At 38.6% G+C, this 144,179-nt stretch overlaps 1 protein-coding gene across 2 annotated transcripts; it reads left to right on the top strand.

The window, feature by feature from the left end:
• The first annotated feature begins 74,593 nt into the window (after window positions 1-74,593).
• On the top strand, window positions 74,594-136,746 carry LOC124869978 (corticotropin-releasing factor receptor 2). 2 transcript variants are annotated; one of them, XM_047368295.1, is made up of 12 exons: window positions 74,594-74,807; window positions 74,937-75,056; window positions 111,534-111,619; window positions 117,362-117,468; window positions 120,073-120,190; window positions 120,336-120,489; window positions 123,538-123,598; window positions 123,718-123,790; window positions 125,698-125,783; window positions 130,204-130,339; window positions 130,781-130,822; window positions 133,932-136,746. In XM_047368295.1, exons 1-12 carry the CDS (start codon window positions 74,594-74,596, stop codon window positions 134,070-134,072), a joined length of 1,338 nt encoding a protein of 445 aa, XP_047224251.1. In that variant the 3' UTR covers window positions 134,073-136,746. The 2 variants fall into 2 exon arrangements, with proteins under 2 accessions (XP_047224251.1, XP_047224252.1); XM_047368296.1 differs by lacking the exons at window positions 74,594-74,807; window positions 74,937-75,056 and adding an exon at window positions 110,923-110,980.
• Window positions 136,747-144,179: the final 7,433 nt, after the last annotated feature.

The raw sequence follows: 144,179 nt of genomic DNA, 5'->3' as shown, positions 1-144,179 counted from the left end.
TCTGTGTCTTTCTTTGTGCAGAATTGTGAAAGTGTTTGGTGTTTAAACCTAACAAAGATCTAGGGTCTCATATTTTCATTTTCCAAAAAACATTTTTTGTTTGCTATAGTTCTCAACCAGAAAAAAGTGGACTGTTCCCTCCAGGTCAGGGGTATATCCTCTAAGCGGTTTCTTTTCTTTCTGCTCTCGGTGGAGGAGGACGCTTTTTCTCTGTCTCCCGCACCCTCCCATATCTGCCCTGCTTCAGCTCTGTATCTTGTCTTCTTTTTGGAGCCTCTTTTTGCATATCTTCCAAATTCTGATTTATGGATTTGGTCAGCTGGTCTCTCAATGCAATTGATCAAATTTTCTCGACGAGAAGACAGGGTGAAGGAGAGCCCACTTGTCCAGACGAGACATTTTTCTCCAGATACACAATGGACTCCTGGCAGAAGTGGAGGATTGTGTGTTTGCCGATAATGTCAGTCGAGGATGTGGAAGATATGTATATAATTGGATGTTTGATATCAGGATTTCTGCTTTTTGGAGTCAGCGGTTACCTGGCATATCGAGAAATTTGGAGAATGTCAGCAGTTGTTCTGGCAATTGTGAGGCTGCCTGGCATATGTGATGGGATCTTCAGGGCGATCAGCACTCAGACTGAGATGTTACGTGAGCTGAATCGCAGACTGGATGTGATCCTTACACAGGATCGCAGGCAGGTTGCGGTTCCTGGACTCAGGGGTGAAATGGGATAAATCTTGGAGAAAGTTGTTCGCTTGGATCTGGTGAAAGACCAGGAATTTGGCTGTTTGGATTCGCCTTTGAGAAGCACCAGTGAGACTCTTAAGGCTGACGGAAAATTAAGAGTCAGCCAAACCCAAATAATTGTTGTTTTTCTGAATCTAGCTCCCCTGCACGCTGGCTATCTTCAACTTCTCCTGGAAGTTATGTAAACATGACGCTCTGCTCCCTCTGCACCCTCTCTTCCCTGAGGACATCTGTGGACCTGCTCAGAACTTTGTGGCCGGTTGATGAACGCTCCAACGTACCATCAAGGACAATGGCCTCTGGGACAGTGCTTAATGGACTTACTTGCACACACTCACTTTCACACACACACATGCTCAAGATAAATATATGCACCCCCTCACACCACCTTCACCGTTCCCAGCATGATGTTGTTTTGTAAACGTATTGCTTTTTGTGCTGAGGTTTTTTGCAATCTCAAACTGTATCCTGCTAAGTATAAAGTGTGAAATATGATTTTTTTCCGTCTACTTACCTAATGTGGCCTTTTTTCTCTTCTAACAAGGGCAGCGCCTGTGAGTGGGCAGCAAAGCCTCGGTGACCCATCCCCCCCTTGTCTTGTGTCATGATGTATGTTTGGATGGGTTGTACTGGAATTCAAATTTCCCCTCGGGGATCAATAAAGTATCTTTGAATTGAATTGAATCAAGTTATGGAGTCAAAGTATCTTGGTATCTTGTTTGCAAGTGTCGGTATGAAGGAGAGGGAGCTAGAGGGACATCTGTTCTGATGAAGAAAAAGTTCAACCAAAAAGCAAAGCTCTTGTCATTAGAGTAAAGCTGATCCTGCTGATCTTCCAAAGGTGTCAGTTGAGGTGGTTCGGGTATCCGAGCAAGATGTTTTCTACGAGCTTCCCTTTGGAGGTTTCTGGGCACAGGAAGGAGACCCAAAGCAATTTCTGAGACCCCATCTCAATTAAGAAGATGGCCGATGGATGGATGGATAAATAGATGAAACAAAAAAAGACTCGAAATAAATACGCATGTAAAAAACTGAAGTAGGAGCTTATGGTACAAAATAAATATTTTTGATGAATGTAACTGAAGGCCATCCAAGGGTTTGCATTGAAACAACAATTTCCCTCAGGATATTCTAATTCAGCAAAAAAATCAATTCTGCTCATGTTCTGCTCTTTAAAAAAATTGTTATGGCTAGAAAAAGTATTAGTCTGGAAACAGTTTTCTTTGGAGGCATGTTGGAGTTGGTTGTTTAGGAGGTAATGGGAAATGGTGACAAACCTTACAGATTCAGATTGTGTGAGTGTTTACTCTGGCCACTGATTTTAATGCACATTACATGTTAGTGCAATACATGTGCAATACATGTTAAATATTTGTTAATATAAGTGTTTCGGCAAAAAGACTGTTGAAAGTTTTTATGAATAATAGAGTTAATATGATATGGTCTTCAGGTTTTTTGTTCCAATTTCCATGACCACGTGTTTGATGTTTTATATGCTGTTTATAGATTAACGAGGCAATTTTTGCATTTCCTTTGTAAGTTTCATAGCTTGTTTATGTCATTCTTGCTTTCTGCTCTTTCATCACAAATCAGCCTGCTAAGATAATTATCATGCCTGCCCTGCGTTGTCTTGTGCTCTGTCAATTAATAATTATTCCCCAGTTTTCTGTTGTTTTTTGCCCCACCCATGACTTGCAGCGTGTGTTCCTCACGTCAAGTCTCGTTTTCATCCTTGACACACTCAGCCCTTCTATTTGTAATTCATGTAGTTGATTTTTTTTTTTCAATAAAAGCTTATCATTTTCTTTACCTGTCTCTTTCTTGAGCTCCAGTTTGCATTTGGGATTCTTCACCTTTGAAATCTAGAACATGGTGACCTGATGTGAATTACAGATGCAACCTGCTAATCATGTCAATCTTATCTGTTAATCTGAGGAGGATGGCGTTAGTGCTCAAACCAATGCAGGATGTCACTTTCAATATCTCATATACAGGCCATGAATAATTGTCTTACAAGTAGTCTGAAGGTATTTGGCTGTGCTCTAACCACTGTGCATCAAATGTTAAGTTTGGCTTTCACTGTCACTAAAAATGTACATGTTAATGTTAAACAAACTATGTTTAATGGTTTTAATGCTTAATTTTTTTAGACATTGACAAAGTACTAACTGCCAGTAAAAAAAAAGAATTAAGATTACAGTGGAGTTATTGGTCAAAAAAGGTGGAATCTCTGAGACATGGAGCTGAGACCAGCACCTGCTGGTATTATTTTTTAATTTTCTTGAAATAAATTTCCATGAAAAATAAATCACTGCAGCACAACAATTTCTTTATTGTTGTTAATATGCGTAATATTTTTTTATTCAACGCTCTATTTATCCTATGTAGTACTAAAGATAAATGGAAGTGAGAATTGATTTGAGAAAAAAAGGAAACCAGTGGAGTTAGCCCAGTGGAATAAATTTGGTCAAAAGCCAGACCCAATCAGCTAAAAAGTACTGCAATTTCATCCCCTATTAAAGAAAGTGATTTCTGTTCTAAAATGGGCTCACACTCTCATGTCACTCAGAAATGATATAGACACTCCCAGAATACAAAGTATATACTTGAGAACGTGGGTTGAATTATCTGTGGCATATCATCTACTGAACATACCTCTGTGGCAAACAGGGCAACAGTATTTGACAAGTAAATGCAAACTAATCATGAGGTTCCAGATCACTGAGTTTTAGTTCTCCTGGAGGTTGCAGAAAGCAGCTCTCAGATGACTGACCATTGGTCTAAACTGCTGATTGCATAAATGGGATCTGTTTATCAAAGAATGAAAACAATTAACCTAATTATATGAGGTCAAAGACCATTGTCCTCTTGTGATCTCATTAAAAAATAGCAATAATGAAAGAATCTTAATGGCAAATAATTAAAGCTGGTGACAGTAAATTTGTAATTACTTGACTTCAGCTGAATGTTTGTTCACAAGTTCAGTGATTTCATTTGAGCCACTAGAATTTGTTAACATAAATTCATAAAATCCATCCATCCATTGTTCATACCCGCCTATTTTTGCAGGATTGTAGTGTGGCAGGTGCTTAAGAAGGCTTAAAAACGTCCCTGCAATCATGAACTTCTTTAACTGTGTATGGAAGGGCTTGAGTATAACATACTTTTTTGCCAGCATTTGTTTATTTTAATATATTAGTTATTTAGTTCTTATTGCTTTTTTAAATTGTTTTAAGATTTGCTGTGATGTAAGTTACACACAACAAGGCCAAAAGTACCAAAAGTCAATGAAACTACTTAAATTAAATATTTCTACTTGAGCTAATTTGATGAAACTGGAAATGCATACTTTAAATATGTAAATAGGTTTAAGGCTTAAATGTTTTATTTAATACATAGTAAAATATTTAATAAAAAATATGTAATAAAAAGTTTTATTTATTATATTTTAAAAGGATTACTTAACATCATGCTCAGTGGGTGTTGGTAACGCTGGTATAGACAGATTGATCTCCCTTTGGGCTGCACCGCAGGGTAACCAATCAGATGTTAGGGGTTATTTGAAGGGTTTATTTCACGACACTTTTATTAAGGGGTGCCAATCTCCAGTGCTTGAAGGTGGGGGTCCAGCAAGTTCCAGATGCGTCCCTAGTTCAAACAAATTTGAATTAAATGATTGTTTTGTCCCCTCAGCACGCACTGAAGTTCTGCAGATCCCTGCCAATCACCTGATTATTCAATTAAGGTGTGGTTAAGCAGACACTTGTGCTCTAAATTGTTTCAACATGGAGTGCAGTGGAGGAATTATAAGAGATAATTAAATACTGAAATAATTTTATATGATTTTAACACAATGAAATTTAATTTTAATTTATGATGTTGACACTGAATTATTTAACTGCACATTTAATAAATTATAGACTCATTTTAATCATTATAAATATAGATATATTTTGTATTTACTTTAGGTATTTATTAGGATTTTATTTAAATATATAATGATCTCATGTATGCATATTTATTTAACAAATTATTTGATTGTTGTTTTTTTATTTTATTGGTGCACTCTGTAATAGACATCTAACCTGTCCAGAGTGTAGCCCACCACTCGGTCAATGACCGCTGGACATATCTAACAGCCCAAACCCCCTTTAAGAACAACTATAAATAATACATACAGTTAAAAATATCTCCACTGTAGATGGTATGAATTCAAACACCTAAGTTAACAGTTAGGCTTCTGTAACTTCTAAAATTCTGCATTATTTTTTTTAATAAAGTGGCTACTATCATCATATAATCACTATTATATCATAGAGCTTAAAGATAGTGCTTAAATGACCAGATGTGATCTAGCTTTGGATTAGTTCTTCCTTTACTACAACCTAAAAATTATTAGATTGTTTATTAGGAGCTTTTATTTATTATTTTCTTTTTTTGGGGTTTGATTACTTTGTGGTTAAATATATCTTTACAAATTACTTTTGAATATAATCTCTTCTGTTATTAACACAGTTTCATTGCCAGAACTGTTAATGTTATTGTACACCAAGCCGATTATTCAAGTGAACTCCATTATTTTAATTGCCTCATATATTTATTTGGATTGTGGCTATGACAATAGAATGAGAAGCGGTGTAATGAGCTGGCTTCATCATAAAATCAGAAAGAAAAAGGATTGAAAAAGCTCTATTTGTGGCTCAGAGCCAAACATCTTTTTCACAGTCTGAACTGTTGTTAATTCCTCATACATGTTCTACTGAAGCTGTTTTTTATTGTCATTCATTCATCCATCTTCTATACCGCATATTCCATAGTGGGTCATGGGGGAGCTGGTGCCTATATCCAGTAGTCTACAGGTGAGAGGCAGCGTACACCCTGGACAGGTCGCCTCTCCATAGCGGAGCAACGCAGAGACATTCAGGACAAACAACCATGCACTCATTTACACCTAAGGGCAATTTAGAGAGACCAAGTAACTTAACAGTCACGTTTTTGGACTGTGGGAGGAAGCCGGAGTACCCGGTGAGAACCCATGGCTGCATGGGGAGAACATGCAAAATCCATGTAGAAAGACCCCCGGCCAGGAGTCAAACCCAGGACCTTCTTGCTGTAAGGCAACAGTGCTACCAACTGCGCCACCGTGCAGTTCTTTTATTGTGTATTATCAAAAATGCTTTGCTCGACTTACAGTATATGCTAAGATGTAAGCTGTTAAAAACAAAACATTTTCCTCAAGAGATGACAATGCCAATATCTGTGTGTTTACTAGATCTTTTATTGCATCTCAAAACAGAGACAGTCAGTCAGTCTGTCAGTCAGTCATTTTCTACCGCTTATTCCATAGTGGGTCACGGGGGAGCTGGTGCCTATCTGCAGCAGTCTATGGGCGAGAGGCGGGGTACACCCTGGACAGGTCACCAGTCCATCGCAGAGACAATAAACAGCAATAGTGAAACCAAACCAATGGCAGGCTGACCTGCAGCAGCCGATGGCATGGTGGTGAATAGCTCCACTATACTTCCATCTTAATATGCCCTAATAATTTAACAATTGTCCCTTTAATTCATTCTTATAAAGGATTATTGCATTATTACTACACTCATGTGGTAACCATTATCTCACTGAATAGAAGTAAATCCAGTAAATGCCATTCAAAACTGACTATGCTGATGGAGCCAGTTAATAGTTGTATTTTCTAGCGGTCGATAGCACATTTGTCACTGTTTTATTTCAGACTCCATTTCAACCTGGAAAGATTCACATAATGGAGAAACAACAAGAAGACGGTTAAAGAGTTAATTAATGAAAGATTATTTCTTTGGCGCTCGGACCCCAGAGGAAGACGTGAACGCTGAGGATGAAATGAGTTTGAATAAACATCTTATGATTATGATTAGGTACGTCTTCCCCCCGGGATCCGATACTGGTGGTGGCGTAGGTCTTGGTATGGAAGGAGTTGGGAGCCTATGGTGGAGAAGGGGTGGAGGAGGGTCGAAGCTCAGCAGAAGAGCAGTGTCTTCTATGCAGAAGGTATTTAAAAGTGATGCCCTGGGAGATGATTGGCCGAGGAGAAGTGCGGATCTGCCGTTGATTGGAGCAGCCAGTGAGGAGTGATTGGACGAGACGGGGTGGTGAGTCTTTAATGTTGAATTTTTATTTAAACTCCATTAGAGAGACCAATGTTTTTATGTTTAATGTATTTCCAGTTCAGTGTTTTAAACATGAAATTGTTGGACTTTCATGCACAAGTTTAAAGGCCTTATTTAGCTCCAGCAACCACTGTAGCAGTGCATGGCTAATTAGCATATTAATACATGTGCTTTGCCGATGGTATTTCTATTTTTTTTGCTCTTATCATAATACTGTTCTATGCAATTTTATTAGACCCACTGTATTTGCACAATAATTGAAGTAAGAGATATTTTAACATCGAAATGAACCCAACTATGGCCTTTATTCTTAAATAATGCAGATGATAGGATTTTTGTTAAATAATATGGAATTGCGGAGATACGTATTTGGCTAACGATAACTGCTGCTCCCTAATTAAGTTGAGTGCTAGTTTCTAACAGCAATAAAGGCAAAGTGGGGGATAATTGACAGCTGGCACTTTCCTGCTTTATAATATCAACCATTTAAAATTCTCTGAAAGTCAAGCTTTATACTGTGCATGACTCAAATTTTAAAAAAACTGTGCAGCCATTAAAAAAATTGGATTTGATTTCAAAGATGGTCCCCTCTGAATCCACATCCTGAAATTAGTTATTTTGTCATATTGATTATCTTTGCCTAAAAAAGTGCATTTAAGAAAAAGTCAGTTATTAATTCAGAATCCAGATTGAATACAGTGGATAATTGTATGTTTAAATCCAAACATTCTGTCTCAGACAGTAATACATGTCTTGAGGTAGCTTAGGTCCTTTGGTGTTTGCAGCAAGATGCTGCATATCTTCTATAAGTCTGTTGTGGAGAGTGTGATCTCTTCGGCCATCATCTGCTGGAGAAGCAGCATCAGAGCCAGGGACTTAAAAAAGCTCAACAAGCTGATAAAAAAGGCTGGCTCTGTTCTGGGGACTCCTCTGGAACCTCTGGAGATCATTGTGGATTCTTCATAAAATGAAGAACATTATGGAGAACCCTGAGCATCCTCTTCATGAGACTGTCCTACAACAACAGAGTGTCTTCAGTCAGAGGCTTCTTCAGATCTGCTGTAAGACGGAGCGCTACAGGAGATCCTTCCTGCCCACAACCATCAGCATCTACAACGGCTCTTTGAGGAAACCTTCATAATATGAGCTACAACATTTAATTTCCCTTTGGGATTAATAAAGTATTTTTGAATTGAATTTGAATTGAATGTCAGATTGTGAAGACATCTCCCTGAAATGAAATGTAAACGACTTAATATTTTGTTGCACAACCTTTTCAGGCAATAACTGCAATCAAACGATTCCAATAACTGTCAATGAGACTTCTGCACCTCTCAGCAGGTATTTCGGCCCACTCTTAATGAGCAAACTGCTCCAGTTGTCTCAGGTTTGAAGGGTGCCTTTTCCAGACAACATGTTTCTGCTCCATCCAAAGATGCTCAATAGGATTTAGGTCAGGGCTCATAAAAGGCCACTTCAGAATAGTTCAATGTTTTCCTCTTCTTGGGTGTTTTTAGCTGTGTGTTTTGGGTCATTATTCTGTTGCAAGACCCATGACCTGAGACTGAGACCAAGCTTTCTGACACTGGGCAGCACATTTCTCTCTAGAATCCCTTGATAGTCTTGAGATTTCATTATACCCTGTACAGATTCAAGGCACCATGTGCTAGATGCAGCAAAGCAGCCCCAGAACATATCAGAACCTCCTCCATGTTTCACAGTAGGGACAGTTTTCTTTTCTTCATATGCTTCATTTTTCCATCTGTGAACATAGAGCTGACGTGCCTTGCCAAATTGTTCAATTTTTGTCTCATTTGTCCATAGGACGTTCTCCCAGAAGCTTTGTGGCTTGTCAACATGTAGTTTGGTAAATTCCAGTCTGTTTTTTTATGAGTTGTTTTCAACAATGGTGTTCTCCTTGGTCGTCTCCCATTAAGTCCACTTTGCCTCAAACAACATCAGATGGTGCGATCTGACACTAATGTTCCTTGAGCTTGAGGTTCACCTTTAATCTCTTTAGATGTTTTTCTAGGCTCTTTTGTTACCGTTCCTATCATCGGTCTCTTTGATTTGTCATCAATTTTCCTCCTGTGGTCACGTCCAGGGAGGTTGGCTACAGTCCCATGAATCTTAAATTTCTGAACAATATGTGCAACTGTAGTCACAGGAACATGAAGTTGCTTGGAACTGGTCTTATAACCTTTACCTTTAACATGCTTGTCTTTAATTTTCTTTCTGATCTCCTGAGACAACTCTTTCCTTCGTTTCCTCTAGTCCATGTTGAGTGTGGTGCACACCATGTCACCAAACAGCACAGTGACAACCTGTAGCCCTTTTTATAGGCCCACTGACTGATTACAAGAATGTAGACACCTCTGATGCTAATTAATGGACACACCTTGATTTAACATGTCTCTTTGGTCACATTATTTTCAGGGGTACCATAATTTTTGTCCAGCCCTGTTTTATGAGTTTATTTTTTTAAATACCGTAATTCTGTTGAAGCATGTTTGAAAAGCAATGTCTGACTTTCATTTGTTCATTTTCATAGAATTTGTATTCATTATTACCTTTGTCAGATTCAAGTTATTTCTGTGACCATTGTGGGGTTTTGTTTCATTAATCGAGGGGTACCAACAATTTTGTCCACAAGACATTTCAAAGTGCTTTACATGATGAGCATAAGAAAACATAAAATAGGCTGTAGTGGCATAATAAAACAAAAGGAAAGAGAAGTTGGATTACAGGCTGAAATTAAAGACGTTTCAGTTAATAGTTCAAACAAAACTGTCTGAGGCAAATCAAAACAAGGAAATGAGGTTAAACTGGATCTTACAGGACATTCGACAGAAAAGTGGAATTTCAGAGACACCTGCAGGTATTATGTTTTTTTATTTTTCTTGAAATAAATTTCCATGAAAAAAAAACCATACCTCAATTTATTTAAACTGATTTAATATACTATTATAAAAACAATAAGCTGTTTATCATAGGTGTTACCTATGATCTCAGCAATATTATACTTACAAAATTTGTAATATTTTACTTTGACTCAAAAAGAAAATTATTTCAGGCACACTGTGCATATTGTGCATATTGTTGGGTACTCCCTTTTAATAAATGCAAATCAAAGGGACAACAGCTTGTCATCAGGCAACCTCTTTGTGCTAAAAGGAAACATCTAAAAGATGCAGGGTGGGGTGTTCAGAGGACAAAATTTAACAGACTTAACAGAATAAATTTACAAAAAAATAAAAATAAAATACTACCCATCCCACAGAAATTCACACAAACTAATCAAAATACCCTGCTAAAATAAAATTTCAGTCAAAGTAATTAATTTTGACTGACAATGACAAATGAATCAATAACATAACTGGTTACGTGATCAAAATATTCCTTCTCTTTCATTTCAGAAACTTAGTTGGTATAGGAAGAATAAAACCCCATATAATGCCATCAAATGACTCAACCCTTTCTAGTTCTCAATCATCTCATTACTTGAAGCAAAGGATGATGAGGAGGAGTGGCAGTTAGCTGTCAAACTACTGAGTTTAGTAATCAATCAAACTAACTTTCAGACTGAGCTACAGTACAACCCACAGCATATTTCAAAACACCAAGGTGCTTTTTACAGAGCGTTTCATCTCTCACCGGAATTATGCAAAAATTATGGAGCTGTAAGCCTTCTTCATTCAATCCAATATTGCTTTGATTGTCTTTTATTTTATAAAGAATATTCTTGGTCATAGGTACATTAAATTGCTCGTCTCTTTTGTGTGCTCCAGGTTTCGCCCCCGTGACTTATTTCTTATCAATGTAATTTCAGAAAGAATGTGATTGACATTTAATGTCTTCAAGGCACAAAACCTTATTAGCAAGTCACTTGTGACTTCTTCAAACCATAATTATAGATCAGGCCTTAAAGTGTACACTCTTAATTGAATTTCAGATTCAAGGTGCATCTTTGCATACAAAATATGGTCTGGAGATTCCAAGGACAAGGCCTTTGAATACGCCATCTGAAAACACTTGAGTATTTCCTCTGAGATATTTAGCGCCAAACAGAATGTGATGGATCAATGCTTCGGAAGCGTGACCCATGGATTTCTAACTGATTTCTTTCATACATGGGTGAGTTTAACTGAAGTCATACAAGGACCTCATGTATTAGCAAAAAATAAAAAAGCATTAAAATTAAAGAGAAAAAAGGTGAAAATCTATTTAATCTTGAATGTACCAGCAGCCAACCAACTTTAAAAGTTATTATTTACTCGCATACAGGTTAATAATATGTTTTATGTCTATATGACTATAGACATAAAATTATGTCTATATTTCCATCTAACAATACAACCAGCTGAACTGGGATGGCAGCAGCAGTGGTGTTGTTTTTAAGCACGTGATATTGCTTAAGAGGGGCACCCGGGGCACCACTGCTTCAGAGGGAATCCCACGCACACTCTTAAAGTGTGCAATAACAAGCACAAGTGGATGCCTCAAATTTATTTATTTTGCTTACATGCATGTCTGGTTTACAGCGAATGGGCATATTGTGGAGAGTGACAGCAGTGTAACAAAAACATCATCGGCTAATACACAGCTTTCATTTGAATGGCTATTTTTTTGATTTTTAAGAAGACTGGGTTGCATTTGCCCTTCTGTAATTTTAAATCTTAATTGTTTAAATTGGGACTGTTGTCTGCAGGATAGTGAAATCTACTTGGGTTTTGTGCTTTTTGTGAATACACAAAAAATTATTTTCAATTCTTTCTTGGTATTAAGACTACCGTCGACTGACACCCTTTTTGGAACACACAATATATCGACTGGTAAAAACTAGACTGAATTATTCAGTGCTGATTTTAGATGCTTAAGTTAAGGATTTGTGAAAAAATTATATGTACGGGAAAAAATTAGGTGCTTAAATTCTTTGACTGCATGGTGCAACTGTTTCAAATGTTGGGGCTAATTAGCCACTCCAGATTGTATTTTCTGTAGCTGCCTGTCCTGTGGTTCTCTTTGTTGCCCTTTGATAGTATGATGAGCTTTCCAGAATGGATTACACTTCCTCCTCATTGACTACTGGAGATAGACCGTAGCTCCCTGGTGACTATGCAAGGATAAAGTACATATGGAAAAAGGGCGGATAGTTCTTAAACAGATGAATTTATATTTTGCAGGACTCATGCAAGAACCGACAGTGGGCAGGAGTTTTCCGTTAAAGTAAAAGATTAATCACAAACATTAAGTAAATAATGGAGAAATGATGACCCTGCTGTTTCCTGTTCAGTGTGCTGACTCCTCAGTCATTTGTTTGAAATCAAAGTTGTTGAATTGTTAACAGCACAATGAAAAAAGCACGGTCATTCATCCAAACAAAGATTCAGCAAACAGTTTTATTATGAAAGGACTTACAGGCGACACAGGTACAGGTATGTTATGGACATACCCAGAACCAGAACCAAACATGGAGAAGCAACTTTTAGTTCTTATGCTCCACTAATCTGGAATAAACTCCCAGAAAACTGTAAAAGTGCCGAAACCCTAAGTTGCTTTAAATCAAAATTAAAAACTTATTTGTTTAGAGTGGCCTTTGACTGTGCCATCTAAATATTATTAGTTAAGTTTTTAGTCCAATTTTATTGTAATGTTTTTCAAACTTGACTTGACTTGACTTGACAACGAGGCAATGAAGTTGTATAAAAGGAGGCCACAAAAAATATTCTTGGCCGAATCTAAAAAGCATAATAGAGCAGATAATGAAGGGAAGATGGAAAAAGCAGTGAAGCAAAGGTAGGAGATGTTTATGGTTTAAGTAAATAAAAAAGAATATGTATGTATGTATATGACTTTTGACACTAATCCATTGTTTGCAGATGATGGTCAGCAAACAATGGATTATTCAATCAATAAAGAGGGACAGGTTAGGCATGTTCAATGTTTCAAAGATTTTGGAGGTTAGAACTTTTATAAATGATAAAGGTTATGTCTACAAGTACAGTTTTCTGAAAAAGCTTTAAGCCCCCTTAGATTTCATCCCTTTCAGATTTTTGACACACTTCAATGTTTTAGATCATCAAAGAAATTTTCATATCAGACACTAACTTAAGTGAATAAAGAAAGTACGTTAATTAAGGGGGAAAAGCTATTCAAACCTACCCGACCCTTTGTGAAAATATCATTGTCCTCCATTTTTAAAACATGAATTAATTATGATTAACCTCTTAAGCCTGCTAGGCCACGCCCCTTTTCTGCGATCTATAAAACTAGGTAAAACTCCAACAATTTTTTTTTTCCTAAATATATGGCAAGAGGAGGCTTTAATCTTCACAAAACAATTCCCCAAATGAGTTTTGCACAAATACCTTTTACAACAACTTAAACACAGGCGACGACATTTTAAGGTACCTCAGACATTGCTGACTCTGTAAACAAAACGGTACAAAAAGCACCTTTCTCATTGCTGAGCCCCCACATGTCTCATATCATGACAAACTAGAGACACTCACCTTTCTAACAAGGCATAACTTGTATTTCGAGCACCTTCTCTGGTGATGTAACGTTCTTCCACATTACAGTCTGGTGGTTGCTTTCTGCTGGCTGCTAGCTTGCACACTACTCCGTTAGCATCCAGTTATGTTTGCAACTGTACATTTTGATGATTCACAGGGTAAATGTCATAACCAAAGGCTATGTCATATGCAGAAGGACTCCTACAATGGAAATCATCACTTTTATTTGACCAGATTCCCTTTTATTTTCTTTTAAGAGGTGAAAAACACATTTGGGAAAGTTTTGACACCCTTTGTCTAACTGTCATTTCTGCCTGGCACATTGCCCTCTAAAACTTTTGTGGAACATTCAGTCCAAATTTGCCTCAGTTATAGAGAAGATGTGGATGAATGCAACCTGAGGGTTCTCCTAGGAATTCCAAAGGATTTCCATAGTGTTTTGCTATGTTCATTTTAAAAAAAACCTTTGGTGAGGCTCAAAAATGTTTATTTTTTCTTTGTTTAATCACAGATAATCAGACATGGTAACAATTACAATAGTGGTACTACTGGGAAAATATTATTTTATGTCTTACCTTTTCACAGGTACCAAAAGTTTGCATGTAAAAAATTGCTCTAAAACCCTTTAGGGCTTAACAGGTTAACATTGACCAGGCTAAAAGATCTCAAAGAACAACATATTTCTAAATAAATTCAAGGACAGGTAAGAAACAAATTCTTTGACATCAATCAAGAATGACAAAACTCTTCCTAAGGCTTTAGGACTTAGATCCACGGTGAGATCCAATATCCACAAATGGACAAAACCTGGAACAGTGTTGAACCTTCCCAGGGTTAACCAGGTGACCAATATTAGTCCAAGAATGCACCAATAACTAATTTAGTAGGTCATAAAAGAACCACAAATAAAATGTAATCCTGTGAACGTTTCACTTGTCACAGTTTTGGTCAGTGTACATGATTTATCCTCTTAAGCCCAAAGGGCTTTTGTGAAGTTTGAGCTCAAAATAACGTGCAAATCTAACTGAACTTTTCTGAGAACTGACATACTCCATCTAAACAATCATTATGTTAATAATTATGTTTTTCAAATGGGAGTGATAATTCTAGCCTTCCTTTGCTGCTGGTTGAGTAAAACCTGGGTGAATTGTGACAAAATGTATTTTTTGGAATCTGTGAGCTCTTACAGCAGGCATGCTGGTTGTGTGTGTAGAAGCCATTTGGTGAACAGCTGAGACAGAGTTTTGTGGTTTTCTGATTCAACTGGCTTTAGTTTTAACAGTTTTTGGTGATTGTAGAAATGGTTTACATCAGCTTTTACCCAAGATTCTACTATTTCTGTGGATACCACATGTGTTTATGTTTAACTAATGGAACTTGCAGTAAAGAAAGTAGGAGAAATCTAATTGAGAGGCTGTGGGATGACCCTAAAATAGACTGGGAAAAAATAATGCCAGTGTGGGGCAATTAAAAGTAACTAAGCAAAGAAGGAAGGGCCAAAATGTTACAGTGATCTCAAAGCTTCATTGGCCCAAATGCTTTATAGAACTTGTTGCAGCCAAGGGTGGCATGATTAGGTTTAAGAGCCAATTACTTTTCCATGTAGATCCAAATTGGCTTGGATTTCCTTTTTTTATATTTACATTGGTTTTTTGTTAGCTATTAAAATTGGTTTGATGATCTAAAACGTTTAAGTGTGACAAAAAAGATAAACAGGAGAAATCTTTAAGGGGGCACCTATTTCAAGAAAATACATTCCTAATTATTTTCACTGCATTTTGCTATTGAAGACTTACTATTAAATGATTTTTAGGTGAAGTAGCTTTGAACTGGTGCATTATGGCTGCTGCTGTTTTTATTATTATTTTATTTTGTTCATTATTTTTAGCTGTTGTCTATAAATTGCCATTAATGTGGATTTCATGCAAGAAAATGTAGGCTGCTTTTTGAGCAATTAATGTTGTCTGAAAGATGCATGCAAATCAATCAGCCTGTTTATGGATAAAAGGGAAATAGTTGCACAAAGGACTAGGTATTATATTGCCAATATTAGACACTATCCTTTTTCCAGAAGATATGAAACAAAATTCATTAACGCAAGTCAGATTAAAATGAAAGTCTGCTAATCCACAATTAGGTCTGATTGGACTGACTACTGGAGTAGTGTGATTAAAGTTTTTATTTATTTTAATAAAAGACACTTTTCCCAGCAAGTAAAGATTGCATAATCAGGCAGGTTTAATAATCACCAGAAGGAAGAATTTATTAGAAAAACACAATAAAAAACATCCCTACTGTGTAGTTTACTTTCATTTTTGTTTTGCTTGTCCCTGGAAATTAAACCTCACCTACAGTTTGTCTGTTTGTTTTTACTTCCTTGATGTTTGCTTACTTTGTTCCTCAATTGTCACTCGTCTCCTACCAGCAAATCACTGCTAAGAAAAGTGAGTGATTGAGGGAGACGTAAGTAAACAGAAGTAGGACACTTGTTTGTCCAAATCTCCATATAAGAGTATATTAAGAGTATTTTTCACACAAGAGGAAATCCAAAAACATAGAAAGTATACATAAATAATACAGATTAAACAATTGTATTAAGCCCTTTTACTCTGATATCCCTAAATAAAAACCTGTGTGATCAATCACCTTAAAAGTCACCAAAAAGTCATCTTATTCTGTGTTTATTTAAATGTCAGTATAATTTCAGCTTTCACGTGAAGGCCTCTGAGGTTTGCTACAGAACATTTGTGAATAAAACAGCATCATGAAGATCAGGGATCAGGGACTCTGATCAGTCAGTCAGTCATTTTCTACCGCTTATTCCATTGTGGGTCGTGGGGAAGCTGGTGCCTATATCTAGCAGTCTATGGGCGGGAGGCGGGGTACACCCTGGACAGGTTGCCAGTCCATCGCAGGGCAACACAGAGACATACAGTTGTCCTATATGTCTCTAAATACAACTAAATACATTTTAGATTAAACAAAAAGAAAAATAGACCAATCAGAATCTAATAGCTCTAACCTAAGCAAGCGAGCTCCAAAATAGTGCAGTAGATTATAGAAATAAGAGGCAGTTCATTATGTGTTGCGGATTTTATGTTTTTCTTAAACAGCAAAGTATTACAAAGACACATAAGGAACACTGAAGTCTGTGATTAAGAACATTTCCCTTCTGGTTCAATTCCTCCTAATCATGATCCCCCTGCTTCTGTGATTGCTTTAAAATTGCACAATAAATAAATACATAAATAAAAAGGGGAGAAGCGGGACTACAGTTCCTATCTATCAACTGTTGTTTGCTATTTGTTGTGTTTGGAAATCAGGCTTCTTCAGAGTCTCTTGCACAATACTTTAATCAGTGCCATAAAATTCACTGCGTAAGCCTCTCTTTCACTTTCCATTCTTTAGCCGTCTCCTGGGGCACTTAACCTTTAGCATCTGTCAGGCACCATAGTGGCAAAATTGCAGTTTTATTCAAGCTAATTCCCTTGCTTTTTGGAACAATGCATTTTCCATTTGCATTCAGTTCATCACTTCATCATATGTAACAAAATGAAAATAAATAGCTTCAAAACAAACATATTCCGTAAGATATAATTAGAATTACAGATGTTCTGCTGTAAAAAAAAACAAACAAAAAACAACTTGATTGATATAGTAAATTGAAATAGATATATAGTTCAAAATAATTAAAGTGAAGCAAAAAATATTACAGTAACTAATTAAAAATCTTAAAATATCCTTTTTGTACTGCACCCCTCATTTAAAACTGCAGGGAAAACAATAGTTCCATTGGTTACATTAAAAATGCATTAGCTCCTTTCAGTTTTCCATGTACGATTCAACATCTTTTCTGTCATCTGTTGTGCAGGCTATAGAAAGAGTGAATTTATTTACCATATGCATTACTCTTTAATACTAAACAAGGACACCGAGTGGTGTTTTGTTATTGGACTTCTGTGCTAGTCACGGATTGTCCATAACGAACACCATGTTCAAACATAAGGGTGTCCATCAGTGCACTTGGCACCAGGACACCCTAGGCAGGAGGTCGATGATCGACTTTGTTGTCGTATCATCAGACCTTCGGCGCATGTTTTGGATACTCGGGTGAAGAGAGGGGCTGAGCTGTCCACTGATCATCACCTGGTGGTGAGTTGGATCCGCTGGAGGAGGAGAAAGCCGGACAGACTCGGCAGGCCCAAGCGCATAGTGAGGGTCTGCTGGGAACGCCTGGCGGAGCCCTCGGCCAGGGATGTATTCAACTCCCACCTCCGGGAGAGCTTCGACCAGATCCCGGGGGATGTTGGAGACATAGAGTCCGAGTGGACCATGTTCTCTGCATCTATTGTCGATGCTGCTGCCCATAGCTGCGGCCGTAAGGTCTGCGGTGCCTGTCGTGGCGGCAATCCCAGAACCCGGTGGTGGACACCGGCAGTAAGGGATGCAGTTAAGCTGAGGAAGGAGTCCTATCGGCTGTGGTTGGCTTGTGGGACTCCTGAGGCGGCTGACGGGTACCGTGAGGCCAAGCGTGCTGCGGCCCGGGCTGTGGCAGAGGCAAAAACTGTCAAGTATGGGTTAAATATACGGAGCCCATATTATATCGCGCTTGTGGACGGGGCCTGGGAAGAGTTCGGTGAGGCCATGGAGAAGGACTACCGGTTGGCCTCGAAGCGATTCTGGCAAACCGTCCGGCGCCTCAGGAGGGGGAAGCAGTGTTTTGCCAACACTGTTTATAGTGGGGGCGGGAGACTGCTGACCTCGACTGAGGACATTATCGGGCGGTGGAAGGAGTACTTCGAGGATCTCCTCAATCCTGCCATCACGCATTCCGTGGTGGAAACAGAGGCTGGGGACTCGGGGTTGGACTCTTTCATCACCCAGGCTGAAGTCACCGAGGTGGTTAAAAAGCTCCGCGGTGGCAAGGCTTCGGGGGTGGATGAGATCCGCCCTGAGTACCTCAAGTGTCTGGATGTTGTAGGGCTGTCATGGTTGACACGCCTCTTCAACATTGCGTGGCGGTCGGGGACAGTGCCTCTGGACTGGCAGACTGGGGTGGTGGTCCCCCTTTATAAGAAGGGGGACCGGAGGGTGTGTTCCAACTACAGGGGGATCACACTCCTCAGCCTCCCTGGTAAGGCCTACGCCAGGGTATTGGAGAGGAGAGTCCGACTGATAGTCGAACCTCGGCTTCAGGAGGAACAGTGTGGTTTTCGTCCCAGCCGTGGAACACTGGACCAGCTCTATACCCTCTACAGGGTGCTCGAGGGTTCATGGGAGTTTGCCCAACCGGTTCACATGTGTTTTGTGGACCTGGAGAAGGCATTCGACTGTGTCCCTCGTGATGCCCTGTGGGGGGTGCTCCAGGAGTATGGAATCGGGGGCCCTTTATTAGGGGCCATCCGGTCCCTGTACGAGCGGAGCAGGAGTTTGGTCCGCATTGCCGGCACTAAGTCGGACCTGTTCCCAGTGCATGTTGGACTCCGGCAGGGCTGCCCTTTGTCGCCGGTCCTGTTCATAACTTTAATGGACAGGATTTCTAGACGCAGCCAAGGGCCGGAGGGGGTCTGGTTTGGGGACCAGTGGATTTCGTCTCTTCTTTTTGCGGATGACGTGGTCCTGCTGGCCCCCTCTAGCCAAGACCTACAGCATGCGCTGTGGCGGTTCGCAGCCGAGTGTGAAGCGGCTGGGATGAGGATCAGCTCCTCCAAGTCCGAGGCCATGGTACTCGACCGGAAAATGGTGGCTTGTCCTCTTCAGGTTGGAGGGGAGTTCCTGCCTCAAGTGGAGGAGTTTAAGTATCTCGGGGTCTTGTTCACGAGTGAGGGAAGAATGGAGCGGGAGATCGACAGACGGATCGGTGCAGCTGCCACAGTAATGGGGGCGCTGTGCCGGTCCATTGTGGTGAAGAGAGAGCTGAGCCGAAAAGCAAAGCTCTCAATTTACTGGTCGGTCTATGTTCCTACCCTCACCTATGGCCATGAACTTTGGGTCATGACCGAAAGAACGAGATCACGGATACAAGCGGCTGAAATGAGCTTCCTCCGTAGGGTGGCCGGGCACTCCCTTAGAGATAGGGCGAGGAGCTCGGCCATCCGGGAGGAGCTCGGAGTAGAGCCGCTGCTCCTCCACATTGAGAGGAGCCAGTTGAGGTGGCTCGGGCATCTATACCGGATGCCTCCTGGACGCCTTCCTCGGGAGGTGTTCCAGGCACGTCCCACCGGGAGGAGGCCCAGGGGACGGCCCAGGACACGCTGGAGGGACTATGTCTCTCGGCTGGCGTGGGAACGCCTTGGGCTCCCCCTGGAGGAGCTGGAGGAGGTGTCTGGAGAGAGGGACGTCTGGGCGTCTCTGCTGAGTCTGCTGCCCCCACGACCCGGTCCTGGATAAGCGGAAGACGACGAACGAACGAACGAACTAAACAAGGACATTTAATGAAGACAAGAGGAGGCAAAATGCATACAAGAAAATCATCGCAAGGACGAAGAACTGTGAAATTGTATGTTTTGGTTTTTTTTTTCATTTAATTTTCTGTTTTAGAAGGACACCAACGTTTCCTAATGGTGGTTGTACAGACAAAAAATTAATTCAACATCAATTGATTCAAACCTGTATACATATTATCTCCATGTAAAAAACAGAGCAGTATATAACAATTTCCAAATTACTACTGAATGTACTACTATTTACACTGCTGTGAAAAAGTATTTATAATCTTACAGTTTTCTTCTGTTTTCCTTTTTTTGTCACCCTTAAATGTTTCACATCATCAAACTAATTTTAATATCAGGCAGAGATAATGTTACTAAATACAAAATTCAGTTTTCAAGTTATGATTCCATTTATTAATGGAAAAAAAGCCATCCTGGCCAACATATAGGAGCAAGTAATTGTTTCCCTTGTTATATCATGAATTAACTGTGATTACTGATTGTTTTATTTTTTTGTTTAAAAAGGACCTGTAGAATAAAGAATATCACATAAATAGAACTTGTGTGATGGCATGAAGCATGCTAAAAAGGTCTCAGAAGCAACAGATCATGTCCAGATATAAAGAAATTAAAAAACAGATCAGAAACAAAGAGATTGATATTGAAATCTATAAATCTATAAACAAAACAATTTCTTAAGGTAGTGACACTTTAGACAACTTTCACAATTGTCACAGATTTTAAAAAGATTAGGTGCTCACGAATAATAGACTGGTTTTTGTTTTATGACTGAAAGTCTGGTGATCACACACTTAACAACTGCGCTTGCTGCTGGAGTAAAGAATACAGTATTTTTCAGACCAACAAAAAGCACGACAAACTCTTATGGAAATCTCATGAGGGTGACAGTTTGAATAAACAATCATACCACTGGGTGGAGGTAAAAGAAGACACACTCAGAATTTGAATGAGTAATGTTTTGTCTACATTCTCCAATGAAATGAATGAGATGCAGTTTAAAATATGTTTAGACTGACCCACAAGTCAATGTGATTTGGAGAGTTTTGACTCTTTCATTATTTTTATCTCAACATACAATAATATAGTGTTTGGAATGGGTCGCGCAAATAAAAATTAAGAATGCATGATAAATAGGATTAGTCTTTGTAGAAAATATTTCATTCAGAAAATTGTGAAATTAGGTCCCTTTACCTTTATGATCAATATATGAAAAGACTCAATCTTCACCCCAGCTCAAACCAACAGATTTTTGTGCTGACTCACCTTGCTGACTGCGCTAATTGATGCAGACTTTCTCCAAATTGGAATCCTTGGTAAAATCATGCACAAAATTGTGTAGTGTGTTCCTAGGTGAAAGCTTTGGAACTCAAGTGAAAAACAGTGAATGACGTTTTCCATAAATAGGGAAAACATGAAACAGTGATGAACAAAATTCTTCTAAGAGTGCATTGACGACTCATCCAAGAGGTCACAAAAGATACCAACTAAACATCTTAACCACTGCAGGGTTCATCTGCCTCTTTTGAAGTCAGTGTTTATGACTGAACAACAAGTTAGAGACAAAAATTGCATCCATGGGTTCAAGGTAAAAACCAGTGCTAACCAAAAAGAACATAGAATGCTGTCTTATATTTCTCACATAGGAAAATATTCTCTGTGATTAAAAAGCTACAACAGAATACATTTTTAAGTAGCCAAATTGCATTTTACAGCACTTTGCACAAGGCTTCTTTCTTTATAAACAAAACAATACTCTTATAGGTGAAGTTGATGGACAGATGATTCCTACAATTTGAATCCCCCAAATACATTTCCTTAGGATTTTGAGTTTGCACAGGAGAGTTTAGAGGATACTGGTAGTTTGAGGCATTCAAATCAGTAGGTTATAAATGGTGTCTATGCTGTGTTACCAAAGATAGGAATTTATGTTTACTGTAGACTTTTTTTCAGGTGTTGACATCAGTCTAGAACATTAGTCAGGTCAAGGAGCTGGAGCTGGATGAGGTAACTCTTCCAGGAAGAACTCTTCCACTACGATGATCATGCAAACGGGCAGCAAACACACAAATTATGCAAATTGCAAAACACACAAACAAAAAAAACAAAAAAAAACAATGTAAAAGAAAAATGATGCAATCACAGAAAATAGAGAGAAGCAAAAGGAAAAATGCAGCAAATACGAAAACAACTGCGAATAGCAGAAACAGCAGCTAGTAAAAAATAGATGCAAACTTACTGCACCAAACAAAAGTGCACCAGACCACTAGGGGGAGTCGACCAACATGGGACCAAACCCTCAGTAAAAACATTAACAGGATTGCTCAGATAAAACTTGGAGGGAAGAAAAAAAAAGTACGTTTTCCTTCACGCCTTTTTTAAACAAGAGGTCGTAAAATTTTACAGTATTATAGAACAGCTGCCTATTATGATTAGTGGTTGACTCCCTCTAGTGGTCTTGTGCACGTATGTTTTGTGGGGCGAGTTTGCAGCTCTTTTTAACCTGCTGTTGTTTTTGCTATTTGCTGTTTTTTGTATTTGCAGCATTTTCTGTGTTTGTGTGTTTTGCAGGTTGCATCATTCATGAATTATGAAGTTTGCATCATTCATATGTTTGCAGCTCATTTTTGCCATTTGCTGTGCCTGTGCACCTGTCGGCCACCATACAGAACTGTGGGTAAGTAGCCCAATATCGGGATTGGAGAAAACTGAACAACTCACCCCTTATTCTGCATATTCTTAGCCTCTTATCAATACATATGACAAATTATATCTGACTCAGTTACAAAGGTCCAACATTCAATAGCAAACTCAATTAGTTCATCACAGTTTTCACACTTGCTTGGCCAGTGCCTTCCCCATGTACATATTTTTTGCAGGATCATCAAAGACCTTTTTGTTGTTTGCCAACCTGATTGGTCGGCCCAAGATGTCTCATTGTTTCTCCATGTGAAGCAATTGATTTGAAATAATGAGGACATGACTTCATGTTACATTTGAACGTCCACTGTATTTCAGCTTGTTGGTATTTTGCTAAGAGTGTAGAGTGCTACACTGTACAAATTTGGTAATATGTATAAATTGAACTGAGTCTTTACTCACAGAGTTTTAATGTGTTTAAAAAACTGTCAAAAAAGGAAAAGATTAATGTCATTACCACTGAAACACATACTGCCAGTCAATCCTGAAGGGATTACTACTATCACCCAAGATAATTTGGTTAAACTGTAAAGATAGTATGTGACAAATGAGTAAATGTGGCAGTGGAGATGGTGAGCATCGTAAATGAGTAACAGATTCAGAATGAAGCAGATTAGCTCAAAGACAAATATTTCAGGGACAGGAGTCTAGGAACAAAAGGAAATTTAAAGCCTATTCTGATAAAATTCCAACAAATTGTTTTTCTGTCGAACTCAGGCTTCATGTGTTTAATAAAAATATTTAAAATCACAAAAAAACAAAAACTGAATGATGTAAAACTGTGGAAGCAAAATAAAATTTCCCTCATCTCAGATCTCAGCAGGGATTTATTTTTTCTCTCTAAGGAAGGCTGTGAACGTAGATAGAGCAAAACTAGAATAATACCTGTAGAAGAGTTGCATATTTCCTTTCCAGTGTTTTTTTTATATCAAATTGCTGCTTGAAGTCCTCTGCTTGCAAGCAGAGATTTGTTAATCTTGTATGAATATTCTTTCAAGCTTCATGCAAGGATAATTGACAAGTTTGTGACTTTGTTCAACCAGGGAGTGAGAAAAGTGTGGGAAGATGGACAGTCTTTGGTATTACACTGACATTAACTGATATCAAGAGCAGGACAAAATTTTTCATGGATGTCAGCACCATGTAGAGGTGATGGAAAGGGAGCTGGAAATGCAATACATCATTTAAACTCTTTCCATGAGTGGCGTAGCATCTAATTTCACCAGACACGGTGCTGAAAGCCAATGACAAAGGAAAAAAGTATATACCAAGATATTAAAAATGAAAACAAAATCCAAACCACAACATTTTACAGAAACAAACGTTTATTAAACATAAGAATATTCTATAGATAAAATATCTATTTCATTTCAGTTCACTTTTCATGTCATGTGTATTATATTTTCTGAACTATGACTCCACCTTTGTTTACATAGGTGTTTTATTTATTTATTCTTAATTGCACTTTAGATCTACCCAAACCATTCAATTTCGCTGCTATTAAAGTGTTTCTTATCTTGCCTTATGATGTTAACGTTTCATAAACCGTTTATACTATATGGGTCTAGACATGAACAAATGAAGAAGATTTTGTGGAACGTGAAGTCCTGTAATGCCTTTGAAGAATGTGTGTTGCTTTTTATTTGCTCCCATTGTAGAATTTCACAGTATCCTGCTGTGTTATAACCAGGTACACTACATTTCAGTGATGTCACTGTTTCTTTTTTGTTTTTTCATAATAAAGAATCTGGTTCATCTGGTGATGGCCAGGATGTCCCTTCATATTATGTTTGCCTCCCCACTGGTTTGCATTGGCTGTACTTTATTTTGAAATAACAATTTTTTAAACTGTGTAAGATTACACAGTTTAAAAAATGAGTCGTAGTTTCCATCCACAAAAATGTTGTGGATGGAACTACGACTCGTCTTCTTGAGCAAAACAAACCTGAGAGCCTATTAGTTTTGAATAAATTAGATAATACACAAAAACTACAAAAAATAACCCCTTGGATTAAATTCCCTACTTAGCTTTGTTGGTCTGGTGGTTAGAACACTGAACCTCTAATTTTGCTGCCATGTGGTGATTAAGTTGTATATGCTGCATATCGGAGAGGTATTTTTCTGTTGGATCATTTCTTCAAACACTAATAAAATAAAGGATAATATGTGTTATTTCCTAATTAACAAAGCCATAAGCTTGACGCTCTCCATGTTTCCTCTTTTATCCACGTCTCCACTAAGAATAAAAAAAAAAAACTGACTGGATCCTCTTGATAAAGTCTGTTTTACTCAAAAAATAAAAACAATCCAAATTGTACTTATCCACAAACAATAAAGAGTAAAGAAAATAATATGAATGAGGTAAAAAAACTGTGTGGCTCCACTCCAACTATCTGACTCACAACTAAATAGCCACACTCCAAAACTCCTTAACTGTCTAATAAACAATTCCTTATGCATGACGGTTCTTAACCAGTGAATAGTCATTTAATTCTAATAAACTTGAATTATCATCAGAAATATACACTTCCTCTATCCTAAATAAAGGTCTAAATAAACTTAAACTTAATTTAGGCTTCTACAATATGTAATAGTTTGACTGGGGTAAAAGGTTAAGCTGAACCATTCAGTAGTTAGTGGGTCTTGGCCTTCCTTCCGTCCTTCCGTCCGTCCAACTGTCCCTATAAATATCTCTGACTCTGTTCTTTCTAGGCAGGGAGAGACAGAGCATTGCATGGAGATGGACAACGTTAACTTTTAAAGTGACATTAACCCAGTTCAAAATCCAGACCACATTTGTCATGGATGTCAATTAACTTAGTCACAATGTGCAATACATAATTATCATCTAATTGATATAACAATGCAAACTGAACCCATATACTGCATCTCATTTTTGTATCTTATGTCCCCTCCAGGGCTCTCTAAACCCTACAATGTCCCTCAACAGGGTAATTTTGGTAAAGTAAACTAATAGAGGTTGTCCGTTTGAAAATGACCCTTAAACATGACAGCACAGCAGGGTTCAACAACTTTTGTCTTTACACTAATTTCTTTGTGACCTGAAAATGAACCAAATATGTTACAAGGCATTTGTCAGGCAGACAAAGCTAAATTTATTCATTAATCTCTTGGACAAATAAACACTGGAGTCATTTTGACTGATGCAAAAACAGAAAACTGTTAGTCAAGCATGTTTTAAATAGATTCATTGGACAGTAATTCCTATTTTTACAGTAAGTTCATTTTACATTTCTCATGTATAGAACTAACTGCACAAGCAGGCATACTGGATGTGTCTTCTCACATCAGCAGCATCTGGGAAATAAAATATTCATTTGTATGCATCTTAAAGATTGCCTCCACCTGCCAACTTTGTTGTACAATTTAGGCTTTGCATAAAGAGCAGTGCATACAGAGTAGAGCAGGACTCTATTAATAATAAAAAGGATGACAAGCAGAATAAATTACAGGTCCTTCTCAAAATATTAGCATATTGTGATAAAGTTCATTATTTTCCATAATGTCATGATGAAAATTTAACATTCATATATTTTAGATTCATTGCACACTAACTGAAATATTTCAGGTCTTTCATTGTCTTAATACGGATGATTGTGGCATACAGCTCATGAAAACCCAAAATTCCCATCTCACAAAATTAGCATATTTCATCCGACCAATAAAAGAAAAATGTTTTTAATACAAAAAACGTCAACCTTCAAATAATCATGTACAGTTATGCACTCAATACTTGGTCGGGAATCCTTTTGCAGAAATGACTGCTTCAATGCGGCGTGGCATGGAAGCAATCAGCCTGTGGCACTGAGGTCTTATGGAGGCCCAGGATGCTTCGATAGCGGCCTTTAGCTCATCCAGAGTGTTGGGTCTTGAGTCTCTCAACGTTCTCTTCACAATATCCCACAGATTCTCTATGGGGTTCAGGTCAGGAGAGTTGGCAGGCCAATTGAGCACAGTGATACCATGGTCAGTAAACCATTTACCAGTGGTTTTGGCACTGTGAGCAGGTGCCAGGTTGTGCTGAAAAATGAAATCTTCATCTCCATAAAGCTTTTCAGCAGATGGAAGCATGAAGTGCTCCAAAATCTCCTGATAGCTAGCTGCATTGACCCTGCCCTTGATAAAACACAGTGGACCAACACCAGCAGCTGACACGGCACCCCAGACCATCACTGACTGTGGGTACTTGACACTGGACTTCTGGCATTTTGGCATTTTCTTCTCCCCAGTATTCCTCCAGACTCTGGCACCTTGATTTCCGAATGACATGCAGAATTTGCTTTCATCCGAAAAAAGTACTTTGGACCACTGAGCAACAGTCCAGTGCTGCTTCTCTGTAGCCCAGGTCAGTGCTTCTGCCGTTGCTTCTGGTTCAAAAGTGGCTTGACCTGGGGAATGCGGCACCTGTAGCCCATTTCCTGCACACGCCTGTGCACGGTGGCTCTGGATGTTTCTACTCCAGACTCAGTCCACTGCTTCCGCAGGTCCCCCAAGGTCTGGAATCGGCCCTTCTCCACAATTTTCCTCACGGTCCGGTCACCTCTTCTCGTTGTGCAGTGTTTTCTGCCACACTTTTTCCTTCCCACAGACTTCCCACTGAGGTGCCTTGATACAGCATTCTGGGAACAGCCTATTCGTTCAGAATTTTCTTTCTGTGTCTTACCCTCTTGCTTGAGGGTGTCAATAGTGGCCTTCTGGACAGCAGTCAGGTCAGCAGTCTTACCCATGATTGGGGTTTTGAGTGATGAACCAGGCTGGGAGTTTTAAAGGCCTCAGGAATCTTTTGCAGGTGTTTAGAGTTAACTCGTTGATTCAGATGATTAGGTTCATAGCTCGTTTAGAGACCCTTTTAATGATATGCTAATTTTGTGAGGTAGGAATTTTGGGTTTTCATGAGCTGTATGCCAAAATCATCTGTATTAAGACAATGAAAGACCTGAAATATTTCAGTTAGTGTGCAATGAATCTAAAATATATGAATGTTAAATTTTCATCATGACATTATGGAAAATAATGAACTTTATCACAATATGCTAATATTTTGAGAAGGACCTGTATGTTTTGTACAAAGTCAGGTCACTTATTTTTACAGTTAAATGAGTTTGCAGTGCTGTAAAAGTTATTGGTCCTTATGCAATTTGATTGAAAAAAATGTAAAACAAAATAAGTAGATAAATTGACTTATTACAGGAAAAAAGCTTTGCCACCATGTTTGAATGTAGGTATGATGTTGTTTTCATTAAAATGCTGTGTCAGTTTTATGCTGTTTTAAATGGGACATACACCTGTAAAAAAATCGACTTTTGTCTTACCAGTTCACAGAATATTTTTGCTAAAAGACTCTGGGATTCTCAACATGTTTTGAGAGATGTCAGACAAGCCTTTGTGTTCTTTTTGCTCCGCAGTGAATTACAACCAGCAAATCTCCTATTGATACCAGTTTCCTTTTTACTGTTGATTCATGAACTATGACCTTAATTGAGGCAAGTGAGGCATGCAGTGCTTCAGATTTTGTTCTGGGTTCTTTTGTGACCTTGAATGAATTGATGTGCTCTTAGATTGATTTTGGTAGGCTGGCCACCCCTAGGAAGGTCCATGTTTTCTCCAGTTGTACCTAGGAGTCCCACAGCATTAATAATGGATTTGCAAGCATTTACAGACTGATAGATGTCAACAACTTTGCCTTTCATTTGTTCTTGAATTTCCTTAGATCAGGATATAATGTGTTGCTTTTCATGCTTTTCAAGATCTTGTAGCCTACTTCATGTTGTCAGGCAAGTTCTTTTTCAGTGTTTTCTTAAATCTGCTGGTAAAACAACATGGCTAGTGAAATGAAACCAAAAAAGAAGGTTAATCATCATTAAGTCATGAATTAACTAGGAATAACTTCTTTTGGTCAAGTTATCTTTGTCTGATATTAAAATTTGTTTGATGACCTGAAACATTTAACTGTGACGAAAAAGGCTAAAACAGAGGAAGCCTGTAAGGGGGCAAATATTGTTTCACAACACTGCATGCCATTTAAGCCACATACATAGAAAATGAATGCAGGTAATTAACACAGACACAAATATTACACTAAACAGCTACTCTCTCACTAACTAACTAACAAACACCACACCAGAGTAGTTTAGAGTGTGATAGTTCAGACAGTTCAGTGCACATTTATAAATATAAATAATCTGGGGATGACTATGTGCCATACAAATGCATTCAGTAGCCCATTTAATTTGGTGACTAAAATTACTCATCATAAATTCTTCATTTGCCTTTGTTTTATCTATCTAACTGTATCACACAAAATCACACCCGCTGTGAAGAGTGCAGGTCTGTAAAATTACTTAAAATTGTCGGAGTTCTGGGATCTTTCTGTGTTCTTACCTGCTACTAACTGTGTTTCAACCCTAGTAGGGCGCTGGAGTTCCGGGTTTCCTGGGTAACAGGTGCAAGTCATCTCCTGATTGATGTCAGGGTGCATTTAAGCAGGAGGCTGCCAGTACCTCATTGCTTGAGTGATTTTGCCAACAGTGGTAACATTACCAAACCAGCTCTATGTCTAAAACCTAAGACTTCTCTAAGTACTTCGACTCATTATTGTTGTGTTCTCCTTCATGTGACTGACCACGTTTGATTCCAGTCTCCAGTTCTTCGCTAACACTAAAGCATAGTGGATGTTCTGGATTTTGGCCAAGGTTTTCAGTTCAGGATACAAGCCTCAAGCACCCTCTTCGGACAACTACCTAACTGGCAGCTTCCTGGCTACTCACCAACATCCAAATTGTCAACAGCCAGTCCACCCTTCAACGCACTCATACCCAGACATAACTCCAGCCCCTCGGATTCAACTTACCTTCTCACAACGACCTCAGTGTTGAGCTTCCCAACTCCACATCTCCAAAACCCCTGGCGGTTCTAGTCACACTCCCCTGTAAGATACAACCTTTATTTAGCTACTAGTTTTCTCACGGAAGTATTAAACTCACCTGCTCTTCCTGTTTTTACACAGTTGGCGGTTCCAGGTCCCAGACTTATCACCTCACCGGTTACAATAAATATCTTAAACTTCTATGACTGATCTCCTGAGTGCCATTCTGCATGTGGGTCAAGTCCGTATCTAAAACTATCACAAAAATAAGCCCATCAGTACAGTTTGTGGAGCTCATATCGTACCAAAATTACATTAACGGGGGTTTCCACTGTGGCGACCAGATGCATTAACTTCCCTTACAACCACAAATTATGACTGTAGCAACTATCAGCCTTTCTAAGTAAATAAGTATACGGTCAGAGATGGTTGTTCTTGGAGTAGACCCAAATGCAGACAGGCAGGAGCAGATCGGTAAAAAAAAGGTTTAATAAATAAGCAAAGATTTACAGACAGTCAGGTGGAAGCAGATGCAGGCAAGAACATGGACTTGCCTTGGGTTGACAAAAACACACGATCATGGACAGGCTTGGCATGAACAGGGCAAAACAGAATGGAACAGAGCAAAATAAACTAGCAACAAGGAGTATAAATGGGGCATGGCATAGGTTAAGCAAGGAGGCGGATTTACATGGTGCTGGTAGACCGAATGAAGCTGATTAAAGATTGACTGTGGCAGGGAGAGGAAACACGAATGGGCTGAACAGATAAGCAATAAAGTATTCGAACCAAAGAAAGTTCATACAGAACATAAACCTAAATTCACTATGAACAGACTACAATAATAATAAGAAACAAAAGCTAAGGTAAGAACTAAAGCACCACCTGGAAAACAATGATCAGAAGCAAGATGAAAAACACAACTTGAAGAACATAATCAGGAGCAGAGAAAAAAAACCAGAACAAAAACTCAAACACCCTCAAATCATGACATAAACTTTGTCTAGCCCTTTTTACAAATTAAAAAATATTAGGTACATCACAGTAAGGCAAAGATTAGAACACCATAGCATATTCATAAAACACAACTAAATTGATAAAATAACTATTAAGAATAGGATATAAATAACTCAAAGAAACTGAAACTGTCACAATCTAGAGGTGTTTCTGTTTTGATTTGCTTTTGTGTGTGTATTTTTATTATCCACCCTGTTGTTATGTTTCTTAGGTCTGGCCCTCTTCATTTCCCTGGGCTGATTATTGTTAGGTGTTTTCTATATTAGTTCATTATTTTGTGTTTAACTTCATTGGTTATTCTTGTGCCCTGTTCTTTTCTGTTAACTAATTTATTTTTTTTCTGATCTTTTGTTTGTCTTCCCCTATGTCTTGTAGTGTCCTTGAATTCTGTTTAGCTCCATTTTTGGTAATTAGTCTCCTATCCTCTGCCACAGCCACCATATAATCAAGTAGGTTCTGCTCACCTGTGTTGCCTCATTTACTCCATATCCTTCACCTGTTCCTTCACCCATCTAAGCTGTATCTCTGTTGGTCATTCTTCTCTGCTGGATTCTTCCGATGGATTGCCGGTTATTTCCCTGTGCCACTGCCTATTTCTATGTCCATGCTTCATTGAATCCTTGGATACTTCATGCTGCTCCCGATATCCTCTTTGCACTTGAGTCCTTCACCAAACCACAACTTAAAGTGGACATATGCTTTTAACTCCTTCCTTTTCACACTTTAATCACTCAGTTGTGGTCTATATAATGTGGAACAGCAATGCTTTAGGCCAAATTCCTTATTATTGTAGCTCAATAGGCCCCTCTTTTACCCCTGTTCTGAGGTGCATCTGAGAGCAACTCAGAACAGGGTGCTACTGAGGCACTTCACACCCCGCCCCCCTCAAGGTCAAAGAGTGTTCCACTCCACCCCCTTTGGCCATTTTTGTAGTTTGATAACAGAGATGCAATTATCTAGCGGAGCAGAAACTTTTTATTCCCTATTTGATTAAAAGATGTCAACAATGGAAGACTTGTCCATCCAGCCTTACATTCGAGCCAGAGTCTAAACCCAGAGAGAGAGAGGAGGGCACGATGCTACTGCTATCAAAACAATGACCAGTACATTCGTAAACACACAATAAATTCATGTCTAAAATAAAGATTGTCATTTTAGGGTTATTTGCTGCTTACCGCTTTGCTGTGTCTGTCGTCTCCATAATCAGATGAAGTCTTTCATCAAATCCTTCTTGATACTGGCAGAGGTTGCTGAAGAACCCGTCCTTGAAGTGCTTCACACAGACGAAGAGGAATTTCCCCACTGATGTAGGTACATTGCCATGAAAAATAAAATTTACCCAGGTACTTCAAGGTTCTGATGCTGGGGATGGTATAATGAATTGTGGGGATTATTGAACGTTGGGTTCATTAATTTAGATTTGAGCACTTGCAGCTTCAGCATACTTTGCTCGGTCTACAAATCACAACGAGAAATAAAAATGGCTGTTCTGCAGCAAATACTGTAATGTAACAGTTCATAAAATGTAATAGGGAATACAGAAAACTGAAAAAATTAAAAATATCACCCAAAAAGAACAAAGATATCTATGCAGCCCCTCGAGAGATTATATTCAACTTTTTTGCACTCCTACAGATTCCAGTAACACAAATAAATTTATTTCAAGGGCTAAAAAATGGATTTTGCATGATGGTGTCCCCTTTAACAGAAATATGATAATGTCATATTGTTTCGAACAGATTTGACCCACATGCAGAAAGCAATTCAGGAGACAGTTTAATGGTAAGGAGTTTATTTACAGGAATTTGAAATGTGCAGGAAACTGGAACCGGGATACCAACTGTAAAATAAACAGAACGGTGAGCAAGGGGAAACTCTGGACCTATGTTCTTAAATGATAATTCTGTCTTACTGATTTGAAGGAGAGATCTGCCAAAGGGGGGTGGAGAGACCAGGAGGTTGATTACCCGTGGGACTGGAGACTGTGAGTACAGGTGGGCCAGGATGATAGACGGTCCAAGAGCTTCTGTAGTTGGTGCAATGGAAGAAGGAGGGTGGACAGGGTTCACAGAACGAAGGAACCAGGAGACTGCCAGCTGGTTTGATCCATTGAGGTAACAGGAGGCTTGAGTCTTGGTTCATGGAGCTGGATAGTTTCTTTCCAGAAGATGGTAATCCTGGCTGGGTTCGATGCTGAAGGCAAAGTCAGGTTCAGGTAACCTGCAAGGCAACAAATCCAAAATTACAAAAAGAGCAAAGCAAGGTCAAGGCAAAGGCAAAGTGGCTTGTATTAGGTTTTCTGTTACTAAAAACTAATATTTGTTGTCTTATATTGGAATATTGTGTGTGTGTTGTGGATTTCTTTTTACTAAGTAATTTACAGCAGAAAATAACCTGCTGAAGAAAACCAGTAAGTTCGGTGTGTAACCTATTGCAGTCAAATTCACAATGTAATAAGAAGTCTATTCTACAATAAAATATTTTTAGTTCAATAATTTTCAGGTGTATTAGACTTTGGATACATAAACATTGCAGGACACATCGCAGCCCCTCGAGGACTGGAGTTTGACACCTTTATTCTGTGTAGTTTGTTGGAGTAGCAGCTTATCTACAGGTGAGAGGAAGCGCTAAGATATGCCCATCAGGAAGGCCAGCAGTGTCCTAGAATGCCTTCTCAACCCAGTGCATATGGTGGGAGACAGAAGAACTCTAGCTAAAATAACATCACTGTTGGACCATGTCTTCCACCCCATGCACGAAGCTGTTGTAGAACTGGAGAGCTTCTTTAGTGACAGACTGCTGCATCCTAGGTGCACAAAGGAGCGAAATAGCAGGTCCTTCCTCCAAGCAGCTGCTTATAACTATCACTGCTCCCAACAAACTCAATAAGTGTTTACCTCTCTGCTGTTATTGGCACAGTTTTTCCATTACTTGTTGTGTGTTGTTGTTTTTATGCAGAAACATACATGCACATGTTGTACATTTTAAACATTATTCTACTAAGTTGCATACTTCTTTTTATCTGAATATGCTATTTTTAATAACTACACACACATTTTTCTTATGCTGTAAAGTGAGTACGGACTTATGCTGTAAACTTGCCCTTATTGGACATTCTCCTATTCTTTTTTTTTTCTCCTTTGTGTTAATCTGCATGCTTCGACTTGCCTGTTAATATGCTGCTGGAACGCCAGAATTTCCCCACTGAGGGACTAATGGTTATTTCTATTCTTCTTTTCAAAGACACTTGGTGGACAAATCCAGACAAACTATCCATCTGGAAAACTGATACCTGTGCAGACAATAGCAGCAAGCTGATTGTCACCAATGTTTGTTTACTTCCTCCTCATCCTTTGCACAACAACTGCCACCCAGACGTTTGCTAGAGAGTTTGATCCATTCGCTTGGCTTTACTTGGATAGACAAATATATAGTCTGTGGTCTGTTATCAGGTACTGTTGGAAAGTATATAATCTCCAGCCTTTCACCTGTCATACAAACATCTTCTGAAACCAGTCTGTGTGTACTCCAAATCCTTTCTATAATCTGTAAAGCTTGTAAAAGATGTGTAGCATGTTCCCATCTTTAAGTGAGCATAACAGTTGAGAGTTTTTGCAGATGAAAAGGTCAGAGGCTAAAGGCGTCATCCACTACTTCTGGGATACACTCACAAATAAAATTATTCTCTACTGTCTAAATGTGCAAAAGGTTGTCTGGGAGGAGACAAACAAAATCCACAGGAGAGAAATTGAAAAACCTTCTGCTTTGAAGAAAATCATAACTGGCCGCACGTCCAGACGAGCCACCACCTAAATAAAAGAAGAGAAAATCACAGTGGAAAGCATTAGAAGAACTACCTCTGATCTGAGTTTTACCTGACAGGGTACATCATAATCTCTGCCAGAGTGCATCAGCTGTCGTGAGGATTTGCTTATTGCTAATCTGGTCCCAGAAAAAGCTGATTAGGCACTTAGGAAACTAAGTATACTCTCCAGCTTGAGGAAAAGCTCAGACTCATTTTTCTTCCTTAGATTTTTAGCTAAAGACCTCAACCAGTGGCAAGGAGGCTGTTTTTGTTGTTGTGTGAACATGTGTTATATAAAGTGTGGGAACAAAGATAGAGGTTAACAGAGCTTGTTACACAAAAGAGCAAACCAAATGTCATGATTTAAAAGGAACATACGGCTTGCTCTTTTGTGTAACAAACTCTGCTTATTAGGAAACAGCAGATGTAATGAAAAATGCTGATAATGCATACCTGAAAGCATTGCTTACACTTTTTTACTCAGTGGAATTCTACGTAACCATCTCTGTAGCAACAGTACATGTAAAAAAAAAGCAATATAGCGAGATTACAGATTAGAGATGGGATTTCAGGGAAATGGAGGATTTGAAGCTCATATCCATTAATATGTGACAGGTTGGTGGTTAAGCAAAGGCCTGAGATAACCTCTATACCACAGTCAGGGAGAGACATACTTTTGTATTTTATTCATTAATGATTATTTTTGCATTGCATAACAAAAAGCTATTATAACATTCTGAGCATAATTGTATTTTCTGGGTTTGCGTTGCAATAAGGAGCAAAAGTGTGATTTTTATTCCGAAGGTAAAATATAGAATCTGCGTTTGTTCTTTCTGCACAAAATTGTCCTCACCTCAAGGAGAATTATAGCTTTGCAACTTTATTCCTTCACAAAACAGAAGTTACAATTTACATCAATTGTCCCCTGTATGGGCTGCAGGGTGGAGCAGTTGTTAGCACTGTTGCCTTGCAGCAAGAAGGTCTTTAGTTTTAATCTCAGTTTGGGCACTTTCTTTATGGAGTTTTCATGCATTGTGCGTCTCTGTGTTGCCCTGTGATGAAGTGCCGATCATTCGAGAGTGTACCCCACCACGCACCGATTGATCCCTGGGGACAGGCAACAATCCCCTGTGACCCTGTATGGATAAGTGAGTACGGACTATGAATAGATGGATGGATATTCTCTCTATTCATTAGTTATGAAAATGAAGATTAGATAGAAAAACTTTGGCTTTCTGCTGTACTGGGTATTTTGTTGGCATGATGCCAAGAAACCACAAATAGACATGAAAGCATATCACTCTGTGTGCCATTTATTTTTTTTATTAGATCACTCATTTAGTGATATTTAGTCGGTCTAAAAGAAGAAACTCGCCAATAAACTGGCTGAACTGGCTGCTTGTATGTGCAAACAGTGGAGGCAAAATTGTTCAATTAGGAGCAGAGCACAGTGCTAAAGGTCCTTCTCGCTTTTTTGCAGAAAAATCAATACAAGCAGCACATGTTGCTCTATGAGTTTGAGGGGGAGGATAACTAGAAGAAAGGCTAAAATTATCCTCAGCTGTGAAACCAGGATCCGCCGAAATTTACCTTGCTCCTTAGCAAGAACGCAATGTAGCTTACATAGCATCCTCCTTCTGTTTAATCTAAATGTTATCAGCATGCTTATTGTATTCTTAAAAAACATTTGTGATTATGGATCACTGCAAATTAATTATTATAAATAAAATACACCTTGTGTATTAGACTGTCAGCAAAAAACTAAACTAGTTTTACTCATGCCCATGCCTGCTTCTGCTACCTTGTACCTGGTTGTACATTTCAACCATTTAAAAAAAATAAACTTTTCAACTAAACAACTTTTGAGCAGTTGCTCAGGGTACATCTATGTTCATGTAGGAAATTATATTTTATTCATAAGTCTTTAATTTACAGATGCATAGGTCAGCGAGCCTGATTTCTAGGTTGCCGATCAGCCGTTATTACATAATTATTCAATACTTATGGCTATCATGCTGCATTTTGTTGTCAGCTCTTACCTGGTGTATTTTGGCAGACCTTATCCATATGTTTAGGCACAAAAATGTTTATTATATTTAGAAGATTTGGTCAGTACAATTTGTCTGTTTTTCTATTGAGCTGAGATTTATTTACTCACCGAAGACAGATGGACAGGTGTTCTGCAGCGGGGATACAGCACCTGTAGTTGGTGTCCTGGAGGCTGATTCGTCTCCCAGAGCGGGACAGCAGGTACTTAAACTAGTTCTTGGATAGATGGAAGTACTGTTGAAAGTGAAAGGGAATACGTGGTGGTACTCTCCAAACTGGTTCCATCTCCGTGAACCCAGGGATGTCGATGCTGGCAGAGTTGTTCGGCTTTCCATAAATAAAGCACCGTGACTCGCTTCATGTTGGTTGAAACCAGCAACCAGCAGATAGAAGCTTCTCCTATTTGATGACACTGTGAAGCAAGTGAAGCGAGAGGAGAGAGTGGAGTGTTGTCGCCCGTTGGCCACGCAAATTGCTGGCGAAATGAGACGAAAGATTTGCTTGAATCACGATCAGTTGGAACGCACCATGAGTCTTACTTCAAGAACAGGAATTTTTTTGTGTCAATATGTGGGGTTCCCCAAGGTTTCATCTTGGGACCCCTCCTATTTAATATCTACATGCACCCCCTAGCTCAGATCATAACAAACAACAAGATAAGTGAGCATAACCACGCAGATGACACACAGCTCTACATCACAATGTCACCAGGTGACTATGAACTTATTCAAACATTATGTAGATTATTAGAATAAATCAATGCATGCATGTGCCATCATTTTCTTCAGTTGAATAAAAACAAAACTGAAGTATTTATTTTTGGACTAAAGGAGGAACAATCAATTGTAAACATACAGCTTTAGTTACTACAGCTAGAAACCACTGATCAGCCCCAAAATCTGGTGTAGTGATGGACTCAGACCTGAAACATCAGAGGCACCAAAGCAATTGGTAAGTATTAAAAAAATTATGTGTGGTAATTCAAATGTAAAACATACAAATAACTAGAAATCAGTCACAAAATTACTTTACTGTTTAGATGTTCAAGCTCTTTCTGTAACAGATGTCTGGATAAGTAAACATTTTTCTGTACTCTTTTTTTTTTTTTTTTCTGTTTTACATACTTATCCAGACCTGGAGAATGATAAAAAGGAAACTCCATCCTTTTATAGACATTTATAAACTTCTCAGGAACCCTTAACAGAATAGAAACTTAGTCCTCCGTCCTTTTTTCAGGTTAGCGTTGGTCTAATACTTCTGTTTGATGTGCTGCAGCACGCACAGATCATGGTTATGGTAAATGTTTTATGAGTGACTCTATCCAGGACAACAAAAGGGAAAGCAGTCCTTTTGCAGCAAGACAACAGTGGTAGGTTGATGTATGTTTTTTAAATACACAGGGTGTTCTGTCTATTTTATTGCTTTAAATGCTTGAGCTGCAAAATACCATGAGTGTTGGTGGCTATCCACCATTATATAATGTTTTACCCAGCACTTCTATACTGCTATCTGACCACTGCACCTCCTTATAGTGTTTTGCAGCTGTAAAACAAGATATCCTCATCATGCATTAAATGCACCAAATACATTAGAATATTTATATTGAAATACATATAAAATTGTAAAATTAAATTGAGTTAATCATTAAACACCACCACAGTTTTATTTAAAACTTCTTAAATGACATCACTGAAGCTTTTTTCTTACTGTTGTATCCTGCTTTTTTAAATAGTCTGAGCACAACTTCAGTCACTTCTATACTGGTCAGTTTCTAAAATGCTATAAAATACAAAATCAAGCTGTCAGCAGAAAACTTTAAGACACTGATTAATAACTGATACAGCACATATGGTTTCACTGTGAGACTTTTCTACTGCAGCATCTTTGAATTACCCCCCTCACAACTACACTTTCAACTACCATTTCGACTAACTAACTCCATTTACTAAGGAAGACAATTATATTCAATATAGGACGGAAATCAGCAAACCCCAAACTGTCTTATTCAGTTACTGTTAAATTTAAAGGGTTGGTCCGTGACAAGTCAGAAGTAATGGACTCTAAAACACTTAAGCAGGAATACGTATTGAGGAATAAAATAAAATGAAAACAAACTATGTTATGACAATAATAGTTGTCTATACTGTGCAAAGAGTCGTCCATGATTTTATATTTTGCTTCCACAAAGGTTAATATTAAGACTGTGTTCAAATTTTCTGATAACAGATTCTTTTACTTTGCAGCAGATTAAAATTGGCCCATGCTGGAGTGACTGGTACTATGGTTAGCTTATCATTTTACAAAATTAATGTACAGCAGTAACATTATTTAAAAATGGTTAAAGATGATATTTAGGAATTGCTGAGTAAGACTTTGGTGACATTTGATAGTAAAACATATTAATTTATTAATCTGGAGTTATTTTTATATAGTCTAGTGCATGATTGTTATTTAAATGTTAATTATTATTTAAACATTTTTTTTTTACTATTTTAAAAACATTTCTTGATTTACCTAGTGACATACTTAAATGCAACTTTTGTTAACCCAGATTATATTCGTCTGACATATAAATTGGTTTCATAATCTCAACAGCACTGCTCAAATCTCCTCAAGCTGATATAAAGCTTCTGCCTTGGATGCTAATTTTATTTATGATGAAGATTTGATGTATGATGGATGTGGGCTTGTGACTGAAGCAGAAAAGAAGTGCTTCAGTCTAAACCAAACCTTTGTTCATACACGTCTCACACCAAAAACAGCACTGTTCTGATGCTGAAACGTTGTTCCATTAGGCCTGGAGACACAATTAGGTTGGCAGGTGCCTACCAGCATCTTCAAAGCTCACTAATTACCATGTCGAAGCTTAGTTATTTAAGCCTAAAAAAAAAAAGGAAGGTGAAGCTTTACCCTGCTTCCAGCTTTCATGGTGAACCGACTGTCTCCTGGCTTAAAGTGAAAGTTAATGTTCATTGAAGTGCAGTTTTCCTCTGAACTTTTATTTCCTTACACGTTTTGTTCTCACACTCATCTCAGGCCTGGCTTGTCTGACTCAGCCTTTCTCAAAACCATTAAACAGCATCAGAATCAAGCATCCATTGGAAGTTCCTTTCGGAAAATCTCGAATTCTTTCTTTCGAATTGAAACAATTTGTTTAATGAATCTCAGCTTATCTTCAATCTACTGATTTCTGCACATTTAGACATTAAATGAAACACAAATTTTGAAACACAAACTTAATTGTATATTATTGGGATGTTATGTGACAGACAAAATATCACATCATAGTGAAGTGTAAGGCATATGATACAGTTTGGCAAATTTAAACTGCATTATACAAATGCCTTGGAAATTATATGGCAACGCTAAAGATGCTGATACACTGGTTGTAAGCGTATGACCAAAACCGTGACCTTTAGTTTCCGGGTAAGGATGAAATGCCTTTGACATGTCCTGTGCCATATTGCCTGATGTCCCAATATACCTGAACACCCATTAAATTATGTCATCCTTGCATTTGTAACTTACCTTAAATCTGTTTTATTATCTCTCACATAAACTGCTGCTCTCATATATTTTAATGCTTTTGTCATCAGGAAGCAAAATGCGTCTCAAATTGGTCTGAAAAGCCCTACTTATTATTACATATGTAATTGTGGTAAAGTTACTTCCAATTCTGAGCTACAATTTCCAAAACAAATTGAGCAGTGGCATCTTTATGTGTCTAAATGCAAAACATATTTTGATGGGTATCAGAATAAATGGGGCTGACTACAATCGCCACAAATTTTAGATTCATGTATAATTTTTTTCCACTTCTATAATGCACTGTTCTGTTGGTCTGTCACATAAAATCCCAATAAAAGACACTAAAGTTTGTGGTTGCAACATGATCATATGTGAAATAGGTTAAGGGGTGTGAATACTTTTGCAGGCAGTTTGCATCATTTGTTGACAATCCATTGCTGTGTTTTATTTTCTCTCTAAGCCTTTATCTAGGTTTCAAACATAATTTTTTTTTGCAGGTGATTTATAGTTGACATTTGTCCTTCAGACAACATTTATCTCCAGAGTTTTACCAGTGTAGATTATGTCTGGGAAGGTGAAATGGTTTCTTGTTGAGCCCACAATGCAAAATTCCTCAGTGCTCAGAAAATCTTTCATATTAAGGCTATTTGAAGGTTAGCATAAGGTAAGATCTGTCTCTAAGAGTCATTCTGAGCAACATTTGTTTTTTTTTTTTTTTGCATCACTGTGCACTTGTTAAAAGTTTCTTGAAACCTTAGTGAAGGTGTTGTGACATGATCTCAGTGAGCCTTGTGTTGGCTTGTTTTCTGTACATCCTGTTGTGCTAAGAGCCAGATGCCTCCAGAAGGCGAAGGGTGCTGGGAAGGCAGCTCATAGATAGGAACAAGATCTAAGGCATGAACATATACAGGGTCATTAGACAACTCAATGGAACAGCACCAGATAACAGTCCACACAGAATGCCACGAAGAGCTCAGCACCTTGGGACTGTGAAAACAGTGGAAGTAAGGTATAGGTGAAGGTTGGGGGTGGATGATTGGGTGCCACTGACTTTGCCTGGAAGGAAACATGGATATTAATAAATACACAAGGTAGATGCATACATCCTCCCCCCACCCCTTACTCCCCAGAGAGAGTGCTAAGGGAGTGCCTTAGGCAGAAGCAAGATTAGACAAGACTAAAGATAAAAAAAACATAGAAGACCAAACTTTTAAATGAAAAGTATAATCTCCATAAAGTATCTGACATCAAGATACTAGAAGAAACAGAAGGAAAAACACAAAGGCCCTTATTAAAGCTTTACAGGAAGAGAAGAACAGACAAAAAAGTACGTAGTATATTGCCTCCAGGCCTGGTACTAATATCCATACTGGGCAACCCAATAATGTCTAAACAGTGGTGAATGCACTTAAAATCTTTATTTTTTCTTTTTTTCTTTCAGCACTAGTGGCCTTTATTTTTCAGAGTAGGCAGACAGGAAAGAAGGGTATAGACAGGGGAAGACAAATGTCGCTGGGTCCAGGACTCGAATCCGAGATGGCCGCTTCGAGGACTGTAGTCTCTGCATTCACGCTTCACGCTTCACCCCTACACCATCAGCGCGTGCCCTGCACTCAAAATTTTGTGAGAACGTTTGTTCTCAGATCATCTTCTGTATAAACTTGGCAGTACTCAAGAACCCCTCACTGTCTTGCCAGGACTTCGCTATAAAACAATGCAATTACAACCTAGACCTCTCCTGTTAATAAAAAAAATAAAGAAATAAAAAATAAACATTTAGACATTGTTGCCAGCTATGTTAGATTGATTAGATACTAGAGGGAATACTATAAAGATGGAGTTTCTTAATGGTTATGAACTGGAATTCTCTTCATTTCATAAACAAGGGAATACCATCACCACTCAGGGTTTTGTTGATCAGAAGACGCAGGGCACAACAGGATGAGTGAGCTTCCTCTACAGTAAGTTTGACAGTTTGTAGCTGTTTTGATTGTACCCGCTGTGGTAACTATTGTAAATTGTTCCCTGCCTGTTACATATGATTTTCTACCCCACTTTGGTGTGTTGTTTTATCAGTCACATTTACGCAGAGCTGTGTACATGCAGTAAAAGTGTGAAGGGCAGCTAATGGCTACCAGCAAGCTGTCCGGTGTTTGTCTGCTTAGAAGCATGTATGGGTTAAAATCTTCACTGTCTTTGCACTGACTCTAAGATGTGTGCAGTTAACAGATTTTGTTATTTTTCCTATTCTATTGCAGCTTTTAAGATCCATAACTGAGCTCATCAAGAGTTTTGTAGCTTTAATATCCCCACAAAAACAAGATGCAGGTTATTAATATCTAGACATAGATAATGTAATACTGTTGACCTTTTGTACTTGCAAATTTACTGAAACATGGGTAGACTTGCTGAAGGTATTATTAGTAGCCAACTAATGCATGTGGCTACGTGGTTATTTGCATATGAGATGGAGAACTGTAATCTGATCCCTCAGGATAGATTTTAATATCAAGTGTGAATCATCAATCTTCAGCTTGTCTCCTTTTATCGGAATCAGTCAGGATGTAAGGTGGTTTGAACAGGCCCGGATTCGAGAGCTAGGTTCCCAGCAGGGATGCAACCTTATGTCACAGTGGGTTTTTGGGGTGGACCGAAGCGCAGACAAGAGCTCGGGCGCAGCATTTCAAGCAGTCTTCAGTTTATTCAAAATATCAAAAAGGAAAGGCTGGAGAACAAAGATGAACTAGGGGAACAAAGCTAAGAAGAATAGGAGAATAAAGGGAACTTAAACCAAGTAATAACTAAAAGGGGAAAACAAATGAGAGTAGTAACAAAAAAGAAACTAATAAATAAGAGAGTGCCAGAGAACTCTGATAAATAATAATAATCATCATAATAAGGAAATCCTTCTAAGAAAACAGGAAAGCGACGCCAAGGGAACTAGGAGCGAGGAGAGCACACTGGGGGGCAGAAAACTACAACAAACATGAATACAAAACACAAATAAGAAACATGGAGCTAAAGGTAAACAAAAACACAAAACCAAAAGCAAAGACCAAAATGTCGCACTGCGACACCTTAACTTTTAAAATATTGAAATCAGCGGTGGTATATCCAAATTTGGCTTGCTTCTGTCTTTCTATTAACTGTGAAAAGTATCATGGAGTTTTTATTTATATATATTTTAGAAAGATATTTAAAATATTTTGTTGTCTTACAATATATTTTAAATTGCAGCCAAAGGATGGAGGAAGCTCAGATTTCCCACATTTCATTAGTAAATCATTAACAGAACTTAGTACAACAAAAACAACTGGCTTAGTTTAAAATATCAATTATAAATTGTTATTATTATTATTATATCCCTTATAATCAACAGTTCCAAATGCAGCCTCTGGCACAGCAGTGTTGCCCTGCAGCAAGAAGGTTCTGTTTTCCAGTCTCTTTCACACACTCATTCCTATGGGAAATTTAGAGAGACCAATTTTCTTTTTCTCGGTTTTCCTGTGAATGGCTAGCAACCTGCATAAGGTATACGCCCCGTCTCTCACCCAACGACTGCTGTAGAAAGGCACGAGCCCCTCCCCCCCCCCCCGACCCTGCAAGGAAAAGCTTGCGTAGACAACAGATAGTTGTATCAGAGCCCTTCTACTTGCAAACTGCCTGAAGGAATCACTTCAGTATTGTATGACCTCTGTTGCACTCTTTTCCCAAAGTGTCTTTTCTTGACCAATCTGACACTGAGTCAAGTCAACCAGGGCTCAGATTTAGTTTTAGGCTGCCTAGTTTTCATTGGAGCCAGAGAGACCAAAGCAGTCTGACATGTTGAGTGAAACCACAAGCTAAGCTCCTCCGTGTTATCACACACAGATCCTGGAAAAGCACAGTTTTGGATAAAAGCCAGCAGAAAACTGAGCAGCGGTAGAAGAGATCAACACAGTGGAGGAGCCTGACACAGAGACTGCAGACTCTGCTGATTGACCTCTTACCAGCAGGAACAAGAAGAACTGATGTTGTGGGGCTGGAACACCTCACTCATGCCGATGACAGGTCCCAACCATGCCTCAACGGGGTCCAGTGAATGTGGAGACACATAGAGACTAGGCACAGCTCCAAAAGTGTCATAATACTTATTGCTTCATCCATGATGGTGAAGACAGTAAATATATCAATGAAATACTATGGCTGACTCATGATAAATATGCTCGAGTAAATACCGATCTTTGAAGCTTTTTCTATGGCCATGATATGGTGTATTAATACTAATTAAAAAAAAGATTTTGGGTAATGGAGTTTAAACAAAAATTCAACATGGAAGACTCACCACCGTCTCGTCCAGTCACTCCTCACTGGCTGCTCCAATCAACGGCAGGTCCGCTCTCCTCCTCGGCATCACTTTTAAAGACCCTCTGCATGGAAGACACTGCTCTTCTGCTGAGCTTCGACCCTCCTCCACCCCTTCTCCACCATAGGCTCCCAACTCCTTCCATACCAAGGCCTACGCCACCACCAGGATCGGATCCCAGGGGTGAAGACGTACCTAATCATAATCATAAGATGTTTATTCAAACTCATTTCATCCTCAGCGTTCACGTCTTCCTCAGGGGTCCGAGCGCCAAAGAAATAATCTCTCATAAATAAACTCTTTAACCGTGTTCTTGTTGTTTCTCTATTATGTGAGTCTTTCCAGGTTGAAATCAAAACACCAGTAAGAAAGAGTTTTACATGATCACATTAGTTTCCAGTTCTGGCATCATGACACAGTGAAGATATGTAGTCTCTGAAACTCTGCTCAAATTTATTTTTACCTCTCCAGGTTCCCAAAGAGCAATCATAACCTGTATGAAAAATCCTCGCAAAAGTGCCTCAGCACTCTAGCCTGCATGCTTTCATTTGTGAGTCAAGAGCAAGGAGAAACATCATGGATAATAGCATCTGGTCAAAGGTAAAGGCAATGCAGAATTGCTTCTCCTACTGTATGATAGGCTGTGCCAAAAGTGTCACCTCTATTATCTGAGATTCTGACGTTAAATCAGAGTAAATCAGAGCCGTCTGACCCAAGCCACTGTCAGACGGCTCTGATTTATGAGCTGCAGTAAATTGAGCTGATGATGCAAAATGTAAGTACTGCTGGAGGCAATCAGTAAACTTTTGCTATATTTTCTTTTCTTTTTTTGTGTAAAATATTTATCTATAACACCTCTGGTGATTTTCTCATAGATGCTGATTTAAATTGCTTTTAAAGTACCCTGAAGTTGCCCCATGTTACATTTACTCCTAAGCCAATTTTCAGGAAGATTTATGATTAAATTTGTTGAAGTTAAATATATTTGTAGAACTGGTACTTCAGGTTCAAAATGCCAAAATAGTAGGAATTATTCTTTATAAAGGGCCACAACAATACAAACTTTACACGGTTTTTACGTAGTTTACCTAAAAACATTCAATAACTCTGTCTGCATCTTTAAAAAAGATTTCTGACTGAACTGAAATTAAATCTTTAGTTTACATTTTGCTTTGACTGTGATAATTATTAGCACTGGAAGTTTTGTCAGTCAGTTTCCAATTTTGTGTATTTCTGTCTTTTGAAGTCTGATTACCTTAGGCTTCTGTCACTATTATTCCAGTATGTCTCTTAAGCTTAATTCGTAGTCAAATTCTACTGTCCGCTCAATGTCTACGCGGAGCCCAGATGTTTTGCTTGTGTTGCAATGCATGAAGGCCTGGGATAATAATAGCCTTGGCCATGGGGTGGTGCTAAACACACAGGAGATGAAGAAAATCAACAACAAAGTGTCTTAAAAAATGATGAGTAGAGATCAGCCGTTTTCCCATTGTAGAACATTTAAATTCACTGACAAGGATACAAAATGTTTTATTTTTGTGAGGAGTCACGTTTTTCTTTCATTTCATATCTTTTCTTCTTTTTTCCCCTGAGTAAAGTATGACTAGGTCTGCAGCTAATGATTATTTTAGTAATCCTGTATTATATTAATTATTCTGCCAATTAATTAAAACTAATTAATTAATTAAAAATACAAAGTGCTGATGATCTGCTGAGCCTGTCTAACTCTGTGTTCAGAGTGAGGTTAAAATCTCCTCCCACCTCAAGTGATGTGCCATTCTGAGTTGATTTTTACCGTAAACATTAACGATGCACCTGTCTTTGTTGTTTATTTTTATGTTAATAATTACATATTTCCTTTATGAATCAAATATGCAGTCTTATGGTGTAAATTGTTTCCTTCTATTAATTAAAGTAGCTACTCCTCTCTGCTTGGAATTATAGTTGGCTTAATAAAAATTGGAAACTTTGGCGTACTCAATGCATTCGGTCCAGATTTGGATATGTGGGTTTCCTGAAGTAAGAGAATGTCTGCTTTACTCAAAACATAGATAGATAAAAAAGAGATAATTATGTTTTTTGTGCATGAAGAATATATTAGCATTTTTTTATGACTAATGTCTTTAACAAATATGTTAAACTGTTCATGTGTGCTAAAACCTATAGTGTCATACGTTTAACCCACACAATAAATAAAATGGCTGCCTAAATGCAAAAAAGAGGCTTCATTATTATTGGCACCACTGAGATTATGTTTAAAAAGATTATCTTAGTATAGTCAGGTCAAGAGCAAAATGCAAGAAAACAACTCCCACCAAAAGATCAGCTTGGTCTTTTAACACGTTATTCATGTATCTAGCAAGCCAAAGAAACAAGCTCTCCTTAAGAATTGCAGTATTTGATGCAGCTGCTGCAGATATTTAAAAAGCCTAAAATTTACCTCTGTCCCCAGGGTGATGTTTGCAAAGATACTTGCTTTTAACTCATAGACATACATTGCCAATTTATGTTTGAAGCACTTTTGGTAACACCTAGGGGACACCACTTGGTGAGGGCCACATGTCTTCTCTATCTCATGTCTCTAAATGATTAAATGAGTGTTCTCTGAGAATCATGGCATCGTCTTCTAGTTTCATTGACTTAAAAGCATCATGTGCTGAGCTCAATCTAAAAGTTGTGTGGTATTTGATATTTGAATCACATTGTGCTGTTCTCTATCTCTAGCAAATCAATATGTCAGAAACACAGTTGATTGAACTATGATACATATTAGTAGTAAAAGTATTACACATAAGGTAATATGTGGCAGTGGTAGGCCAAGTGATTATATTGAGGCACTGAGAGGGTCCCAGTCTTCCTTGTAATGCTATGATGAAGCTCACTAATGGAATGAGCTTCTTTGGAACAAAGAGCATATCTCTAGACACTCCATGTCAGAACACATATAGCTTGACAAACTGGCTTTACACGTTCGTCCTCAAAGAGTTACACTTTACTTAAAATACTGAGTCATATCAAGCCGATAGGAAAACTTGTGTGCTTGAATTTACTTTAGATGAGCAAAAGAGTAAAGTGCATGTAGCCTGCTTTTCATTTGCAAAATACAAACAGGAGTAAATGAAGTACCACAAAGACACTGATTGCTGTGAAATGATGAAGCATTGAGGAGTACATCATAATTGAAACAAACCTTCATTTGTGCTGCTAGCGATGCTCTAAAACTGTATTTCAATGAATATTTCATGAACAAACTTAACTTTGCCTTTTCCTTAAGGGAAAAGCAGTGAAACTATTATTGTTTTTTCATTCCATGCTCTATCATGCCCATTACTTCCTTGAGTTTGCAGAAAACATTAACAAACCAGTGGCAGGAATGTTAAATCAGCCCTGACACTAAGAGTCTTTGCTTGAGCAAATTAGTCACACAGAGTGGCAAATATTTGTGAGCAATTGAAGTTAGGTAGACCCTCAGGATATAAAGGATGAAATGCAAAATGTTGCCCCCAGCTGCCCTTTTAAAATTACCTTTGTAATTAAAGCATGGTAAAATGTAAAACATCTAAGAAAACACTTTGTAAAGTAACATAGGCGTTTGTTTTTACTTTAAAAATCAATTTGCACATTTTAAAAGATGATTGTAAAAGTATTTATCAGAACAACTTGAATAAAGTAACGGAAGATCTTACATGCCTAAACATCACCTTAAAGAAGCTCATAGACAAACAGGAAAAAAATCTGTTTATATCAGTTTATGCTGTACAAAACATTATATGCTAACTATTAATTAGTTGTATTTAGATTATAATAATGTTTTCAATATCAAGTAGTTGCCATGGAGGGGAAAGAAAACAGAGACCTGAAATATTTTTTGCCTTCATGCAAAGCAGCTGCTTATTAAATTTCCAGCTGCTAATTAGGAATTCTGCGCATCTTCACATGTTCACATATTTTCAACTTGCAGTGTCTAAGCTCCAGAGACCTTTCCCTAACTGTGAGTTTATTTGACTGCCTCTTCAAAGTGAGGATGTTGCCAAGGGATCTAAATGTCACTTGCTCGTCTAATATAACAATGAATTTCCATTTTGTGCTTTAGGTTCAAAGACATTTTAAGTCTCTTTTACGACTTTTCCAGGGCTGACCTTAACTCACTAAATTTTGACTTTTTTAGAAGCTTCAATGTGAGTGTTTAGTGATAGTTAACATACCACTTAAACTCTATGTTTCCTGAAAAAAATAATGCAATCTTAGATACCACGAATTGATGTGGTGGAGGCAGCATTATGCTTTAGGTATGCTTTTCTTCAGTAGGGACAAGAAAGATGATCAGGGTAGATGGGAAGATAGTGTGATAGATGTGACTAAATACAGGGCAATCCTGGATGAAAACTTGGTAAAGTCTGTAAATTACTTGAACAGGATGACCGTAAAGATACAGCCAGAGCTGCTATGAAATGGTGTAAAGTAGATTCATCCACATTTAGGTGTAAGAAAGGCTTAGTCAGTCTACATCTAAATTCAATAGAGAATCTTTTGCAAGACTTTAAAATAGATGAATATCTTGCAAAGAACAATAGGTGACAATTTCTGTTTAAGGATGTGTAAAGTGTGCTGCACCATGACACAGCAAGAAGACCCAGGGTTCAAATCCCAGCCTGGGGTTTTTCTGCATGAGGTTTGCTTGTTCTTCCTGTGCACGCTTGAGGTCTCTCCAGGTATTCTGGTTTCGTCCCCTTTCCACACTTCCAAAACATAAATTTTAGCTTCATTGGTCTCTGTAAATTATGATGTACCCCGCCTTTCAATGACCGCTGGAGATAGGAACCTGCCCCTCTGTGACCCTTAAAAGATATGCAGGTATAGACGATGGATGGATAGGTTTGCAAAGATGATTAAGACATACCTCAGAGGACTTAGAGGTGTTACTGAAACTAAAAGTGTCTCACAAGACCAATGGATATCGATAATGACAGGGGTGCTAAATATGCAAACCTCCATAAGAGGAATCTCCAAATTCCAAAGATCCTCTGTTGGGTTTAGATCTCGTGATTATTAAGGCAAGATACCAGTCAAAGATACACGAGGTCTGTGACATGGTGCATTATCTTGTTGGAAGTAACCATCAGAAGGTGGGTACACTTGGGTTGGAAATGGCAAACTCTGGAACTGAATGGGATGGAAATGCTCAGGAACTATAATCATACCATTTAAACAATGCTGAATTGGTACTTATGGTCCAATATGTGCCATAAAAATACCCCCACTTTGAAACCACCACTACTAGCCTGAGCCACTGACACAAGGCAGGATGGATCCATGCTTTCATATTGTTCACATTGAATTCTGATTCTTCCATTTCAATGTCCAATCTATTATTATACAATTGTGGTAATCCTGTGTAAACTGTAGCCTCAGTTTTTTGTTCTTAGCTAACAAGAGCAGAACCAGGCGTGGTCTTAAGCTGCTGTAGCCCATCTGCTTTCAGGTTTAACATGTTTTGTATTCAGAGATGGTATTCTGGATACCTTGTAGTTAATAAGTGAGTTTTTGAACTACTGTTGCCTTTGTATGATTTAAAACAGTCAGTATATCTTTCTCTGACCACTGACATCAGCAGAGCATTATTGCTTTTGTCTTCTTTGTAGACCATTTACTGAAAACCCAAGAAATGGTTGAGCATAAAAAAATACCCTTAGATCTAAAACATTCAGAGGAACCTGTCTGACACCGAGCCACAAGTCCCTTAAACCCCCATTCTTCTCTATTCGATTCCCAAACACAAAGGCCTTGCAGCTCTCACGCATCTCAGAGATTCCCATATGGCTGGGCCATGTGGGATGCATGAATACTGGTCGCACCAGAGTCCACACCAGAGTCCGTTTGGAAGCAGACCGGTGCGGTTCGCTTATGGTCTGAATACAAACCGGCCCCGATCCGAACCAACTACAAAAAGCGTACATCTCTTTGAACCTAAAAAGCCACCGTAGTCGGTAGCAAAGGTGTGTGTTGTAAGGTAATCATACCTGATAAGCTGTGTGTTGCTTAGCAACGCTACTGGCTTGTTGTGGGACAAGCCATGTAGAGAACGTTGGCGTTCAGCACGTATTCTCTGACGTGGGTTCCAAAATTATAAATGGAACGTGTCAAAGTCTGTGTTGAATGAGCTGCTCTTCACTCTCACAATAATATTGCAGCTGTAATAACGGCACAAATATGCAGAAAAGAGGTGCTGCATGCAGCACGTCTACAGCTGTTTTCCTAAATTTCTGGGTCTGTGCTCTGTCCCGCCCCCATGATTTCTGTCCAATGGGAACAATGATCACCCACGTGGCTTTGTTTACAAGTAATAGCTCACTTGCAAAAAGTACAATGTGAAAACAAACCGCACCAAATTAAAAAAATAAAGCTCGCTTTTGGTCCGGACCAAACAAGCAGACCAAAGGACTTTCCTGGTGTGAATACACCCAAAAAGTGGGTCTCGGTCCGGTTGTTTGGTCCGGACCAGGGTTCGCTTGAGTGTATTCACACCTGCACAAAAGGTCCGGACAAAGGGGGGAAACGAACTCTGGTCCGTTTAAAGCAGACCAGTGGCAAGTGTGAATACACCCTAGGTCTGGAGAAGAAGAAGCACTACATTTCCACCAGAAATAATAACTTTATTTTCATTGAAGTTCAGAACATTTGAGGCCATCCAAGCTTTAACTTCTGTAAGACAGTCAAACAGTTGTAGTGAAAAAAGATGTTTGCGCTTCAACTGAAAGTGAGTGTCATCTGAAAATGAATGAAATGAGTTGTTAAATTTTCTAAAGATGGAGCCTAAGGGTAGCATGTAAATGAAGAATAAAATAGGCCCACGGATTGATCGTTGGGGAACCTCACATGTGAGGGGAGCTGAGGGGGAAGCAGATTTTCTGAGGTTAAGAAGATACCTCTGTTGGACAAATAAGACCTATATCAGTCCAGTGCAGCATCTCTGAGTCAGCATCCACATGAGTCCAGCCTAAAGATCAGATCTAAAATTAAGAGAACAGCAGTCACCTGAATCTGTAGTTAATAAAAGATCATTGAAAAGTTTCAAAAGTGCAATTTCAGTACTGTGAAGAGCTTTAAAGTGAGATTGAAACATTTCAAGAATGTTGTGTGCATTTAAAAAGGCCTGCAGCTAAATGAAACTTTTTGATGATAAATAAACTTTTGAGATGAGCCTCAAATTCAAAAGAACAGATAAATCAAGGTTAGGTTTTTTAACCCATTACTGCATGTTTAAAACAGGCTGGAACAACACCTGAACTGAGACTGCTGATGAAAATTTCTAAGGCGAAAAACTAACGATAAGTTGTTGTTGCTGTTCTAGTCACGTCAAGTTTATTTATATAGTGCTTTTCACCAACAAGGCACTCAAGCCGCTGTACTTAAGGAAAAACATTACAATGATACAGAAAATCAAACAACAGAGGTAATAAAAATAAAATAAAGAGAAAAGAATGATGGATAAGAAAATGAAATGAAAACTGGACTGAAAAACTAATAATGTTTAGATAACACATTCAAAGGCCACTCTAAACAAATACTTTTTTAATCTTGATTTAAAGCAACTTAGGGTTTTGCCGCTTTTACAGTTTTCTGGGAGTTTATTCCAGATTAGTGGAGTATAAGAACTAAAAGCTGCTTCTCCATGTTTGGTTCTGGTTCTGGGTATGCAGAGTAAATTTGAGCCAGAAGACCTGAGAGGTCTGGGTGGTTGATACACTGACAAGTCTGTAATGTAGTTTGGTGCTAAGCCATTCAGTGATATTTAGACTAACAGAAGTATTTTAAAGTCTATTCTCTGAGCTACAGGGAGCCATTTTAGGGACTATAATGCCCTGAAAGAACTCTACTTTAACAAATCTAAACAATCTTTACAGGAGAAGCCTACAAAGGATCTTGCACAGGTACCACTGACACCCCTCAAACTGGAGGTATGGTTAGACTCCACTGAACCTTTTCATGAGAAAACAAACATGAGCAATGCTCAGGGGTCTGCTGTGACAGAAGGCTCCATTTCACTGTTGAATACCTAATTTTAATTGCTTGTATTCATGGTCTTGTTCTGTCCCTCAATGCCCAAATTTGTGGCCAGATGGCCATGCATGTCTTGTGATATAATCATCCATTGATTTGTTGCCTTTGAGTAACAATGATTATTTTACAACTCGTGCAAAAATATGTCAGCTTTTCATACTGAATTCAGATCCAGTGCATGAATTTAGGCTTACAGTGCATTGCAAAAGAATTTGAACTTTTGAACATTCACTTTTTGTGACATTACAACCACAAACAATTTATTTATTTTAGATTTTTTGTGATTGATTGGCAGAAAACAGCAAATAATTGTGAAGTGGTGTTGATTTTTGAATGAAAATCTGAAAAGATTGTTATGCATTTGTATTTCTATAATACTTGGCAGAAATATATTTAGGCTGCAATCACCCCAAGTATTTTGGCCCAACTTTGCACATCTAGAGATATTTTTTTCCTATTTTTAATTGTCAAAAAGGTCAGGCTCACTCACATTAGAAGGAGAGCATCTGTAAACATCTATTGATTAAGATCTTGATTTTGACTGGGCTATTTTAACACATGAGTATGCAGCTCTGGCTGCATGTTTAGGGTCATTGTTCTGCTGGAAGGTGAACCTTTTCCTCAGTCTCAAACCTTTTGCAGCCTCTAACATGTTTTCCTCCAGGATTGCCTTGTATTTAGCTTCATCCATCTTCCCATCAACTCTGACCTGTTTCTCTGTCCATAATAAAGAAAAGCACCCCTACAACAGGATGTTGCTAGTATTATGTTTCATCATGGTGATAGTGTGTTCAGGGTGATGTGTATGGTTATGTTTCTGACACAAATGGTGCTTTGCATGTAGACCAAAAGGTTTACATGTTTCCAGTATGCCTCACATGGTTTCTGGCAAACCTTAAATGGGATTTCTTGTTTTCTTTCAAGAAATGCCAGATTCTTCAACCTGAGCTGTAGATCTCTTCAGCTCCTCCAAAGTTACCATGGCCCTCTTGGCGGCTTAATTGATAAATGCTGTCCTTTCTCAGCAGTCAATTCACTTGAACTGATGTATAAAACAGCCTTCGTCCAAACATTTTTCTGTTTTTTGGTCTGCATGGTGCTGTTTGTTCAATAATGTTATCCAACTGTTGGAATAATTGAATAAAGATTTGTCTTATAGTTTCTCCTATTTATTAACTTCACTATTTGATTATATAACTTTTCATAATGTATGTGTGAGTAAAGGATGTGTGAGTTTTGTCTGCAGGCAAAGATCATAAATAGGAGCTGAACTAGCAGAGAAGGAAGCAGTCCAGTTGAGGAGGTCATAAAGATGAAGGCTGATTACACTCAACAAATGGCACAACTGACCCTACAAGTTGGAGGAGACTGTGGGAAATGTGCTGTTAATGTATAAAGCTGTTTATGACCTGTTTACGATGCAGTTGTTGTTTTCCCCCATCCTTTAGAGAACAATGTTTTTGTAAACTAGGGACCCCCGAAAGACAATAAAAAGAGGAGGCGGACAGATGCTGTTCAGAGCAGTGCGAGATCTGTAACTGAGCATATCTTGACCGTTTCTCCTCGCAAAGCGAGTATAAGGAACTAATACTTTGTCTCTCTTTTCTTTTTGTGTTGTTATAAGTATTGTTAGGTTGGTTAAACCTGACACCAACAAACCATCATAGAATTATAGGTAGATGTTGTTCACCAAAAAGATGAATTATGCAGGCAGTTAGGTGCATTGGATGGTATTTAGGGGAATTAGACTAAAGGGAGCAGAATCCAAATGCATGACACACCTTTATAATTTGTAACGAAAAAGGTCATTTTTTCTTCAACTTCACAATTGTGCACTACTTTGTATGCAACAAAGACCTTGACAAAATATAAGGAAGTTTGTGGTTTTTAAGGTCACACACTGTGAAAATGAATGCAGGACACTGTAATATATGCAAACAAAACACATATTTAAAGTTACATATTTCCTCACAGCATGTTAGGCAAGTATTTGCTGTGCATCAAAAGTCACACACTGAGCCAGCATCAGTAGTGCCGGGTAAGCATTATTTGTAATAGAGCAACAGAATTTGCAGCATCTCACATTGTGTTAAACTCACATTAATGACTTGCATTTTTCAAAACATGCTGAGAAGATATAGAACTTTTAACTCACCCTCAATAATGCAAGCACAGTTTGCTGCCAGTGATACCTTGTATTCACCATGGCTCTGCTTTGAGGTAGGCTTTGCTTTGAAGTGTAGACACTCATTAAAAAAAAAAAAAAAAAAAAAAAGATACTGGTGACAACAGCTCATTTAGTTTAGCATAATGTCATAATGTAGCGTTTCTTTAAACACAACCACAGATTCAGGACAGCGTTTTAACAGATTTTGTGAAGAAATAGGAACAAGGCGAGACAGTGACCCAGGCAATTACAGCAGGAGACTGGTTCTTCTCTGGAAGGGAAGGTGACAAGGTTATGGATATCCCAGGAGAATTTCAAGGTGTTTTCTTTTAGAAGGGTTTGTTCAGGGACTTACAGCCAGAGCGGTTGTGGTTTAGCTGGGGAGGTAAGTCTTTCCTCTGAGATGGAGGTTGGCAGGATGAGTGTGGTAGGTGGCAGTTTCCTTTAGCTCTCAAAGGATGACTCAGTTTAAGCGTTCCCATGTAGGAGGGTGGACAGGCAGATGACAACAGAAGTAAGGTTCTCCAAAAAACCTCACCCAAGCTAGGGGCAGAAGCTGAGAAGGCAGGGCGACTCACAGTGGGAGATGAGGAACGAAACCTTGAAGCTCACTCAGAAAACAGATCACAGGACTAGGAGCCTTAAAAACCCATCAAACAAGGTCTGGGGAAAACGACAAGAGAAAATTCTGATTAGGTTTAGCAAAATGTATGCACAAGCACTGCACATCACAGTCAATACCACAAAAATGTAGCAACAGGCTGATGTCTCCCTTCTTCTTCTTGTATTATTTTTGGCAGTTGGCAAATAACTTTATGATGTGCATTACCGCCACCAACTGGTATGGAGTGTGGTTCTTCATGGTTTTAAATCTTATTTACTATTACAACAATCAAATTCTATTTATTAATTTAGTTTTTTTGAAAAATCTAATTATAATTTTAATATGTTTGCTACCTAAAATTCTTTGCAAAGTATCTCTCAAAATAAAATTTTCTTTAATACCTACAAATTCTCTCCTTAAAATTGTTCTTTCTTGTTCATATTTCTGACACTTCAATATTACATGTTCTATTGTTTCCTCCTCTCCACAATGATCACATTTTCCTGTATTGTGTTTCTTTATCTTGAACAATGTATAATTAAGTCTTGTATGTCCAAGTCTTAATCTTGTAATTAATCTTTCCTCTTTTCTGCTCCTTCTTCCAGTTCTTACTTCTCCTACTATCTTGTTGATTCTGTAAAACCATCTTCCTTTCCTTTCTTCATCCCACCTTTTTTGCCACTCTTTCCTGATTCTCTGTGTAATGATATTTCTTGCCTCTGACCTACTAATATTAATTATAAAGCTAATGTTGTTTTGTGTTGCCTTCTTTGCCATCCTGTCCGCCATCTCATTCCCTCCAACTCCTACATGTGCTAGTACCCATAAAAACACTAATATTAACCCCATCCTTTGTATTCTAAATAAAGTATGTTTTATTTCCAACAAAATGTCTGGTCTACCCTCTGAATGATTATGTTTTAAACTTAATAATGCTGAACTTGAGTCTGAACAAATTATTGTTTTTAATGGTTTTATATCCTCCACCCACTGCACTGCTAGCAATATGGCTAATAATTCTCCTGAATATATCGATAATCCATCTGTAATTCTTTTTCCTACTTTTATTTTAAATTCTAGTATTACAAATGCTACTCCTACTTTTTCATCTGTTTTTGATGCGTCTGTGTAAATCTGGACATAATGATAGTAATTGTTTATATATTCCTGTATTATACTTGAATCTAATCTACATTTCTTATCCTTTTTCTTTTCCATCAATGCCATATCCACCACTGCTTCTGGTAACAGCCACGGTGCTGATGTCTCCCTCCTGGTCTCAGCTCCTTAAGAAGGCCAGTGATTAGGCCCTGATCAGCAGCACCTGCCAGGAAACGCTCTAGAGCAGAGGGTGGAAAGAAACACACACACACATACACTGCACACCAACACAGAGCCCTGATAAACATTTTAATTGTAGAACAGTTGCTTGCCTAGAACCCCAAGAGAGGTTATTAATGCTACTTAACATGAAAGTCTCTTTAAACAGGGAAATGAATTGAGCATATTAATGGGTGCTTTGTTTTGACAGTATAAACTTAGGTCAGACTTAATCTGTGGGAAGGCTTTGCACTTTTTGTACTCAAAGTTTAGTTCATATGTCATTTTAAAGTACAAAACCAAGTGAATATTATGGCAAATTAAAAAAACTCCTCTTGTGGCTACAAATGCCAATATTTGAGTTGTAATCCCACTGGAGTATTCTTCTTGATCCCTTTCCAAGCTGTAGGCATTCAGCTTTAGTTAGGATGCTGTCAATCTTTTTTTTTTTTTTTTTTGCAGTAGCAGGTTACTTCCTGTCCTGTTGATTCTGATAGGGCTTTTTTCTTTTAGCTGAAGCTCTTTAACATATATTTTGAGAATTACAACAACAGCTTTAATGTAATGTATTTAGATTTTTGTGGGGTAGAACAACACACAATAGTGCATTTTTGTGAATAGAAAGAAAATGGGTACACTGTTTCAAAATGTTTTTCAAAAATAAAAATCTGAAAATGTATGGCATGCATTTGTATACTTCTCCCTTTACTGTGATAACCCAAAATGAATTCAACTGCTGTCAACCAACTGCCACTTAGTAAATATAATCCACCTGTGGGTAATTTAAACTCAGTACAATCCAGCAATTCTGTGAAAACCTCAGAAGTTTGTTAACATTAGTGAGCAAACAGCATCACAAAGACCAAGGAACTCAGCAGACAGGCCTGGGAGACCATTGAGTAGAAGTTTAAAGCAGAGTTAGATTATGAAACACTATTACAAGCTTTGAACATCTCACACACTTCCCTTTCAACCCATCATCCAAAAAGCAGGACCGAACAAGCGAGTCTGTCCATCTCCATAAATCTAGTTGTTTTTGAAACAATATCATTAGAAGTCTCGTTGGCTGTTTGCGACAGTAATCTAGAGGCAACAGCAACCATTTGGAAAAAGGTAGGATGAGGGCAAACATGAACCAACAATACACATCACCCTGAACAGACCATTCCCTTCTGGTTGCATGGTAGTGGCAGCATTATTCTGTAGGGACGATTTTCTTCAGCAGGGACAAAGAAGCAGTTCAGAGTTAAATGGAAGAATGTTAGATTCTGCATAAAGTTGGGTGGATGGACAACAAACAATAATACACAGTCAGAGCTAAAACTAAATTGTTCAGTTCAATGCATATTTCTGTTTTGAATGATTGACTCAGACATACAGTACAGACCAAATGTTTGGACACACCTACTCATTCAAAGAGTTGTCTTTATTTTCATGACTATGAATATTGTAGCTTCACACTGAAGGCATCAAGCGCTACAAAGAAAATGACTCATATGAGGACCACTCCAGGAAAGGAAGACCAAGAGTCACCTCTGCTGCAGATGATAAGTTCATCCGAGTCACAAGCCTCAGAAATCGCAGGTTAACAGCAGCTCAGATTAGAGGACAGGCAACAAGCAGAAGAGACTTGTTTGGGCTAAAGAACACAAGGAATGGACATTAGACCAGTGGAAATCTGTGCTTTGGTCTGATAAGTCCAAGTTTGAGATCTTTGGTTCCAACCACCGTGTCTTTGTGCGGTGCAGAAGAGGTGAATGGATGGACTCTACATGCTTGGTTCCCACTGTGAAGCATGGAGTAGGAGGTGTGATGGTGTTGGGGTGCTTTGCTGGTGACACTGTTAGGGATTTATTTAAAATTGAAGGCATACTGAACCAGCATGGCTACCACAACATCTTGCAGCGGCATGCTATTTTGTGTTTAGTTGGACCATCATTTATTTTTCAACAGGACAATGACCCCAAACACACCTCCAGGATATGTAAGGGCTATTTGACCAAGAAGGAGAGTGATGGGTTGCTGTGCCAGATGACCTGACCTCCACAGTCACTGGACCTGAACCCAATCGAGATGGTTTGGGGTGAGCTGGACTGCAGAGTGAAGGCAAAAGGGCCAACAAGTGCTAAGCATCTCTGGGAACTCCTTCAAGACTGTTGGAAAACCATTTCAGGTGACTACCTCTTGAAGCTCATCAACAGAATGCCAAGAGTGTGCGGAGCAGTAATCAAAGCAAAAGGTGGCTACTGTGAAGAACCTAGAATATAAGACATATTTTCAGTTGTTTCACACTTTTGTGTTCAGTATATACAGGGGTTGGACAATAAAACTGAAACCCCTGGTTTTAGACCACAATAATTTATCAGTATGGTGTAGGGCCTCCTTTTGCGGCCAATACAGCGTCAATTCGTCTTGGGAATGACATATACAAGTCCTGCACAGTGGTCAGAGGGATTTTAAGCCATTCTTCTTGCAGGATAGTGGCCAAGTCACTACGTGATACTGGTGGAGGAAAATGTTTCCTGACTCGCTCCTCCAAAACACCCCAAAGTGGCTCAATAATATTTAGATCTGGTAACTGTGCAGGCCATGGGAGATGTTCAACTTCACTTTCATGTTCATCAAACCAATCTTTCACCAGTCTTGCTGTGTGTATTGGTGCATTGTCATCCTGATACACGGCACCGCCTTCAGGAGACAATGTTTGAACCATTGGATGCACATGGTCCTCAAGAATGGTTCGGTAGTCCTTGGCAGTGACGCGCCCATCTAGCACAAGTATTGGGCCAAGGGAATCCCGTGATATGGCATTTGGCATTGGCATGAATGACCAAAGGTTTGGCTATAGCAGCCCGGCCGTGTAAATTGACCCTGTGGAGTTCCCAACGGACAGTTCTGGTGGAAACAGGAGAGTTGAGGTGCACATTTAATTCTGCCGTGATTTGGGCAGCCATGGTTTTATGTTTTTTGGATACAATCCGGGTTAGCACCCGAACATCCCTTTCAGACAGCTTCCTCTTGCGTCCACAGTTAATCCTGTTGGATGTGGTTCGTCCTTCTTGGTGGTATGCTGACATTACCCTGGATACCATGGCTCTTGATACATCACAAAGACTTGCTGTCTTGGTCACAGATGCGCCAGCAAGACGTTCACCAACAATTTGTCCTCTTTTGAACTCTGGTATGTCACCCATAATGTTGTGTGCATTTCAATATTTTGAGCAAAACTGTGCTCTTACCCTGCTAATTGAACCTTCACACTCTGCTCTTACTGGTGCAATGTGCCATCATTGAAGACTGGCTACCAGGCTGGTCCAATTTAGCCATGAATCCTCCCACACTAAAATGACAGGTGTTTCAGTTTCATTGTCCAACCCCTGTAATTCCACATGTCTTAATTCATAGTTTTGATGCCTTCAGTGTGAAGCTACAATATTCATAATCATGAAAATAAAGACAAATCTTTGAATGAGAAGGTGTGCCCAAACATTTGGTCTGTACTGTAGGTGAAGTTTAGAATCCATGGCAAACATTTTAAATTGATTTTCTGTAACTGCAGCAAAAGTAGTTGTATAAAGTATTCGCTCAGGTGTGCTGAATTATGCGGTACCTTGGGTTGCTCTGTTGCAAAAAAAATCCCTCCAATATGAAATTAAATTTCTAAATGAAACATGGCAAAATGTTCAAGGCGTATAAATGCTTTTGCAAGACACTGTGTTCCAGGATTGTTTGCACTTGCACTGGCCTCCCTCTAAATCAGCTGGATATTTGGCAGTTTGATTTTTGACGTCAAGTAAGTGTCCTTTTAATTAGAGTAGATGATAGGAACAGAATTATCTATATGTGAGTCAAAGGTTGCTACCACTGACAACAAAACAGAAATTTAGACTTCCTTTTTCATATAATCTATTCTATGATGCGTGCATTGCTCTCCTCAAAGAAGTGCCTGCAGGTTTTGGTGTTTCATGGCACAGTGACTCATAAGAACTTGTCACAGTTGGCATCAGGTATACAAACAAACAGAACTCAACTGCACACATCCTCAGCCAAATAAACCTGGGAATCAATTGACTAAAAAGAACAGGTCTTATCACTTATGCCACCTGAGAACGGTTTGGTATGTGATTTCTGAGCCAAGTTGTCATATGCCGCCAAGCTTTGATCAACTCACCTTCAGACCCACTCAACAGTTAATGAGTATATGTATTCAGGAGCTGTCATTTCACAGAGTGCTGTAAGTAGCTCAACACAAAACTTCACAGTGAAGTAAAGCATCACAGTCTAACTCACAGGATTATTTTATCCTTTTTTTCTGTGGAGTTCCAAGTTGTCCACCATCATATGCTTCTGGTTTACTGTAAAACTGACGGTCTTGCTATTGTTAACTTGCATTGCTTTGGATTATTCTATCACAGTGACCAGTGGTTGTTTTTTGTTTTTCCATTGGTGTAAAGTACAAAGTGATCTTTCTGTAGTTGTGTTCTCCTTTTCCTTCATTATAAGGAGAAATTGTTAGTCATCACAAGTTGAATTCCTTATGATAATTTTCGTATAAAATAATAGAAGAAAAAAAAAGCTTAACAAATATAGACAGTTCTAAGTCCTCCATTGTTTATGTTATCATAACAATGCCCTTTAGGCAAATTGAGCTATTTTCTCAACTTTGGGCTTTCAAAATCAATGCAAACCCCATAATATGAAATAAAAAAACTCAGTGAGAAATCAGTTAAGTAGATTCATGTGGAATAACTTCATTTTTTTAACACAAGCTATTCATTATTCTACATCCAAAGGTTACATATATAGGATGAATTATCTCAACTCTTGGGCTGCCAATCATTCAAGTTTAAATTATCTCTCAAATTTTGAATCCCAAGTACAGAAAGGTTGAAAGAAAAACTGTGAAAAACTGGTTTTCCAAACTACTTCTAAAAAAATACATAAAATGTTGATGACCTCTCTTATCCTGGTGTTTAACGGTAAAACATTGTTGTTTTCTCTTTTTTTTATTACAAGCACACTGGTCTGACCTGTACCAGCTTTTTATTTTGTGCTCAAGACTTAGCTTGACCACTTGCTGTTCAATTCACCCTCTACTCCTTCCCTTCCACTTCTTTTCTTTAAGTGAACGAGGAGAAAATAGCACCATCCCTGCAAATATGAGGGACTATAAAATGGTCAAAAATTGGAGTAACAGATTGCATTTGACCTCCTGCCTGTGTCATTTTAAAGACATGCATGGGATTTCTAGATATGGTGACATTAAAAAGCACACAGACTGTGCAGCAACTAATATTACATGCTGTTCACTGAATTAAACAGAAAGACTCATGGTAGGGTAGTGTATTAATTTGCTTAAGTTTTAGCACATCTTCTCTAACAAAGCAAATCCAATTCAATTCAGTTTATTTATATAGCACCAATTCACAACACATGTTGTCTCAAGGCACTTCACAAAAGTCAGGTACATACATTCCAATTAATCCTAACCATTGAATAGTGCAGTCAGAGTCAGTTATTTATTCAAATTGGATAAAACGTTTTTCTATCTAAGGAAACCCAACAGATTGCATCCAGTCAGTGACTTGCAGCATTCACTCCTCCTGGATGAACATGTAGAGACAGTGGACAATCCATGGCGTTGACTTTGCAACAATCCCTAATACTGAGCATGCATGTAGCGACAGTTGAGAGGAAAAACTCCCTTTTAACAGAAAGAAACCTCCAGCAGAACCAGGCTCAGTGTGAGTGGCCATCTGCCACAACCGACTGGGGGTTTAAGAGAACAGAGCAGAGACACAAAAGGAACACAGAAGCACTGATCCAGGAGTCCTTTCTATGGGAAGGAAGAGTAAATGTTAATGGATGTAGCTCCTTTAGTCGTTTCACCTAGAAAGAAAGAACAGATAAACTCTCAGCCAGTTTTCAAGGTTAGAGTCTGAAAGAGAGCACATATAATTAGTTACAGTAAAAGCTCAGTCAATTGCTATATCTAGGAGAGAGAAAGGGTTAAACACTGAAAGACAGGGTCATGTGGATCATTGGTAGAGGGTGAGCATTAAGTTGTTGCCAGCAGAAGCTCGGACGATGCCCCTCTCCAGAAAGGTGTCACAGGTAGACACAGAGTCAGGCCAGGTGTAGCTTCTAGGAAGAGAAAAGAGAGAACAAAGTTAAAAGCAGAAATAACAGCAAATAATGCAAAATTGGAGAGTAGTGTGAGAATGTAGTGAAGAGGGTGAAAGTGGTCAGTATGCCCTCCAGCAGCCTAAACCTATAGCAGCATAACTACAGAGATAGCTCAGGATAACCTAAGCCACTGTAACTATAAGCTTTATCAAAAAGGAAAGTTTTAAGCCTAGCCTTAAAAGTAGACAGGGTGTCTGCCTCACTGACTAAAACTGGGAGCTGGTTCCACAGGAGAGGAGCCTGATAACTAAAGGATCTGCCTCCCATTCTACTTCTAGAGACTCTAGGAACCGCCAGTAAACCTGCAGTCTGAGAACGAAGTGCTCTGTTAGGAACATATGGAACAATCATATTTCTGATGTATGATGGAGCTAGATCATTAACTGCTTTATATGTGAGGAGGATAATTTTAAATTCTATTCTGGATTTAACAGGGAGCCAATGAAGGGAAGCTAAAATAGGAGAAATATGATCTGTTTTTAATTTTCATCAGAACTCTTGCTGCAGCATTTTGAATCAGCTGAAGGCTTTTAACTGCATTTTGTGGACATCCTGATAGTAAAGTATTACAATAGTCCAGCCTTGAAGTAACAAATGCATGGACTAGTTTTTCAGCGTCACTCTTGGATAGAATATTTCTAATTTTGGCAATGTTCCGGAGGTGAAAGAAGGAAATCCTAGAAACTTGTTTAATATGGGATTTAAATGACATGTCCTGGTCAAAAATAACAGCAAGGTTTTTTACTTTATTATGAGAGGTCAATTTAATGCCATCCAGGTTAAGTGATTGACTAAGCAGTTTCTTTTTTAAAGACTGCGGTCCAAAGACGACAACTTCTGTCTTGTCTGAATTTAGAAGCAAAAAATTTAAAGTCATCCAAGTTTTTATATCTTCAAGACATGCTTGTAGTCTATCTAACTGGTTGGGCTTATCAGGATTTATGGATAAGTAAAGCTGAGTATCATCAGCGTAACAGTGAAAATTTATCCTATGCTGCCTGATAATTTTGCCTTTTGGAAGCATATACATAGTAAAGAGAATTGGCCCAAATACTGAACCCTGTGGTACTCCACAGGTACTCCATGATGAGCTCTGAAGCCTGACTGAAACTCTTCGAACAGATCATTGTTGTGTAAATGCTCACAAATTTGATTGGCAACTATTTTCTCAAGAATTTTAGATAAGAATGGAAGATTGGATTTAGGTCTGTAATTTTTCAAGTCATCTCGATCAAGCGAACGTTTCTTAAGTAAAGGTTTAATTACAGCTACCTTAAAAGCTTGTGGTACATATCCAATTACTAAGGATAGATTAATCATATCTAAAATGGGCCTGGTAATCAGAAGGAACACTTCCTTAAATAATTTGGTTGGGATTGAGTCTAACATACAAGTTGAAGGTTTAGAATATGTGATTTATTTGTGTCAGTTTGAAACTTTGTGTGGGATGTTGCCACATACGTCTTGCTTCTGCTAGACTGATTTCCTCATGAGAAGCTCATCAGCTCATCAAGTCAGAGAATAAGAAGACCAGCGGGACCTCAGTTGCTGTCAGATTGTGTGCCTGTGGCAGTGGTAATCTAGCATTCCTTTTTTCTGCCCCTGGCAAAAGCAAGTTATATACTCTTTTCCCTTATGTTGTACTACCACACACCTGAGATTTACCTCCTGTCACAATCAAAGCTTCTCCCCTATCCTCTAACTGGTTTCTGGTTTGAACCACTGATACAATACTGAACGTAAAATCCCTGCAAGACTCCTTTACTAGTACTGTGTCTGTCTCCTTCTTACTCTAACTTACTTACCTTTCAGCTTCTCTGCGTTACTAGGACAAGTAGGTGTCCAGAACGCTGCTGCCCGCGTCCTCACTAGAACTAAGAAAGTGGAGCACATCACCCCCGGTTCTAAAGTCCCTACACTGGCTCCCTGTAGCTCAGAGAATAGACTTTAAAATACTTCTGTTAGTCTATAAATCACTGAATGGTTTAGCACCAAAATACATTACAGACTTGTTGTCAGTGTATCAACCACCCAGACCTCTCAGGTCTTCTGGCTCAAATCTACTCTGCACACCCATAACCAGAAACAAACATGGAGAAGCAGCTTTTAGTTCTTATGCTCCACTAATCTGGAATAAATTCCCAGAAAACAATAAAAGCGCCGGAACCCCAAGTTGCTTTAAATCAAGATTAAAAACTTATTTGTTTAGAGTGGCCTTTGAATGTGTTATCTAAACATTATTAGTTACGTTTTCAGTCCAATTTTCCTTTTGTTTTCTTATCCATCATTCTATTCTCTTCATTTAAAAAAAAATTACCTCTGTTGTTTGATTTTCTGTATCATTGTAATGTTTTTCCTGAAAAGCGCTATATAAATAAACTTGACTTGACTTGACGAGAACAGCAACAACAATCAACCACATCTATAGCTCACTTATCTTAGTATTACCTGAGATGATTGTGAATTTTTAATGAGAGGCAGCCAAATGTCCAACACTATATTGTTGGGACCCACAGCCATGGAAACAACATTAAAACTCTGGTACAAACTTTTCTGGAACTTTCAAAATAAATCGCATTTAAATGACTTCCAGCAACTGAGGGAAGGGGGGTAACAGCGGACTTCCCATGATGCCACTGCCCACATAAAACCCCCCACTTCTCCCACAAGTCTTTCTCTTCCACGCCGGTTATCATTGGGATAGGAGGAGGCAGCGTCTCTTTGCTTGCAAAAAGACATAAACTCTTCAAACTGGATCCAAGGATGTCATATGATCATCGATCATATGCAAAGTTAAGTACGAATTAAATACTGTATGTGTATCCGGTATTTTCATTCATGAACGGGGAAATTAAGGTGTAAGCATTGCTTACTTTCTCTCTGAGGCCTGCAGAAGCTAATTGTCCCAGAAAAGTTCCCTACAGAGACGCGGTCTCTACGAAGCCGAGCGGAGCGGTTTTCCCTGCCTGAGAGAAGGACAACTAGGAGCCGCATCACCGTGGTTACGGTATCGTGCAGTTTTGGCCGGCCAACAGAACGGCCGTCACTCCCCACAGCTAAGGAGGTTAGCTGTAGCGCACCGTTTAAAGACTGTAGACGTTTCTTCAAACTTCGCTGCTCCGGACAGCTATTCCTCAGCACGGTTCATGAGGTTAGGGTTTGGGCAGAACAATAATAGAAAGATTTAAATTGAAATTTAAACGTTTTTCATTTTATGAAGTTTGATTTTGTTTGTGTGGAACTCAGCTATCTTGGTGCTAGCAGAATATCTGCAGCACATGAGTTCAGGTTGTGTTCTGTGTTGGTGTGTTTTAAAGTTAAGACAAACTTTATTTAACGGGTGATGTTAACACAGAAGATTGATCATAACGTGCCGTCCGCACTTATACATTTTAACCCTTTTATTGACGGTATTTTTAAAGGTGTGTGTTTGATTCTGGTGTTAAGCTATCAGCCTCCTTTGTTAGCTTCAACTGCTGACAGGTAAGGACATGTGCTTGCTGCCAAATAATATTTACAAAGAAAGGTTTAGTTTTCAGTCCAGTAAATAATGTGTCCCTGAACATAATTTGACTAAATCTGATAACTAAGTAAACACCATTAAGCCCCATTTCTCCAGAAAGATTTTGCTCTTTCCAAAATATTCCCTTAATATTTCTTTAAATATTATTTCAATAAATAAAGGCAGCTAATGAGACCCCGTTGAGAATTAGTCATCCAGAAGGTTGGTTTTATTTGGCAGATCATTCTTAAAACATTATTTTATTAAAATAATATTTTACCTGATCTTGCATTGTGAATGGTTGTCTAGATGTTGCTTATTACTGCCTAAGTTAGTTCCAAGACTAACTTAACTTCATTTCCAGATTCTTCAAGATAATCCTTGGTTCTCAAACATAAATAACATTGCATGGTAATGTTGCATCACTCTTTTGGTCATAATTTTCAATCATCTTTAATCAACTTGTTTATATTGTACATAGCCCATTAGTCTTCTTTATTCTTTCATTCTGCTTGGTAGTTAGTTGGATTGTTTTAGCATAGTAAAGAGTTTGTTGATTGAAATATGTTTGACTTTGAGTTGACTTATTTTTGTTAATAAATTCTTGTATTTTAAGAAATTGTGTGAATTCATTCAATATATGTGCAGAGTTTATGCTGTTCAATAATGTCAGAGCTCGTCTCACACCTTCCTATTTTGTCCTAATACCATCGCCTTACTGGGCTGGTATTCACAGGACAACCCTTAACAGACCGAAATATTATTTGATAAAATATTAAAGTATTAATATTAAATATTAAATAATATTCTCAGATTCATAATCCTAACAATATCCATCATGTGAGAAAAAAATGGAAGAGGTGGGACAGTATGAATACCTCAGTATTCACTTGAACAACAGACTGGAGAAGAGACATAACAGTAATTCCAGCAAGGTGTTGCACACTGTAATCCTATTGTGTAGAGTTTAATCTAATCTACAATCATCTGTTTGGTCAGCAACAAAAGATCCAGGGACTTAAGAATCAGAACAAACTAAATAAAGAATGCTGTCTCTGTTTTGGAACCAACAAGAACTGGGGGATGAAAAAAATTAATAGTATAGTATAATCAATAGTATGGATAACCATGAACATCCTTCTCACAACACCGTAACTTGACAAATGTCTTGTGTCAGAGGCTTCTTTAAACTGCAACAGGAGGACTTTGGTTCCCACAGCTAAAACCATGTCTAATGACTCTTTGAAGAAATGTAAATAATGAGAGCTATTACAATGTAATGATTTTTTTTTATTTGAATTGAACTAAATTGAACTTTTTGGGTTGTTAATGGTTCATGCCTTAAAGTTTATTTTAAAACACTAAAACAAAACAATATCAGTAGTTAGTTTTGAGAATAACAAGTAGCAGAATGTAAATAGAAAAGGTAACTTTGGCTACTTTGAGGCTAACGTTAACATGCAGAACAACTCTCAAAATGACCTCATATAGTTAGAACCTTTGGATTAATTAGCAAGTACATTTAGGATACATAGAGTCTGAACAAGAAGACTATCCTTTTTGAAAACCTTTTTGAAAGCCACTTTTTCTTTTCTTTTATGTCTTTTCCTTCTACCGGGTATTGTTAATATCATCTTTGAACTCATCATACTCTTGTTTACATGCCTATAATCATCAGGTTTTAGATGTAAATAAGCATCACTTGTGCTTTTATATTTTTCACAAACAACCACTTCTTGAGAGAAGGCTTTTCAACCTTCTCAGCAAAAGTTTCCCCTTCACTAATTTAGCTTTTTAATTTGCATTTGTGTCCACTCACTGCTTATGAATAATGTTTTCATGTGAGTTGATTTGTTTTTTTGGGTGTGAAAAGTGTTTTGAAATGTGAACTTAAAGAGAGAACCAGAATCCCAGATGGATGCCGTGGTAATTCCCATCATAATGGAAGAGTAACTTATTAGCATTTTGTGCCAGATGTCTACAGATGAGGGAGCTATAATTTTTTGACACTGCCACTCATATGTTCGCTTTATTATTTAGTTTTGACATGTAACAAAGCAAATAGAATAAAACAGAATTTTTTTTTTCATCATCAGTGAAAGCCATGTGATGTTTAGCAGGAGCAGAGAGAGAATTAATTAACATTTAGGCGTTCTATTCTTAGCTGAGCAATTACAAATCACAAGCTCAAGTCAACATTCACATTCTTGACAGATTTTTGGTTGTGTGATCTAAAAGTACAGAGCAGCGTAATGAGACATAGTACAGCCTGCTAGTCATTTAGAGAGCCTCTTTCTTATAGAAAGGTCACGTCTCAGATTTAAAAGGTAAACAACCAATATATTCTCTGTTATGAGATGCATTTCCAGGCTAGACACATTTTGGACCAGGCTTCAATTATTAGATACCATGAGAGATTTCCTCATATGCAATGTTTTTTATTTACAGGTTTATTTATTTTTTTTAGAGAAGCACTGAGTTACTTTGTTAATGCCACTGAATGCCAAATTTCTGCTTATGCTCAAACAGAAGATACCTTTTTCACTTTTTGACATTGATATGTTTAATTCACTCACTTCTTCACTGTATTTTGCCACATAGTACTACTCAGCACAATTGACATCAAATAGAGCGCCATGATTGTTTTAATGAGGAGCCATTCTGCTTGAAAGGATTTTTTAGGGAAAAATGTTAATTGTTGACACTAATCTATATGTTCCCGTTACTGCATTCAGAATTACAAATTGTCCTGTTTCTCTGTGTTTAACCCTACTTCTCTCCTAGACAAAGCAGTTGAAGGAGCTATTCCTGAGACTATCTGTTTTTCAAGGCATAGATTTTATCACTGGTTGAGAGATTCTCTATTTAGCTGTGTTTCTCTTCTAGATGAAGCCACTAAAGCTTATGCTGCAAACAACTCTATACTTTTTCTTTAAGATAAAAAGTACTTCTGAACCTGTGCTTCTGTGTTTTTTGTGTGTCTGCTGTCTTCTGAAACCCCGGCTGGTCGCTGCAGATGAGGACTCACACTGAGCCAGGTTCTGCTGCAGGTTTCCTTTCCGTTGTTACTACATGCTTGATGACTTGATGAACTTGAAGCCATCGCTACATGCTCATTTAGGAGGAAGGATTGCAGCAAAGTTTTTTTAGATTGATTTTGCACTCATTGGTGTAAAATTTGACCAAGTTGGTTTTTAACTGGAATCAAATTGTGATGTACGTAATAGACTTTGAATCTGTCTTATGGATTGAATTTAACATATATTGTATAAAAATTGGATCTGACTTTTTTTGTGTCTGGTAACAATTGTTATGAATCAGTGCCTTTTGTACTCGTACTCGTCGTCTTCCGCTTTATCCGGGACCGGGTCGCAGGGGCAGCAGACTCAGCAGAGACGCCCAGACGTCCTTCTCCCCAGACACCTCCTTCAGCTCCTCCGGGGGGAGCCCAAGGCGTTCCCAGGCCAGCCGAGAGACATAGTCCCTCCAGCGTGTCCTGGGCCGTCCCCTGGGCCTCCTCCCGGTGGGACGTGCCTGGAACACCTCCCAAGGAAGGCGTCCAGGAGGCATCCGGTATAGATGCCCGAGCCACCTCAACTGGCTCCTCTCGATGTGGAGGAGTAGTGGCTCTACTCCAAGCCCCTCCCGGATGGCTCGGAGTGCCTTATGAATGAACTAAAAAACTGAATCGAATTTCTCTTGAAATAATTGTTTTACTTTTTGAAAAAATGTATGTATGACTGATGTCTACAACTGTATTTTGACTATTTTGCCTTGCCGCTGGAAGGTTCTGGGTTCGACTCCCGGCCAGGGTTTTTTTAGCATGTAGTTTGCATGTTCTCTCTGTGCATGCAGGGGTTCTCTCTGGGTACTCTGACTTCCTCCCACAGTTCAAAAACATGGCTTAATTGGTCTCTCTAGATTGCCTGTAGACTGCTAGAGATAGGCACCAGCTCCCCCAGTGACCTTGTGCAGGAAAAAACACGTAAAGGAAATGGATGGATGGACTAGAAATTATTTAATTGTGGGGTTCTATTCAATTTTGGTTTAGATGTTGATTTTAACTGTTATTTTACTTGGCATTGCCTGAGGAACAGAGGAGAAGTGTCCTGGTAGCAATTTTCAAAAACAAGGGAAATGTGCAGAATTCTTGCAACTACAGAGGAATAAAGTTGATGAGTCATACAGTGAAGTAACGGCAAAGAGTAGTAGAAGCTGGACTGAGGTCAGAAGTGAGCCTCTGTGAGCAGCAGTATGCTTTCATGCCAAGAAAAAGAAAAGGTGTGATGTGTGATTAAGAGTCTCAGTGAGAATCAAAGGAAAAGTGTACAAGACGGCTATGTGACCAGTGATGTTGTATGGTTTAGAGACAGTGGCACTGAGAAGGATACAGGAGGCACAGCCGGACGTAGCAGAGAAGATCTTGAGGTTCCCTATGGGACTGATAAAGATGGGTAGAATCAGGAATGAGTACATCAAAGGGACAGTTCATGTTAGATGTGTTGGAAATAAAACTAGAGAGGCCAGACTGAGATGGTTTGGACATGTAAAGAAGAGGAATTGTGAGTACATTGGTAGAAGCGTGCTAAGGCTGAAACTGACAGGCAGTAGGCCTAGAAGAAGACCAAAGAGGAGATTTATGGATGGAGTGAAAGAGGACAGGAAGGTAGTGGGTGATCCAGAAGATAGGGTTGGATGGAAACAGATGACTCCCTGTGGTGATCCCTGAAAGGGAAAAGCTGAAAGAAAAATATATACTTGACATTGCAAAAGTCATACTCCCAAAACTTTTTCCTCATCCTTTTATAATGTGACAACCAATAAGTTCAAAGTATTTGTTCAAATTTTATGTGATAGACCAACATAAAGTAGAGCATCATTGAGAAGTGGAAGGAAAATGATGCATGGCTTTCAGAATAGAATAACCACTTTATGGTGGCTTTAAAAAATACATTATTTGATACATCAGAATGAAATGACATTGCACTGATACACCATCTGACAATCTCACAGCTTTAATAATAGTTTTTTTAGTTTTTGTTTGAATTTGATTTTCGAACAAGACAAAGATCTAAAATATTTAGTTGTGTAAAATAAGTTTTCATAAGCTTCTGTTTCATTCCTCAACAATTTACTGGATCAAAGACTACATAAAAAAACAGACCACAGTTTGTGAGACTGTAGGGTTGTGAGTCTAACCAGGTAGTCAGCAGCACAGGAGCACCACAGGGGACTGTACTCTAACCATTTCTTTTCAATCTGTACACCTCAGACTTCCAGTATAAGACAGACTCCTGTCATCTAGAGAAATACTCAGATGGTTCTGCAGTCGTGGGGTGGATCAGAGATGGACAAGAAGCTGAGTACAGGGAGCTGGTGGCACTGCTTTGTTCCATTGAAAAAATCATCTCATCTTGAACATGAATAAAACAAAGGACATGATTGTAGATTTTAAGAGAAACAGGAATAGGTCAGACACTATTTTCATCATGGGAGAAGAAGTTATAGGTGGTGGAGGAGTATAAATACCTCGGTGTTCACCCGGACAACAGACTGGAGTAGAGATGCAACTGTGAAGCCATCTAGAAGAAGGGACAGAGCAGACTGAACTTCTTGAGGAAGCTTAGGTCCTTCTGTGTTTGCAGCAAGATGCTGCATATCTTCAGTAAGTCTGTTGTGGAGAGTGTGATCTCTTCTGCCAACATCTGCTGGGGTAGCAACATCAGAGCCAGGGACTTAAGAAAGCTCATCAAGCTAATGAAGAAGGCTGGCTCTGTTCTGGGGACTCTGGAGATCATTGTGCAAAGAAAGATTCTTCATAAAATGAAAAACAGTATGGAGAACCCTGAGCATCCTCAGTACAACAACTGTGTCTTCAGTCAGAGGCTTCTTCAGATCTGTTGTAAGACAGACCGCTACAGGAGATCCTTCCTGCCCACAGCCATCAGCATTTACAACGGCTCTTTGAAAAAACATGCATAACATAAGCTACAACAACATTTAATTTCCCTTTGGGATTAATAAAGTAATTTTAAATTGAATTGAATTTGATTTTTGTGATCTGTCTTCTTTTGAGGTTGTTGTTCATTTATTTGCTGTTCTACGTTGTTCTTGTTTGGTTCTGTTATGTTCCTGGTTTGTTCTCTTTTCTGGTTTTTGTGTGTCAGTTTTCTACAGCCCTGTGTTTAGTTGCCGTGCTCTTCTCAGAGTTGTTGTGAACTCAGTAAATTGACTTCCACCTGTGTCTTATCCCAATAGACACTTTCTTTAGTATATTCCTTATTCTTGTTCATTCAGTGCTTTTTAGACCCTTCAGTTGTCATTCTTCATGTGTCTTTTGCAGCGTACTAATGAAGCTGCATAAAGCATTCGGAGCATTCTGCACATTGTGCTAATGTATGGCTTGAGGTGACAAACACTTTTAGACTCAGGTGGCAAACAGTTGTTACAGAAAATACTGCAACATTTCGAAAAGAATTTGCACCAAAAGCTTTGAAGTGTCGATGTGTTACACTCCTTAGAAATCGATTAGGTTTTTTTCAGTTTATTTATATAGTGCCAGTTCACAACACATGCTGTCTCAAGGCAATTTATAAAGTCAGTTCAATCGAATCTTACAGATTCCAAGTCAGGTACATTAATGTCAACTGATCCTAGTTATCAAACAATACACTCAAGTTCAGTTTTTTATTCTAATTGGTTAAAACGTTTTCTATCTGTGGAAACCCAGCAGATTGCATCAAGTCAGTGATTTGTAGCATTCACTCCTCCAGGATGAGCTTGTAGCGACAGTGCACAGTTGCTTACATTGTGTTGTTCACTATGCAGCCATCCCTCATACTGACCATGCCTGTAGCGACGGTGAACAGGAAAACTCCCCAGTAACAGGAGAAAACCTCCTGCAAAACCAGGCTCAGTGTGAGTGGCCATCTGCCAGAACTGACTGGAGGTTTGAGAGAATAGAACATACTCAAAAAGAACACAAAAGCACTGATCAAGGAGTACTTTCTATGTGAAAGAAAACGTTAAAGGCCGTAGTAGCTTCTTTAGTGGCTTTATCTAGGAGAGCTAGGAGAGAAAAGCAGCCAAACAGATAAACTTTGAGACAGTTTTCAAGTCTAATGTTTCAAATCATCATTCATTATCTGTCTGTGTTTGGGCTGAGTGACTAATCGGCATGCAGCTGATATGGGAAAATGAATTTCAGTCAATCTTTAGACTTGACTTGACAACATCTTTGCCTCACAGTGAAACATGGTGGTGGCACCCTCATGCTGTGGGGATGCTTTTCAACATCAGTTCAGAGTTGATGATGGAACCAAATCTAAGGCAATCCTGGAAAATCAGTTTGAAACTCCAGTCTTCAAAGACCACCTTAATCAAATGGCTGAATTAACTCCTCAGCATACAATCAAGTTCAAATGACCTTATTGCTTGATACAGATGTGTTGAAGCACATTCTCATCTACATGTTGCAAGACACGACCCTTCACGACTGGAGTTTGAGACCCTTGGTGTAGAGGCTGCAAATGAGTCAAGACTTCCTTCCAACAGGCAACAGCCTTAAACATGTACAGTCAGAGGCACAATGGAATGATTTAGATTAATGGATATTCATGTGATAGAATGACTCGGTTGAACAGGTACTGAAATCTGTTTGAGTTTTGAGTTCTTGTTGGGTTCCCTGCTTATGTTCTCTTGTTGGGGTTATTTTAGTTCATTTATGTTAGATCAGGTTTTTGGTTCATTCTCGTGTTTAGATGTTTGTCACTTTCCTGGATATCTTTGTGTTCCCACTCATCTATGTTACTTAGTCTCCCTCCTTCAGTTGCTCCACATTTAACCTAATTAGCTCTTCTTGTTCATTTGTCATTTCTCCACACTGCCTCTGTATTTATGCTCACTGGTTTTCATTGCTTTCTACTGGATCCTCTTGTTTACTATCTGCCTTCTCCATGTCCTGTCGCTACCTGTAAGTTTACCAGTTCTAATATTATTAAAAGACTTCAACTCACCATGCCACTCCCATACTCCTGTTCACACCTTGGTGCTACAAAAGCTGAATGTAATATGAGGGCAAGACCTAAAAAAAATATGTTCACAGGCTTTCTCCATTAATATTTGATAAACTTTAGTGATTTTGCAAAATGAATGGGAAAAAAATCAGTCTGTAGATGGATTTGGTGGTTGTAACTTCACAAAAATGTGTATGAATACTTTTTACATTTCATTTGAGCAAATGAACAGTCGACATTAATATTTAACAAGTATCAGTGATTTTTACTGTGTAAGCAATTCCTCTCTTATCATTTGACTGTACTTTACCATGTTGATGTTTCCGACTTTGTCACTATAAGCTAAATAAACTTGACACTCGCTGTAGGTGTGAAATGTCAATCGCCCCCGATGTGGTCAGAACAGGGAGCCTCCGTCTCTCCTTTCAACGTGGATGGATATGTGGAGCGGATGAGCGCGGCTCTGATTGGCCGTGCTGGGACGCGCTCCCAGAAGGCGAATCAGCCGCCCTCCTCTTGTCATTTCTGCTCATACGATTCACATGTCCGTGAACGCCACCGGGCTCAGTGCGCGCATTTCTGCTCCAACTTCAAAGCGGTCCCGTCCGATTACTGAAAAGCAGACGGCTTTCACGATGGATGCTACTATTTATGAGATCATATTGGGAGAGCTTGCAGAGATGAACTGTAGTTTGATAGAGCATTTTCAAGACACTTTTTATCAAAACGCTTCATTTTCTTTGCTGAGCGCTGATGGTAAGGTGGAACTGTTTTTTTTTTGTTTTGTTTGTTTGTTCAGATTTTTCTTATGGGAGTGTGTGTTACATCTTGAAAATATAAAATAATTTTATTTGTTTATCTTCTATATGTTGCCCTACCCTCAAGGTTTATATTGCAATGCCACTACGGATGAGATTGGAACCTGCTGGCCGCGGAGTGGCACTGGCAGGATTGTGGAGAGACCGTGCCCTGCCTATATCAACGGAGTAAAGTACAACACAACGAGTAAGATATTTAAATGATAGTAAACGTTTAGTCATTTATATTACTTTGGTAAAATAAAAGTGTGATTCCATTAAATGTGATTAGTAATTTTTTATATAAAAATATTTAAATATGCTGATAATATTGTCCTGATTTCATGTGAGGGGATCCAGCAGTTTGCTGATTTTCCATTGGTTATTTTTAGTGATTTTTAATTTATCGCAGGTTGATTTAACAAAGACCTTTTCTTGCTCCGTTGACACTCCTTCTGTTCTGATGTAAAGCACCAGTGACAGCGACCCATTACACCTGCTGTTTCCAGAACAGCTGCTTGAGAAAAATTTGTTTTTTCACCGAACTTTAGATGGCAATTCTAGACAATTTGTTTCATTGAAAATCTCAATCTCTTTCAGTGCCTTGCAAAAATAATCATACCTCCTGACTGTCCCCTTTGTCACAATTTGTCATGATACTGTTACAAACAGTGTGTTTTACTGGGATTTTATGTGACTGACCAACATAAAGTAGCGCATAATTCTAAACAAGAAGGAGGATTACACTTGACTTTCAAGACGTTTTACCAAAAAAAAAAAAAAAAAGTGTGCTCTGCGTTTTCAGACACCTTGAATCGATACTTTTTAGAATCACTTTTTGCAACATTTACATCTAGAAATCTTTACAAACCCATAGTAACCTATGGGCTGTAATGGACCACAAGTTTAAGAGAAAACAAAGCACAATAAAAAGACCAAAAGACATAACTACCTACAATAAAACAAATTTAAATAGAAAAGGACTGCTAAAAAAGTAAAAAAAAAACCATAAAATAAAATAAAGGACTGATAATAGAAAAAGCCTGATATTTCTGCTCAGCTGGAATTTAAAGCCAAGTTAAAAAAATGGATATTTAAAAATGGATTCATATGGGTTAAGGTTAGATTATTACGACAAGTGCCTCAGCATTTGTGGACAAAGGCAGGACTTTATTGTCTACTGTAACCTTTGTCAAGATAGTCCTAGAAGTGGTTCGGGCAGAAACCTCGTTAGGATCTTCATGTTGGGTTATTGTGACAGCATCTTTGTGTGACTACTGGTATATTGAGAGGAACAACAACAACAACAACAAAAAAAGAAACAAAACAAAACAGGAGAATCTAATGTTTTAAAGGCAACAATAACCTTAAAACTGTGGAGTTTGTAGGCTTTAATACAAAAATACGTTTAGTTTTTTTTTAACCAAAATCATGATGTCATTGTGTGTTATTTTAGTCTAATGTCTTTGTTTTCATTTTAACTTTGTTGCCAAGTTAACTATGATGACAGAAGTCTGCCGTTTTTACTTACCTTTTTATCTCCACTCTACCCAAACAGATTTAAAAATAACCATGTAAACAAATTTAAACCTTGAACCTAACTGTCAACCATAGTTCCTTATTAGGATGGAAAATATTTCATAAAATAGAAGTAAACATGTAAATCGTTCCATATTTTTCCAAGCCAAAATGCAGTGATTGTGCTTTTTTTAACTGAAGTGAGTTTAGACACAAATTGCACTTTCAAAGTAACTTTGTGATGTATTGGTGGCTTGTTGAAGAAGACTCTGTATAGTTTAGTTCTCATATGTGTCCTTCTCCCTGGTGTTTAAATTGTGTTTCTGTATGGGCTGTTTTATGTGAAATGAATAAAGTTCTATGGGCTGGAAGACTCATTGGCCCAAAAACACCTAATAGACATTAATGAAGCGTACACCTCCAGGAAAAGTGCCTCTTTATTCAAAGTTAAATTTGAAACATGAATCTCAAACAGCAGATTTCTTGGTTTTGAACAAATGATTAACAATATAAAAAGTGATTAATCTTTCCATTTGCATACGGATGACAAACTTTTAAGCTGATTATGTAAAATGAGCTGTTGTCAGCACAAATAATCACAGCAATGCATTGATGTTACACATCTTTCAGACTGAATTAACAATCAGAGATAATAACTTCTTCATGGACCACTGCTCTGACAAATAAATGAAAGCACTAAAGAGCTTTAAGTTACTTAATCTAACAGAGGTCACCATAGGAGTAAAATCAGTCCCATACTTTCTGCAGAATATCAAATCTGAGCTAATAGATACAGCTAATGCCCCAAATTTATGTGTGTGGGTCCCAACTGTAATATGTGCTTGTTGAGCTCAACAAAAATGCCAAGTGCATGGTGTTAATTTCCACGCTTGTAAACTCAATCAGCTAATAGCATTTGGAGCAGCTAAGAGCAGCATCTCTGAGCACCGACACTGTCATATTATATAACTCCTGTAGCAAATATGAGACCAACAACGCTGTTGACACAACTTTAAAAAAAACAACACTCCTGTACCGCTCCAAAGATGAGGTTTTTCAGTTTGAGGCTGGCTTTTTCATTTAGCACTACCGCTATCTCTGTGGTCCCAGATGCAGCAACATTAAAGGAAAAATGTATTTGTGGTTCTAATCATAGCAGTAATGTCAGTGTTGGAACATAGTTCTACATTGAACTTCCTGCCAAACACAGGAGTTTAATGCTGTTCATGTGTTCTTTTGTGTAAAGCATTCAGCTTGGCATAGGTATTGCAGGTACAAAATGTGTAGTGAGGTTTTAGGTTATTTCTGTGGCTTTTGCCAACCAGAGCTCTGACGTCATGTTCACATAAGGTTCTATTGAGAAGGAGGAACTGAAGCCAGTTATTTATCCCTTACTTGGATACAACTACAGCCTGAAACTGTATGATCGACAGTGCCTTAAAAAGTGTCCATATTCCATAAAACTTTTTTAGCATTGTAGCATGAAACCACACAACTTTCTATTTATTTTGTTGTTTATTTTTTGATAGACCATTATAATTGTGAAGTGGAAAAAAAAATTTTTTTTGATTGATTTTAACAATTTTTGATTGATTTTGACATTTTTTAAAAATAAAAATCTGAAAACGTGTGGCATACATTCACCCCCCTGTACTTTAATACCCCAAAATAAAATCTAGTGCCAGAAAAAAACCCTTAACATATCACCCCTGTCATGAAACATAGTGGTGGACACATTATGCTGTGAGGATGCTTTTCTTCAGCAGTAGTACACAGCAATTAATAGTGCTCCTGAAAGGGCTCTTAATCTGCTATTTATAAAGAAGATTGGAAGACTTGTTGGTAAAATAACATGTCAAGAAGGTGGTGGCTTCTGTAGTAGGACCCAGGTGCAGACAGGCTGGCAGAGACAGCGTGGTGAGAAAATATTTTATACCAAAGAAACTTACATCATACAGAGAGGTATGATGCCATGCCTGATCACAAAAAATTGTGAGCAGGCATGGCATGGATAGCAGACATGGGCAGCTTTGGCATAGCATGAAGAAACAGTATAAACTAGCATGGAGCAAACAGAACAAAGGCATATATATATATATATATATATATATATATATATATGTATATATATATATATATACAGGTAAAACAGGGAGACTGATTGGCATGGTGCAGGTGGACTGAGTGAAACTGAGTACAAGCTGACTGGCAGGCAGTGGGAACAAAAACATGAATGAGTTGAACAGAGATGCAAGGAAAGATTTTCCTTCTGTTGAGGTAAAATAATTCTACTAGATATAATAATACGGCCTCAACCTCACCCAAGTCTGGATGTCGTGAGAAAGAACAGAGAAGAGCAGGGAATTAAGATTAACACATGTTTAATTTGGTAAATAAGTCCAATGATTTCCAATGCCTAATACAAAAAGAATGACACAAAGAACAAAAGATTACCTAAGGCCTTAGGGAGAGGCTCAGATATGCAAAACTAAGCTGTATTCACTGAGTGGTCTGTCTGACCATCAGTTTTAAAGGTTTTTATACCTCAACGAACTTCAAAGCTGACTGCTGAAACCTCCCCTCCAAATATTATTTACGAAATCTGTGTCACCACTGTAAATTAGCCAACCCCCATGGAAGTACTTTATTATCTATACCATGCCCATACAGCCGGCATTTACTGCTTACAGCTGCTGGCGAACATCCTGACCTTCTTCCAGCCTGAACCCCGCTGTGACCTCTCTCTCCCTGCGGTCCACAATACATGATATATTTCAGTTTCATGCATACACATGCAAACTGAACACATAGTACGAAACTAAATGATTTTAATTCTCAACACTTCTAACCAAAGGAAAATCTCACTGATGTCACAAAACGTAAACTAAAATGCACCATGAAAAAATACAAGAAAAAGAAGCACAGTAAACTAAAGGAATGAACTAAAGCACCGCCTGGAAAACATGAACAATCATGATCAGAGAAAAAACCAAAAACAGAACCTAAATACCTTTAAATCCTGACATTATAGATATTATTGGATACACCTATAGACTTCTTCACTGTTCGGCAATAAACTTTGCAACGAGCTGCACAGTGGCACAGATGTTAGCATTGTTGTCTGACACCAAGAAGGTTCTGCATCCAAATGGCTCCCAGGGCTTTTCTTTGAAGCTTCCCTGTTCTCCCAGTGCATCCATTGGTTCTTTCTGGGTAAATATAGATAAAAATTAAACAAGGTGGTGACTACATAATGTGGGGATTCTTTTCAGCAAGGTCACAGAAGTTGGTCAGGCTTGATTGGAAGATAGATTGAGCTAAAACACAGTAATATTTTTCTGTAGATGTTTACAGCTGGTAGACTCCAGTGTATTGACCAAGGGGGACTTACCACTTCCTCCATTTTAAATATTTCTATTGGTAGTACAATTTTACCATGTTAATATTTTTTGATTTAACATTTACCATGTTTACAAATAAGATTCTTTGTACTTCATAATTGCCCTTGTTTGTGTTGCTTTATCCCACTAAAATTTAAAATAGCATACACTGAAGTATGTGACTCTAAAGTAATTAATAAAAAAAGTTCAAGAGGTAAAAATACTTTGGCAAGGTGCTGCATCTGCCTGATACTTAATACCGCTCATGTTTTTAACCCAAGTAGCAAGGAGATACATTTGACAGAAACCAATCTCCTCAATCGTATTGCATGATCACAGTGTGTTGCACTGCAATTCAGAGCTATTAAGTATTCCAGCTTGAGGTCTCTGTTGAGCTCGACAAATGTCATGGTTCTTTGCTTGCCTTGAGCAAACAGTTGTAGTCTCACATAACTTCATTTGCCACATCTTTTAATGTGCCTCTGCGATCGTATTCTGTCCAATTAAACCAAAATTGTAGCAGTTTCATTTGTTTCTAAGTCCGGATATAGTTTCCTCTGGTGGTTCTTTGCTAAATTTCTCTAGAGTAGTATTACATTCTTAGTTGATTATTGCAGACATTTGAGTTCTGTTTCTTTATCATCATCATTTTATTTGTGATGGTTTCACCTTAAGCATGAACAAATCTTATTAAAGTTTATGAAAAAAAGGCAAGAGCGTAATGATGAAAATCTAATTTATTATACAGATTTTATAATTACTGTTTGTATGAAGTAGATGAGTCTGCACAAGAATATGTTTGTTCTGCATGCATTAGAGAGCTGTAGGTAATATCCATTAATTAAATGCTAGGAATAAAACATAACATTTAATAAATGTAAAGGCACCTGTGTGTGCAAATAGAGCCATTATTACTGTATACAGTCTTTATCTGGAGAGCACATTGCTAACTCTTTTCTAGGGCGCTGCTTTCCCATGAAAACACCTCTTTTTCAACTGCCAGCAGTATTCATGCTGTCTGTGACCCCTGACCTCACTAAATATGGGTGCCGTCTCTTCACACAACCCATTTCAACCCGTCATTGCGTGTTTAGTTTTGTAACAGTCACGCTTGGATGTGGGTCTATACTGTATTGCGCACACACATACCCGGTCAGCTCCGAGCAGGCAGATGCTAGGCAGACACTACACTGGAATAATACATTTACAAACAACTGTAGGTGTCTGTTCTGTGTTTCCCTCCTTAAACTGAGTTTAGTTAATCAGCTAGAAACAACTTGGAGAATTAAATACTAATTGTTTTAGGTAGAAATTTGCCTGTGTTCTTGTTGAACTGGGGTTCAAGGGTGAAGTCTTCCTCCTGACTGGTGGCATTAGTGCAGCTGTGGTTTGCAAAGACTCTTCACAGCCAGACAGACCTTGTATTGACCTTGCTGGTTAGATTTGGCCTCTGTGTGCTGTTTGCATCACCAGAGTGTAATCCCCCACGAGCTGAATGTCAATTTGGGCAAACTCCAGCCATCTGGGACCCTATGCAATGTTCAGCTGTCATATATAAAGCTTTGTCTGACAACAATCTTCACATTTACAAATCATCTGTCAGTTTAACTTCAAAAATAACGTATCCTTACAGAGAGGCATTGCATGGAGAGCAGGTCAGGGAACTCAGGCAGATAAACAGAGAGAGTTATGGGTATGATAAGAGAAGAATCCAGCAATGATCAATGACAACCAGTGAGCTTATATATTGGGGAAAGAGTGGAGAATGGCATAAAATGCATGTGTGGTAATCAGGGAATAATGTGGAACAGCTGAGACAGAATGTAAGCGGGTATACTGAGGGAGACCTTTTAACATGGATGGAGCTGAACTAAGACACAAATAAACTACCAAACCAAGAGGACAAGTCTTTGTAATAGAAATACATTCAAATGTACAAAGAAGAGAACGTAAGACTAGTCTAGGAAACTAAACACAAAGGAATAAACTAGAGCACACAAACCACTGGCAAATGATGAAAACAAAGAGACAAAAAAAACCCCAAAAACCCGAACCTAAATTCAGCTGAACCCAGTTGAACTAAATTAATAAGAGTTTTAACAGATCCTGAATTACTGTTTATTCCAATGCACTGTAAGCATGAACAGTATGACAATTTAAAATATTACAAGAGAACATTTCTGTTCTCTTGTAATATGCATTATGTGCATCATTATGCACTGCATTATGTGCATCATTATGCTGGCCCCCTCTAGCCAAGACCTACAGGAAAAGGGTGGCTTGTCCTCTTCAGGTTTGAGGGGAGTTCCTGCCTCAAGTTGAGGAGTTTAAGTATCTCGGGGTCTTGTTCACGAGTGAGGGAAGAATGGAGCGGGAGATTGACAGACGGATCGGTGCGGCTCCCACAGAAATGGGGGCGCTGTGCCGGTCCGTTGTGGTGAAGAGAGAGCTGAGCCGAAAAGCGAAGCTCTCGATTTACTGGTCGGTCTACGTTCCTACCCTCACCTATGGCCATGAACTTTGGGTCATGACCGAAAGAACGAGATCACGGATACAAGCGGCTGAAATGAGCTTCCTCCGTAGGGTGGCCAGGCACTCCCTTAGAGATAGGGTGAGGGGCTCGGCCATCTGGGAGGGGCTCGGAGTAGAGTCGCTGCTCCTCCACATCGAGAGGAGCCAGTTGAGGTGGCTTGGGCATCTATACCGGATGCCTCCTGGACGCCTTCCTCGGGATGTGTTCCAGGCACGTCCCACCGGGAGGAGGCCCAGGGGATGGCCCAGGACACGCTGGAGGGACTATGTGTCTCGGCTGGCCTGGGAACGCCTTGGGCTCCCTCCGGAGGAGCTGGAAGAGGTGTCTGGGGAGAGGGACGTCTGGGCGTCTCTGCTGAGTCTGCTGCCCCCGCGACCCGGTCCTGGATATAGCGGAAGACGACGAGTACGAGTACATTTCTGTTCTCTAGAGGAAGGACAGTTTGACATGTTTTTCTTTTCCACTTCATATGTTTAATAGGCTTAAAAACACAGAAATAATTTTAAAACAGCTATGCATCCAGGTCCAGAAGGAAAACCCACACACCCTTTTTCTAGCAACACTCTCCAGTTCATTCTGGGGGACCCCAAGGCGTTCCCAGGCCTGACAGGATATGTAGTCCCTCAGTGAGTTCTGGGTGTGACAACAAGAAGGGAGTAATGGCCCCTTCCATTACCTTCCATTCCCTACAGGCTACCACCTGTAGGGAAAGATGGTGGGGCCATGCGCAGGTGAGGGTGGAGATCTGCAGTTTTCTGTATAACAGTCTCGCTCTAATGAAATAGAATTTTAGCTTGACCTCACAACCATTTTTCCTGCATTACAGTTTCTGATATGAAATATTCAGTGAATACAGGTCCTTCTCAAAATATTAGCATATTGTGATAAAGTAACATTATTTTCCATTATGTCATGATGAAAATTTAACATTCATATATTTTAGATTCATTGCACACTAACTGAAATATTTCAGGTCTTTTATTGTCTTAATATGGATGATTGTGGCATACAGCTCATGAAAACCCAAAATTCCTATCTCACAAAATTAGCATATTTCATCCGACCAATAAAAGAAGTGTTTTTAATACAAAAAACGTCAACCTTCAAATAATCATGTACAGTTATGCACTCAATACTTGGTCGGGAATCCTTTGACAGAAATGACTGCTTCAATGCGGCGTGGCATGGAGGCAATCAGCCTGTGGCACTGCTGAGGTCTTATGGAGGCCCAGGATGCTTCGATAGCGGCCTTTAGCTCATCCAGAGTGTTGGGTCTTGAGTCTCTCAACGTTCTCTTCACAATATCCCACAGATTCTCTATGGGGTTCAGGTCAGGAGAGTTGGCAGGCCAATTGAGCACAGTGAGCATGGTCAGTAAACCATTTACCAGTGGTTTTGGCACTGTGAGCAGGTGCCAGGTCGTGCTGAAAAATGAAATCTTCATCTCCATAAAGCTTTTCAGCAGATGGAAGCATGAAGTGCTCCAAAATCTCCTGATAGCTAGCTGCATTGACCCTGCCCTTGATAAAACACAGTGGACCAACACCAGCAGCTGACACGGCACCCCAGACCATCACTGACTGTGGGTACTTGACACTGGACTTCTGGCATTTTGGCATTTTCTTCTCCCCAGTCTTCCTCCAGATTCTGGCACCTTGATTTCCGAATGACATGCAGAATTTGTTTTCATCCGAAAAAAGTACTTTGGACCACTGAGCAACAGTCCAGTGCTGCTTCTCTGTAGCCCAGGACTGGGGAATGCGGCCCCTGTTGCCCATTTTCTGCACACGCCTGTGCACGGTGGCTCTGGATGTTTCTACTCCAGACTCAGTCCACTGCTTCCGCAGGTCCCCCAAGGTCTGGAATCGGCCCTTCTCCACAATCTTCCTCAGGGTCCAGTCACCTCTTCTCGTTGTGCAGCGTTTTCTGCCACACTTTTTCCTTCCCACAGACTTCCCACTGAGGTGCCTTGATACAGCACTCTGGGAACAGCCTATTCGTTCAGAAATTTCTTTCTGTGTCTTACCCTCTTGCTTGAGGGTGTCAATAGTGGCCTTCTGGACAGCAGTCAGGTCGGCAGTCTTACCCATGATTGGGGTTTTGAGTGATGAACCAGGCTGGGAGTTTTAAAGGCCTCAGGAATTTTTTGCAAGTGTTTATAGTTAACTCGTTGATTCAGATGATTAGGTTCACAGCTCATTTAGAGACCCTTTTAATAATATGCTAATTTTGTGAGATAGGAATTTTGGGTTTTCATGAGCTGTATGCCAAAATCATCCGTATTAAGACAATAAAAGACCTGAAATATTTCAGTTAGTGTGCAATGAATCAAAAATATATGAATGTTAAATTTTCATCATGACATTATGGAAAATAATGAACTTTATCACAATATGCTAATATTTTGAGAAGGACCTGTATTATAAAGATTTCAGAAGTGAGAGAAAATTAGGTCGGTTTTGATATTTTAAGGGCAGGTAAAATGTATCTCATGATCAGAGTTCTGGTTAGTAGTTCGAATCTTGTATAGAATTTGATTAATAGGAATATTTATGTGCTTAATTCTAAAAACCTTTCTAAAACTCCTAATTGCACAACTGATACCTAACTGCAGGTTGCTTTGTAGTTTTACAACAAAGTGACATGACTCCCGAAACAACATTTAGATCCTACTGGGTCAATGTGGATCTCATTTGCAGCCAGAGAGAATTTAAAATGACAAAATAGGTAGGACTTAGAATAGAATTGGAACCTAACATCCCAAGAGCAGGTGTTAAGTAACACAATGCTTTTAACCAGACTGCAAGCAATCAAAGTCAAACTTATGAGACAGTTGAGCACATTGTTTCACAGTCCATAGTTTGGATGAATTTTGTTGTGTCAAACGCATAACAGGTATATTGACCACACTATAAAAGGGAAGGAAGGACACATTCTTCTTCGGTCCCCTCTTGAGTCTCAGAGGTGAACATTTAATGCAGCAGATTTGCGTGCAAGAGAAGGTTGACCTACTCTCATAATTTCAGTAACCCCTTGTGCTTTGAACCAGTTGTTGAACTTTCACATCTTTCAGTGCAAAACCTTGTCGGGTAAAAACATAAGCTCAAAGTCAGTAAAATGCTTTAGTTCCTTCACAAGCATTTGTGAGCTCACATATTTAACAGGCTCATTCAGGTAGGCAGTTATGAATTCTTTACTATTTCTGCAAGTTTATATTAATATTAATGTCAATGCAGAGTGTCTTAAGAGCTTTATGCATTTTTAAACCTCACAGTGCCCATGTTTTATTTTTTTGTTTTCTGTTGCCGGGCATTTATGTAATTCTCTCGTCTACATGAAATGAGCATTAGAGTAGGGCTGGATTTGCACATGTGATTTAAGGACTTTTGTTGTCTCTGCTTTGTTACAATAATGTAATTTTCCTTCTGTCAAGCCCCAGGCAAGATTAAATGTTTCGAATGCTGGAAATGATAATATCGATTTCGAAGTTTTAGTCTGGCAAATTTAAGCAATATCTTTGTTCTATGTGTGGCTTTCTTGTGTTCACTCAGACCCAGTGTTCAACCACAATTTAGTGAGAGAATTCACTTCCTTCAAGTCTTTCATTTGGAAAAATACACATTATACAAAGCAACACTCCTCTCCTTCCTGTCCCTTTCTGGTCAACAGAACTCAGAGCTCAGATTGCTTTTTCTGCAATAGAAATGTATTGATTCTCTTATCAGGATTAATAAAGTCTGAGACTTGTCAGTGGCACTGTGCATCTCAGACTCCAAAAGGACAGTGAACCTTTATCTTTAATCAGAGAAAATGAGTGCGTGTAACCCAGCCTCACTGTTAGGTGCAAACATAAAACGGAAATGAGAGATTATTAAACTGAGATAGCCATGATCTTCAAACCTAAGGGGGCAAGTAAAAATAAGTACTTGTTTGAGAACATATACAGCGCCTTGAATTCAAATTGCTTGAACGTTTTGCAATTTTATCACATTACAACTACAAACCTCAATGCATTTTGTCGGACATTTTATGCAACAGACCAACACAAAGCAGTGTATGATTGTAAAGTGGAAGGAAAATGATACATGGCCTTAAAAAACAAAAATCTGTAAGTTAAATATATATCCAAATATTTTTAACACACCAAAGAAGAAGAAGAGGATGAAGAAGAAGAAGACGACACATTTGCAGTTTGTTATGAGTTATATGCAGGGGACACAGCAAACATGTAAAGGAAGGTGCTCTGAGCAAATAAAGCCCAAATTGAACTTTTCGGCCTACAATAAAAACACTATGTGGTGAAAAAATAAAACCGCACATCACCCTGAAAACAATATCCTCCCTGAGACACAGTGGTGGCAGCAATTATTTGGATCAAAACATTATTATGTGTTAGAAAGGCCGAGTCAAAGTGTGGACCTAAATTCAATTAGTAATCTGTGTAAATTGAGGTTCACAGGTGCTCTCCTTCCAATCTGACTGAGGTTGAGCTTTGTTGCAAAGAATGTGCAAACCTTTCAGTTTCTAGATGGCAAAGCTGGTAGAGACAGACTAAGAGACTTGAATCTATATTGACTGAGGGGTGGTGACGATAGTGCACACTTTTTTGATTTTTTTGTAAGAACATTTTTAAAACAGTGTATATTTTTCCTTCTACTTTACAGTTAGGTATTACGTTGTTTTGATTACATAAAATTAAAAAACATAAAATTAAAATGCATTGAAGTTTGTGGTTGACTTGTGAGATATTGAACAGGGGTATGAAGACTTTTCCACACTGTATTTGGGGTCTAAAATCCCCAACTAGTTGTGGTGAAATAAATGAGCCAGTACCTTTGGCTAACATTTTGTGTCTTAAATAGAAAACCTGGCATAAATAGGCAAGACTTGGCTAGGGTTCGTGACAGAGCTGTTTTCCCTATGATGAACTGCTGAGTTATCCAGTTCTGTCTGGCTGCGAAGGCTTGGTTTATTCTGCTGTGTGTGGGTTTGATGCTGTGGTCCGGCTCAAGATGTAGCGTGCAAAAAGACAGGTTAGGACAAATATTGCAGAATTAAACAAGTTTACATGAAAATGTAAAAAACTGCGCAGTAACATAAAGATAGCACCCTTAATGCCCAATTTATACAGTTTATCTGCAAAATAAAGTTGACTTAGAGTTTAGTTCCACTTTAACTAATATCTTCAACAGTTAAAGAAATAGTTGTACGCTGGGCTTATTGTGTATATGACCACTATAGCAAGCTAGCAGTAGGTAGCGTTAGCTTGTATTGCTCCGTGGCTTCCCTCTCTCTCCTGTACTTATCCAGAGTGCTTCATCTTGCCGCCCACAGCCTTCTCTGCTTCTCATTTCACTTTGAGTCTGACAAACGCTGGAGACTGAACGACAGATCTATATTGTTGTTTAACAACAACTCCATTGTTGTTGTGTTTGTGTCACATACAAATCACATCACACTTTTTTTTCGTGCTGTGGGGCCACCTTGCTATTGACGATCCCACCCAGATTTAGATGGTACTCAGTTGTAATGGAAAACAAACCAAACCATGTAGAGTAGACCTGACCCGAGATAAACGGAGCTGAGTAGGTACTAATGGAAAAGAGGAATTTGACAGGTTGTACCCTGCAATTTACCAAGAACGAGTCCATAGATTTGGGCAAAAGACCAGGGAGCATTGTCACATTTGGAGGAAAAAGGGAAAACATGGAGGCCTGAGAACCTGCCAGGCTTGGCAGACTCCTGTTTAGCTGTGCTGTCTGCACTTGCACAATGTAATCTTACTTTTTGTGTTGCTTTTAGTATAATGGCTTCTTCCTTCCCCGGTGGCCTTTCAGCCCTTTAGTACAGGACTCATTTTACTTGGTTCACCTTATTCCAACGGTTGTCAAAACTACAAAACATCAGATGTTCCTTATAACTAGTGATTAGCAAATCTGTTTCAATTATCTGATTAAAACCTGCAGTAAAAGAAAAATAATTGACACTTAATGTCCACAGCTCCATGTCACCTTAAGGCACTCTAATTTTTGACATTAAAATGCAATGACCTTCTTCGTTTATTTTTAAAGAACTATCTTACAAGATACACACGGCTACACAAAAGTCTTCAGCAGAAGCACAACGCTCTGCTGAGGATCTTTATAAAGGGAGATGTTTGAGATGCTGGACCAGGGGTGCCCAAGTTCATCATGTGAGAGCTACTATCCTGCATCTCTTGGATGCATATCTTCTCCAACATACCTGAAACAAATCAATGACCAGAGCTCTGCAGAGGTGAGTCACATGCTAATGAGAAAGTTAAACCATTTGATTCTAGCATGTTGGTGCAGGGTTGGGTCCAAAAGTTGCAGAGCGGTAGTTCTTGAGAACTGGACTTGAGCACCCACGTGCTAGACTAACTTTAGCTTTCTTCCTGTGTATTTTAATAGGACTCATTGATAACTATTAACATGTTCTCTTTGTGATTACAATTGTTACAAGCAATTTACTAATGGAAGTATTTATAGGTACAGAAATTTCTAAATATTATATATTTGCACCAAACACAAGTGGTGTAGCTGGCTTTCTTCTCAGGTTTCTGAGACCAGAAAATCATGAAACCAACTTCTCTATCACGTTTTCTGAATAAAGTATAAAATACTTTTCCTGCTGTAAATGTACCCGGTTAAAACCTTTGATACACCCTTTCACAGTTAGGCATGGCAAGAGGTTGGTCCTTCAGAAAATTCAGGTCAAACATGTAACAAACATTTCACCAGTCACTACACACAATCCCCTGTGGGGCCCAATCAGCACCAGCCTCCTCTGGCTGTGCTTACAACTGGCACAGCAGGCGGACATGACACAGTGCTCTACAAAGCGTGACAAAAATGTCTAAATTATACAGACATTTAGGTAGACAGTTCCACTGAAAAATGGGACCTCTTAGTTTTTGTTTTTTGCGTGGCCTTCACAGAACAGCTGTATTTAAAATAAGAGTAAATTGCTGACAGTTGGACTCATTTACTAATTAGGTGAAAAAGGAGATAAGGAAAAGTTTTCACAAAAGGTCTGCACAAGGGGAGCAGACACTGGAACAGGACAGGGCATGAAAAGTAATCAAATGACAGGCAAGGAACCAATGAGGAACAAAGAGAAATCAAGTCCCGTATTCACAAAGATTCGTAGAGTCCTCTCAGAGAGCTCCTATCTTAGCCTAAAAATTCTTGCCAAAGACTCCTAGCTTAAGAGTGATTCACTTTGCTGATGAAAGGACAGAAATTCCTATCTTGGTGAGGAGGTGTGGTTGACCTGTTGCTAGGTGTGACACTGTCTTTTAAGAGCTGTGATTGGTTGTTGCAAAAAAAAGAACTGCGCTCCTAGTAATCAATGGAGAGAAATTAACTGATGATATAATTTAGACTGGATTCTGTACTGTGTAAATCATGATGATAAAACTTTGCAAGATTAAATTGTCACATTTGTCAACTTTTAACATGTTTGAATGTAGCTTATTTACATGTATATATTCGAGTTTTTCAAATTTTTTCCAAATTCTTTTTTTTGAAAGCATTTAGTCTGTAAATATTTAAATAATTCTGTACTATATTGTTTGTAATTTTATTCACTTTTTATTTATGGTTACTTATTTTTGTTTCTATTATTTATTAATCCTTCCTAATGTTACCTCACTAGAGCCGCACCTCTAATCTGTCCGGCCACTTAAACTATTTATGAATTAAATCAGATATTATGGTCAAACAGTTGTTCAGCAGTTGAGTAGCCTTTTTACCAAATACGTTTTTACTGTTACTTGAGATTTTTTGTATGAATACTTTCTGCTTCTGCTCGATTAAAGACATATTGAAGCAATGCAACTTTTAATTGAGTACAATTTTTGGCTACTGTGCCCAACTCTGGATATATCAATAATGGTTATCAGCAGTCACATAACAAAAAAAGGTATGTTGTTTTTTGGGAATGTAATCAAACAAATCTCAAAAATGTTTCACATAAATTCCACCCACAATCTCACATCCCTCCAAGAGAAAGAAATACCAAAGGCGATGTTTACAAAGCCCTCCCACATCCTCTTTCAGGGCTTTCTGCTTATACCATCAGTTTATTTCCAGCTGATGAAAAATGGATCACCACATTCTGATGAGGTCCTTTAAGAACCCCATCCCCAGGCATTTCAAAGCAAACTCTCAAGTTGGCCTCCATCCTGACCAGTTTGCATTTGGAGCCAACAGATCTACAGGGAGTTTCATATTTCCTGCCCTATATTCCATCTTGACAAACCCTGGAAATAATGATTCCTACATCAGCTTTTAATATCTGCCTCATGAAAGCAGCAGCACATTCTGCAGTGGATATTGGACTTCCTCACACACAGACTTTAGGCTTGATAAACTTTAACATTTATACCTCCCTGGTGCTCATCTCAGTCCTCCCCACCTATATTCCCCAGAGTTGTTTGCTCAGTCACCTTATGTTTAAGGGTTAAGAAATGAGATGCAGAGAGCACTGTCATAAAATATATCAAATCAGAAACAGTGCTGAGAATTCACACTGGGAGGAAAGTAGGTCATTAAGCCCAATAATCAAAGTCAATAAAATCAAGGTGCTGATTGATGATTTTTATAAAATAAGAGTGCAAAATACACAAGTGTGTCTAAGTGGAGCAGAGGTGTATATAGGTAATAAATTTAGGTTTATGGGAACCAGTGAAAATCACCACACATCTCAACATTCATCTAAAACACATGGAAAGAACTTCACTTCTCAATTTGTGTTTTCCCGTCCACAGAGGAGCCATAGTAACACTTTAACATAAAGTACAAATACCAGAAGCCAGCATTTAAAGTGTGAGAAGAAATAGCTTTGCAGCTGGTTATTGTTAAAACACAATTGCATGTTTCAAACCACTAGTCATATGGAAAAGGGGTGTCTGAACATGGTATTAAAAGATAATATAAGGGCTTGGTGACTTGCACCCAGTGGAGATTCTTGCATGCAGATACAGCAATTGTACTACTAAAAATGGAAATTGGCAACAGTTAAAGTAAAGATTTATTAATTTCTCTCTCCTAGTGTAAAGGTATTTACATTCTTTCCTACTGTCAGTCAGTGTTCGTTATTAATGAGCGTGCATTTAGCAAAAAAGGCGTACAAAATTAAGCAGAAATCAAGCGAGATGCTTAATTTTGGTCTTAAGGTTTCAGTCGCACTCAGTGTAGAGTCAGAGAAAGTTTGTGAAGAAAGTGAGTGAGAACAACAGTAAGCCTACTTATGTAATTTCCGAGTATAAAATATAGGGTCTTTATAATGAGGTTTTTATTGTGTCATTTGAGAGCTAGATTGAAAATATGGCTTTGAAATCTGAATGCATCGTGAAGTTTACCCTGTTGCCTTTTAGACAACTGTCCACTACTAAACCATAAGGTTTTAAAGCCGTTTGCTGTTTAGTTGTGATACTGAATTTAATTTTCAACTTCACTTAATTTTTTTATTTTAGTTTTTTAAAGCACACAACTTCAAAGTTTTGCCTTTAATTTAAACAATGTGAATCTACGTAATAATGGATTTCAGCAGTGGTCAAAGAATCCCAACACATTATCTTGTATCTCTTGTATCTCATCTCAGTTCTGCTGCTTTAGTGTAATTTACTGAATTTCTTTCAATTTAAACAATGGTCAGATTGAAAAATGCGGTTTTGTTGTGTGACCTGCAGTACATTTGGATCGGGTGAGGCGTTTATGAAATGTGATGGCGTAATGTTTTATTACATTAAGTGGGATAATGTATGCTTATTATCCATACACAGTATGCTCCATGTTTAGCTTGCTAGTTTCACTGAGGGCAATACTCAGCAATTTGCTCATCTGCTCTCGTCAACTGTCTTCAGAGTAGCTGCAAGGGGCACATTTTTGACAGCAAATAGGGAAACAAGTGTTTGCCCTTGCAGTTTTACTTAACATGTCATGAGGACATGGTGAGAAACAGAAAGCCCTAAGAGGTGCAGCTGTGACTAAAAGATTTCTGCCTTAGGCCCTATTAGTGCTGCGCTAGATATTGCTCAGGCCTTCTTAAGAGCAAATTTGTATTCTCTGCTAAATAGATAAAGCAGACCGAAAACTATCCAGTCTTATTTTCACACCAATTTATGATGTGACATGTGTAGAAAAGGATACAGTTATCTGATTACTTGATCTTTTGGGCACTTGATTCAGAATGGACATTTTATGAAAACATGGATACATGGGTAACATAAGAGCAATGAAATGACTGTTGGTAAAAACAGTTGGAAGCAAAACACACCTTTAATTAATGTCAAACAAGCTTAGTTAACAAAGGCATTTCTTATAAAGAATCTTAAAAGAAATCGATTTCACTTGAGCAGAAATACCTTTTATTTCTCTAAATTTACTTCCCTCCTAAAATAAGCAACTTAGTAAAGAGCTTCATAATGTTTCAAATAAAAGTGTACTTTAAAATAACTTTGTTTCCATGAAATTCTAATACTAGTCTCTCAGTGATTCAATAAATACAAGTGGTCACCATACTGCAGGAATTCTTCATGTTTTCCTGATACTGTCAAGGTTGTGGGTTTGGTGGCAGGACCAGAATGCAGAACACGGCGAGCGGGTCGCATGGTGAGTAAATTACGTTTTAATATTAAGGCAACGACTTACAGGCAGGTAGTCCAGGCTTACAGTCAGGAGACAAACAAACAATAAGGAGGAACTCGGGAATACAACAAGGGTTGTTAACATAAGGAAGCAGCGGGGAACTATGAAAACTAGAGAACTTATAAGCTGAGGGAAGTGGAGTATGGACCAATGAGACAGGGAGGCAGGTAATCAGAGGAAACATGTGTGGACCAGGCTGCAGGGAACTGAGGGAATATGTTACTATGGAAAATGGAGCTAGAGAATGCAGAGACAGGAGGGGAAAACTAAACTAAACTAAAGACAACTCTAGGGAAAGGAAACCTAAATATAAACTAACATAAATAGTAACTCTAGGAAGAACTAAACAGGGGCATGGCAAAAAGCTAAACTAATGGAAAACAGACCTAAGGAAACCTATATAATATAAACCCCAACATAAGACACAAGGCTAAATCTGGAAGGAACACTAACTAGACAAACCAGGGACACGAAGAACTATACTAAAGAGCTAGGGAAAGAACAACTAATCTTAAGGGGAACAAACAACTGGGTAAATAATAACAAAAAGGGGTCTTAGGCCAAAGGGGAAAAGGAACTAATAAACAAGAAGAATGCAGCAAGAACAAATAACCTTACAGTAAACAAGCACAGAAACACTAAGCAAGAAACTAAACTAGAAAACCCAAAGAAGCAAAGAGAACTGTTCTAATAATAATAATAATAATAATAATAACCAGAGGAGAAAACCATTCTAAGTAATAAATAAATGAGAAAGCAACCACCAAAGGAACTATGGGCAAGGGGAGAAAGAACTACTAAAACTACGGGCAGGAAAGAGAACAAAACTATCTGGATGACAGAAGGGAGAAACAAACATAACTACTAAACCCAAAGGAATAGAATCACCTAACTGAGAAAGTAAGCAGACACAAAACCCAAAATGGCAGATCCTGACTGATACATTATATATTAGTCAGTCAGTCATTTTCTACCGCTTATTCCATAGTGGGTCACAGGGGAGCTGGTGCCTATCTCCAGCAGTCTACGGGCAAGAGGCAGGGTACACCCTGGACAGATCGCCAGTCCATCGCAGGGCAACACACAAACAACCACGCACACACTCATTCATACACCTAAGGTCAATTTAGAGTGACCAATTAACCTAACAGGCATGTCTTTGGACTGTGGGAGGAAGCCGGAGTACCCGGTGAGAACCCACACATGTACGGGGAGAACATGCAAACTCCATGCAGAAAGACCCCAGGCCAGGAATCAAACCCAGGACCTTCTTGCTGCAAGGCAACAGTGCTACCAACTGCGCCACCATGCAGCCTCACATTATATATTAATCAATTATAAATACTTTTAAGGGATTTATATATTTATAAAATCAATACATATTTTTTGTTATTCTCTGTCATCTTATTTATCCCAAAATGGACTGACTCAAAATCCATTCTCATAAAATTTAAGAATTGTGATTTTTTTCAATCATAATTATAAAAGATTTTGCATTTGATGGCTTAATTTGGGACAAGAGAAGACTAAACATTTTGATTTTTACAATAAAACAATAATAAATAGTCATTCAATAAATAATCAGAAAAATTTGAATTCTGGTTTTAAAACCGTTTTTATCTACAAAATTTCTTCACTCCTCTGAGTTTATCTGAAAAATCTACCTTCTTTCACTTTGAAGTTTCATCTTTATAAATCTCCCTGCCAGACATTTACTGAGCTAATCTGTGAGAACAGACCCACAGTAGGTTCATTAATGTTTCACTGAAGAGTTTTTTAGATACATATACATGTCTGTGGGGCATGAAAATCATGAAGATCATTTTTAGTCTATATTTGCTGGTGGGTATATTTTTCACAGACTACATGAAGCTTTTGAAGAGAGATAATAGACTTTGTTCACTAATGTTCATTAATGTCCGAGGTCTTCACAGCACCGCTGGATTTCTACTGTGAATAAACTACACACAGGCAAGCTCTGCAATTAAGGTTAATCTTGAAAGCTATTGTATTAGATTGCATTTAGGGGGTTTCAGGGTAAAGGGGGTCCCATACAAAACCATAGTTTTTTGAATATCTGTTTTCCATTTCACAATTATGGACTTCTTATTGCGGCTGTATAAGAACCATCTGTAACTTGTGGCTGCAAAGCATCATGTGGCTTGATGGGCTCCACAGTAGCTCTTTATAACTTTGGACAAAAGAACTACTGAGCAATATTTTTAAATGTGATGCTAATTTTAAAAACCAAAACATAGTTTAGCTAGGTTTTTCATTTTCTTTTATGCAATATCTGCATAGTATTTGTACAACAGAATAATACTAGTGATACAATGAACATTTTGTTGTTTCTTTTTTTATTTGGGGCAACATTGGCAGCGGGAGTAGGGGTTGGCCCTGTAACCCGTGGGTTGCCAGTTCAAATCCCCGCTCTGTCTGTCTCAGACGTTGTGTCCTTGGGCAAGACACTTCACCTGCTTTGCCGGCTGATGGTGGTCAGAGGGGTCGGTGGTGCGTTGCTTCTGTCAGTCAGCCCCAGGGCAGCTGGGGCTACATTGTAGCTTACCTGTGTGAATGTGTGTATGAATAGCTGAATGACTGACTGCAGTATAAAGTGCTTTGGGGTCCCTGGACTAGATAAAGGGCTATGCTAGTGCAGGCCATTTACAATAAATAAAAATGCAACACAAAAATAAAACATTATTTGGGAGGTGTTATGTGTAAACATAAATTCCCAAATTTCTTCCATCTACTGCTGTCTTTAGGGTTCTCTGCAGCTTATCTCAGCGTTCTTCTCTGTCACAACAAATCCTCTGTATCCGTCACTACATCTGTAAGATTTTGCTGTGGTTTTCCTCTTCCCCAGAACCCCCAAATCTTCATCCCATCGTTTGTCCAATGTATCCACTATTCCTCATATATTAAATACCTAACTCCAAACTAAGCACCAGATCCTCTGTTTTCAGATTTAGCCAATATGAATTATAATGAAAATCCCAGATAAAATATTATTTACATTTATTGGTAAAATATTATTTTGCATGTTTAAATATCTATATTCGTGAACATAAACCAGATACTGTCCACTTATTGACTCCTACCTGCAATAATAAGATGTACACATGGTTAGTGAAATGATGCTATTTTTTGCTTCTTTAGAATCAGAATCAGAATCAGAAAAGCTTTATTGCCAAGTACGTTTTTGGACATACAAGGAATTTGTTTTGGCGTAGTCGGTGCAATACAATACAAATTAAACAGTATAAACATATCTACAATATAATATAAATATATGTGCACAGTTTTAAGTGAGTGAGAGTAAGTATAGAGCAGTATAAGATGCAAGAGCAATACAACAGTGCAGATGATCATTGTGCAAGTATGGCAGTGCAAGTAAAGCAGGAGTCCAAGCTGAGCGTTAATGTAACGCATAGAGTTACATAGAGTCCTTTAGCTGCTCACTGTCAGCCGGCCAGCCCTGCAGCACTCGTTCATGTGTTTACAGGTCAACTACGTGGCCACTCGCTGAGCAGATCTGCCTGACTGGAGGGAGGAAAGGTAGAGAACATCCAGAAATGTGTGAACGTTCACGGGTATAAATACTTATGCAGACACAGTATGTTTAAAGTAATGGTAAGCAGCGGTAGTGGCTGAAGACTGCACATCAAAGTTAATTTAAGGTTTTTGCACTATTGACAAAATGGAGAAGAATCATGCTTTTATCTTTAATGAGGCATTCATGCACTCCTCAAATGATTTTGCAGTAGTTATGTGTGTTTTGCAGCTTCAGCTTTGATCATCAGTAATGGATGTGTGTTACTACAATGAAACGCATCTGTCATGGAGGCAATGAAGCCTAGGCACCTCATCAGTAATTTCTGCAGCTCTGGCCCAATCAGCTACAAATTTGATCAGACAAATTTGATCTTCTTTGTGATCTTATTAATATTTCTACACCAATGGTTTTGCAAAATGAAAAACTGTGGATGGACATATCATCATGTTATTCTATTCTATTCTATTCTATTCTATTCTATTCTATTCTATTCTATTCTATTCTATTCTATTCTATTCTATTCTAATCAAGCAGCCAGAGCTACAGCGAAACGGTTTAGGTCAAAACATAGCCTTGTGTAAGAATGGCCCAGTTAAAGTCCACATCTAAATCCTATTGGTAATATGTGACAAGACTTAAAAACAAATGCTCACAGATGCTCTCCAGCCAATTTGGCTGTGTTTAAGATATTTTTCAGAGACAAATGGGCATAAGTAGGATTCTTTAGATGTGCAATGCTAATAGACATCCTCACTCCTAAGGAAAGTTTAGAGTACCCAATCAACCAGCCATGTTTTTAAATTGCGGGAAGAAGCCAGAGTACCAGGAGATAACCCACGCAAGCATAAAGACTCCATGTAGACAGATTTCTTAAAGGGTGCTTAAAGTCTCCAGAAACCATCAGACATTTAACTTGATGTCCTTCTCTTGAAAAGAAGAGAAAAACTACTTCAGAATTTTACTACACTAATGTAGAGATATAGAGAAGGGAGTATAGTCAAACATCTGCTATTCCTCATAAGAGTATTTTGTCTGCTTTTTATTGTTGACTCACAATCCAATAATGGTATTGCACTAATTTTATTGAGGGCGTGAGTATTTGTGATGAAAGCAACAATCAACATTGTTTATATCTGCTGTACATTTACAAGCTCTCTATTTCCAAGAAAGTAATAATTTGTAGAATAGCATCTATGTGTATTAAAAGAATACTTCCATTGAAAAATGTTTCTGAGCTGCATAGAGCTTGGATGTAAAATAAAGTGATCATATTGATCCAGCTTCTGCTTGGGTGAGCAACTCTTGCGGTCAAAGCCTTTACAATGATCTCATAGGACTTGACTGGACATACTCAGCAGAGGTTAGCCAGGGCGCTTGTTGTTAGATGCCCCCCTTCTGCACTGGATAGTAGCATGTCCAACTGAAATAATAGTCATATGTAGAAGGAGGAGCATGGTGTGGAGGCGTACAATAGAAGCTAAATCAGGCTTCTTTACTGATCTTGTTAAAATATCCATTACGTTGATGCATTAGTACAAATTACTGTATTCTCCCAAGTTAATGCACATTTCAGACTATAACAAGCATCTACTATAAGGTTGGATAACTAATTTTGGCAGCAGAAATATGCCAGCAACATTCCTGCACAAGCCAGTCTGCCTGCATGTGCATGACACAGAAAAGGATGTGTTTTTCTTTAGAGCTGTTTGTTCCCTGGGGCTGCGCTCTTTATAGAAGCAATGAGTGTGCATCAATTTCACAGAGGAGTTTGATTACAAAACGTTTGATTCGGTTTGGTACATATCCATCTGATTTTCACACTTCTAAACTTTAAGAAATTGTCACGCAGGTATAAAAAACTAATTTTCTAAAAGCAATTGAGGGGAACATGCATCATTACATCTGAAAATATATGTTGTTTAAAAAGTTTTTTTTTTTTCATTTTCAGAGTCAGATGGTAATGACTGTAAGACATTTTAAGGCAAATTAATATGTATGAAAATGTACAAAAATAGATATGAGCATTGCAACAGTGAGAAAGCTTTTCATTCAGTGATATTAAATAATTTACCATACTTGTATGACTAGTAATCTACAGGAACATAGCTTTCAGGACCATCCTTAAACATTTAATTTCTTGTAGGTCATCTAGCCAAAGTGTGTTGATAGAGGGTCAGAGATCAGCCCCTCTGACACATGGTCTTGTACAACAGAGTAAACGTGACAAGGACAGGGTTACATTTTCTTTTTTGTTAAGTTGTGTAGCTGCCAAGTTTTATCCGATCAAACTTGGGTTAGTAGAGGCCTTTGGAGTTGTTTCATGTCAGTGTAGTCATGTTGACATGTTTGGGTTAATTTTACTAAAGGTTAACATAGTAAAAATAGAAATATTGTCATCATTTGAAATTTTCTTTATTAAAAGGCTTAATGAGCATTACTCTTCTGTCATTTACAGCATGGAAGTGTTGCTTTCCCTTTGAGAAAAGCAGAGGAAATCATATAAACCTAAAAAGGGAACACATGATGTTATGCTGGATTAAAAATGGAACCATCATGACAGTATGAAAAAAAGTGACACAGTGACATGATATTATAAAACAGCTGCATGCTGCTATACAATCTATTCCAGTTTCAGCTCAAAAATTACTTGGATCTGTTGGACTCTAGCTTTTAATCTTAACTTTTTGTTACTTTTACAGCACCTAAAGTCACACACAAAATAACTGGATGTTTGATAAAAACCTAACTTAGAAAGATGATGTATAATGTTCCATTTACCAATACTCAACTGGGGTTAGGTGTACTACTATTTCTGTCAAATTCACATAGATACAATTAATTTAGAATCAATCAAAGGTAATAACAGTTCATTTAAAATGTTGCTAAGAATTGATAGATTTAGGGAAAATTACAAATTTATAGGGATAATTACTCTTTATCACAGTTATTTACAGAAAGGAAAGGATATCAACATCTTAAACCTAGGTTTAATGATGGAATGGTTTTTGTTCAATGTTTTAACGATGAGCAATTGAAAAAGACTAGAAGTAAAAGAATCAAAAGCGATCAAATATAAAAAACAAAGAGAGCACACTAATTGTAGTCCATATTATACATATTATCCATATTAATATTTTTAATATTCCCTCATTCAGCTTGTAACTACAAGCTGAATGAGGGAATATTAAAAATATTAATTAAACTGGTTTAAGTGTAAGATTTATCAAGAGTCTATTTTTCTCTGAGGAGTTTAAGAGAAGGGGTTGGCTGCCTAATTTGACTTTAATCAGAGTCGAAATATAAGAGAGGATAAATTCAAAGTCACTGAACCACCAGAGATGGCACTGAAACAAAGCCTCACTCGGTCAGTTTACTTTCTGGGAACCAGCTTACGTTTCTGACGCTGGGGTCCAACATCTCCATCTCTCTCATATGGAGAGATAGAGCTTTTTTGCTCCAACAGAGGTTTAGTCTACCCGGAGGCCCAGGATAGGTTATTGGTTGCTCGCTATGCATTTGGAACTAGGTTAGACATGAAGGAGAAACACTCCTTGAAAATTCAGGGGAGCACACATCTGAGGTCAAGAAAAATTGGAATATTGCACTGCTATGCTCAAAACAGACATATGTAGCATAGCATAAAACGTAAGTAAAAGCATTTATCACTTCCAAATCTGACTGGGGTAACAAGTACCGGCTTTGACTCGACCACGTAAGCCTTGTTGATGGGTTTTGTTCTCTGGTTCTGTCATTCTCTGCCTGAGGTGGAACCTGGAGCAGTGTATGCATCTGGGAGAGTAGTCATCCCAACCAATCAGAAGTGGACTTGGGGTACAAAAGAACAATTAGAACAATACAGTGTAACACAGCCAAAATTAAATTGAGTAAATATTGTCTTTTAAAAGCATTTAGACTAGAGAGAGGCTTAAAAGTTCAACTAACCATCACTATTACAACTAACCTTGTCATAATAATTACCTTATGATTTAGGTTGTTTTCACAATCAAGGTTTAAAACATGTAATCCTTTTACTGAGAAAAAGACTTGGATCTAACAGGTAGATCAGTGTTTGAAGTTATGATCAATCATGGACCATGTTGTTTTACTTCTCCATAAAGTGCTCATCTTTACTGAATGCATCTTCATGCTATAGGAAGCTCACCCTGGTTCTATGATGCACTTAGGAACATATTGAACACATTTTAAAAGTATGTTACATGACTTTTTTGTGAATGCATTACTGACAGAGTATGGACGTGACCTAAAATAAATAAGATAATGATTTAGAGGTTTTTGTGCCTATGTTTTGAACATTTGAACTTTCTATGAATTTAATATATATATTTCTTTTTGCAGCTTTGTGCTGCTTCAGTTTCATCTTCACCTCATTTTACACCCTGAATCTGTTCTCTTAGATTCTCATGTCAAGATTTGTATGCATTTCCTTCCTACCTGGACCTTTTGTTTGTGACTTCTTGCCTTGCAACGCCTTTTGTTTTCTTTAAGTTAATAAATTTATTTTTCTCTGTGTCAGCCTGCATTGGTGTACTCCTGTACCACACCTCAGGACACTGTGTCCATTTATCCCAACACCCCATGCAGTTCAACAATATTGGTCATGTGAAAAGCAGTTAAAAACCACCTTGAATTCAATGAGAGCCATCTCCCCCATTTGTATTCCATTTTCAAACTAAACACAAAAGACACGACCTCTAATTTTGTGACTATCTAAAACAGACAAGAGAAGCAATGTACAGCAACTTTTGTAGTGTGACTCATTGGAAGTCTTACACAGTTTTAAATGGCAGTAGGATAGGTTCTCCTGGTCCTTTATGTTATGCTTTGTTACTGTTCAAAAAGTCCTAAAACCAATAAACAAATACCTTTCTGCTTGGGCCATTGCCTCATAGACATCTGCTATCTACGGCAGTTCTGAGTCAGAGTTGTTTTTTTTACGCCACTGACTGGATGTGATGATGCTGGCAGGTAGATCATTCTGCCATTAGTACTGGGAAATCAATGTGGAAATGAGTCTTACTATGTGGGATTAACTTTTTCAAACTCCCACCCCACTTTATTATATTTTGTCAGTTTTTGACTATACAGCAAAAGCTTACACTATAATGACCATTTAATGCCACATTTAACAACTGCAGGAGTGAAGCCAAGCTTGTGCTGCTTAAAATAGACAATGATAATTACAAAGAAATCTGTGCACGAGAAGAAAACTGTTCAAGTGCAGCACTGCATAAAACACATAGAATCAATGCTTTGAATAGAAATGAAAGTCAAAAGTTTGAGTTTCTCTTGGCACTGTGTTGTGCAGTAAAATCTATGGCTTGCCATTCTCTGTGGTACCTTGGCCGACACCTTCTCATGCCACTCACATAATGCAGACCACACCCATGGCCAATCAGTGAATAGCAGTCTGTTCATCTCAAATTGTGGCCCTGTTCAGCCCCAAAAGGACCGGCTAATGAGCAGGTACCAAGAAAGCCAGTACTGGGCCAGAAACGCCAGTAATGGAAACGGTTGCAAAACAGGCTGAGTGGAGCAGGCCAAAGTAATATGGAAAAGGGGCGTTAGACTTTGAAGTCTCTGGAGCTGTGTGAGGTTCCCTTCTACTTTGAGCATTCTACCATCATCCCGCTCCCTAAGAAATGCATCGTCACACGAATAAATAACTACAGTCCTGTCACCCTGACATCTATGGTCATGAAATCCTTTGAGCAACGGGTGTTGAAACATCTGAAAGACATTACCAGCCCCAAGATGGACCCCTTGCAATTTGCTTACAAGGGAAACAGCGTAGTTCCAGGCACCTTGGGACTACACTTCCACTGGTGCTGTCCGAACCACCTTGAGCTTAATCCGCTCAAGACTGTAGAGATGACGGTGAACTTCAGGAGAACACTCCCCTCACACTGCCTTCCCTCACCATCCTTAACAATACTGTGTCTATTGTAGATCACTTCCAGTTTCTAGGAACCAGCTTTTCTCAGACCTTTTCTGGTTCTCAAACAAGTGCCCCTTTTCCACTGGTCCCTACAGGTTACTATTGTACCTCCAGGCCCACCTTGTTAGCATCGTTGATGCAAATATGCAGTAGCCAGCAGATGTAAAAGGTTAATATGCAGTATTTTTTGACTATTTTTGCTTTCTTATGAAAAAGACAGAGTTTGATAAAATGGTTGCATTTTTGTTTAGATGTTCTTGAAAATGATTAAAATTTGTTGCTATACTCTTCAGTAGGTGTGTGTCATTTTTGGAGATTTGCTCCAGTTCTTGCTGTTTTAAGAAAAAGTCAAGCTGCAGTGAGCTGTGTGATTCCAATACCCTTGCTATCCCCCAGTTTATTCAGTAACTAATTGCTTGAGAATATCATGCCAGTAACTGGCTCAGGTGTGTGGCACGAATAAATTGCTTTCAGCGCTCGGTTTTGAGATGATAATCTGTACTGCCACATTAAAGCCTTCCAGTTTCAAGCTCCAATTTTACTGACTTTCCTACAAAATGCAGAGAAAAAGTGGGTAATTTGTTGTGAGATGTGAGTAGGAGTTTGCCTTTAAGGACACATGCTACATTTCTTTCTGATCTTCTTTTCTCCCTGATACTTTCTATTCTCAAGGCACTTGCAATATTAGTTAAAAAGGTGAAGATGAACAATCAACTACCAGTGAAAAAATGGGCAGGTTCTTTCAATCGAATTTCAGTATCCCAGCTCTGCAACACTTAGCTGAAAAAGCAAAGTCTATGGTGAAGATTAAAAGGGTTGTTCTTCATATCAGCAGCAGTTTCTAAATTTACATCACATTATGTACATTATTCTGTGAGGTTTTAGATACTCTAATCATGAGCATGAGTAATCCACCTTAAATGCACTTAGCAGAAAACTCCTTTTCTCAATTATGTCAACTAACAAGCTTCTGATTTCCTAATGTTTGAACATTCATGTGGTGCTTGTCAGCAACGGCATATTTGTTCATCCATAAACAGCTTGGCTTTCTTGGCAGATTCTGCATTTCTTGGTGGTTGCACATTTCTTCCTCTCATGCACTTTTGCACAATTAACATGTTGTTCTTTTTGGATTCTTTACAGCACTATTAATACTTCAAAAACGCAGAATTATATCACACCTAAATTTAACAGAGACTGAGTCACTAGGTGATTAATTTTAATTGTGTAAATTTAACACTCTACTAAAACAAAAATGAGATGATTTTCTTAAATCCCGACGCACAGATGGTTTGTCAGAAATGAGCTGTTCCTACAGCCATGCTTTGAATTAGTCTTGTCTCAGTGGAATACACACAGGGGCGAACCTGATAGGCTGCTTCCTATAACTTGTGTTCTGTATCGCTGCTTGTTTCACAAGCACAGCGTGTTATTTGCTTAAAGTGCCTGAGAACGTAAAGCTCAGACAACACAGAGGTTCAATTTACATTTAACTGTTTGCAGATGTCTACAAGCTACAACATGCATGAGGTTTTGAAAAGAATGTTTGTATTTGTAAACGGAGATTAAAGCCTAGCATTGGCAGAAAACACCTGCTGTCTGACTTGCTGGGTTTTACCTTCAATGTTGCAAACATTGATAATTTTAAGCCATGTGAGAACCCCGCTGATGCCATTCTGCTGTTTCTTGGGTTTATTTCCCCAAATGGCTATAATGTTCTTTCTTATGACTGCAATGAGCACAGGAGGACAGGGAACTGGATTATTCTAACATTTGATACTGATAACTTAAAAAAGTGTGAGATTTCATGAAAATTATTTTTAAGATGGATTATTCCAGCCACATTGAAGTGAAACATCAAAATAAACTGTATTCCATGTCCCATCTCAGGGAAATGCTGTTTTAAGCACTTTTTTATGTCGTCTTTTTTGAGGAACTTGTAATACCACTTTGTAATATTTGTGCACTTTCATGCACAAATATTTAAATTTCAATCTTTTGTTGTCTCAAACATGACTCTTAGAACTAGAAGTGCTATATAATAACTGATTTCATGTCTTTAGAAGACTCTTTGTACCAGTCAGAATTGGCCTTTCAGGACTTTAAGAATGCAAATTTTCAGACAAAATGTAATAAGTGGAGCTTAATCAACTTACAGTACAAATCTGGTCTATTAAACACAAAGCTTATATAGACATATTTTACAGGGGAAAAAATATATTTCTTTAGATGTTTACAAAAAATGGGTTTAAATTTAAAAGGTACAACACAAACCAACCAACAAACCAACAAAGGTCTGCATATTTATTTGTATGTATATATATATATATATATATATATATATATATATATGTCGAAAGCATCTACAATCAAAGTGGAAATTGTTTGATCCACCTAGGGCCTGTTTGTTTTGTGTTTTTCACTAACAGAATATGTGTTTAATGAATCTCTATGAAATAAATCTCTTTCAAGGAGCTTTTGTTTTAGTGTATGATGGCTTAAACAAGTTTATTTAGAAAATGAGAATGTGTCTCAACAGGACTGACCTGTGTAAATAAAGGTCACGAATGAATGTAGAATATTCCAGTACAGCTTTCACAGGTCTAAATATTTTCAATGATCATATCTTAACTGAAGCATCATTTACCACTTGCAGCGCACAGCCCTGTATACTTGTTTTTTTGAGCGCTTACACACTAAGACTGTTTCTTGATGACCCATCTAGCAATGTGATATAAAGTCTCAGCACTGAAAAAAAACAGAGCTGTAGTATTTAAACCTTACTACCATCACTATCACTACCGTCACTACTAGTGATGAAAATGTGTTTGTTTGGTGCAAATATACTGAGATCTACAGGGGTTGGACAATGAAACTGAAACACCTGGTTTTAGACCACAATAATTTATTAGTATGATGTAGGGCCTCCTTTTGCGGCCAATACAGCGTCAATTCGTCCTGGGAATGACATATACAAGTCCTGCACAGTGGTCAGAGGGATTTTAAGCCATTCTTCTTGCAGGATAGTGGCCAGGTCACTACGTGATACTGGTGGAGGAAAACGTTTCCTGACTCGCTCCTCCAAAACATCCCAAAGTGGCTCAATAATATTTAGATCTGGTGACTGTGGAGGCCATGGGAGATGTTCAACTTCACTTTCATGTTCATCAAACCAATCTTTCACCAGTCTTGCTGTGTGTATTGGTGCATTGTCATCCTGATACACGGCACCGCCTTCAGGATACAATGTTTGAACCATTGGATGCACATGGTCCTCAAGAATGGTTCGGTAGTCCTTGGCAGTGACGCGCCCATCTAGCACAAGTATTGGGTCAAGGGAATGCCATGATATGGCAGCCCAAACCATCACTGATCCTCCCTCATGCTTCACTCTGGGCATGCAACAGTCTGCTGACATTACCCTGGATACTGTGGCTCTTGATACATCACAAAGACTTGCTGTCTTGGTCACAGATGCGCCAGCAAGACGTGCACCAACAATTTGTCCTCTTTTGAACTCTGGTATGTCACCCATAATGTTGTGTGCATTTCAATATTTTGAGCAAAACTGCTCTTACCCTGCTAATTGAACCTTCACACTCTGCTCTTACTGGTGCAATGTGCAATTAATGAAGACTGGCTACCAGGCTGGTCCAATTTAGCCATGAAACCTCCCACACTAAAATGACAAGTGTTTCAGTTTCATTGTCCAACCCCTGTTGATGTACATAGTCAGCTTTTTGCTGAAATGTAACCTTTCCAAAATTCTGCTTGTCCTGTCTGAAATGTGAATTGAAAGCTGCTTTTCTCTCGAAAGAACCAGTGAGGTGTGTGTGGGCACGTTACAAGTGCTTTTGGCTGGAAATTGGGGCTCTACATGTGTTGAACATGGAGTGAGAATTTAATATGACATGCTAGTTCAAGGACTGTCTGTTTAATAAGTGTTTGGCTGAAAAGAGACTCAGTCTACAATTTTGGGCATGATTAAAAGAAGGATCTGAACCTTGCATATATTTCATTTTTGGTCAAATCTATCTGTTAAAATGTAAAAAAAATATATTAATGTTATTTAGGTGAGCAGAGCCAAAGACGTTGGACCACAATCAGTTTCATTACAGCTTTAGATAACAATTTGTCACACCACTGTAGGGAAAAGAAGTCATACCACGCTTAAAAATATTGATGTGCTGGATTTGAGAAAAAGTAGTAGGCTTCACCAGAGAACTTGATTGAAACATTGTTTGTCCAATTATAACTGTCTAGACTATAAATTGATTCTGCCTCACGTGGCACCTCATCAGAATCACGTTTTCATACTTAATATTGTGTACTTTAAGCTGTCTCTTGGAGAATATATTCATTCAAGTGCTTATGTCAGCCTCCTGACTTTGATTTACTCCTGTAGCAATACAAACAATATCATAGACACAGAAGTAGGATCTCCCTGTGAAAGAAAAAAAAAAAAAAACATTGTCAAGACACTAAGCAATGTGTGATCATAGTGATCTGGTTTAGAAATAATTCTTTACTATTTTTAGTGAGCTACACGTAGCCATTGCTCTCAAATGACAAAATGTCACATTATGTAATACTTGTTTCAGTGCAAAGGGTATTACTCTGCAACTGCCATTGCTTCAAAAGGTCCTAAAGGCATCTTTGAGGTGGATGGCTTCCTTATCTTCCACCATGTTGCATTGTTGTTAAAAAGTCTCTGTAATACAGGATAAGATTGTTTACACTTGGGTCAGATCTTCCTAAACTGCTCATCCCAAGAGGGAAGAACATGTGGAAAAGAAATTAAAATACTTATTCATTCATCCATTTATGTATTTAGGCAAACGTAACAGTAATTCAATGAATAATTTACTCAGATGAGTTATAAATGTATGATTTGCTCATAGAATAATATTATTCCTGTTAATATTGGTAGCATTAATGTTAAAACCACATTTAATAAAAAATTTCAGTTGGAGAGTAGACCATGTATCTCTACCCTGGCATGTTTGAAATACTCAATTTAAGTGTCTAATCATAATAAAATAGGAGAAAATCACTTTTACATGCTTATTGCTGCTGTGTATCTGAGCAGCTCTGATGTTGTTTAGTGGAAAGGAGATAAGGGGCTCACTGAATGTGCTTGGAGGAATTTCAAAATGAAATATTCAGTTCAAAGTTGATTACGAAAAGCAGGTTTTAAAAGATATGCAAGGAACTGACGTTAAGAGGCTTTGCATATCCTTGCCATGAATAAAAAACATGTTGCTCAATTGGTATTCAGTGCAAGCCTCACACAGATAGTAGAATTCAACTTTGAACTGAGCTTTGAAGAAATTACAAACGTGTTTCAGCAGACCTGTGAAGCACCTTACCATAAACTTTCCACATCCAATAAGTGTCTCACAACAGAGTCACAAAAAAGTGTTCTGTTATGTAATTTAATTGGTTTTTTACAGTTAACAGAACTGAATAAGACATTTTAAAATAGGCATTTTGCAATATGTAGATAATACAATCAATGCAATTTATCTGCAGTCAGAAACATAGTTTCCATTAGTACCACATGATCTACGTTAGTACAGATGTTTGTGTGAAAGGAAGCTACGCAAGGTAGTTATTACGAAAGCTAAAAATGGTTTTCAACAACCCAGTTGCAACTCCGGTTTAATGCACTTTAGACATACACACCTGCATTCATAGCCTCTCCCGCAGGGAGAGGGCTGGGCCCAGGAATGTAGCTTGGCCCTCTTTTGATCGTCTCCCTGCAAACACATTGGTTACGTGGGGAAGAAACAGGCTTTTCATATTGACTGTAAAGCGTAAACATACATGTAGTTTGTAATGCTCCTTTAAGGACAATCTTCAAGACAACAAAGTGATTGGTTTTATTATATCATTTTAATGGGTCATCCACAAAGCTACAGTCCCTGCTAAGCTAACGCTGGTGTATCTACACTTTGTTTTTATATGACTTGTTGATAATTTACCTTTCAACAGCTTTTAAGCAGTTCCAGTTAATCGAATGCAGACGGAAACAATAGAAAATGTTCTGTAAGTGCATTGCTTTGATCTCTATGCAGTTCTACAAGGATTGGACAATGAAACTGAAACACCTGGTTTTAGACCACAATAATTTATTAGTATGATGTAGGGCCTCCTTTTGCGGCCAATACAGCGTCAATTCGTCTTGGGAATGACATATACAAGTCCTGCACAGTGGTCAGAGGGATTTTAAGCCATTCTTCTTGCAGGATAGTGGCCAGGTCACTACGTGATACTGGTGGAGGAAAACGTTTCCTGAGTCGCTCCTCCAAAACACCCCAAAGTGGCTCAATAATATTTAGATCTGGTGACTGTGCAGGCCATGGGAGATGTTCAACTTCACTTTCATGTTCATCAAACCAATCTTTCACCAGTCTTGCTGTGTGTATTGGTGCATTGTCATCCTGATACATGGCACCGCCTTCAAGATACAATGTTTGAATCATTGGATGCACATGGTCCTCAAGAATGGTTTGGTAGTCCTTGGCAGTGACGCGCCCATCTAGCACAAGTATTGGGCCAAGGGAATGCCATGATATGGCAGCCCAAACCATCACTGATCCACCCCCATGCTTCACTCTGGCCATGCAACAGTCTGGGTGGTACGCTTCTTTGGGGCTTCTCCACACTGTAACTCTCCTGGATGTGGGGAAAACAGTAAAGGTGGACTCATCAGAGAACAATACATGTTTCACATTGTCCACAGCCCAAGATTTGTGCTCCTTGCACCATTGAAACCGACGTTTGGCATTGGCATGAGTGTCCAAAGGTTTGGCTATAGCAGCCCGGCCGTGTATATTGACCCCGTGGAGCCCCCGACGGACAGTTCTGGTGGAAACTGGAGAGTTGAGGTGCACATTTAATTCTGCTGTTATTTTGGCAGCCGTGGTTTTATGTTTTTTGGATACAATTGGGTCAGCACCCGAACATCCCTTTCAGACAGCTTCCTCTTGCGTCCACAGTTAATCCTGTAGGATGTGGTTTGTCCTTCTTGGTGGTATGCTGACATTACCCTGATACCGTGGCTCTTGATACATCACAAAGACTTGCTGTCTTGGTCACAGATGCGCCAGCAAGACGTGCACCAACAATTTGTCCTCTTTTGAACTCTGGTATGTCACCCATAATGTTGTGTGCATTTCAATATTTTGAGCAAAACTTTGCTCTTACGCTGCTAATTGAACCTTCACACTCTGCTCTTACTGGTGCAATGTGCCATCAATGAAGACTGGCTACCAGGCTGGTCCAATTTAGCCATGAAACCTCCCACACTAAAATGACAGGTGTTTCAGTTTCATTGTCCAACCCCTGTATATCTGTGTAGAGTGTCTGTGTTTTACCGTGTACATCATTGTAAAGTGCGAAATAGACTTTGAATGTTCGTAAAAACCCTGATTTGTAAAGGTAACATATGTTAGGTTTGTTGGTAAGGAAATTAAGGGGATTTTGTAGAATTATATCTGTCGCTTTAGATGTCCTCTGTTCTGAATAGTGCATGTATATTAAGATCATTGGGATGGAAGTTAGTGTTCCCCTGCATCATGACTATGGATGTAATTTTTTTCCATGATGTCTCTTGTTGTTTCTTCGTGGGAGGTGTCCTGTAAAAGGATCAACTGATCACCTGGGAATAAAACCTCAGTGTGTAATGAATGCCCCCAAGTGGTCAGTTAATTAACAGCAAAATTAATGAGACAGTAAGTGATGACATAAGTTTCAGTTTCAAGTATCCTGTTCATGTCCAGTTAAGTAAAGCATCTGCATAATAAAGTGTGAAATTATGTGACGTTGTTGTTGGGCTATTGCTGTAACATTTGAGTTGCAGTTGCCTTCATTCTTTAGCAGTGATGAGCATGCACATACATCATGCCTGAGAGCTGCGACGCTCATTCAGCGCACGTTTTTGACGTGTCCGAGAAAATCCATTGTAGGGTGGCCTATGTAGCGATCAAATTGTGGTTGCTAGTGTTCAACATTTAGAAAGGTCATGTGGGGGGATTATTATGCTAATACATGTCTTTCAATGCTATTGACTAAAAAGGTTGATACTGTATAGTGCAAAGGAAGAGTTAGATAAATATAATCTTTAGCATGGACCATGATGCGGCTCTCAAGCTGTGTGCATGAAAATAAATAGTGATTTTAACCAGCCTCACAAACCTGGTTGCTGGGATGTGGAAAACAAAGACTCACTACATGTATCAGGTTTTGTCAGAGACACAGACCATTTCTATAAAGGCCTTGATCAGGACCCCTATTGTTAAAATAATGATGGCACAGCTAACAGAGCTCACACACCATGCAATAAGATAGCAATGTTATTCTCAAATTATATTTCCCTCATTTGCAGCTAAGCCGTGACAGGTTGGTCTCATTGGGAGTCATGTGTTTAACTTTCTCAGGTCTGGAAAATGTAAACCACAGATGGGAATAATGGCTAGCCAACAAGATATGGATCAGTTGAAATCATATCAAAGGTCCGACATTTCAAATAGACTCATCCAACATCCACTATTACTCTATTTTATTGTGTTTAAATTTTATTTTTTCTATGTTATGCTTATATTTTTAGGATTTAAGTGACATTCCATAAATTTCTGTTTATTATTACTAAATTTAATGTCTGCTGGGGAATCTGACAGACCTTTTAATGAAGCCAAAGAAAAGGGTTATTAGAAGTAAGATGTTCTTGTTTTCATGAATGAAAATGCACTGTAAAAAGAGTAAATGTGAGCTTCAGCTTTCTCCCTCCAAGGTAAAGTAAATGAAGTATAAAGTGGAATTTAGGTGAGGTATGATCAGGTATAATTCCTTTTGGCGGCGATGCCAGTAGTGTGCTTTCAAGCACAGAAAAAGTGCTTAAGACGGAATGTAATTTTTAGTTTTTTGAACATCCTTCCCTTCAGCTCAACTTCATTCCACCTTTAATGTTATGTCTCTGTAGATGTAATCGACTTATTTAAAAAGAAATCACAAATTGTGCTTGTATGTAATGCATTTTTATTGACTCCTGTTACTCTTGTTTTGCAGGAAGTGCTTACAGAGAATGTATGGATAATGGGACATGGGCATTGAAAATCAATTACTCCAACTGTGAGCCTATTTTGGAGGAGAAGGTTAGTGTGCAGACAATTCCTCCCTTATCCTAAAAACATACTGATTACCATCCACAAATGGAAAAATTGCCGTTGCCACTCAGTAATGCTCATTGATATGCATCATTTTAATGATGCACTAATAAAAAATGCCCAAATGCTGTGTTGCGTGTTTAAAAGTAAGGAAAGCTTGAGGATAAATTGTAAGAGTCCTGTGCGTATGTATTGAGCTTTGTCCTGGTTACCTCTAATTTTCTCTCCAGACGGTATTTCTGGGTCTTGCTCTATTTTCTTCGATAATTTTAAACCAAGATATCTGAAGTGTGTCAATGACATTTGCTTTCCATCCTCCTCATGAAATTTCAAAGCCTAGAAAGACAGAAAGGTACTGAATAGATTTACCCCAGTCACACAGTAAAAAAATCCGTGTATATTATTGTCATGCAATTCAAGTCCTCTATTTAATGTCAAACGACATTAGTAAGTAAGTGAGAAATCTTTTTAACTTGAACTACTTACATTTAATAACATCTTACTGCATATACAGTAGAAACCAGATGTTTATACACAGTGTATTAAATGACAACTTTTTTCCCTCACCTTCCAACATCAAATCAGACTAAACCTTTCCTGTTTTAGGTCGGTTAGGATTAACATAATTACCGTAAATTCCGGATTATAAACCGCTACTTTTTTCACACACTTTGAACACTGCAGCCTATGCAACGTTGCGGCTAATGCATGTTTGTTTTCATGCCACCAAAAACATTTTGCCTGGTAACAGTAGACCAATCAAATTGATGAGTAGTTCAAAGGGGTCCAATGAACTTTTGCGATAAATCAAGAGCACTTTCACAGTTCAATTAGCGGTATTGTAAATCAGACATTTATATTCAACCTCATCAACATGGAAAATCACCAACGGGTTTCGAAAGGCTGGACTGCTGCATGATTAAGGGGACCGGGTGCGCTCAAGTGAGAGCGTCAACGAAGAGGCTGAAGACGAGATCCTCCTGAGGCTGTTCAATTCCGACACTGAAGAACAGGACTTTGATAGTTTCAGTGCGCAGGAAGAAGATGTAGAAGGTGATCAATGACTTTTGACCTGGTAGGCTGCAGTGTACATCAGTTAGGAGATATTAGAATGTTGTTACTGTTCAGTAAAAAAGCATAAGCAACGGAATTTGTGTGTTACTGATAACATACGTATATTTAAAGGTAGCTGTGTTAGCCACTGTTCGAAAAATAAACATTTGCAATATGCATTTGTTTATATTACCATACGGATAAAGTTAAAAGTAAAAAATTCCTCACGTGTAATATCTCGTACTTGTCGTCTTCCGCTTTATCCGGGACCGGGTTGCGGGGGCAGCAGACTCAGCAGAGACGCCCAGACGTCCCTCTCTCCAGACACCTCCTCCAGTTCCTCCAGGGGGAGCCCAAGGCGTTCCCAGGCCAGCCGAGAGACATAGTCCCTCCAGCGTGTCCTGGGCCGTCCCCTGGGCCTCCTCCCGGTGGGACGTGCCTGGAACACCTCCCAAGGAAGGCGTCCAGGAGGCATCCGGTATAGATGCCCGAGCCACCTCAACTGGCTCCTCTCGATGTGGAGGAGCAGCGGCACTACTCCGAGCCCCTCCCGGATGGCCGAGCTCCTCACCCTATCTCTAAGGGAGTGCCCGGCCACCCTACGGAGGAAGCTCATTTCAGCCGCTTGTATCCGGGATCTCGTTCTTTCGGTCATGACCCAAAGTTCATGGCCATAAGTGAGGGTAGGAACGTAGACCGACCAGTAAATTGAGAGCTTTGCTTTTCGGCTCAGCTCTCTCTTCACCACAACGTACCGGCACAGCGCCCCCATTTCTGTGGGAGCCGCAGCGATCCGTCTGTCAATCTCCCGCTCCATTCTTCCCTCACTCGTGAACAAGACCCCGAGATACTTAAACTCCTCAACTTGAGGCAGGAACTCCCCTCAAACCTGAAGAGGACAAGCCACCCTTTTCCTGTAGGTCTTGGCTAGAGGGGGCCAGCAGGACCACGTCATCTGCAAAAAGAAGAGACGAAATCCACTGGTCCCCAAACCCGACCCCCTCCGGCCCTTGGCTGCGTCTAGAAATCCTGCCCATAAAAGTTATGAACAGGACCGGTGACAAAGAGCAGCCCTGCCGGAGTCCAACATGCACTGGGAACAGGTCCGACTTAGTGCCGGCAATGCGGACCAAACTCCTGCTCCGCTCGTACAGGGACCGGATGGCCCCTAGTAAAGGGCCCCCGATTCCATACTCCTGGAGCACCCCCCACAGGGCATCACGAGGGACACAGTCGAATGCCTTCTCCAGGTCAACAAAACACATGTGAACCGGTTGGGCAAACTCCCATGAACCCTCGAGCACCCTGTAGAGGGTGTAGGGCTGGTCCAGTGTTCCACGGCCGGGACGAAAACCACACTGTTCCTCCTGAAGCCGAGGTTCGACTATTGGTCAGACTCTCCTCTCCAATACCCTGGCGTAGGCCTTACCAGGGAGGCTGAGGAGTGTGATCCCCCTGTAGTTGGAACACACCCTCCGGTCCCCCTTCTTATAAAGGGGGACCACCACCCCAGTCTGCCAGTCCAGAGGCACTGTCCCCGACCGCCACGCAATGTTGAAGAGACGTGTCAACCATGACAGCCCTACAACATCCAGAGACTTGAGGTACTCAGGGCGGATCTCATCCACCCCCGAAGCCTTGCCACCACGGAGCTTTTTAACCACCTCGGTGACTTCAGCCTGGGTGATGAAAGAGTCCGACCCCGAGTCCCCAGCCTCTGTTTCCACCACGGAATGCGTGATGGCAGGATTGAGGAGATCCTCGAAGTACTCCTTCCACCACCCGATAATGTCCTCAGTCGAGGTCAGCAGTCTCCCGCCCCCACTATAAACAGTGTTGGCGAAGCACTGCTTCCCCCTCCTGAGGCGACGGACGGTTTGCCAGAATCGCTTCGAGGCCAACCGGTAGTCCTTCTCCATGGCCTCACCGAACTCCTCCCAGGCCCGTGTTTTTGCCTCTGCCACAGCCTGGGCCGCAGCACGCTTGGCCTCACGGTACCCGTCAGACGCCTCAGGAGTCCCACAAGCCAACCACAGCCGATAGGACTCCTTCTTCAGCTTAACAGTATCCCTTACTGCCGGTGTCCACCACCAGGTTCTGGGATTGCCGCCGCGACAGGCACCGCAGACCTTACGGCCACAGCTACGGGCAGCATCGACAATAGATGCAGAGAACATGGTCCACTCGGACTCTATGTCTCCAACATCCCCCGGGATCTGGTCGAAGCTCTCCCGGAGGTGGGAGTTGAATACATCCCTGGCCGAGGGCTCCGCCAGACGTTCCCAGCAGACCCTCACTATGCGCTTGGGCCTGCCAAGTCTGACCGGCTTTCTCCTCCTCCAGCGGATCCAACTCACCACCAGGTGATGATCAGTGGACAGCTCAGCCCCTCTCTTCACCCGAGTGTCCAAAACATGTGGCCGAAGATCTGATGATACGACAACAAAGTCGATCATCGACCTCCTGCCTAGGGTGTCCTGGTGCCAAGTCCACTGATGGACACCCTTATGTTTGAACATGGTGTTCGTTATGGACAATCCGTGACTAGCACAGAAGTCCAATAACAAAACACCACTCGGATTCAGATCGGGGAGGCCATTCCTCCCGATCACGCCTCTCCAGGTGTCACTGTCGTTCCCCACGTGGGCGTTGAAGTCCCCCAGCAGAATAATGGAGTCCCCGGGAGGGGCACTATCCAGCACCCCCGACAGGGACGCCAAGAAGGCCGGGTACTCTGCACTGCCACTCGGCCCGTAGGCTGAAATGAGAGTCAGAGACCTCTCCCCAACCCGAAGGCGCAGGGATACGACCCTCTCATCCACTGGGGTAAACCCCAACACGAGACGGCTGAGCTGGGTGGCAACAAGCAAACCCACACCAGCCCGCCGCCTCTTCCCGTGGGCCACTCCAGAGTAGAACAGAGTCCAACCCCTCTCAAGGAGATGGGTTCCAGAGCCCATGCTGTGCGTGGAGGTGAGCCCGACTATTTCTAGTCGATATCTCTCGACCTCCCGCACAAGCTCAGGCTCCTTCCCCCCCAGCGAGGTGACATTCCACGTCCCTAGAGCCAGCCTAAGCATCCGGGGATCGGGCTGCTGAGTTCTTCACCTTCGTCCGCCACCCAATCCTCTTTGCACCGGTCCCTCACGGTTCCCCTTGCAGGTGGTGGGCCCACTGGGGGATGGCCTCGCGTCTCTCGTTCGGGCTTGGCCCGGCTGGGTCCCGCGAGGAGCAACCCGGCCACCAGGCGCTCTCCGACGGGTCCCGACCCCAGGCCTGGCTCCAGGGTGGGACCCCGGCTCCGCCGTACCGGGCGACGTCACGTGCCTCGATTTTTTTTCTTCATGAGGGATTCTTGAACCACTCTTTGTCTGACCCATCACCTAGAGCCTGTTTGCCATGGGAGACCCTACCAGGGGCATTTAGGCCCCAGACAACATAGCCTCTAGGATCATTTGAGCACTCCATCCCCTCCACCACGTTAAGGTGGTGGTTCAAGGAGGGGTGTAATATCTTTCTGTGTAAATCATATTACAACGTGGGACACGCGCGGCTTAACATCCGGTGCGGCCTGTACAAGTACAAAATTGGTTTTCTTTCTAACATTAGAATATTGCGGTATTTCTTTTTGCTAAATGACTTTTTTTTTACTTTCATCAAATTCTTAAGATTACGTGCATTTCTTTAATTTTTGGTCAAATTCCCTTTTAAACTGCAGGACTTGGATCAAACATTTTGGGTATCCTTCAGCAACCTTCTCTCAATAGCTTGCTGGAACTTTGTCCCATTTTTCCTGACAGAACAAGTCAGGTCAAATATGTGGCCTCCTTGCTCGCACACACCTGTCAGCTCTAGTATTGAAATCAGGTCTTTATGATGGTCACTCCAAAACATTGACTACATTGTCCTTAAAACAGTTTGCAAATTATTTGGTGGTATGCTTGGAGGTCATTGTCCATTTGAAAGACCAATTTGTACGCCCCAAAACACATTCTCTGGGCACTGCATCTATCTCCTTTCTGGATGGTATGGTGGTTTGACATTTGCATTGTGTTTATCCTTACATATAATTGTTTGTACAAATGATTGTGGCACCCTCAGTAAATCGTGTTCAAGGATGAAGTGGGGGTCCACAATTCTTTCTTTGATATATTGACTGATTTTTTTAAATTTTCCCATATTGTCCAGAAATGAAACAGTGTGTTTGAGTTGTTGCTTTAAAACACATCTAAAGGAAATGTGAAATAATATAGCCATCATCATCTACACTTTCCTAATGGGTTAAAGACATTGTATTAGTGTATGTAAACTTCTGAAGATGAAGATGAAATAACTGTGACCTAAACAGGAAATAAGACAAAATGAGTTTATACAGTGTAAATAAATATCTGGTTTCAGCTGTGTTTGGGAATCAAGTCAAACCGAAGTTATCTAGACAAAAAAATATGTAATGGATTAATTGTTGTTTCATGCGATTCATTTTGCAAAGAAATAATCTGCACAACTGCTCCTCAAGCAGTTGGTAGAATAAAAACAGAAAATCTGAAATGCTAAATTATTATTGGCTTTATTTGCATCTCACAAATGCATTATGTATCAATGTCTGAATTTCTAAAACGTTTACTATTTTTTACATCTAGCTAAAAGGTATAACTAACACGTGTGCTTTCTTTCCAGAGAAAATATCCCATGCATTACAAGATAGCACTGATCATCAACTACCTAGGCCACTGTATCTCTGTGGGAGCTCTAATTGTGGCCTTTGTTCTCTTCTTATGCTTAAGGCAAGTACAGAAATAATCTGAAATGGGGCCCTGTATGCATCAGACCAGATAGAAGATAATCAGTGAAACTGATGTGGCATCCTCATACTGCTTGTCATTAACTCGCTCATGTCAGACAAACAAATCTCTGCACTTCGGCTTGGTGGATGACTCTGGTCTCAGACTTGATGTTTATTTTCTAACACGTCTGTCCTTAGGGCAGCCGTGAGCCCTAGTTAAAATAAATACAAACAGCCACGGCAGCATTTTCTGAGTATTAGGGTTAATTAACGCGTAACCTAACTAATATTTGTATCATTTAGTGAGTCAGTCTGTTGTGAAACCTAATGTGTACTGATTATAACATTCTGTATGGATAGTACGGCTCTTTAATTAACACTTTTTTCTTGAACACTCTGCTATATATAGCAGAAACAGGTACTGTGTTAGAAAACCTGTTATGCCTTCGCTGTATGCAGAGTTCATGATTAAATCTTCCTAAAATGCTTTTGTAAAGTTCGACAAGCCATCATGTTTTCTGTCTCTTCAACTGTTTTAGCAACTAATTTGAGGGGCATAGAAAAACTTCAGTCCTCTTCCTCTTCCACATGGTATTTTGTGGAGACTTACAGTAAAGAAAGAGAGAGGTCATTAACTTTAGTTTATAACAACACACAAAAAACAGTTCAGCCTATAAACATCTGTATTTAGCACTTGGCAGACTATAAAGCCTTCTCAGATAGATGCATTTCTCTCATTCCCTTCAGCTATGGGTAGTCTGCAATGATCTATGTGAGAGAACTACAGCATTAAGTCTTGGTAATGGAACTGTAAGCCAAGCATTTGATACACTTGTTTCACTTACACTGTAATCCTCTCATCGCATATTGGCTCAACCCATGCCACCCATCATGATATTTTATACTAGAGCAGCGGATGGGGAATTATTTCTCCCAACAGGCCACAGCAGCAGCTATAATTGTTGTTGAGTGCCAGATTATTGGCTGAATCAAATACTCTACATACAAATGTGAAAATAAACTCTTAATATGATTTTGATTGGCTGCTGGAAACAGCAGTCATTGAAACTAAGCATTAAATAGCAACGTTTCGTACCGACAGCTCAAAGTTTAAGATATGTTAATGTTCACAAATATTAATAGAAAAGCAATAATAAACATGCAATTTCTCATGTTTCCCTGTATGTTTAGTCTGACATAAGTTAAGTAATCTCTGACAACAGCATTCTCCACAAACAGATCTCCTTCACCTTTAAATTCAGTGAATAAATTGCTATATTATTGCTACCAATACTTTGTGTCCTCTAGCATATGGAGCACCATCACCAGAGACAGGTTGGGCATCTACTGCAGTGAGAATGCATCCAGCCAGCTGAATATCTTATTTGCCCACAAAGTATGCATTCATTAAAATCATGAATAAAAACAAGCAAATACAATATAAAAAATAGCCCTTAGCAAAATAACAAAATTATTAATGCGCGAACTGATACTGGGATGTTGATACATTGTGTAGCCATTATTTAAAAGCTCATCTATGTTAAAACCTATACATTTCTTCATTTCTTACCAGTTTATCTTTTTTAGCATGAGCTGGTATTGGCATATATGGAAGGTAGCTGCTAATGTAGCTATCCAAACATATGCTACTTTCAGTTTCTCTGAAGTCGGAGTTTGGTGCTGGGAATTACCTCATACCCAAGTTGTTAACATTCTAGTTTCAAGCCAGAAACGTTTGGAATGACTGTTGTCACGCTAACTGCTCAGAAATACAAGCAGATAATAATTTATGATATATTACGTTTTACTTTATGAATTACGACACAAAAGGAACATGGTGACAAAGATATTTTACAGCACTTTGTTTGCCACCCATTTATTGTGTTTAAAACCATCAGAAGTACTAATAGTTTCTCTTGGTCAACTTTACAACATTTAATATGAATGGCAGCCATGTTGGATACATGAGAGAATGCACCAGTTGAATTAAAGGCGCTCGTTATTACAGTACAGCTGCTTTTTTAAGAGAGAAGCTGTGTTTTAAAATTTGTGTTCAGGATTAACGATGACCAAGACAGACCTGTCCAGGACATCTAATGAACCTATAAGGCCCAGGTCTGTCCTAAAGGTGGACATTAAAAGCTACTTACAAACATTTGGGAGGTCCTGAGAAGTTAAACCTCCCACTTTTGTGGAACAGTGAATGGTGCTTATTTTTAATTTGAAGATAAAGCTTATATAAAGTGGAAAAGACGCTGAACTTTTTTATACTTGGAGCAATGACACAAATCAGTAAAGAAAATGACACTTTATTTGCTGCCATTTTGAATTTGTATTAGCTCCAGTTGCTCATACATTGGCTGACAAGCACGGAAAATATCTTATTTATGATATTTTTACTTTTGCTTCTGAAGCAATGGCTTTATTTTAGATATGGAAACAAACAATCTGCAGGGGCTCCTGGCTACAATGACATAACGCCTAAAAACTGAATAAAATCTATAAAGGACAAAACACTAATAAATCCTTACAGAAACCCCATAAATTTGTGTTTATAAATAAGCTCTAGACTGTTAAGAAATAACAATGAAATATCTCCATGTAGGAGCATACGGTGTCTTCGAAACATCATCCACTGGAATTTGATCACCACCTTCATACTGAGGAACGTTATGTGGTTCTTGCTTCAGCTGATTGACCACAATATCCATGAGAGTAATGAGGTAACAACACTATTTCATTAGAAGTAATCACAATAAGGAAGATATTACCAACATTTATTGATGGCAGCAGTCTGAACCAGATAACATTTTTCCATCATTATTATTTGGTTTCATATGGATAACTTTGTGTCTCTGTCTTTTTCAGCCTTGGTGTCGATTAATTACAACAATATACAACTACTTTGTTGTGACCAACTTCTTCTGGATGTTTGTTGAAGGATGCTATCTTCACACTGCCATTGTGATGACTTATTCTACTGATAAGCTAAGAAAGTGGGTCTTTCTTTTTATTGGTTGGTGTAAGTATGCTTCTGATTTTACATCATATACAAGTCAAAGCAGAGCAAGTCTGTTTTTAATTTTTATTAGATTGTGACACATCTCAAAACACAGTTCATTAAAAAAAAAAAAAGGAAATACAGGTTTAGGTATCTATAAAGCCCAATGACAAGATCTGTTCAGTCTTCCATACTTTAAGTATGATTGTTTAAAGATAAACTTTGTTAACAACATTAGACAACAGTAGAAAAGTGCTAAAAAAACAACTTTCTTCTCCATCCCACTAAACTTTAAATGCCACTTGTTTATATACCCAGATAAATTATGTTTTCATTTCCGGATACATGATACCTACCTTGAAATATTATGACTGAAGTGGTGTAACAAAAAGATTATCATTATGATTTAAACAGTAACTACACAGAAATCCTGGTTCTGTGATTTTCTTTGTTTTGAGTTGGTGGTTCAATATAGATTTGGTGGCATAGGGACTCTAAACAAATGCCAATGCTAGACTTGTTTTTACTTACAAAGTTTTACTTCCAAACATTCCTCAATCAACTGATTACAAACAAGTAGGTGGGTCTTTTTGTCATTAACCAGCCATTCTTGTACAGCACCGCTTTGATGTTTACTTCTCAAAAAAGAATCTCTATTTACTAACTTTTTGATGTAGCACTTAAAATATGACAATAAAGCACATTTGTGTGCCCTCTATTGACTTAAGGTTATCATGTACATCAGCAGAAAGTTGTTGTACAGACAAATGCATTTTTTATTTGAGTGAACACTTATTAACAACACTTTTGATCAATGCTCTCATTAGATGAACCTTGCTGCCCATCAGTATCTGATGGTAAAAACATTTCAAGTCAGAAATCAACAGACACATTTGTACATTTTTGGAAAGCATCATTGCTCATAGGCACAGTTGTCAAAATATTGGCCAGTCAACACAAAGAGCTCTAAACATGTAGACAGGTATATAAGTAAGTCAGCTTGGCCTTGGATCACAGCATGTGGTAGACATGTCATCACATCCTAATTGCATTGACAATGTTTACACAAAGTTATTGAATCTAGGACAGAAAATCATTGGTCCTAATCAACCACAACCTGACAGAAATATACAAAATTATTGTAATTTGAGGTAATGCAGCTGAAGCACACCTCCTGGTTTGACTACTCAAGTGTAGGCAGCTGACTCATACTTCTGCCTCAACACTCAGGCAAGTTGAGTTGTTCACTCTTCAGCAGACTTCACCTACACCTTACATGTCAGATGCAAAGTAGAGCAACCAAGACGGAAATAATCGTTGGGGGGGATGTTAAGGTTCCAGATCATTTTTGGAGCAACCTATTTATACTCTTATTGTTGTGCAATATGAATGATTTCCTGGAGTGTCTTACACATGCATATATATACATAGATTTTTTTTTTTTTTCAGTTTTTCACATTAAGCCACAACCTTTGATGTATTTTATGTCAATCTGTGCTATAGAGCAACACAAAGTAGTTCATAATTGTGAAGTGTATTATACATATATATTCAATATTTATTTAGGAGAATAAATCTAAAACATCTAGTGAATGATTGTTTGCAACATACTATATTCCTTGTTACCCCCAAATAAATTCTGGAGCTGCCAACTGCCTTCAGAAGTCACCTAATTAGTAACTACATAAAGGCCCACAGGTTAAGTGGGAGAATCTGTTGAAATGAAAACTATTAGGCATTCACTCCACAGATCTCACTATAAGGCAGAGTGACAAGAAGAAAACCATTGTTAAAAGAAAGCCATAAAAACTCCTATTTGCAGTTTGTCACAAGCTGTGTAAGCAACAAAGCAAACAGTGGCAACATAATGCTTCGGGGATACTTTTTAGGGACACCAAAGCTAGTCAAAGCTGTTGGGAAGGCAATACTGGAAGAAATCCTGTCAGAACTTGCTTAAAAGACTTGAGAATAGGGTAGACCTCTACACATGTAGCCTGACCTGGTTTTGATTGATGCATAAACATATATGAAATTGTCCCAGTCCATACCTAAATACAATGGAGAATGTATGGCAAGACTCAACAACTGATGTTCACAGAAGCTCTCCAACCACTTTGACTCAGCTTAAGCTGTTTTGCAAAGGAGAATGGCCAAACATGTTGATCTCCATACGTGCAAAGCTGGGAGAGACATATCAATCCTTTTCCTTAAACGTCACATTTATGGACCATTATTTTTCTTGGTCAATCACATAATATCCCAATTATTTGGAATTTTACAATGTGGTTGTAATGTAACAAAATTCAAAAGGTATAAGGAATGCAGATACTTCTACATCATACTGTGTAGCAAACTAATGATTCAGATCGAACCCACAACTTTAACTCTGTACAGTTTGTCTACTGGTTAGACTGGGCTTAAAAAACTATTAAGTCACAATGAAAAACCCCTTTCTCTTTCAAGAGAAATGTAAGTAACTGAATAAGTTCAAGCTCAGTTGATGAGTCTTTGATGGGCCTGGCACAGAATCTTTGATTAACATTCAGAGAGCAACTCATGCGGCACATGACAGATCTGTTTAAATGTTTTATTTGTTTACCATTTCTGAAATAAGTAGGAGTCAAATTTAATATTGGAAATAATTTTAAAGTTTTGACAGTTTTATGATATAAATCTTTCTTAGATTTGTTCTTTGACAATACACCCTCACTATATTATTTTTCCTTACACTTTGGGTCCATTATCTACATGATCCGTCTGAGAAAATTAGTCTTGGCTCCCATGACGTGGTTTATGACTGTGGAGGTTAAAGTTATAAAGAGTGGTTTTAGTGTTACCTTTTCAGAGAAGGATAATAGGAGGATATTTCTGTCATCTTGTCTCTTATTTAACAACATCATTATCTGATTATTCTAACCTACTTTATTCCACTGCCACGTTTGAGGTTACAGGGGATTTTTACATCAAAAGTCTAAAGATTTAATATTTTTATTAGGGCTTTTTAAAGTAACAAGTACACACTGTTAAAACAATATGTTATATTGATCATCTTTCCTGTTGCTATTCCAGGCATTCCATGTCCTATAATTGTTGCTTGGGCTGTTGGTAAATTGTATCATGAAAATGAAAAGTAAGTGTCCCAACAGAATTTTTTGGGTGGCATAATGCACACCCATTTTTTTCCTACCTATTTTAATACTGTTTAAATATACATAACTTTCCTTTTTTCTTACTTTTTCCTTTCAACAGATGCTGGTTTGGTAAAGAACCTGGAAAATATATGGACTACATTTATCAGGGACCAGTTATTCTTGTGCTTCTGGTCAGTAGCTATAAAAACAGTCAATGTTGTGGATTTAATTTTGACACCAGTAAAAACGTATGACCATCAACACTTAGAGGGCATATATAAATACTTTCACAACTTTTCGTTTGCAGTTGTGTTTGGGCCTGTGGCTCAACAAAGCTTTATTTATTTTCATTATAGGCAGAACTATGAATGAATAAAGCAAGCACAAGTCAGTTGAGAACACAGCAAAATGTTTTGCTGAAGAGTGATGACCCTTTGTAACTCCAAACTCAGACATCAGTGCATAAAACAATGTCCACCAAAGAAGAGAGTAATGAAAGCAAGGTCTGCAGCTCTAACCTGAGTTCAAGTGAAGTCTCATATGGAATGGAGATGGATGTCAGAAGAAATGTTGTCTCAGAGCAGTAGACCTTGCAAGTAGACCTTGTAAACAGGTGATTTAAAAAATTAATTTTTAAGTGCTCTTTGGAGAGCCAAGCCTGCCTTTAATTCATCACTGTAATGAATCATTATTTGTAACAAAATATATGTGGTAAAACAAGCCTGAAAATGTTCCGGTAGCTGCAGTTTTTGCAACAGTTCTGACCAGCTTTGTTCCTCTGATGTCCACAGGCATTTATCTGTTATTCCGTTTTTACCAACAACTGTCACAAGCATACTTTTATTTCGAAGCCATGTAGTTATTTTGTGAGCCTCACTTTCTCCCCTAATCAGTCTGTGTTTTATTCATGACAGTTTAACTGCACTAAACATTGCAGCTGACAAAATGTTATTGTGAGGACACGCAACTTAAACTTTACAAGTCCATCTACAGTCAGGTGTTTAACGGCATGTTGTTTGAAGGGCAGTATCTCAGTTGTTCTTTTCTTCATTTAGCGTACACATGGAGAAAAAACATGTTGCTACAGCTAATTCATGTTTATAAACATTCAGGAGGAATTTATTAGTGGAATGGTTATTGATTTATTTAACAACAAAATGTATGTACATATACTGACAGAAGACACGTTAAAATAAAAACATTGTTACTTGACAAACTTTATGCTCACAAACAGTGGTCTGGCTGTGGACTCCTTCCTTGATGTATCTCTCCTAGCTGTGGCATAAACAACATTGTATTGTCCTCCCTCAGGTCCAGGTTGTTCATTCCCCTGAATTCAAGAATCAAGCCATTTCATAACCCTGAGGAAAAAAAAAATAACATTTCCAACATACTGTCTGTTCCCTACCATTGACTCACTCATGTTTCTTGCTTTGTGACAGCAGTGTTCACAATGTAATCATTTGACATAATCCTGTTAGAAAGTAATTTTGGTCAGAAAATCAACCCCTTGCTGTCCATAGAGTGTCACAAGCTTTAAGATCATGCAGTTCAAGACACTAAATGGTCACCTTTGCATGGTAGTGCCTTTCTGTATCAACAGCCAAGACTCAAAAGTCAATGAAAAGTTTTTTTTGTCAGATTTTCAAATTTGAAATGACTTATCTGTGTTGAACAACAATAGAACAGCTGATTGTGACTTCTGTTTTACAGTTTCAAGATTTTTAGGCTTTCTGGCTTACATACAAGGGTGAGATCTTTCAAGAATCGACCCTTGAATAAAGCAGTGAAATGAATGTTGTTCCTGTGTAGCATCCAGATTTTGGATCTATTACAATCTATCTGTTACAGTATTAAATCTCAATATTTTATGAATATTCTAACTACTTTGGATCTTCTGATGTATTGTGTTCCTCCACGCTGTGCCTTGAGTTGTGTTTTGACTTGTGCTGCTCTTTGCTCCCACAGCTTACAGACAGCTCAGTGCGCTTGCCAACAGTTCACTGAGCCGTCTGTTCTCACCAGATAATTGTCCTCTGTGTTCTTTAGAGCAAGTCATTACCACATAGCTCAACTATGTTTTGTTCCCTCTTTCTAGATAAACTTTGTTTTCCTCTTCAACATAGTACGAATTCTCATGACCAAACTCAGAGCTTCAACCACATCTGAAACAATTCAGTACAGGTAAGAAGGTCTGGTGTATGTTTGTGTTGATTGTCACACTTTCTACTATAAATATAGAGACAGAGATCGGACAGCTAATGACAGCGCTGCAATTTGTGTGTACCTCCACGTGCCATTTTGATGTGTTGAAATATGCGCAAACAGCTTCCCATTCCACCTGTAACCGTTACTAATGGAAAAGGCTAAAACGCGAGTTTAGTCATGTCGAATCGTGATAAGTAGGGACCAGTGGAAAAGGGCCATGAGAATGAGACATGTACCCTATGCAGCATCTACTGAGCTCGATGTTAACATAGGTCTAAGTGGTTGTTCTAACTGTTTTTCACAGAATGTTAAATAAAAGCATGAAACTTAATTATGAAACGTGATTCCCTGCAGTTTTGTAAATGTTTCCCAATAGCTGAAAGAGTTTGTGGCTCAGCATTGTGTCCCTGATGTCCTCGTCTCTCTTCTCACATCCTGAGATTCGGTCACTTTTGACAAACCAAATCGAAACATCAAAATGGTGCCTACAAATACACACGATAATTCACGTGACCGTCAATCTCTGTATATCTATGCTTTCTACTTCTTCTTATTTATGCAAAAAATATGTGCTTTATTTTTGGTTGTGAAAAATGCATTTTGGCAGTTACATCTAAGATGTGGCTGTTCAGTCCTTGCACTAGAATACATTCTCGATTATTTAGTTACAAGTAGACATTTTTAAGTGCAAGTTGTCACACCTGACATTAAATTCCAAATGATCAGATCTCAAGTACCTGCTCTACTTGTAAGTTAACACATAAACACATCAGACAGTGACAGTTGAGCAGCAAACTTGATATTAGATCTGCTGATGTTTCTGTTAAATTAATAAAACAGTCAGAGCTTGGTGTCAGCATAAGAACACTGAGGATTTTACAACAGCTCAGGCTCTAATAATCCCAACACAAAATAATTATTTATTGAGCCAGTCTACAACAAGAAGTTTATTGAAATTATATTCTGAAAAAGCTACTCCTAAATGTAGAGATCTACTTTTAAAATTAATTCACAGCTAAGTCTAATTATGGCAATGTTGCTCAAAAGTTTTATTTTTTTTTTATTGGGGAGACATTTACGTGTTATTGTCTCCGGGGCAAGTTTGTGTTCATTCTGTGAAACTAATTCAGATACAAAGGTGGCCTGACCTAGGCCATCCTCTATCTGTCCTGAGTGCATTCAGACCTGTAGTTATCACTTCCCAAATCTGATCAGATCACCCAGATCACCCAGGATGAAGGTCTATGCCAGGTGTGAACATGTCTGTGAACAATATCAAACTTAATTTCTCACCTTTCAGTGAGCTTATATTTGCAGTCAGTTTCAGCTACAACATTAAGTCGTTTAAAAGCAGAGAATAAATCTGTTGTAAAAATAATGTAATTAATAAATTAAATGAAACACTTTGTGACATGTTAATTATTATAGCTTTAGTGAAAAATAATAGAAAAAACCTTTCCTCAGTCTGAAAACATTGTCCCTTTACAGGTTTCCCCTGTTTTTGCTTTTTTGTTACACTTCAGTGCATCGGATCATCACACTACTTTGTCATGTTGGTCGCTCATTTGATCAAAGTAAACTTTATCCATACATTTGTACATTTTCTATGCCATCCAGACTACCTAAAAAGCACAAATATTGCTCTTTCATTTAGCGTACAATCATAACCTGTGAATCAGATTCGTTCAGCATAATCCGCATCACCTGCGGTGTACAGCAAAATTACCTTATAGTGTGTGCACCATGGGAGGGCACCCATTCACGCTCACCAGTAAGACAAATAATCAACAAAAAACCTTTCTCCAGGGTGAAACTGATACAACTTTTTATCCTTTCTCAGAATATTTTTTATCCATCATTTTGCTCCCAGGCTGTCACCCTGGGCAGAGAGCCATATTGCTCATGTCAAAACCCTGTACTGCATCTGATAACCAAAAGGACGTGGGGAACCACAAAAAATTAACATCATATACACTCCTTTGAAAAGAAAAAATACTGTCATCTTATCGTTCAAAGGGTGCTGCAATAATGAAAGAAATGCTGTTATTTTACAGCCAAGATCAAATTAATCTGCCATAAAAATTGCTTCCACTTCGTCTTCTTGCCTTCTGTGTTTGCAGCTGTGTTTTCATGGTTCAGTCACCTTACAAAGAACCAATGGCAGACATCAGGTTTGGAGTTAATGCTCTAAATACAGTAGAAAGGTTTTGGATTAGATATGTCTGTCATGCTTAAGTCCCGTATCAGAGTGAGGTCGGGGTAATTATAGTGCTTTTCGCAAAAAGTGCTCTTTTATTTAGTCCTACCATTAACCACTGGAAAGAAGTGGAAAACCTCTTATGTGCCTGATTGCTAAAATGGCAAAGCTTGTTTTTAACACCTGCTATCAATGTGTTTTTTTTTCTTTTAACTTCCCATGAGAATACGTTGAAGAAAACAAAGTGTTTGTGGAGTCACAGCTCAGACTATTTATATTCATATTCAAGGTTTTCAGGCTGGCTGAGACGGAAGTTTGTTATTGTGAGCCTTAAAAAGATAAGCAGGTGGTATAGCAATATGTTAAGCATTATCTGCATAACCTGTTTTTCTTTAAATTTCATCCTCTAATGGTTTCCAATCAGAATTTACCTTTGTCTCTAATGTTATTTGGAAAAGGAAATACAAATCAACTTTACCTAACCCTAACAACCATTCTTTTATTTTGGCATGTTGCAACCCAAACCTTCCATGTATTTTAAGTGAGAACACAAAGTAGTGCATAACTGTAAAGTTGAAGAAAAAGCATTAGTGTTTTTTAGAAGTTTTTACAAATAAAAAAAATCTGAAAGTGCGGTTTACATTTAACCCTAAATAATCTCAAGCCCCTAAATACAATTCAGCCAATCAGCTGCTTTCAGAAGTTACTCAATAAGTACATAGGGTCCACTTGTGTGTGACTTAATGCCATTATAAGCACAGCTGTGCTGTGAAGCCCTCCCAAGTTTGTTGGAAAACATTAGGATAACAGCAGACAGGTCATGGATAAAGTTGTGGTGAAGGTTAAAGCAGTGTTCATATCATCAGAACATGTTATAATATCACTGCAAATGCACCAAGATAAGGCAATTCTGGAGGAGCTACATAGATACAAAGCTACAGTGAGGGTACAGTTCACAGGGAAAATATAGGCTGTTCACTCTACAAATCTGGCCTTTATGGAAGGGTAGCTGTTGAAATTCAAAAAGCCTGAAAGGTGATGGACACAGCGGTGGGGCAGGGATAAAACGTGTGATCCATTTTCAGAGGCCCTCAGTCTTTGACACAGTCCGATCACAAGTCCCAGTCCGGTCACAAGATCCAACCCTCTAACCTGTGCTGCGTGTCTTCTCCCTCTCTCCACCCCTTTCCTGTTAGCTCACTATTGAAAAAAGTAGAAAATAAAGGCCACTGCTGTAGCAAAAAAAGGAGTGTAGTTCACCACAAGCCATGTGGGGGAGACAGCAGATGTGTAAAAATGTTCTTTGGTGAGATGAGACCCAAATTGAACTTTGAACTTCAAAACACTCTGTGTTGAGCAAAACAAACCCAGCACATTACCCAGAACACAACATTCCCAGGGTGGGAAGATAGGTGATGCTAAATTCAGGGAAAGAAAAAACTCTTTGAGGATGTAAAATACTTGAGACTTGGGTGAAGGTTGAGCGTCCAGCAGGACAACGACCTTAAATATACAGCCAGAGCCGTTATATTAAAGCATGTTCTCTTCTCAGAATGGGTTAAAGTAGATACCATGATGCAACTGAGAATTTGTGGCAAGATATGAAGTTGAATGTTTAGAGATATTCTTCATCCAATCTGACTGAACCTGAATTATTTTGAGTGAAGAAGGCGTAAACATTTTAGTCCCCAGATTTTTCAAGCAGGTAGAGACATACACCAGAATACTTGCAATTAGTTGTACTGAAAGGCGATTTTGCTAAGTATTGACTCAGGGTGACTGAATATAAATGCACAGCCCAGATTTCAAATTTCTGTTTGAAAAACTTATAAAATCCATGCATAATTTCCCTTCCACTTTACAGGTATGCATAACTTTGTGTTGGTCTATCACAAAAAATCTCAGTAAAGTTAAATAAAGGTTGGCCTCATAATATAACTAAACATGAAATATTTCAAGAATCGCGAATAGTTTTGGAAGGGCACTGTTTTAAAGTCACTCATTAGAAAGTGGCCATCGTCCTGCAGACAAAATAAGATCTCTTACAATCTCATGAGTTTATGCTGGGACAGAGAAGTGTTGCTTTTTTTCTCCACAGTATCACATGATTCCCAGAGTAAGATACATTCAACCTTCTATTTTTGTAAGTTAAAAAAAAAAGAAAAAACTGCTGTTCATATTAATTCCTTGTCTTTACAGAAAAGCTGTGAAAGCCACACTCGTCTTGTTACCTCTGCTAGGTATCACCTACATGCTTTTCTTTGTCAATCCGGGGGAGGACGACATCTCGCAAATTGTTTTCATCTATTTTAACTCCTTTTTACAGTCTTTCCAGGTGAGAATAATTTCTTCACAGTGTACTTCAGTGGGCAACAGTTACAAAACCCACGTATGTGAATCAGTTTTCATCGTAGAGTTGTATCATGTCTTTGAGCAGCTTTTGAGCTTTCCGGTGGGAGGATAATTTGAGCTACCATCCTGGCTGTACTAACACAGTCTACATCCCTCTTACCTTATGTTCTGTGCTCTCAGCTGTCAAGATTAGCAGGTCCATGTGGGCTTAATTTATGCTCTGTAGTTATTCATTTTTTGGTGTATCTTTTTATTATCTATGCATCAATGGAAGGAGGTCTTGAGAAATATGGATTTTGGACCTTTTATAATTGAATATGATAGTAATTATTTTTTCATGTAAATTGACCCTTTTCTCATTTGGGTTGAGTTAAAAATATGGTCTTATATTTTGCCTTTAATGATAATGTATCTCATTCCACAGGGGTTCTTTGTGTCAGTGTTTTACTGCTTTCTAAATGGAGAGGTAAGTCACTGATGTTTGACAACAAAAAACTTTAACCACTGTGGTTTTTAATTTATCATCTTAATAAGTCCTGAATGCATCTCCTTAAATGTTTCAGGATCTTTTTTTCCTTTAATGTATTAAAATCCAATCTGACAGTAGCAGCTTTAACCAAATGAATGCTAAGAAACTGTCTTAGCCACTCAGGGAAATTGTCATATTTTAACGTTGCTCCTTCAACATGATAGAAACCCTTCAATAAGTGCTGCAATTATCATCAGATTAAAATGCCAGCAGCTGTCTGGAAGCCATCAAAGTCAGTTTTAAAATAGCAAATTTGAGGTTAATTTAAAAAAATAAATAAACGATGTGTACTTTGGCTGCTCTCCTTCATCAGGAACAAGATGAACCTTCAGGTCTTGCCTAAAGTTTTAAATGATGAACAGCCCTTTTAGCATGAATAGTGAAGTTCGAAAAAAATATAAGCTATAAATCTAAGTTTTTAAACCCAAACTGGAAACTTATTTGTTGTAACAAGACATTGAAATGTGAAGTTTTCAAGGCAAGTGATTGGTTTTGGTTCAGCATTTTGATTGGTTCTGCAAACGTTTTTTTACGTACTGAGATGCTTAAAAAGTACACCCATATATCAATGTTTTCTAATATTTTTTGACAAACTGGCAAGGCAAATATTTTCCATGTATACATATGCCACTTCATGTTACTATTCCTTTTTTTACTGTGGTATAAATAAAAAACTTTTTGGTTTCCAGAGTTCTCTGCAGAAGTTAACACAAACAGAAAAGTTGGACATTTTGAGAAATCTATATGTTTTCTTTCTGGACTAAAGTTAGATAACAAAGTCAACACCTCTTCTGAATTTGTTTATAAGAGAAGTTCCTCAAGGTCATATTGGAAGATTAGAAACACGAAAACAGCTAAGAAGCTTACTCTGTCTTGGACTGTTATCTTTACTGTCTCATTTTCATAGAGATTATATGGTATTGTGTATTGATTGTTGCAAGATTTTATCAGTTTTTGTGACATGATACCCAAACTGCCATTCAAAGCAGAGTGTGTCTTGTTTCACCAAGTTCCTGATCCAATCTTGTACATATCGTGGTAATTAATAGGATTTACAGCAAACAGTCAGCTTTTTTTTGTTGAAGGAGACAGACAGTCGGTTTCTCTCTTTCCTTGCATTTGCTTTTTTTACATTCCAATGTAAAAAAACATATGTTACTACCAAAAGTCTTAAATGAAATATTTCTACTTGGTTAGTGATATTTGTAATGCATTTCTGCCTTTTTCATGAGCTACACACTGAGGGTCTGCAATCTGTAGATCTGAAGCCTGATGCGGTTCTTCAGCTTTTATAAATTTAAAATGGACCTAAAAACTGAATATATTTATAACCTCAAAATGAAGTCAGCTTCTTATTTTATTCATTTCTACCACATTGTTAAGACTGAAATACGGTACTTCCTTGTTACAAAGCTCTGGTCATTTCCTTTGTCATATTAGCAATGTCAAACAGTGAGGATATAAGTGTTTGATCCCATGCTGATATTTTACTCCCAAACAAAGGCACTGATTCTTAATTATATTAATTTTAATGTGAAGAGAAAAAATATCAACAACAAAGTTCAGAAAAAAGTGCATTGTGTGAGTAGTCGTCATGCAATCCAAAAGTTGTGGGTTCAATTACAGCTTTCTCCTGCAAAATGTCGATGTGCACCTTGGCAAGGCACTTAACCTCAAGTTGCCAACCAATCTGTATACCAGTTTTTGAATGTGCGCTCTTTTCTGAATTCGATTGGGTGAATGTGGCTCTAGAGTAAATGTGTTTTGAGTGGTCGGTATAACTGGAAAGGTGCTATATAAGTTCAGACATTTACCATTTAATGTTCACATCTTAAGCTCTGTGACACCAACATGTGCATATTTTTGTCCAGATAATAATCACAGGCATCTAAAAATAAGCCTTGTCTGATCCAGAAATACAAGCTGATCTTTGTTAAAGTTTCTTAAATTCTGTGTAGACTTAGAGCTGTCTGTAGATATCAAAGTTCAGCAGGCAAAGTAGGCCAATACAGTCATGTCCAACTATGAAGCTAATTGTTAATAGTGAAAAACTATTAGACTCTAAGCGGAAAGCATAAATTCCATCTACAAAATATTATGTACTAGCTATTGTACAGTTTTGGAAGCTGGACCCAAGAAAATGTGCTGTGATCATTTATGCAAAATGCAGGCATGCATCTCACCCAGGATCTGGCTGACCTAATCAGGGTGAACAGGCCAACAGAATGTGTACGGAGCCGAGTTTTATCAGAGGCTCTGGATAGCGGACCCTGAGCTAATACTGGGATAGGACAAGGACATTCCTATCACAATCCATTATAGTGATTATCAGAGCTGATATATCATAGGACCTGATCTCATCATCAGTTTTGCCATATTCTGTAAAACCAGTTCCATATTGTATGTAATTTCATGAATCTGAAAAGTATCTTGAATTCAGACTTTAGATACGTCAGCATAACTATAAAATTTATTTATTTATAGGTGTTTTCCTATTTGTTTTTCTATCTGAATCTCTCAATGTCAGTAAAATGTTGCAATCAGGATACCATGTAATTTCTTAGCTTGAACTGTTTGCTTTTTTCAAACCCTTAACCTTACTGTCTTCAATTATTCTTGTTTGCTTATTCCACCAAATGACTGCTCTCTAAATTCACAGCAAATCTCATCTCAAGACACCTAACATGATAACTAGATGCAATTTATACACAAATATACATAAACCAGTCAATCCAATCCTACAGACACATTCCAATTCATTTACAGATTCACATTCAACTGCATATATTCCAAATAGATCCCAGTTATTAAACAGTACAGTCAAGCTCAGTTTAGCCTTAAATTTGTTTTAGGCTTCTTAGCTAGAGCTTTATTGTAATAAAAAGCATGAGGGGTACATATTTTCCCTTTTAGAAAGCACAGATTTTCTCTCAAAATGTCATAACCATTAAAAAAATAAGTTGGTTTGTCACACTAAAGCTTTGCTTCACCATGTTTTGGATGTGGTCTTTTTTATATGATCTACTGTGTTTGCTAAACATTTCAGGTCCGTTCTGCTGTGAGAAAACGCTGGCACCGCTGGCAGGATAACCATGCTCTTCGAGTGCGAGTGGCGCGAGCCATGTCCATTCCCACATCACCGACCAGGATTAGCTTTCACAGCATAAAGCAGACCACAGCTGTGTGAACTTGGGAACAAACACTTTATTCCTTCTGACATGTTCATCCACAGAACAGCCTTCATCCTTTTTGGTCCAGTACTATAAATTAGACTGAGTATTGTAAACTGTTTGGTGTGGTGTGTCTAAGTCAACAAGACACTACTGTTTACTGTTGAGGTTTCAAATGCACATAAATCGGAAGATGTGGTGTTTTATGGAAATGTAAACTGTTAAGGGTACAGGTTTTACATTTCCTCAAGAGTATTTTGCAACAGAAACAAGTCAACACAGCAGGTCTTACTTTGTTCTTATCACTGTCAAATTGCTGCTTGGTGGGTATTTAGGTAAAGACAAAAATTAAACAGGATCTGCAGCTCATACACTCGCGGGCAGGCCGCTGTCATTATGCTGAAACAGGGCAAATGAATTTTATTTGACCACACTGCATCCATTTGTCTGCCAAAACAGTCATTTACGATAAGTATGATCAGAGGCAAAGAAAATCAACAGTTTTTAAAGACTGAAAACAGTTATTTGGGATAGGAGTGGTATTTTATATAACAGGAGAACCTTTCATCTTGTTCTTTGCTGTTTTACATATTGTCTGGATATTTTTTTCACAAGGTTTTACTTTCCCCTATCCTCTGGCTATTTGTTCCTAGCAGTGTTTTTTTTCTGCTTTGTGCAAAAACAAACAAGAGGGTGCTGACAGAAAGAAGAGTCTAATTCAGGGCATGTTTGATGCCACTGTTTCTTTAGTCCAGACAAACAAATCTAAGATTATATTCATTATTTTAAGAAGTGAAAGTGATTCTTAGCCATTTATGCAATATTTGCATAAAGTCCACAAAGTGATGTGCACGGATTTATCATGCATGTGCAGTGAAGGCAGATTAAATTCTTTTTGGCTTTATAAAATCCTTGTGGCTTTCTCATAATCGGTGTCACAACTAAGCTTCTGCTGCTAAAGAAGGGAAGCCTGATGGAGTGGGAACCAGTCACTTCCCTAAAGAGGCACTCTGGTCAGGTCAGCATATTCTCTCAATGTAATACCAGCTTTTATGTCTCACAAGGCTTATCCCACAAAGCAATGGAAACAGCCATGTGTCTGCTTTGGTATCTGCCAAAAAACTGTGTCTTTTGCTAAAGGAATTATGAGGATGAGAATTATTGTTCTTTTGGAAAGGATTACAAAAAAAAAAAAAATTAGAAGCATGTATTATGTTGATGAAGTAATATGCTGCTAATGTTTAAATGTGTATCTTCAGATCATCTACCTAATTTTATAGGATTATTCAAAATGTAGAAGACAATTTTGTTATAGAAAAAAGATGTATTCAATTTTAAGTTTCTGTCATCACTCCAAGTGAACCCTTCCTATTTATTTGTTTTTATCTGTTTTTAATGTTGTACAATGTGTCTGTTAAATGAACAAATTTACACAGGTGCATCTAAGTAAATTAGAATATTAGATGAAGCTAAGTTATTTAAGTATTTTACTGTTCATATTTTATAGATTCAACACACACACTGGTATATATTTCAAGCATTTATTTTTGTCGATTTCAAATATTATTGCTTACAGCTAACGAGAACCCAAAATTCAGGCTTTTAAAAAACTTGAATATCACTGAAGGCTAAAAAAAAGATTTTTAATGTAGAAATGTTGGCTTACTAAAACATTTGTCCAGTGCAATACATGAACTCAATACTTCCCTTTTGCATGGATTAGTACATCAGTGCAGCGTGACATAGCGGCAATCAGCTCTGCTGAGGCTTTAAAGAGAGGACAGCTTCCCTTCATGGCGGCCTTTATCTCACTGTATTGTTGGATCTGGTGTCTCTCATCATCTTCTACACAATGCTCCATGGGATCTTAGTGGGATTTAGGTCAAGACAGTTTGCAGGCCGATCAGGAACAGTGTCCTGGTTATGTAACCAGGTCTTGGGGTACTTTTAGCAGCGTGGGCAGGTTCTACTTCCATAATATTCTAAGTTATTGTGATTCAGCTGTAGGTAGATAGTTATATATATATATATATATATATATATATATATATATATATATATATATATATAATGTGTGTAGGGGTTGGTAAAAAAGTTGACCAAACCCCTTTTTAAAAACTGTCAAATATCATCAAATATCATCTGTTTATGTGATATGTGCTTTTCAGTCGTCTTTTGTAAACTTATGATAAATTACAGCAAATATGTTATCAATGTTCTGCTCTGCTGCACTGATGTGGGCTGCTGTACAAACTATCCCCCCAGACTGATTTTGTTATAAATATGATATCTGCTTCACTGCAGAGTCACATGTGAAGTTGTACTATAGCACATCTTTCTAGGATCTCAACATGTTACATAAACTACTACATGACCCTACAGTTGTAAAAATATGCTCATAAAGAATTTTATAAAATCTGAAACTCACCAAAAAGACAAGCCTTGTTTATTAACTTACTGTTTTTATTGTCTACATATTTATATTGTTGTCAGTGGTCTTAATCAGTAAAATCTGTTTTGGACATTATTTTTTACATCAATATCTGTACATGAAGTAAATTCAAAGAAATCTGATGTCAGATCTGCAGATTTTAATGAAGCCACCCATATTGCCTTACAAACAACAAGAAATGCATTTTTGTAAAAAGAAAACTGTTGTCTCTGTGGGTTAAAATAAAATATTCTGTGTTATTGTGTCGTTGATTTTTGAGTGTTCCTGAACAACTCAAACAAAAATAGGATTTTTTGTCCTTATGCTTACACATTTAAAGGATAGTTTTAGATAGAACTATCAACACTAAAAAGACTAGGCATGGACCAGTTACTAGCATTAAGGACACATTTTATAAACGTAGTTTCAATGCTGCTTAAATATTCCATCATACTGTTCCTACTGTGTAAAGTCCTTATAATGAGATGCCAGAGAAACATCCCACAGTGAGTAGAGTTCTCTCCAGCTACATGAAGCAATGGGTAGTGCAGTGCTGCCCCTCCCCCACCTATTGCTGCACATTGCCGGTCAACTGGTTGGCTTACAAAAAAGACAAATTCTAGTATTTGTTCAGTATTAAAGTTCAAATTTATTTTCATTCAACCAACAAGTTTATTGGTAATAAAAAATGATAAATTATATCCTTCACAATTATGAAAAGTAGAATCTTTATTGGCTTTACATCAAACAAACCTTTCTAATAATTGCTCATCAGTTTCAAACATGTTTCCACTGGTATTTGGAAGGCCTCCTCGCCATCACCCTAATCTTTGCTCCCTCCACAGATTCAAGTCAGGACACTGGTTGTGCCACCTCAACCAGAGAGAATAAATCTGCCAGGGCGATGAATAATTTTTTGACTTAACTATATATTATTTAATGTATCATGTTTATTAAATTTCCTTTTGAGATTAATATAATATTTTTTGATTAACTGAAATTAATCCACATTAGAATAGCAGTAAGCACATATTTTAGATGACATGATTTTGATATTTTATTAGCAGTAGGAATAATTGTTGCCTCTCTGTTTTATGTAAAAGCAATTAGCTAACATTTTGTGTTAATACCATGAAATTGTCGTATTTTACACAAGGTTATCAAACCTCAGAATCTCATACCGGCCTATGCCCCAAAATGCAGAGTAACCTAAAATTTTCCACAGATTGCAGTGATATCTCTAATTTGCTTTTCCGTAAGAATTATTTCAGCTGTTTTTTGTAGGTTTTTATTTTGTTCAAACAGACATTATTTCTGCCGTCTGACAGGGAGGAACATTATATCTTTACATATTTTTTATGAAATATAAAAACTGTAAATAATGATACATAAAAATGTAATTACTGTACATAAGTAATAAAAATAGAGTTCCTGAGAGAGAGCGCTTGCTAGATGTTGTTTTATGCATTTCAGGGCGAGGCTTCAGTGAAATGGAGCAGAAACTGCAGTCTTTGCCAGCAACCCTCAGGACACATCTAGCTATACAACCTCAGACAAAGAGCTGCGATTCTAATATGCCGTAATGAATGCTCGTTGAGTCAATTAATACTCTTGATAGTTGTCAGCATTATGAAAGGCGAACATTAGACGTCACACCTTTCTTTACTGTTAACTAGCCCAAATTTCATCGTTTCCATTTAATATTGCATTTGAACAGTTATGACCTTGTCTGAACATTAGAAGGGCACTCCTATATGGAAGACCGATCCTAACAAAATAAAAAATAAAAGCAGAATTGTATATATTTTGTTTTTCCTTTTCCTTAGACATTCATTTTCATCAAGAAATGTATATATTTTGTTTTTCCTTTTCCTTAGACATGCGTTTTCATCTAGAAATGTATATATTTTATTTTTCGTTTTCCTTACACATGCCTTTGTTCTTTTTACATTTCCTCGTCTCTCTTTTTCTTTTACTCTATGCATATCTCATTCATTATGCAAATGAGGAGGGCTGCCTTCTTCTCTCCAGCTCCTCTACTATTGGTCAATAAACAGGAAGAAGGAGGATCCATGTGCAGGCCGAGGTTGTGTCCCATTTCAGGGGCTGGATCCTTCCAAGTCCATACTTGTAGGCCAATTACGTCACAGCGCCGCGCGGAAGGTCTGTCAAATGCAGCCGACAAATGTGTCCTTCTTTTGCCCAATTTGAAGGATGCATTGTGACTGTCCTTCGCGGTCCATCTTTTCCCATGATTCATTGCAGGTCGAAGCGGATTGGTCAAGCAGGGAGAGTCATGGCGGACCACAGTGGCAAAAACTGAGTAAACTGTGAAAAATTACACTTTCTGTGACACAAATGAACTTTTACAATGTTTTTAGTGCGGGAATATAACTGTGTAGATGTGAAAAATCTGCTTGATTTATCAAAACATCACTTAATTTCAAACGTGCTCCGACGTGTTCGGAGTTTTCCGATCCGATAGTAACTGCCGTTTGCCTCCGCCAGCAAGCTAGACCCGGAGAGATCTGACCGGACTGTCGGCACTGAGCTCCTGCTGCCAGTCATCACAGTGAATGTTAAACACAAGTGATTTCTAACAGTTTATGTTAGTATTATTTTAATGTATTGTGTCATTTGTTCATGTAAGTCTATTTGACATTCCAGGTGATATTAAAGTTAACCCGAAGTAATGGACAATTTTATGTAATCTTAAAGTATCGCTGGAGGGTGTGATTGAGAATAAATAAGCTTTTAAATATTCATTTTTGATAAAGAAATGTGCTATATGTGTTTTTAAAAGTGTATTTATAATTCAGCTAGCATTATAATTTGTGATTCCAGGTACGGCTGAAGAGAAATACACTTTCAAATGCAAGCAAATGAAGTGAAAAGTCTGAAAGAGCTTGTTTTAGGCATTTGCATAGAAATATTTTAATATGTTCTGCAAATTAAGACAAATTAGGCAAGATGTTTTTTTTTGTTGTTTTTGTTTTTTAGGGACAAAAGAGCAGACGGGCCTGTTTATTTAGCTCAGGGGTGACAATGACCACCTTTTTACTGGAGCTAAAAACTCAGCCACCGTGGCTTGGAGGTACAATAACAACATTCTTTGCAGTCAGTTACTGTCCAGTTTCAAAAACTCCTATCTTTCTAACTTTCATAAATATCCATCCAGTGATTAACATACTTCTTTTGGATTTCCCTCGTTCCTTTTGTTTGTTTAGGACAATTCTGGATGGGACAACAGGTGTCTTTATACAGCTAATGACTTCAAACATGTGCTTCTAATTTAGAATAATAAGTGGAGGTGGACATTTTAGTGGCGGACTAACAGGTCTTTGAGAGCCCAAATTTTTGTTAATTGGCAGGTGTTCAAATACTTATTTGCAGCGGAAACACACACATAAATTATTAAAAAAATTCATTGTTTTATTTTAGATTATGTTGCTCACAGTGGACGTGCACCTAAGATGAAAGTTTCAGACCCCTCCATGATTTCTAAGTTGGAGAACTTGAAAAGATGCAGGGTGTTCAAATACTTATTTTTCTCTCTCTTTATCTTTATATATATATATATATGTATATATATATATATATATATATATATATATACACACACATACACATATATATACTGCTCAAAAAAATAAAGGAAACACTCAAAAAACACATCCTAGATCTGAATGAATGAAATATTCTCATTTAATACTTTGTTCTGTACAAAGTTGAATGTGTTGACAACAAAATCACACAAAATTCATCAATGGAAATCAAATTTATTAACCAATGGAGGCCTGGATTTGGAGTCACACACAAAATTAAAGTGGAAAAACACTACAGGCTGATCCAACTTTGATGTAATGTCCTTAAAACAAGTCAAAATGAGGCTCAGTATTGTGTGTGGCCTCCATGTGCCTCTATGACCTCCCTACAATTCCTGGGCATGCTCCTGATGAGACGGAGGATGGTCTCCTGACGGATCTCCTCCCAGACCTGGACTAAAGCATCCGCCAACTCCTGGCCTGTGGTGCAACGTGACGTTGGTGGATGGAACGAGACATGATGTCCCAGATGTGCTCAATCGGATTGAGGTCTGGGGAACAGGCGAGCCAGTCCATAGCTTCAATGTCTTCATCTTGCAGGAACTGCTGACACACTCCAGCCACATGAGGTCTAGCATTGTCCTGCATTAGGAGGAACCCAGGGCCAACCGCACCAGCATATGGTTTCACAAGGGGTCTGAGGAACTCATCTTGGTACCTAATGGCAGTCAGGCTACCTCTGGCGAGCCGTGCGGCCCTCCAAAGAAATGCCACCCCACACCATTATTGATCCACTGCCAAACTGGTCATGCTGAAGGATGTTGCAGGCAACAGATCGCTCTCCACGGTGTCTCCAGACTCTGTCACGTCTGTCACATGTGCTCAGTGTGAAGCTGCTTTGATCTGTGAAGAGCACAGGGCGCCAGTGGCGAATTTGCCAATCCTGGTGTTCTCTGGCAAATGCCAAGCGTCCTGCACGGTGTTGGGCTGTGAGCACAACCCCCATTTGTGGACGTTGGGCACTCATACCATCCTCATGGAGTCAGTTTCTAACCGTTTGTGCAGACACATGCACATTTGTGGCCTGCTGGAGGTCATTTTGCAGGGCTCTGGCAGTGCTCCTCCCGTTCCTCCTTGCACAAAGGTGGAGGTAGAGGTCCTGCTGCTGGGTTGTTGCCCTCCTATGGCCTCCTCCACGTCTCCTGGTGTACTGGCCTGTCTCCTGGTAGTGCCTCCAGGCTCTGGACTTTACGCTGACAGACACAGCAAACCTTCTTGCCACAGCTCACATTGATGTTCCATCCTGGATGAGCTGCACTACCTGAGCCACTTGTGTGGCTTGTAGAGTCCATCTCATGCTACCATGAGTGTGAAAGCACCACCAACATTTAAAAGTGACCAAAATATCAGCCAGAAAGCATAGATACTGAGAAGTGGTCTGTGGTCCCCACCTGCGGAACCACTCCTTTATTGAGTGTGTCTTGCTAATCGCCAAAGATTTCCCCCTGTTGTCTATTTCATTTGAACAACAGCTGTGAAATTGATTGTCAATCAGTGTTGCTTCCTAAGTGGACAGTTTGATTTCACAGAAGTTTGATTTACTTGGAGTTATATTGTGTTGTTAAAGTGTTCCCTTTATTTTTTTGAGCAATGTATATATATATATATATATATATATATATATATATATATATATACACACACCACCAGAACATGACTGCTGTATGCAGGCATGTATAATATTATAGATGTGATTAATGTTTGAGGGGTATAACTACTTGTAATATTTTGTGAGCACCATCTTCTAATTCTGCATATTTCTGATTACATCTAATTGATGTGGTCCAGCCTGCCCTTTAAACTTAATGGATGATGACGTGGACAGCGGAAAGAGGCATCACAAACATCTGCAGACAACTTGTGTGATGCTTTGCTCACCATCCAGAAAGACAAACCACAGGTCTCAGTTGCAGCGTCCCATCCAAGTCTCTGACCTTGCGAGAGATTTAGCCACACCTCCAGACTTTCTGTTCAGAAAGACATCTGCCTTTTTTTTCTGTTGAAGAAGTGTTCCTGGAACCCATCACTCAGGTTGATCCTGCTGTCACCATTGTAAATTCTTGTGCATAGTTTTATTTTATGCCTTTTGTGTCTTGTAATCTTGATCTGTTTGAATGTTCTTTTTTTCCACATTCTGTTTAAAATGTTATTTGTAATTTTCAAAATAAACTTTGTTTAGAAATTTAAATGAAGTTGTTGTATTGTTAGGTCAAATGGAAATAAAATGTGACTGGCCGTGGCAAAACCAGGAACAAGTCTACCCGGGGTCGTTTTGAGTTATTTACAGATCCTGAAAGAGTGGAGTCTAAGCTTTCCAATGATGTCAAACTTGTGGAAATTGAAAAAAATTGAAGAAGATGTGACCATCTGAATGTCTGTACTCGCCAGACTACTTTGAGACAATAGCTGCTAATTTGAATAACTTTGAATAGGCCACCTCCCCCAACTGTTTGTCAACAGAAGCTCCAACTGACTGCAAGACTTCTGTCACTGAACTCATAGTAGTATTTTTCTATGTAAAGATAATTTACAGCACTGCATTACAATTTATTATATTATTTATGTCTGCACATTGCATCATGACTGCAACCTAATGTCTGCATCCTGGTGATTTGTTTGGTTTCCTCTTGTTTTTAGATAAGTCTCACTTAAAGTTCCAGACTATTAAATGTTCTGCCTCAGGCAGAGTTTGAAATCCTATCTCACAGCAATTAGCAAAATATCAGGGTAATATGGGTGTGTTCTTTTTAATATGTAATATTAAGTGTCCAAAGATTAGTGTAGCATGCAGAAATATTGTTTATCAGTTTTCATTTTATGTGTGCAGGTATGAAAAGAGCTATGGGCTAATAGCTTACACCTTTTGAATACATGTTAATCTAGAAGAGGCTGGTGCTGCAGCAATCTGTACCCATCACATTTTATGTCTGCAAACTTCTTGACTTTAATGGAGCCAGGAAGAGAAATGGGCAATAACTTGACTTTGATCATGTCACAAATGGGATTTTTATTTACAACTCTATACACATTACAAATTGCCAAAACGCCAATGTCACACCATCATCCTCTTCTGTGTGCTATTCTGTATTGTACTTTGTGGTGCTGGGCATGTAATGGCCTTCGCTTCATCGGAACAGAAAGGCTTCATCTTTAAATAAAGATAAGTCTGCCTGTCCGTGACTAGTCCAGGTGCAGACAGGGCAGGAACACAGACGAGGCTCTGCGTCGCTGTGAGTCCTAGCTAGGACCACACCAGGTCTTTTGGCATCAAAGCTGTTAATGAAAGCACACAAAAGACAATTAAAAACAGGGAATAGATTAAACAAAAGCTGTGTATCGTTAAAGCAGTCTCATGTTTATACTTTATAAGAAACAAAATGCAATGTGGAACAAATATCTGCTGTGCAAAGTCAGAGTGCACCTCGATCTTCTTACTTGAAGGTTGGGAGGGGCCGATGGACAACTGATAGTCGCCGCAGGTCTTTTTGCAGGCATCGAGCTGTAGATGGCCCTCTTTTTTTGAACAAGCTGAAGATGATCCTGTTGCTTCTTGATTGCTGAGTCTTCCTCTCCTCTGGAAGGTTTGCACTTCTTAAAATGGATATCCTGTGGCCGTCGGCTCATCTTCCTCAACCGGGGTCTTGCACCGTCCTCATCAAAGTGTCTGATGATGTCAGTCAACGTGGCTTTACAGATTCTGAGCAGGGGAAACAAAGAAAATATTCAGCTTATGGTTTACATCGACGAGTGTTGACCAAATTGGTATGACAACACACCACGTTAATAGGTATTTGTTTTTTGTTTATTTTCAACGCCTCAAACTTTGATTAAAAATACAACCCCCCCCCCCAAATCCCAAAACTCATTCTCAGGAGGAGGCAGGAACAGGCATGGCATGACCAGAAGTAATGAAAAGTGATAATAGAACGAATGTTTCCGCATAGAATGAACACAATGGCAGTGTATAAATAAGGGATGGTCAGGTGAATCGAATGAAGTTAATTGCTCTGGCTGACAGAGACAGGGAGAACAAAACGTGACTGGGCAAAACAGAAATCCAAAGGTACAAAACTAATTGGGAAAACATA

This window comes from Girardinichthys multiradiatus, chromosome 6 (assembly GCF_021462225.1).
Source record: "Girardinichthys multiradiatus isolate DD_20200921_A chromosome 6, DD_fGirMul_XY1, whole genome shotgun sequence".
NCBI classification, from domain to species: domain Eukaryota; kingdom Metazoa; phylum Chordata; class Actinopteri; order Cyprinodontiformes; family Goodeidae; genus Girardinichthys; species Girardinichthys multiradiatus.
The sequence above is the reverse complement of the archived record's forward strand: the minus strand, read 5'-3'. Positions and strand labels throughout refer to the sequence as shown.

Coding starts and splice junctions, on each gene's coding strand:
- LOC124869978 (XM_047368295.1), top strand. CDS start 74,594: ATGTCCGTGAACGCCACCGGGCTCAGTGCGCGCATTTCTGCTCCAACT. Junction 120,490..123,537: donor CTTTCTTTTTATTGGTTGGT/GTAAGTATGCTT, acceptor TTGCTATTCCAG/GCATTCCATGTCCTATAATT. Junction 123,599..123,717: donor TTGTATCATGAAAATGAAAA/GTAAGTGTCCCA, acceptor TCCTTTCAACAG/ATGCTGGTTTGGTAAAGAAC.